The sequence below is a fragment of the Mesoplodon mirus genome, assembly GCF_964341445.2.
Source record: "Mesoplodon mirus genome assembly, contig: SUPER_14_unloc_2, whole genome shotgun sequence".
NCBI lineage: Eukaryota > Metazoa > Chordata > Mammalia > Artiodactyla > Ziphiidae > Mesoplodon > Mesoplodon mirus.
The window spans coordinates 3,208,361-3,352,539 of NW_028295783.1; the positions used below are offsets into that span (position 1 = coordinate 3,208,361).

The 144,179-nt window shown below is 46.4% G+C and overlaps 3 protein-coding genes across 3 annotated transcripts; all 3 read right to left on the reverse strand.

Moving 5' to 3' along the window:
* Positions 1-1,610: 1,610 nt before the first annotated feature.
* Positions 1,611-5,722, reverse strand: LOC309816139 (protein FAM170A-like; the record flags this gene model as incomplete). The annotated part of the gene is made up of 4 exons (XM_082646802.1): positions 1,611-1,627; positions 1,677-2,360; positions 3,141-3,281; positions 5,653-5,722. 4 exons carry the CDS (start codon positions 5,720-5,722, stop codon positions 1,611-1,613), a joined length of 912 nt encoding a protein of 303 aa, XP_082502928.1.
* Positions 5,723-13,476: 7,754 nt separating this feature from the next.
* On the reverse strand, positions 13,477-17,590 carry LOC309816140 (protein FAM170A-like; the record flags this gene model as incomplete). Its single annotated transcript, XM_082646803.1, has 4 exons — positions 13,477-13,493; positions 13,543-14,226; positions 15,007-15,147; positions 17,521-17,590. The coding sequence occupies 4 exons, from the start codon at positions 17,588-17,590 to the stop codon at positions 13,477-13,479; spliced, it is 912 nt and encodes a 303-aa protein (XP_082502929.1).
* An 8-nt stretch (positions 17,591-17,598) lies between these two features.
* On the reverse strand, positions 17,599-98,075 carry LOC309816141 (uncharacterized protein; the record flags this gene model as incomplete). The annotated part of the gene is made up of 5 exons (XM_082646804.1): positions 17,599-17,606; positions 25,411-25,959; positions 37,267-37,815; positions 72,878-73,426; positions 98,066-98,075. The coding sequence occupies 5 exons, from the start codon at positions 98,073-98,075 to the stop codon at positions 17,599-17,601; spliced, it is 1,665 nt and encodes a 554-aa protein (XP_082502930.1).
* Between the last annotated feature and the right edge of the window lie 46,104 nt (positions 98,076-144,179).

Below are 144,179 nucleotides of genomic sequence, written 5' to 3' on the forward strand. Positions count from 1 at the left end.
GTGGCACGTGGGATCTTCCCAGACCAGGGCTCGAACCCATGTCCCGTGCATTCGCAGGCATATTCTTAACCACTGCTCCACCAGGGAAGCCCGATAATTCAGTTTTTTATAAAGAGAAGATTCCTAATATTATTCCAAAATTTTAAAAATATGTAGTTGGATAACACTATGAAAAATTAACTGATATATTATTTTATTATTTCTCTTTGCCCCCTGGATCTTTTTCCCCATCCAGTCAGCTAGGCACTGTGAGTTCACTGCATTAGGAAGGTAAAGACTCAGCAGAAATGAGGGAGAAAAACAGAAAAGTCTCAGCTTTGGAATGTTCACAACGGAGGCCACAGTAGAACAGGTGAGAATTCTGTGAACCAAAAATAAATGTCGTCTCAAATGCAAAAAAGTATTCTCTGCACTGGGAGGCAGGAGAGGGAGGGAGGGAAGGACTGAAGGAGAGAGATCAGTGTGGCCAGGGACATGGAGACTGTGCTTGAGGACGATATGCCCAGGAAGAGAATCAGAATCTGGAGAAGATTCAGCCTGCACGTGATCATTGCCTCCAGCCAGCACCCTCATCTCAGACGTTGGGAAATTCAGAGAGAGAGTGGGAGTACGTCAGGAGGGCCACGCGCATAGTCTGTGTGGCAGGGGTTGTGGCCGTTCCCTATTTGTGAGGAGTCCCCAGCAATTTGCAGGCCTCTTCTGGAAAATGCTGGCGGACGTCTCTAGTGCTTATGTGAAAGCTTGTTCACAAACCTTGAAAGATACAGATGTAGATGACAGATAGATGCATAGATAGAAAAATGTCCTTAAATAAAAGCTCCAGGAAAGGTTTGGAAAATGCCCTTTATTGCATAGGACGCTTCTATTGTCATATGATGTTAGACTGAGTGCCGGTCCCTTCATCCTCCTTCAGACCACGGCATTCTGTCTGCTACTCTCCCGAGGGTCCTTTCTTCTCCCTGGAAGGGATAAAACAAATGAGGTAGGACAGGAAGAGACAAGAAGCACTCCAAGCTCTGCTGGTCAGGGTTACCCTCCAGCATTGCCTTAATGCTCAGAGCCACACACACCACAGTGAGCTTGGCTCCAGATCAACTACCACGCAACGAAGGTTCTGGAACACTTCCATATCTCGGGGGACCTCATTTCCACGTGACTCTCTTTCATATTCCCCTTTGTCACAGAAGGCTCGGTCCAGTGGTCAGGGTGAGATCTCGGCTCAGGCCCAAGGCTCTCAGACCTCAAAGTTCTGGTCCTGCAAGGGCCCCTGTCCTCTCTTGAGACCACTCCTGGCTCTCTCTGCCGAGAAGGAGCTGCTGGCAGTACGTCCTCTAAGAGTTGAGGTCCATCGTGCAGACCCTGAGAAAACTCCTAGGAAAAGGCTCCACCTTCTTGTTTACGTCAACAGAGGTCAATGCCTTTGTTAGTGCTGGGTGTGTCCCATTTGATGCAACTGCAGAGCCATTAGGTAAACCAGCACATGTGTGCGGCCCCTTCCCTTAGACTCCTCTGGGCCCTCGTGACATAGGCTCAGAAGACTGCCAGCCTCAAGCCTTACCTCTTCCAAGGGACGGCCACACCGTCCTCCAGGATCTTCTGTCCCATGAATCTCAGTTGCTGTTTGGAACTCAAAGGAGAGAAAAGACCCTGCCTGCGGGGTCTCTTTGGGCTGGGGCCTTCCCCCGTGGGCTGCTCTCCCTCATTCTCCTTTTCTTCTTGCTTCTCTTCCTCCTCCTCCTCCTCCTCCTCAGGTGTGCTCTCGGATTCCACATTGCCCATCCACTGGGCCATGTTGAGATGAAAGACACGGCAGCTGAAGCCCTGCAGGACGCCGCCCTTCACGTGCTGCTGGAGGATCTCCAAGGTGGGGAAGACCCGGCAGCAGGCCATGCACCTGAAGCCGTTCTCCATGGTCACCATCCAGTCCGGTGTCTTGGCCCTGGGTCTCTCCTCGACGGCAGGTGACCCTGATGGGCTGCCTGGCTCTGCCCTTTCCTCATACTCTTTCTCCTCCCCAGTGGGCTCACTGTCAGACAGGAGGCTTTCGGTGAACACATCAGAGGGGCAAGTGCCTACTGTGCACGCATCCTCAGGAAGGGTCACTTCTTCTATCGTCAGCTGCTTTTCAGGCAACTCCAAGGGTTTCTTTGTCTTCCAGGAGACAGCGACACCCTTGTTCACTTGTACCTGCATGTAGTATATTTTCATGCCCCTTTCCTCTTTGTCTGGGTGCAGATAGTCCTTACAGGGTGAAGAGAGTGAGGAGGAGACACAGTGTGATGGGGGAGCGGTCTCCCCTTCTTCCTGAACCTGGGCTAGGGGTGCTGTAGGCCAGGCAGTGTCTCGAAATCCCCGCATTGCTGAAAAAGGAAATTAAAACCATAATAACATGCATGGGCCGTGCCGGAAGCTGAGGGAGCAGGTGTGGTAGACGAGAGAGGGACATTTGCATGACGTAGCTATGTCGTGAGCTTGGTGTCTGTTGGCCGTAGGATGGAGCGGTGTATCTGGTGTCATCTGTGGGCTTTTCATGTGCGTGGGGGGGATACTGGAGCGGTGTCTGTATACAGGGGTGTGGAGTATGGTGGTGAGGGCTGTGGTATGTGAGGGATGCGGCTGGATGCGTGTATGACAAGGAGTGTGATTTTGGTAATATCGGTGGTGCATTACATGTGGAATGGGGCTGTGGTGCTTGGGGTTTATGTGTGCTCTGAGAAGGGCTGTGCCTGGAGGGCAGATGTATGTGTGAGCTGTGTGGACCTGAGCTGGATGGTCCTGCTCTCAGTCTGGAGGTGTATGATGCAGAACTCTGTCCTTCTCTGGAAGCAAAGGCAAAGACAAAGCCTACATTTTCCTCTGAAGATGCTTAATCTGGTCCCTCTTCCCTCCACCTCAAGCCCAGACATTTCCGGACCCTGCTCCTTGACTTCCCCACCATGGTAGTAGCAGTATTCACACCGCCCCCCCAGACTCAGCTGGCATCCACGCCCTCGGAACAGCTCAGCCATCCTGCACAGGCTCCTCCACAGAGCCCTCATCACCTCTGATGACCCTGGATTTCCTCTCAGCCTCCCTGGGATCTGTGTGCCTCCTGCCTCACAGCCAAGCAACCCCTCAACCGAGGAGCCCCGCGCCCTTACCAGCGTAGCTGAGCTTGCGCGGAGTAGAAGTACAGAAGAAGTATTTAGGGGCAGAGGAGACCTCCACTGCCCCTGGGCTGCAGCCTTGGGCCACCACAGTGGATCCAAGCCGAGGGGGATCCTCTTGTGACTTCGAGATTCCTGAGGGAGGAATGAAAGGCTCAGGGTGGGTTCATCAGTCCTCTGTCCACAAATATTTACTGAGTGTGTGACACGTGTCAGGTGCAGTGAATACACACAGTTGAGAGTGTGGTTCCCAGTGGATCCTCCAGGATTTAATTCCAATCAATACTTATTCTCTCACTGTCTAGTTGGTAATGTAGGCCTCGGTGGTGACTGTGAGTGTGTGGGAAGAGTGAGTGATGTGTATCAGTTAAGTCTGTGGTAAGTGTGGGGTTGGCATGGGGAGCACAGTGCAGATGTGTCTATCTGTGTCTGTGGCCTTTGTGTGCATGGTTTCTGTTCACAAGTCAGGAATTCTGGGACATGTAACGTTTCCTCATTACATGGTGTGGCTTGTATTTATGGTGCGTGTTCATTCATTCATTCACCAAGATTCAGTAAGCAGCTACTCCTGTGTATCCGGCACTCTTCCATTGTTGTAGTCTTTGGTAACGCTGCACATTCTAGTAGGGGAAGACACACACTAAACAAAACTACAATAAATATATAATACATCAGCTGGTGGTAAGTATATAAGGGTTGCCAGACTTAGCGAACAAGAATACAAGGCACCCAGTTAAATTTCAGTTTCAGATAAACCCAGAATAATTTTTTAGTGTAAGTATTCCCATGCAGTATTTGTTCTTACTTAGTTTTAGTGTAAGTATGGCCCATACAATATTTGGGACATACTGATACTGAAAAATTACTTGTTGTTTATCTGGAATTCAAATTGAACTGGATAGCCCATATTTTCTCTGGCAATCCTGACATGGGTTACTGAGACTGTGGTTTACTGTGGTTTGTACAAAGCGGGTCTGGCATTACTCAAGAATGTGTTACAAGTGTGGTGTGTATGACACGTGACTGGTTCTTACAGAGGTATTTAGCGATGGGTGAAGTTAGCTGTGTTTGTGTGAGAGTTGTGGAGATACATATATATATATATATATATATATATATAGTGTGTGTTTGTGTCTGTGTGTCCTATATATATAGTGTGAGTGTCTATATACATATCTCATCTCCAGCGTTTGGTGTTGGAGGAGAGGATTGTGATACAGGTGGGTTGTATGAGAACGTAGTACAGGAGGGATGCGTGTATATACCTCCATGTGCTGTGTGTGGTTTAATAAGGAAGTTATATGTGGGGTGTGTGATATTTTTGCTGCATCAGAGTGTACATGGGTGTATGAGTTACTGTCTCATAAAACACCCCTAACAAGAATTCTGTATACACTCTTACGTATACTTAGTGTCAGCCAGGTCCAGGCAGGGTGACAAGAACTTTACCACGCAGACTTTATATCTGGTAAGCACTCTAACCCCATTCATCTCGCTCTTCTCTGCACTACCACACACACACACACACACACACACACACACACACACACTCACACACACACACACACACAGGAACATAGAGCAAAATATTCTGAATGGTCAGGGGCAGTCATTGCCTTCCCCAGCCTGTCCCAGCCACTGCCTGGAAATCTGCCTGCTGTCTAGAGCTCCATTCCCAGGGCCCATCCTACAGTCTCCAGGGCCCTGGGCCTGGTAGGAGCTACTGGGCTCTAATCTGGGGCAGAGGCCTCTAGCTGGAGCTCTGGGGTGACCACCCCTCTCCCAGGGCAAGCTACTCGCCTACATTTAATGCACGCAGGCACCACGTGGCCCGTGGCTCTCAGAGCTCCCCGCAGGACCCTGAGGCCATTTCTCACCCCCGCTCACGTGGTCTCAGTCTCTGGAAAACCCTTCCCTTCCCTTGATCTCCTTTGGGAAATTCTTCCTGTTGAAGGAATAAATCCTCCTTGCTTTCAATATGACACCATCCCTAGACAAACAATCTTCTTTCAAAGTGCATTCCACTTGTCAAGATATTTTTCAACAGGGCCTTCAACTCATGGGGCTTCTCTTTCCACTTTGGTAAAAGAGGCCAAGCAACTCATGGGTCTCTCTCAGCATCCTTGCATCCTTCACATCCCCCACCTCATGACCCCAGGGAAAGATCCAAGAGAATAAGAGAGAAATCGGGGACTGAGAAAAGCTGCACCTCTAGGTCTGTGCAAGCAGGATGCAGCCTGCTGTGAGTCCGACAAAGCTCCAGGCCCGGCTGCCCCAGGAGAGAGTCCTCAGACCAGCGGAGCTGACCTCCCAACTCCCAGGGGGCATCTGGCCGTTCTGTGCCATCTCACACCACAGGGGCCCTCCAGATAGATACGGCAGCATCAGTGAGACAAGGTCTCTCGCTCCCTGCTTCACAGGTGACACGTTCTCAGTCCCCCGCTTCCTAGAGAAGCTTCAGTTTGGCAGAAACCCATGTGCCCCAGACAAGTTGCCCCCCACATACCTCCTCCGTTCTCGGCAGTTTCCTGGGACTCTTCATTTTCCAGATGTTTCCTCTTTTGTCGCCGTTCCATCGTACCAACTAGAAGTCTCCCTTAGAAGATGCCTCAAGAGATGTCCAACTCCTCCTCTTCCCTACAGGTTGGCCCTTCTTGGCTCTTGGGCAATCCGTTGAAATGATTCAATACAAACAAAAATAGTCAAGTCTCCTAAATGGCTGAAAAACTTGTACCACTTAGTGAACCAGCAGTACTGCCTAGTGCTCACCAGGGCTGTTATGTTTGCAAGGTTGCCAGGCGCACAGCGGAATTCTGTGACCTCAGTGCTGACATCAGTGCATTCGATGGACCTAGGGTGAGCACAGTGTCTGCAGTAGCACAGGCCCCATTTTCAAGAACAATTCCTTTTTCCCAGCCGATGCTTTCCCGTGAAAGGGAAAGGTTCCTACCATATCTATTATAAATTGTATCATACCATGTCTATTATAAAATTCACATTTTGATTGGACATCTTTTAATGTCTTTTCTAGAGAGATTTAATATGAATATTTTAAATGGTCTCCAGTTTCCCTGTGGATTATTGACATTTTAAACTCTGCACTTCAATTTTCCCTCAATACGTGTAATTTTGTCACAGCTATTTCTGTACTTAAAGATGAGGAACTATATAATTGATTTCTTCATTTTTTCCCCATCTCTCTCCAAGGTACTGCATTTGATTGTGTCTTGCGACTGAGTGAAAAATGCTAGTCCTTGAGTCAGGACATTGGGCCCTTTAGCAAGTAACTCAACCTATCTGGGCTTCAGCTTCTGTATGTGCGATCAAGAGGCTTGGACTAGCTGACTTTTCAAATGCTGTGTTTCTTTGATTCACTCTCACTTACTGATCTGCTCCTTAAGAAGAGGGTCTGTTCTCATAAAGTAACAACAGTCTTTTCCTAACCCTGGGTTGGGCGGAGTTTAACTGTTCGTACTCAGTTTGTTAGTTATATTGCCTTCTACGTATGCTTAGCTCTAAATAATTTATATGGCTCTTGTGACTATTTTTAGATCTTCTTTTTTTCTTATTTTCTTTTACAGTTTCTAATTTGTTATCGCCAGTGTAGAGGAGCCTGATTGACTTTTAAAATTTATTGATCTTGTATGTGTGTGCCTTGTTGAACCGTCTTATTAGTTCCTGCTAGTTTATCTGTGGGTTCTTTTGGGTCTCCTAGATAAATGAGCATATTAAATGTAAATAGTGTGTTCTTTGGATAAAGTTTATTTTCTTGCATCTATATATATAGAAGCAATATGTTGAATTGATTTAAATATTTAAATACTTACATACCTGTTATCACAATCTAACGTTCTTTATCTTATTTTCTTTCAATCAATATTATGTTTTCAAGATTTATCCATGTGAATCCATATAGATCTAGGTCTTTGATTTTTGACTGTTTGATATTATTTCATCACATGCATATAGCATCATTTATTTTCCATTCAAGCATTATTGGACAATTGGATTGTTTCCCTCCCTTCTCTAGAACAAACAACATTTCCTAGAATATCCCTGAAGGTGTCTGACAGTCGAGAAGGGCCAGGCTGCCCGAAGGATTGCTACTTGCTTTTAGCCACCTTCCAACAGGCCGTCTCCAGCCAGCAATTTGAAGCACAGCTGAAATGAGAACTGCCCCAAATGTGAAGATCTTAGGAGCTTCCTAGAAGGTGGGAGGTTAATGATAGGCATCCTGCTGGGATCCCAGGGGAGTCTGAGCTGGCCTGAAGCTCATCTTCCTCCTCCACGTCTCAAGAGAAATGTGGAGGAAAGAAGACTTCAAAAACTGTGAGCAGGCAGAGGGAGGGATATTGGGGGCCGAAGCTGTAACTGAGGTCTTGGAGTGGGCTGTGAGCACGCAGAGCCTCTAGAGAGCCAGGCTCTGCCTTCTGAGAACTTCTCCCCTAAGGCTGCTCATAATTCACGTGATACCGGCCATATAGAGTCGACTTGGCCCACACTGTCACAGAAAGCCTTATCAGAATCTCTTCTTCTTCATACACTCTTGTGTCTGTTACTTGGTTATTGCCTTTGGTACTCCACTGATGTGAACCACAGTCGCCAGGGGATGGAGGACACTAGTGACCCATCTTGCTCTGTGGCCTCAGTCCACAGCTGGAGGGTAAGGGAAGAGGCCAAATGAAGGTCAAGTAGGAAAGATGGAGTTTGAAGACAAGACCTGAGTTAAGGGTGTCTTCTCAAGTCTTGATGACTGAAATGTAGCTCTAGTACCTGAAGTCCTGCTTGTTCTCAAGGCTGACCGCGGGGCTGGGTGCACTCAGTGAAGGAACCGTATACACTTAGTATTTCCTTGCTTGCTCACGCTTGCCCTCCTCTGATACACCCTCTGCAAGACTGATCTTCCCCTGAAACAACTTTCCCCCTGCTACTGTCATCTCAGGAACATTTGCTTCCCCTTCCTAGTGTCCCCCTAGAATGCCATTGCAGCCAATTCATAATTTGATAATCATGCTGCTTACCATATTCTCAGCAATTTCAGATAAATTTTATTCGCTTTATTCCATAGTCTTCACCCATCAATAATCTTCCTTAACTTCCTAGCTGCAGGTTAACCCATTTGGAATCATTTCTTTTTCTTTCTCTTCTTTGGCAAATCCTTTCTATCTTTTAAGGTCTTTTTCTTGTCTCTCTACCATCCTGCCTTGCTGAACTTCTTTTTTTTCCGTTTAAATAACCTTTCAATCTCCTTCCCCAGTTTCCTCATAAACATTGAGAGTTTATTCCTCACACGTTAGACAGCGGTTTATGAATGGCCAGGCATAATGGACTCAGAATGAGTTGGCACGCCCGAGGTACCTGTCTTGCTGGGGAGCCAGAGGTGAAGGGCTGGCTGCTGGACACATGTTTGCATGGAGTCAGGCTGAGTGGCCTCAGGGTGTTTGCCCTGCACTTGTGTGTGTTTCTCCCTAGTTGGTTTCCTTGTCCAGCCACCTGTGACCTCCCTCCATCCAGCCCAGGGAATCCTTCTCATCACAGGGGTAGGATGTTTGTCTCATTTTCCATCACATCCTTTCCCCAAAGTTTGGTTGTGAGTTGTTCCCATTCCAAAGACCTTTCCTCTTTGAAGAGAAAAGAGAAAATCTTGTCTCTCCTTTCCTCTCACTTCACTTCTGCTCTATTATCTCCTCCGTCCAGAATGGCCCACTGACTCACATGGGTGTAGATCCGAAGATGGCAAGAACTGCCAGCAATTCTGAGATAATAATATGGATGGATCAGGAAAACTTGAAAACCTTTATCCCGCCACATTAAAAAAAATTGCACTTCCAGTGTATTCAGAGTCTCAGTGTAGAAACACAAATGATAGAGAAATTGAATTACACTCAAGTTTTTCTTTCCTCCTTTCCTGATTTATTCTAATCCTCCAAGTTAACATGATGAACTCTTTGTTGTGTAAAGTTTCAGACATTTTCTACCCATGCACACTTTTCTTTTTTTCACATAAGAGTGTGAACTAGGTCACTTTCAACATGCTGTGATTCTGTGATTCACTGTCTCCCACCGAGTCATCCACTGATAAAGTCATCTGTTTCACGGAGAACTATTTCCAATAGCTAATAGCCAATGTCTGTGGAGTGCTTACTCTGTGTCGGTTTCTTGTAACTACTTTACAGATCATTTGTACAGCGTACCCATGGACCAGGTACAATTATGACCCCCAAGTGACAGATAAGTGCAGATAAGTACAAATAAATACAGAGGCCAAGTGACTTGCCCAAGACGCTGGAGCAAATCAAAATCCATGCCTCTGTAATCATTTTGCTCTATTGCCTCTGTCTGGGAGGCTTGATGATTTGGCAACTAAAACCTTAAATATCATGTTCCATTTTTATATCTGTGACACAAGCGTGGGGCTGTGATACGGGGTAACTAACCTGACTACTTTTGAAAACCCTTATGCACCTGGATGAAAGTAAGCCAGGGACTGCAAGCCATAGATTTAAGGTTTCCTACCAACTTTTAAAAATAGCTTCTTGAATGCAATTTATGTAGTGTCAAGTCTAGGATGTAGCCCAAATAGTAACAGAAAAATGGAGATATGTAGGAAAATACTTAAAGTTGACAAGTATTGGGAGTGTAGTATTTTTGGGGCCAGCGTGTAGACCACAGGAAAACTTGCTGTTTCCATCCCAAAGGGAAGAGCCCTACGTTGCAACTGCCAAGGTCCCTGGGGCAGCAAGTGTGCTCACTGCTTAGTAAAGAAGCATCCTCAGTTTGATAGAATCATATGGGAGCCTTACATTTGGTTAGCAGTTCTACATTCTTGATGTAATAATATTTTCAGGGTGTGGGAGCGTATCAAGCTCTGAAAATACCCTTGGAGAGATCTGCTTATTAAGTTTGGCTATTTCAATCTCCCTACTACTTCTTTACTAAACACCAGGCGGTTTCCTTCACTTTTCAGAACCATGTTGTTTTTCCCTTGTCTAATGAACTTTGAAATACTTTTGGATGAGCTATTAAGTTTGGGGAAAAATAAACATCTCTTTAAAATAAGGAAGATAATAACAATGACAAGTAGAAAAATCTCTAAAACAGAGAATATCCTCCATTCTAGCCAATGACGGAGTGGAAGGTTCGTGCTCGCTGTCCAGGACGTAGAAATAAAAGCTGAGGAGGCGCTGAGGCGTCTCCTGGATCTCTATGAGCCTCCATCATTTCTGCTGAGTAGGGTGGACAGATAAAATATAGGCTGTTTAGTTAAATATGAATGTTTGAAAAACAACGAGTACATTTTGAAGATAAGTATGCCCCAAATAGTTCATAGGATCTACTTATACTAAAAATAATGACTTATTATTCATGTGAAGTTCAAGGTTAACTGGGTATCCTGTATTTTTATGTACTAAATCTGACAGCCCTACTGATGATCCACAATGGAGGCAGTTGAGGAGCGGTACATGCTGGCTCTCGGACAGTCAGAAATGGCTTCAGCAGATCCAGGTACAGTATGAAATTCTTTTTGGATGTAGCTCAGAAGCCATGGCCAGTCCTTGACTGCAAGTACTGCCTCGGGTTTCCCTGAGGTGGGGTAAACCTTCCTCTTAATGGCCTTTTGGTAAGTCTGGAAGACCATATCCAAGGGGAGCCCCAAAGTCAGTTTCATCCTCACAACCATGTTTCCAATTCCTGGAATTGGCTGCATGTGACTCACAAGAGCTGAGGAGGTTTGTGGAAATTGGGAGTGTCATAGCTTGAACCCTTTGTAGGTAAAGTTTTGCTGTTGTGAGAGTTTTATCAGGAGCAATGTGAAAGACTCCATGTCCCCAGGTAGATAGAAATAATCCTGTTCTACCTGTGTGTATGTGACAAGTCTCTAATAGTTCAGAGAGCAAGTATCTGGTCTTAGAAAGACTGATCCAAGCTTGGATATTTCTGGTGACAAGGCAAGGTCCTGAGTTTCAAGTTCACCTTTTATGGTTGAGGAGACAATAAGGTGGTCAGAAGGGAAATCATGGAGGAGACCTTGGCTTCATCCATCGTGCAGGCTTGTATATGTGGTTCTATGTAGATCGTGTTTCAAAGGTGGAGCTTGTTTACAACTATGAACATTCTCCGATGTGCTTTTTGGACCTTCATTCCCAGAGCAAGAGCAGTGCCGAGGCTCTAGAAATGCCATGGATATTCTGAGCTGTCAGTGGCATTTCCCCGGTACTGTTCCCTTGGTGCCGCTCCTTGAAATGTCCAAAGGGATTATCATGTGTCTTGTGGCGGGTCCTAGCATTGTGAAAGGAAGCTGCTGCACCTGGCTCAGAGGATTTCGGATGTGGTGGGAGGAGGAGTAGTACTACGACTATAAATTGTATCACAGCATATCGATTCCATCTTGAGAGTGGGGTTGGGGGGTTATGAAGGGGGGCTTTTATTGTACTTTTATACATTGTACCCTTGAAACTAATTCAATTTTTAAAAATTAATTAATTTATTTGGGGCTGCATTGGGTCTTTGTTGCTGCTAGCGGGCGTTCTCTAGTTGCAGTGAGCGGGGGCTCCTCTTGGCTGTGGTGCACGGGCTTCTCATTGCAGTGGCTTCTCTTGTTCCGGATCATGGGCTCTAGGCACGCAGGCTTCCGTAGTTGTGGCACGTGGGCTCGGTAGATGTGGCACAGGCTCTAGAGCGCAGGCTCAGTAGTTGTGGCGCGCGGGCTTAGTTACTCCGTGGCACGTGGGATCTTCCCAGACCAGGGCTCGAACCCATGTCCCGTGCATTCGCAGGCATATTCTTAACCACTGCTCCACCAGGGAAGCCCGATAATTCAGTTTTTTATGAAGAGAAGATTCCTAATATTATTCCAAAATTTTAAAAATATGTAGTTGGATAACACTATGAAAAATTAACTGATATATTCTTTTATTATTTCTCTTTGCCCCCTGGATCTTTTTCCCCATCCAGTCAGCTAGACACTCTGAGTTCATTGCATTAGGAAGGTAAAGACTCAGCAGAAATGAGGGAGAAAAACAGAAAAGTCTCAGCTTTGGAATGTTCACAACGGAGGCCACAGTAGAACAGGTGAGAATTCTGTGAACCAAAAATAAATGTCGTCTCAAATGCAAAAAAGTATTCTCTGCACTGGGAGGCAGGAGAGGGAGGGAGGGAAGGACTGAAGGAGAGAGATCAGTGTGGCCAGGGACATGGAGACTGTGCTTGAGGACGATATGCCCAGGAAGAGAATCAGAATCTGGAGAAGATTCAGCCTGCATGTGATCATTGCCTCCAGCCAGCACCCTCATCTCAGACGTTGGGAAATTCAGAGAGAGAGTGGGAGTACGTCAGGAGGGCCACGCGCATAGTCTGTGTGGCAGGGGTTGTGGCCGTTCCCTATTTGTGAGGAGTCCCCAGCAATTTGCAGGCCTCTTCTGGAAAATGCTGGCGGACGTCTCTAGTGCTTATGTGAAAGCTTGTTCACAAACCTTGAAAGATACAGATGTAGATGACAGATAGATGCATAGATAGAAAAATGTCCTTAAATAAAAGCTCCAGGAAAGGTTTGGAAAATGCCCTTTATTGCATAGGACGCTTCTATTGTCATATGATGTTAGACTGAGTGCCGGTCCCTTCATCCTCCTTCAGACCACGGCATTCTGTCTGCTACTCTCCCGAGGGTCCTTTCTTCTCCCTGGAAGGGATAAAACAAATGAGGTAGGACAGGAAGAGACAAGAAGCACTCCAAGCTCTGCTGGTCAGGGTTACCCTCCAGCATTGCCTTAATGCTCAGAGCCACACACACCACAGTGAGCTTGGCTCCAGATCAACTACCACGCAACGAAGGTTCTGGAACATTTCCATATCTCGGGGGACCTCATTTCCACGTGACTCTCTTTCATATTCCCCTTTGTCACAGAAGGCTCGGTCCAGTGGTCAGGGTGAGATCTCGGCTCAGGCCCAAGGCTCTCAGACCTCAAAGTTCTGGTCCTGCAAGGGCCCCTGTCCTCTCTTGAGACCACTCCTGGCTCTCTCTGCCGAGAAGGAGCTGCTGGCAGTACGTCCTCTAAGAGTTGAGGTCCATCGTGCAGACCCTGAGAAAACTCCTAGGAAAAGGCTCCACCTTCTTGTTTACGTCAACAGAGGTCAATGCCTTTGTTAGTGCTGGGTGTGTCCCATTTGATGCAACTGCAGAGCCATTAGGTAAACCAGCACATGTGTGCGGCCCCTTCCCTTAGACTCCTCTGGGCCCTCGTGACATAGGCTCAGAAGACTGCCAGCCTCAAGCCTTACCTCTTCCAAGGGACGGCCACACCGTCCTCCAGGATCTTCTGTCCCATGAATCTCAGTTGCTGTTTGGAACTCAAAGGAGAGAAAAGACCCTGCCTGCGGGGTCTCTTTGGGCTGGGGCCTTCCCCCGTGGGCTGCTCTCCCTCATTCTCCTTTTCTTCTTGCTTCTCTTCCTCCTCCTCCTCCTCCTCCTCAGGTGTGCTCTCGGATTCCACATTGCCCATCCACTGGGCCATGTTGAGATGAAAGACACGGCAGCTGAAGCCCTGCAGGACGCCGCCCTTCACGTGCTGCTGGAGGATCTCCAAGGTGGGGAAGACCCGGCAGCAGGCCATGCACCTGAAGCCGTTCTCCATGGTCACCATCCAGTCCGGTGTCTTGGCCCTGGGTCTCTCCTCGACGGCAGGTGACCCTGATGGGCTGCCTGGCTCTGCCCTTTCCTCATACTCTTTCTCCTCCCCAGTGGGCTCACTGTCAGACAGGAGGCTTTCGGTGGACACATCAGAGGGGCAAGTGCCTACTGTGCACGCATCCTCAGGAAGGGTCACTTCTTCTATCGTCAGCTGCTTTTCAGGCAACTCCAAGGGTTTCTTTGTCTTCCAGGAGACAGCGACACCCTTGTTCACTTGTACCTGCATGTAGTATATTTTCATGCCCCTTTCCTCTTTGTCTGGGTGCAGATAGTCCTTACAGGGTGAAGAGAGTGAGGAGGAGACACAGTGTGATGGGGGAGCGGTCTCCCCTTCTTCCTGAACCTGGGCTAGGGGTGCTGTAGGCCAGGCAGTGTCTCGAAATCTCCGCATTGCTGAAAAAGGAAATTAAAACCATAATAACATGCATGGGCCGTGCCGGAAGCTGAGGGAGCAGGTGTGGTAGACGAGAGAGGGACATTTGCATGACGTAGCTATGTCGTGAGCTTGGTGTCTGTTGGCCGTAGGATGGAGCGGTGTATCTGGTGTCATCTGTGGGCTTTTCATGTGCGTGGGGGGGATACTGGAGCAGTGTCTGTATACAGGGGTGTGGAGTATGGTGGTGAGGGCTGTGGTATGTGAGGGATGCGGCTGGATGCGTGTATGACAAGGAGTGTGATTTTGGTAATATCGGTGGTGCATTACATGTGGAATGGGGCTGTGGTGCTTGGGGTTTATGTGTGCTCTGAGAAGGGCTGTGCCTGGAGGGCAGATGTATGTGTGAGCTGTGTGGACCTGAGCTGGATGGTCCTGCTCTCAGTCTGGAGGTGTATGATGCAGAACTCTGTCCTTCTCTGGAAGCAAAGGCAAAGACAAAGCCTACATTTTCCTCTGAAGATGCTTAATCTGGTCCCTCTTCCCTCCACCTCAAGCCCAGACATTTCCGGACCCTGCTCCTTGACTTCCCCACCATGGTAGTAGCAGTATTCACACCGCCCCCCCAGACTCAGCTGGCATCCACGCCCTCGGAACAGCTCAGCCATCCTGCACAGGCTCCTCCACAGAGCCCTCATCACCTCTGATGACCCTGGATTTCCTCTCAGCCTCCCTGGGATCTGTGTGCCTCCTGCCTCACAGCCAAGCACCCCCTCAACTGAGGAGTCCCACGCCCTTACCAGCGTAGCTGAGCTTGCGCGGAGTAGAAGTACAGAAGAAGTATTTAGGGGCAGAGGAGACCTCCACTGCCCCTGGGCTGCAGCCTTGGGCCACCACAGTGGATCCAAGCCGAGGGGGATCCTCTTGTGACTTCGAGATTCCTGAGGGAGGAATGAAAGGCTCAGGGTGGGTTCATCAGTCCTCTGTCCACAAATATTTACTGAGTGTGTGGCACGTGTCAGGTGCAGTGAATACACACAGTTGAGAGTGTGGTTCCCAGTGGATCCTCCAGGATTTAATTCCAATCAATACTTATTCTCTCACTGTCTAGTTGGTAATGTAGGCGTCGGTGGTGACTGTGAGTGTGTGGGAAGAGTGAGTGATGTGTATCAGTTAAGTCTGTGGTAAGTGTGGGGTTGGCATGGGGAGCACAGTGCAGATGTGTCTATCTGTGTCTGTGGCCTTTGTGTGCATGGTTTCTGTTCACAAGTCGGGAATTCTGGGACATGTAACGTTTCCTCATTACATGGTGTGGCTTGTATTTATGGTGCGTGTTCATTCATTCATTCACCAAGATTCAGTAAGCAGCTACTCCTGTGTATCCGGCACTCTTCCATTGTTGTAGTCTTTGGTAACGCTGCACATTCTAGTAGGGGAAGACACACACTAAACAAAACTACAATAAATATATAATACATCAGCTGGTGGTAAGTATATAAGGGTTGCCAGACTTAGCGAACAAGAATACAAGGCACCCAGTTAAATTTCAGTTTCAGATAAACCCAGAATAATTTTTTAGTGTAAGTATTCCCATGCAGTATTTGTTCTTACTTAGTTTTAGTGTAAGTATGGCCCATACAATATTTGGGACATACTGATACTGAAAAATTACTTGTTGTTTATCTGGAATTCAAATTGAACTGGATAGCCCATATTTTCTCTGGCAATCCTGACATGGGTTACTGAGACTGTGGTTTACTGTGGTTTGTACAAAGCGGGTCTGGCATTACTCAAGAATGTGTTACAAGTGTGGTGTGTATGACACGTGACTGGTTCTTACAGAGGTATTTAGCGATGGCTGAAGTTAGCTGTGTTTGTGCGAGAGTTGTGGAGATACATATATATATATATATATATATATATAGTGTGTGTGTGTCTGTGTGTCCTATATATATAGTGTGAGTGTCTATATACATATCTCATCTCCAGCGTTTGGTGTTGGAGGAGAGGATTGTGATACAGGTGGGTTGTATGAGAACGTAGTACAGGAGGGATGCGTGTATATACCTCCATGTGCTGTGTGTGGTTTAATAAGGAAGTTATATGTGGGGTGTGTGATATTTTTGCTGCATCAGAGTGTACATGGGTGTATGAGTTACTGTCTCATAAAACACCCCTAACAAGAATTCTGTATACACTCTTACGTACACCGAGTGTCAGCCAGGTCCAGGCAGGGTGACAAGAACTTTACCACGCAGACTTTATATCTGGTAAGCACTCTAACCCCATTCATCTCGCTCTTCTCTGCACTACCACACACACACACACACACACACACACACACACACACACACACACTCACACACCCACACACACACAGGAACATAGAGCAAAATATTCTGAATGGTCAGGGGCAGTCATTGCCTTCCCCAGCCTGTCCCAGCCACTGCCTGGAAATCTGCCTGCTGTCTAGAGCTCCATTCCCAGGGCCCATCCTACAGTCTCCAGGGCCCTGGGCCTGGTAGGAGCTACTGGGCTCTAATCTGGGGCAGAGGCCTCTAGCTGGAGCTCTGGGGTGACCACCCCTCTCCCAGGGCAAGCTACTCGCCTACATTTAATGCACGCAGGCACCACGTGGCCCGTGGCTCTCAGAGCTCCCCGCAGGACCCTGAGGCCATTTCTCACCCCCGCTCACGTGGTCTCAGTCTCTGGAAAACCCTTCCCTTCCCTTGATCTCCTTTGGGAAATTCTTCCTGTTGAAGGAATAAATCCTCCTTGCTTTCAATATGACACCATCCCTAGACAAACAATCTTCTTTCAAAGTGCATTCCACTTGTCAAGATATTTTTCAACAGGGCCTTCAACTCATGGGGCTTCTCTTTCCACTTTGGTAAAAGAGGCCAAGCAACTCATGGGTCTCTCTCAGCATCCTTGCATCCTTCACATCCCCCACCTCATGACCCCAGGGAAAGATCCAAGAGAATAAGAGAGAAATCGGGGACTGAGAAAAGCTGCACCTCTAGGTCTGTGCAAGCAGGATGCAGCCTGCTGTGAGTCCGACAAAGCTCCAGGCCCGGCTGCCCCAGGAGAGAGTCCTCAGACCAGCGGAGCTGACCTCCCAACTCCCAGGGGTCATCTGGCCGTTCTGTGCCGTCTCACACCACAGGGGCCCTCCAGATAGATACGGCAGCATCAGTGAGACAAGGTCTCTCGCTCCCTGCTTCACAGGTGACACGTTCTCAGTCCCCCGCTTCCTAGAGAAGCTTCAGTTTGGCAGAAACCCATGTGCCCCAGACAAGTTGCCCCCCACATACCTCCTCCGTTCTCGGCAGTTTCCTGGGACTCTTCATTTTCCAGATGTTTCCTCTTTTGTCGCCGTTCCATCGTACCAACTAGAAGTCTCCCTTAGAAGATGCCTCAAGAGATGTCCAACTCCTCCTCTTCCCTACAGGTTGGCCCTTCTTGGCTCTTGGGCAATCCGTTGAAATGATTCAATACAAACAAAAATAGTCAAGTCTCCTAAATGGCTGAAAAACTTGTACCACTTAGTGAACCAGCAGTACTGCCTAGTGCTCACCAGGGCTGTTATGTTTGCAGGGTTGCCAGGCGCACAGCGGAATTCTGTGACCTCAGTGCTGACATCAGTGCATTCGATGGACCTAGGGTGAGCACAGTGTCTGCAGTAGCACAGGCCCCATTTTCAAGAACAATTCCTTTTTCCCAGCCGATGCTTTCCCGTGAAAGGGAAAGGTTCCTACCATATCTATTATAAATTGTATCATACCATGTCTATTATAAAATTCACATTTTGATTGGACATCTTTTAATGTCTTTTCTAGAGAGATTTAATATGAATATTTTAAATGGTCTCCAGTTTCCCTGTGGATTATTGACATTTTAAACTCTGCACTTCAATTTTCCCTCAATACGTGTAATTTTGTCACAGCTATTTCTGTACTTAAAGATGAGGAACTATATAATTGATTTCTTCATTTTTTCCCCATCTCTCTCCAAGGTACTGCATTTGATTGTGTCTTGCGACTGAGTGAAAAATGCTAGTCCTTGAGTCAGGACATTGGGCCCTTTAGCAAGTAACTCAACCTATCTGGGCTTCAGCTTCTGTATGTGCGATCAAGAGGCTTGGACTAGCTGACTTTTCAAATGCTGTGTTTCTTTGATTCACTCTCACTTACTGATCTGCTCCTTAAGAAGAGGGTCTGTTCTCATAAAGTAACAACAGTCTTTTCCTAACCTTGGGTTGGGCGGAGTTTAACTGTTCGTACTCAGTTTGTTAGTTATATTGCCTTCTACGTATGCTTAGCTCTAAATAATTTATATGGCTCTTGTGACTATTTTTAGATCTTCTTTTTTTCTTATTTTCTTTTACAGTTTCTAATTTGTTATCGCCAGTGTAGAGGAGCCTGATTGATTTTTAAAATTTATTGATCTTGTATGTGTGTGCCTTGTTGAACCGTCTTATTAGTTCCTGCTAGTTTATCTGTGGGTTCTTTTGGGTCTCCTAGATAAATGAGCATATTAAATGTAAATAGTGTGTTCTTTGGATAAAGTTTATTTTCTTGCATCTATATATATAGAAGCAATATGTTGAATTGATTTAAATATTTAAATACTTACATACCTGTTATCACAATCTAACGTTCTTTATCTTATTTTCTTTCAATCAATATTATGTTTTCAAGATTTATCCATGTGAATCCATATAGATCTAGGTCTTTGATTTTTGACTGTTTGATATTATTTCATCACATACATATAGCATCATTTATTTTCCATTCAAGCATTATTGGACAATTGGATTGTTTCCCTCCCTTCTCTAGAACAAACAACATTTCCTAGAATATCCCTGAAGGTGTCTGAGAGTCGAGAAGGGCCAGGCTGCCCGAAGGATTGCTACTTGCTTTTAGCCACCTTCCAACAGGCAGTCTCCAGCCAGCAATTTGAAGCACAGCTGAAATGAGAACTGCCCCAAATGTGAAGATCTTAGGAGCTTCCTAGAAGGTGGGAGGTTAATGATAGGCATCCTGCTGGGATCCCAGGGGAGTCTGAGCTGGCCTGAAGCTCATCTTCCTCCTCCACCTCTCAAGAGAAATGTGGAGGAAAGAAGACTTCAAAAACTGTGAGCAGGCAGAGGGAGGGATATTGGGGGCCGAAGCTGTAACTGAGGTCTTGGAGTGGGCTGTGAGCACGCAGAGCCTCTAGAGAGCCAGGCTCTGCCTTCTGAGAACTTCTCCCCTAAGGCTGCTCATAATTCACGTGATACCGGCCATATAGAGCCGACTTGGCCCACACTGTCACAGAAAGCCTTATCAGAATCTCTTCTTCTTCATACACTCTTGTGTCTGTTACTTGGTTATTGCCTTTGGTACTCCACTGATGTGAACCACAGTCGCCAGGGGATGGAGGACACTAGTGACCCATCTTGCTCTGTGGCCTCAGTCCACAGCTGGAGGGTAAGGGAAGAGGCCAAATGAAGGTTAAGAAGGAAAGATGGAGTTTGAAGAGAAGACCTGAGTTAAGGGTGTCTTCTCAAGTCTTGATGACTGAAATGTAGCTCCAGTACCTGAAGTCCTGCTTGTTCTCAAGGCTGACCGCGGGGCTGGGTGCACTCAGTGAAGGAACCGTATACACTTAGTATTTCCTTGCTTGCTCACGCTTGCCCTCCTCTGATACACCCTCTGCAAGACTGATCTTCCCCTGAAACAACTTTCCCCCTGCTACTGTCATCTCAGGAACATTTGCTTCCCCTTCCTAGTGTCCCCCTAGAATGCCATTGCAGCCAATTCATAATTTGATAATCATGCTGCTTACCATATTCTCAGCAATTTCGGATAAATTTTATTCGCTTTATTCCATAGTCTTCACCCATCAATAATCTTCCTTAACTTCCCAGCTGCAGGTTAACCCATTTGGAATCATTTCTTTTTCTTTCTCTTCTTTGGCAAATCCTTTCTATCTTTTAAGGTCTTTTTCTTGTCTCTCTACCATCCTGCCTTGCTGAACTTCTTTTTTTTCCGTTTAAGTAACCTTTCAATCTCCTTCCCCAGTTTCCTCATAAACATTGAGAGTTTATTCCTCACACGTTAGACAGCGGTTTATGAATGGCCAGGCATAATGGACTCAGAATGAGTTGGCACGCCCGAGGTACCTGTCTTGCTGGGGAGCCAGAGGTGAAGGGCTGGCTGCTGGACACATGTTTGCATGGAGTCAGGCTGAGTGGCCTCAGGGTGTTTGCCCTGCACTTGTGTGTGTTTCTCCCTAGTTGGTTTCCTTGTCCAGCCACCTGTGACCTCCCTCCATCCAGCCCAGGGAATCCTTCTCATCACAGGGGTAGGATGTTTGTCTCATTTTCCATCACATCCTTTCCCCAAAGTTTGGTTGTGAGTTGTTCCCATTCCAAAGACCTTTCCTCTTTGAAGAGAAAAGAGAAAATCTTGTCTCTCCTTTCCTCTCACTTCACTTCTGCTCTATTATCTCCTCCGTCCAGAATGGCCCACTGACTCACATGGGTGTAGATCCGAAGATGGCAAGAACTGCCAGCAATTCTGAGATAATAATATGGATGGATCAGGAAAACTTGAAAACCTTTATCCCGCCACATTAAAAAAAATTGCACTTCCAGTGTATTCAGAGTCTCAGTGTAGAAACACAAATGATAGAGAAATTGAATTACACTCAAGTTTTTCTTTCCTCCTTTCCTGATTTATTCTAATCCTCCAAGTTAACATGATGAACTCTTTGTTGTGTAAAGTTTCAGACATTTTCTACCCATGCACACTTTTCTTTTTTTCACATAAGAGTGTGAACTAGGTCACTTTCAACATGCTGTGATTCTGTGATTCACTGTCTCCCACCGAGTCATCCACAGATAAAGTCATCTGTTTCACGGAGAACTATTTCCAATAGCTAATAGCCAATGTCTGTGGAGTGCTTACTCTGTGTCGGTTTCTTGTAACTACTTTACAGATCATTTGTACAGCGTACCCATGGACCAGGTACAATTATGACCCCCAAGTGACAGATAAGTGCAGATAAGTACAAATAAATACAGAGGCCAAGTGACTTGCCCAAGACGCTGGAGCAAATCAAAATCCATGCCTCTGTAATCATTTTGCTCTATTGCCTCTGTCTGGGAGGCTTGATGATTTGGCAACTAAAACCTTAAATATCATGTTCCATTTTTATATCTGTGACACAAGCGTGGGGCTGTGATACGGGGTAACTAACCTGACTACTTTTGAAAACCCTTATGCACCTGGATGAAAGTAAGCCAGGGACTGCAAGCCATAGATTTAAGGTTTCCTACCAACTTTTAAAAATAGCTTCTTGAATGCAATTTATGTAGTGTCAAGTCTAGGATGTAGCCCAAATAGTAACAGAAAAATGGAGATATGTAGGAAAATACTTAAAGTTGACAAGTATTGGGAGTGTAGTATTTTGGGGGCCAGCGTGTAGACCACAGGAAAACTTGCTGTTTCCATCCCAAAGGGAAGAGCCCTACGTTGCAACTGCCAAGGTCCCTGGGGCAGCAAGTGTGCTCACTGCTTAGTAAAGAAGCATCCTCAGTTTGATAGAATCATATGGGAGCCTTACATTTGGTTAGCAGTTCTACATTCTTGATGTAATAATATTTTCAGGGTGTGGGAGCGTATCAAGCTCTGAAAATACCCTTGGAGAGATCTGCTTATTAAGTTTGGCTATTTCAATCTCCCTACTACTTCTTTACTAAACACCAGGCGGTTTCCTTCACTTTTCAGAACCATGTTGTTTTTCCCTTGTCTAATGAACTTTGAAATACTTTTGGATGAGCTATTAAGTTTGGGGAAAAATAAACATCTCTTTAAAATAAGGAAGATAATAACAATGACAAGTAGAAAAATCTCTAAAACAGAGAATATCCTCCATTCTAGCCAATGACGGAGTGGAAGGTTCGTGCTCGCTGTCCAGGACGTAGAAATAAAAGCTGAGGAGGCGCTGAGGCGTCTCCTGGATCTCTATGAGCCTCCATCATTTCTGCTGAGTAGGGTGGACAGATAAAATATAGGCTGTTTAGTTAAATATGAATGTTTGAAAAACAACGAGTACATTTTGAAGATAAGTATGCCCCAAATAGTTCATAGGATCTACTTATACTAAAAATAATGACTTATTATTCATGTGAAGTTCAAGGTTAACTGGGTATCCTGTATTTTTATGTACTAAATCTGACAGCCCTACTGATGATCCACAATGGAGGCAGTTGAGGAGCGGTACATGCTGGCTCTCGGACAGTCAGAAATGGCTTCAGCAGATCCAGGTACAGTATGAAATTCTTTTTGGATGTAGCTCAGAAGCCATGGCCAGCCCTTGACTGCAAGTACTGCCTCGGGTTTCCCTGAGGTGGGGTAAACCTTCCTCTTAATGGCCTTTTGGTAAGTCTGGAAGACCATATCCAAGGGGAGCCCCAAAGTCAGTTTCATCCTCACAACCATGTTTCCAATTCCTGGAATTGGCTGCATGTGACTCACAAGAGCTGAGGAGGTTTGTGGAAATTGGGAGTGTCATAGCTTGAACCCTTTGTAGGTAAAGTTTTGCTGTTGTGAGAGTTTTATCAGGAGCAATGTGAAAGACTCCATGTCCCCAGGTAGATAGAAATAATCCTGTTCTACCTGTGTGTATGTGACAAGTCTCTAATAGTTCAGAGAGCAAGTATCTGGTCTTAGAAAGACTGATCCAAGCTTGGATGTTTCTGGTGACAAGGCAAGGTCCTGAGTTTCAAGTTCACCTTTTATGGTTGAGGAGACAATAAGGTGGTCAGAAGGGAAATCATGGAGGAGACCTTGGCTTTATCCATCGTGTAGGCTTGTATATGTGGTTCTATGTAGATCGTGTTTCAAAGGTGGAGCTTGTTTACAACTATGAACATTCTCCGATGTGCTTTTTGGACCTTCATTCCCAGAGCAAGAGCAGTGCCGAGGCTCTAGAAATGCCATGGATATTCTGAGCTGTCAGTGGCATTTCCCCGGTACTGTTCCCTTGGTGCCGCTCCTTGAAATGTCCAAAGGGATTATCATGTGTCTTGTGGCGGGTCCTAGCATTGTGAAAGGAAGCTGCTGCACCTGGCTCAGAGGATTTCGGATGTGGTGGGAGGAGGAGTAGTACTACGACTATAAATTGTATCACAGCATATCTATTCCATCTTGAGAGTGGGGTTGGGGGGTTATGAAGGGGGGCTTTTATTGTACTTTTATACATTGTACCCTTGAAACTAATTCAATTTTTAAAAATTAATTAATTTATTTGGGGCTGCATTGGGTCTTTGTTGCTGCTAGCGGGCGTTCTCTAGTTGCAGTGAGCGGGGGCTCCTCTTGGCTGTGGTGCACGGGCTTCTCATTGCAGTGGCTTCTCTTGTTCCGGATCATGGGATCTAGGCACGCAGGCTTCCGTAGTTGTGGCACGTGGGCTCGGTAGATGTGGCACAGGCTCTAGAGCGCAGGCTCAGTAGTTGTGGCGCGCGGGCTTAGTTACTCCGTGGCACGTGGGATCTTCCCAGACCAGGGCTCGAACCCATGTCCCGTGCATTCGCAGGCATATTCTTAACCACTGCTCCACCAGGGAAGCCCGATAATTCAGTTTTTTATAAAGAGAAGATTCCTAATATTATTCCAAAATTTTAAAAATATGTAGTTGGATAACACTATGAAAAATTAACTGATATATTCTTTTATTATTTATCTTTGCCCCCTGGATCTTTTTCCCCATCCAGTCAGCTAGGCACTGTGAGTTCACTGCATTAGGAAGGTAAAGACTCAGCAGAAATGAGGGAGAAAAACAGAAAAGTCTCAGCTTTGGAATGTTCACAACGGAGGCCACAGTAGAACAGGTGAGAATTCTGTGAACCAAAAATAAATGTCGTCTCAAATGCAAAAAAGTATTCTCTGCACTGGGAGGCAGGAGAGGGAGGGAGGGAAGGACTGAAGGAGAGAGATCAGTGTGGCCAGGGACATGGAGACTGTGCTTGAGGACGATATGCCCAGGAAGAGAATCAGAATCTGGAGAAGATTCAGCCTGCACGTGATCATTGCCTCCAGCCAGCACCCTCATCTCAGACGTTGGGAAATTCAGAGAGAGAGTGGGAGTACGTCAGGAGGGCCACGCGCATAGTCTGTGTGGCAGGGGTTGTGGCCGTTCCCTATTTGTGAGGAGTCCCCAGCAATTTGCAGGCCTCTTCTGGAAAATGCTGGCGGACGTCTCTAGTGCTTATGTGAAAGCTTGTTCACAAACCTTGAAAGATACAGATGTAGATGACAGATAGATGCATAGATAGAAAAATGTCCTTAAATAAAAGCTCCAGGAAAGGTTTGGAAAATGCCCTTTATTGCATAGGACGCTTCTATTGTCATATGATGTTAGACTGAGTGCCGGTCCCTTCATCCTCCTTCAGACCACGGCATTCTGTCTGCTACTCTCCCGAGGGTCCTTTCTTCTCCCTGGAAGGGATAAAACAAATGAGGTAGGACAGGAAGAGACAAGAAGCACTCCAAGCTCTGCTGGTCAGGGTTACCCTCCAGCATTGCCTTAATGCTCAGAGCCACACACACCACAGTGAGCTTGGCTCCAGATCAACTACCACGCAACGAAGGTTCTGGAACATTTCCATATCTCGGGGGACCTCATTTCCACGTGACTCTCTTTCATATTCCCCTTTGTCACAGAAGGCTCGGTCCAGTGGTCAGGGTGAGATCTCGGCTCAGGCCCAAGGCTCTCAGACCTCAAAGTTCTGGTCCTGCAAGGGCCCCTGTCCTCTCTTGAGACCACTCCTGGCTCTCTCTGCCGAGAAGGAGCTGCTGGCAGTACGTCCTCTAAGAGTTGAGGTCCATCGTGCAGACCCTGAGAAAACTCCTAGGAAAAGGCTCCACCTTCTTGTTTACGTCAACAGAGGTCAATGCCTTTGTTAGTGCTGGGTGTGTCCCATTTGATGCAACTGCAGAGCCATTAGGTAAACCAGCACATGTGTGCGGCCCCTTCCCTTAGACTCCTCTGGGCCCTCGTGACATAGGCTCAGAAGACTGCCAGCCTCAAGCCTTACCTCTTCCAAGGGACGGCCACACCGTCCTCCAGGATCTTCTGTCCCATGAATCTCAGTTGCTGTTTGGAACTCAAAGGAGAGAAAAGACCCTGCCTGCGGGGTCTCTTTGGGCTGGGGCCTTCCCCCGTGGGCTGCTCTCCCTCATTCTCCTTTTCTTCTTGCTTCTCTTCCTCCTCCTCCTCCTCCTCCTCAGGTGTGCTCTCGGATTCCACATTGCCCATCCACTGGGCCATGTTGAGATGAAAGACACGGCAGCTGAAGCCCTGCAGGACGCCGCCCTTCACGTGCTGCTGGAGGATCTCCAAGGTGGGGCAGACCCGGCAGCAGGCCATGCACCTGAAGCCGTTCTCCATGGTCACCATCCAGTCCGGTGTCTTGGCCCTGGGTCTCTCCTCGACGGCAGGTGACCCTGATGGGCTGCCTGGCTCTGCCCTTTCCTCATACTCTTTCTCCTCCCCAGTGGGCTCACTGTCAGACAGGAGGCTTTCGGTGAACACATCAGAGGGGCAAGTGCCTACTGTGCACGCATCCTCAGGAAGGGTCACTTCTTCTATCGTCAGCTGCTTTTCAGGCAACTCCAAGGGTTTCTTTGTCTTCCAGGAGACAGCGACACCCTTGTTCACTTGTACCTGCATGTAGTATATTTTCATGCCCCTTTCCTCTTTGTCTGGGTGCAGATAGTCCTTACAGGGTGAAGAGAGTGAGGAGGAGACACAGTGTGATGGGGGAGCGGTCTCCCCTTCTTCCTGAACCTGGGCTAGGGGTGCTGTAGGCCAGGCAGTGTCTCGAAATCTCCGCATTGCTGAAAAAGGAAATTAAAACCATAATAACATGCATGGGCCGTGCCGGAAGCTGAGGGAGCAGGTGTGGTAGACGAGAGAGGGACATTTGCATGACGTAGCTATGTCGTGAGCTTGGTGTCTGTTGGCCGTAGGATGGAGCGGTGTATCTGGTGTCATCTGTGGGCTTTTCATGTGCGTGGGGGGGATACTGGAGCAGTGTCTGTATACAGGGGTGTGGAGTATGGTGGTGAGGGCTGTGGTATGTGAGGGATGCGGCTGGATGCGTGTATGACAAGGAGTGTGATTTTGGTAATATCGGTGGTGCATTACATGTGGAATGGGGCTGTGGTGCTTGGGGTTTATGTGTGCTCTGAGAAGGGCTGTGCCTGGAGGGCAGATGTATGTGTGAGCTGTGTGGACCTGAGCTGGATGGTCCTGCTCTCAGTCTGGAGGTGTATGATGCAGAACTCTGTCCTTCTCTGGAAGCAAAGGCAAAGACAAAGCCTACATTTTCCTCTGAAGATGCTTAATCTGGTCCCTCTTCCCTCCACCTCAAGCCCAGACATTTCCGGACCCTGCTCCTTGACTTCCCCACCATGGTAGTAGCAGTATTCACACCGCCCCCCCAGACTCAGCTGGCATCCACGCCCTCGGAACAGCTCAGCCATCCTGCACAGGCTCCTCCACAGAGCCCTCATCACCTCTGATGACCCTGGATTTCCTCTCAGCCTCCCTGGGATCTGTGTGCCTCCTGCCTCACAGCCAAGCACCCCCTCACCTGAGGAGCCCCGCGCCCTTACCAGCGTAGCTGAGCTTGCGCGGAGTAGAAGTACAGAAGAAGTATTTAGGGGCAGAGGAGACCTCCACTGCCCCTGGGCTGCAGCCTTGGGCCACCACAGTGGATCCAAGCCGAGGGGGATCCTCTTGTGACTTCGAGATTCCTGAGGGAGGAATGAAAGGCTCAGGGTGGGTTCATCAGTCCTCTGTCCACAAATATTTACTGAGTGTGTGGCACGTGTCAGGTGCAGTGAATACACACAGTTGAGAGTGTGGTTCCCAGTGGATCCTCCAGGATTTAATTCCAATCAATACTTATTCTCTCACTGTCTAGTTGGTAATGTAGGCCTCGGTGGTGACTGTGAGTGTGTGGGAAGAGTGAGTGATGTGTATCAGTTAAGTCTGTGGTAAGTGTGGGGTTGGCATGGGGAGCACAGTGCAGATGTGTCTATCTGTGTCTGTGGACTTTGTGTGCATGGTTTCTGTTCACAAGTCAGGAATTCTGGGACATGTAACGTTTCCTCATTACATGGTGTGGCTTGTATTTATGGTGCGTGTTCATTCATTCATTCACCAAGATTCAGTAAGCAGCTACTCCTGTGTATCCGGCACTCTTCCATTGTTGTAGTCTTTGGTAACGCTGCACATTCTAGTAGGGGAAGACACACACTAAACAAAACTACAATAAATATATAATACATCAGCTGGTGGTAAGTATATAAGGGTTGCCAGACTTAGCGAACAAGAATACAAGGCACCCAGTTAAATTTCAGTTTCAGATAAACCCAGAATAATTTTTTAGTGTAAGTATTCCCATGCAGTATTTGTTCTTACTTAGTTTTAGTGTAAGTATGGCCCATACAATATTTGGGACATACTGATACTGAAAAATTACTTGTTGTTTATCTGGAATTCAAATTGAACTGGATAGCCCATATTTTCTCTGGCAATCCTGACATGGGTTACTGAGACTGTGGTTTACTGTGGTTTGTACAAAGCGGGTCTGGCATTACTCAAGAATGTGTTACAAGTGTGGTGTGTATGACACGTGACTGGTTCTTACAGAGGTATTTAGCGATGGCTGAAGTTAGCTGTGTTTGTGTGAGAGTTGTGGAGATACATATATATATATATATATATATATATATAGTGTGTGTGTGTCTGTGTGTCCTATATATATAGTGTGAGTGTCTATATACATATCTCATCTCCAGCGTTTGGTGTTGGAGGAGAGGATTGTGATACAGGTGGGTTGTATGAGAACGTAGTACAGGAGGGATGCGTGTATATACCTCCATGTGCTGTGTGTGGTTTAATAAGGAAGTTATATGTGGGGTGTGTGATATTTTTGCTGCATCAGAGTGTACATGGGTGTATGAGTTACTGTCTCATAAAACACCCCTAACAAGAATTCTGTATACACTCTTACGTACACCGAGTGTCAGCCAGGTCCAGGCAGGGTGACAAGAACTTTACCACGCAGACTTTATATCTGGTAAGCACTCTAACCCCATTCATCTCGCTCTTCTCTGCACTACCACACACACACACACACACACACACACACACACACACACACACACACACACAGGAACATAGGGCAAAATATTCTGAATGGTCAGGGGCAGTCATTGCCTTCCCCAGCCTGTCCCAGCCACTGCCTGGAAATCTGCCTGCTGTCTAGAGCTCCATTCCCAGGGCCCATCCTACAGTCTCCAGGGCCCTGGGCCTGGTAGGAGCTACTGGGCTCTAATCTGGGGCAGAGGCCTCTAGCTGGAGCTCTGGGGTGACCACCCCTCTCCCAGGGCAAGCTACTCGCCTACATTTAATGCACGCAGGCACCACGTGGCCCGTGGCTCTCAGAGCTCCCCGCAGGACCCTGAGGCCATTTCTCACCCCCGCTCACGTGGTCTCAGTCTCTGGAAAACCCTTCCCTTCCCTTGATCTCCTTTGGGAAATTCTTCCTGTTGAAGGAATAAATCCTCCTTGCTTTCAATATGACACCATCCCTAGACAAACAATCTTCTTTCAAAGTGCATTCCACTTGTCAAGATATTTTTCAACAGGGCCTTCAACTCATGGGGCTTCTCTTTCCACTTTGGTAAAAGAGGCCAAGCAACTCATGGGTCTCTCTCAGCATCCTTGCATCCTTCACATCCCCCACCTCATGACCCCAGGGAAAGATCCAAGAGAATAAGAGAGAAATCGGGGACTGAGAAAAGCTGCACCTCTAGGTCTGTGCAAGCAGGATGCAGCCTGCTGTGAGTCCGACAAAGCTCCAGGCCCGGCTGCCCCAGGAGAGAGTCCTCAGACCAGCGGAGCTGACCTCCCAACTCCCAGGGGGCATCTGGCCGTTCTGTGCCGTCTCACACCACAGGGGCCCTCCAGATATATACGGCAGCATCAGTGAGACAAGGTCTCTCGCTCCCTGCTTCACAGGTGACACGTTCTCAGTCCCCCGCTTCCTAGAGAAGCTTCAGTTTGGCAGAAACCCATGTGCCCCAGACAAGTTGCCCCCCACATACCTCCTCCGTTCTCGGCAGTTTCCTGGGACTCTTCATTTTCCAGATGTTTCCTCTTTTGTCGCCGTTCCATCGTACCAACTAGAAGTCTCCCTTAGAAGATGCCTCAAGAGATGTCCAACTCCTCCTCTTCCCTACAGGTTGGCCCTTCTTGGCTCTTGGGCAATCCGTTGAAATGATTCAATACAAACAAAAATAGTCAAGTCTCCTAAATGGCTGAAAAACTTGTACCACTTAGTGAACCAGCAGTACTGCCTAGTGCTCACCAGGGCTGTTATGTTTGCAGGGTTGCCAGGCGCACAGCGGAATTCTGTGACCTCAGTGCTGACATCAGTGCATTCGATGGACCTAGGGTGAGCACAGTGTCTGCAGTAGCACAGGCCCCATTTTCAAGAACAATTCCTTTTTCCCAGCCGATGCTTTCCCGTGAAAGGGAAAGGTTCCTACCATATCTATTATAAATTGTATCATACCATGTCTATTATAAAATTCACATTTTGATTGGACATCTTTTAATGTCTTTTCTAGAGAGATTTAATATGAATATTTTAAATGGTCTCCAGTTTCCCTGTGGATTATTGACATTTTAAACTCTGCACTTCAATTTTCCCTCAATACGTGTAATTTTGTCACAGCTATTTCTGTACTTAAAGATGAGGAACTATATAATTGATTTCTTCATTTTTTCCCCATCTCTCTCCAAGGTACTGCATTTGATTGTGTCTTGCGACTGAGTGAAAAATGCTAGTCCTTGAGTCAGGACATTGGGCCCTTTAGCAAGTAACTCAACCTATCTGGGCTTCAGCTTCTGTATGTGCGATCAAGAGGCTTGGACTAGCTGACTTTTCAAATGCTGTGTTTCTTTGATTCACTCTCACTTACTGATCTGCTCCTTAAGAAGAGGGTCTGTTCTCATAAAGTAACAACAGTCTTTTCCTAACCCTGGGTTGGGCGGAGTTTAACTGTTCGTACTCAGTTTGTTAGTTATATTGCCTTCTACGTATGCTTAGCTCTAAATAATTTATATGGCTCTTGTGACTATTTTTAGATCTTCTTTTTTTCTTATTTTCTTTTACAGTTTCTAATTTGTTATCGCCAGTGTAGAGGAGCCTGATTGATTTTTAAAATTTATTGATCTTGTATGTGTGTGCCTTGTTGAACCGTCTTATTAGTTCCTGCTAGTTTATCTGTGGGTTCTTTTGGGTCTCCTAGATAAATGAGCATATTAAATGTAAATAGTGTGTTCTTTGGATAAAGTTTATTTTCTTGCATCTCTATATATAGAAGCAATATGTTGAATTGATTTAAATATTTAAATACTTACATACCTGTTATCACAATCTAACGTTCTTTATCTTATTTTCTTTCAATCAATATTATGTTTTCAAGATTTATCCACGTGAATCCATAGAGATCTAGGTCTTTGATTTTTGACTGTTTGATATTATGTGATCACATGCATATAGCATCATTTATTTTCCATTCAAGCATTATTGGACAATTGGATTGTTTCCCTCCCTTCTCTAGAACAAACAACATTTCCTAGAATATCCCTGAAGGTGTCTGAGAGTCGAGAAGGGCCAGGCTGCCCGAAGGATTGCTACTTGCTTTTAGCCACCTTCCAACAGGCCGTCTCCAGCCAGCAATTTGAAGCACAGCTGAAATGAGAACTGCCCCAAATGTGAAGATCTTAGGAGCTTCCTAGAAGGTGGGAGGTTAATGATAGGCATCCTGCTGGGATCCCAGGGGAGTCTGAGCTGGCCTGAAGCTCATCTTCCTCCTCCACCTCTCAAGAGAAATGTGGAGGAAAGAAGACTTCAAAAACTGTGAGCAGGCAGAGGGAGGGATATTGGGGGCCGAAGCTGTAACTGAGGTCTTGGAGTGGGCTGTGAGCACGCAGAGCCTCTAGAGAGCCAGGCTCTGCCTTCTGAGAACTTCTCCCCTAAGGCTGCTCATAATTCACGTGATACCGGCCATATAGAGCCGACTTGGCCCACACTGTCACAGAAAGCCTTATCAGAATCTCTTCTTCTTCATACACTCTTGTGTCTGTTACTTGGTTATTGCCTTTGGTACTCCACTGATGTGAACCACAGTCGCCAGGGGATGGAGGACACTAGTGACCCATCTTGCTCTGTGGCCTCAGTCCACAGCTGGAGGGTAAGGGAAGAGGCCAAATGAAGGTTAAGAAGGAAAGATGGAGTTTGAAGAGAAGACCTGAGTTAAGGGTGTCTTCTCAAGTCTTGATGACTGAAATGTAGCTCTAGTACCTGAAGTCCTGCTTGTTCTCAAGGCTGACCGCGGGGCTGGGTGCACTCAGTGAAGGAACCGTATACACTTAGTATTTCCTTGCTTGCTCACGCTTGCCCTCCTCTGATACACCCTCTGCAAGACTGATCTTCCCCTGAAACAACTTTCCCCCTGCTACTGTCATCTCAGGAACATTTGCTTCCCCTTCCTAGTGTCCCCCTAGAATGCCATTGCAGCCAATTCATAATTTGATAATCATGCTGCTTACCATATTCTCAGCAATTTCGGATAAATTTTATTCGCTTTATTCCATAGTCTTCACCCATCAATAATCTTCCTTAACTTCCCAGCTGCAGGTTAACCCATTTGGAATCATTTCTTTTTCTTTCTCTTCTTTGGCAAATCCTTTCTATCTTTTAAGGTCTTTTTCTTGTCTCTCTACCATCCTGCCTTGCTGAACTTCTTTTTTTTCCGTTTAAGTAACCTTTCAATCTCCTTCCCCAGTTTCCTCATAAACATTGAGAGTTTATTCCTCACACGTTAGACAGCGGTTTATGAATGGCCAGGCATAATGGACTCAGAATGAGTTGGCACGCCCGAGGTACCTGTCTTGCTGGGGAGCCAGAGGTGAAGGGCTGGCTGCTGGACACATGTTTGCATGGAGTCAGGCTGAGTGGCCTCAGGGTGTTTGCCCTGCACTTGTGTGTGTTTCTCCCTAGTTGGTTTCCTTGTCCAGCCACCTGTGACCTCCCTCCATCCAGCCCAGGGAATCCTTCTCATCACAGGGGTAGGATGTTTGTCTCATTTTCCATCACATCCTTTCCCCAAAGTTTGGTTGTGAGTTGTTCCCATTCCAAAGACCTTTCCTCTTTGAAGAGAAAAGAGAAAATCTTGTCTCTCCTTTCCTCTCACTTCACTTCTGCTCTATTATCTCCTCCGTCCAGAATGGCCCACTGACTCACATGGGTGTAGATCCGAAGATGGCAAGAACTGCCAGCAATTCTGAGATAATAATATGGATGGATCAGGAAAACTTGAAAACCTTTATCCCGCCACATTAAAAAAAATTGCACTTCCAGTGTATTCAGAGTCTCAGTGTAGAAACACAAATGATAGAGAAATTGAATTACACTCAAGTTTTTCTTTCCTCCTTTCCTGATTTATTCTAATCCTCCAAGTTAACATGATGAACTCTTTGTTGTGTAAAGTTTCAGACATTTTCTACCCATGCACACTTTTCTTTTTTTCACATAAGAGTGTGAACTAGGTCACTTTCAACATGCTGTGATTCTGTGATTCACTGTCTCCCACCGAGTCATCCACTGATAAAGTCATCTGTTTCACGGAGAACTATTTCCAATAGCTAATAGCCAATGTCTGTGGAGTGCTTACTCTGTGTCGGTTTCTTGTAACTACTTTACAGATCATTTGTACAGCGTACCCATGGACCAGGTACAATTATGACCCCCAAGTGACAGATAAGTGCAGATAAGTACAAATAAATACAGAGGCCAAGTGACTTGCCCAAGACGCTGGAGCAAATCAAAATCCATGCCTCTGTAATCATTTTGCTCTATTGCCTCTGTCTGGGAGGCTTGATGATTTGGCAACTAAAACCTTAAATATCATGTTCCATTTTTATATCTGTGACACAAGCGTGGGGCTGTGATACGGGGTAACTAACCTGACTACTGTTGAAAACCCTTATGCACCTGGATGAAAGTAAGCCAGGGACTGCAAGCCATAGATTTAAGGTTTCCTACCAACTTTTAAAAATAGCTTCTTGAATGCAATTTATGTAGTGTCAAGTCTAGGATGTAGCCCAAATAGTAACAGAAAAATGGAGATATGTAGGAAAATACTTAAAGTTGACAAGTATTGGGAGTGTAGTATTTTTGGGGCCAGCGTGTAGACCACAGGAAAACTTGCTGTTTCCATCCCAAAGGGAAGAGCCCTACGTTGCAACTGCCAAGGTCCCTGGGGCAGCAAGTGTGCTCACTGCTTAGTAAAGAAGCATCCTCAGTTTGATAGAATCATATGGGAGCCTTACATTTGGTTAGCAGTTCTACATTCTTGATGTAATAATATTTTCAGGGTGTGGGAGCGTATCAAGCTCTGAAAATACCCTTGGAGAGATCTGCTTATTAAGTTTGGCTATTTCAATCTCCCTACTACTTCTTTACTAAACACCAGGCGGTTTCCTTCACTTTTCAGAACCATGTTGTTTTTCCCTTCTCTAATGAACTTTGAAATACTTTTGGATGAGCTATTAAGTTTGGGGAAAAATAAACATCTCTTTAAAATAAGGAAGATAATAACAATGACAAGTAGAAAAATCTCTAAAACAGAGAATATCCTCCATTCTAGCCAATGACGGAGTGGAAGGTTCGTGCTCGCTGTCCAGGACGTAGAAATAAAAGCTGAGGAGGCGCTGAGGCGTCTCCTGGATCTCTATGAGCCTCCATCATTTCTGCTGAGTAGGGTGGACAGATAAAATATAGGCTGTTTAGTTAAATATGAATGTTTGAAAAACAACGAGTACATTTTGAAGATAAGTATGCCCCAAATAGTTCATAGGATCTACTTATACTAAAAATAATGACTTATTATTCATGTGAAGTTCAAGGTTAACTGGGTATCCTGTATTTTTATGTACTAAATCTGACAGCCCTACTGATGATCCACAATGGAGGCAGTTGAGGAGCGGTACATGCTGGCTCTCGGACAGTCAGAAATGGCTTCAGCAGATCCAGGTACAGTATGAAATTCTTTTTGGATGTAGCTCAGAAGCCATGGCCAGCCCTTGACTGCAAGTACTGCCTCGGGTTTCCCTGAGGTGGGGTAAACCTTCCTCTTAATGGCCTTTTGGTAAGTCTGGAAGACCATATCCAAGGGGAGCCCCAAAGTCAGTTTCATCCTCACAACCATGTTTCCAATTCCTGGAATTGGCTGCATGTGACTCACAAGAGCTGAGGAGGTTTGTGGAAATTGGGAGTGTCATAGCTTGAACCCTTTGTAGGTAAAGTTTTGCTGTTGTGAGAGTTTTATCAGGAGCAATGTGAAAGACTCCATGTCCCCAGGTAGATAGAAATAATCCTGTTCTACCTGTGTGTATGTGACAAGTCTCTAATAGTTCAGAGAGCAAGTATCTGGTCTTAGAAAGACTGATCCAAGCTTGGATGTTTCTGGTGACAAGGCAAGGTCCTGAGTTTCAAGTTCACCTTTTATGGTTGAGGAGACAATAAGGTGGTCAGAAGGGAAATCATGGAGGAGACCTTGGCTTCATCCATCGTGTAGGCTTGTATATGTGGTTCTATGTAGATCGTGTTTCAAAGGTGGAGCTTGTTTACAACTATGAACATTCTCCGATGTGCTTTTTGGACCTTCATTCCCAGAGCAAGAGCAGTGCCGAGGCTCTAGAAATGCCATGGATATTCTGAGCTGTCAGTGGCATTTCCCCGGTACTGTTCCCTTGGTGCCGCTCCTTGAAATGTCCAAAGGGATTATCATGTGTCTTGTGGCGGGTCCTAGCATTGTGAAAGGAAGCTGCTGCACCTGGCTCAGAGGATTTCGGATGTGGTGGGAGGAGGAGTAGTACTACGACTATAAATTGTATCACAGCATATCTATTCCATCTTGAGAGTGGGGTTGGGGGGTTATGAAGGGGGGCTTTTATTGTACTTTTATACATTGTACCCTTGAAACTAATTCAATTTTTAAAAATTAATTAATTTATTTGGGGCTGCATTGGGTCTTTGTTGCTGCTAGCGGGCGTTCTCTAGTTGCAGTGAGCGGGGGCTCCTCTTGGCTGTGGTGCACGGGCTTCTCATTGCAGTGGCTTCTCTTGTTCCGGATCATGGGATCTAGGCACGCAGGCTTCCGTAGTTGTGGCACGTGGGCTCGGTAGATGTGGCACAGGCTCTAGAGCGCAGGCTCAGTAGTTGTGGCGCGCGGGCTTAGTTACTCCGTGGCACGTGGGATCTTCCCAGACCAGGGCTCGAACCCATGTCCCGTGCATTCGCAGGCATATTCTTAACCACTGCTCCACCAGGGAAGCCCGATAATTCAGTTTTTTATAAAGAGAAGATTCCTAATATTATTCCAAAATTTTAAAAATATGTAGTTGGATAACACTATGAAAAATTAACTGATATATTCTTTTATTATTTATCTTTGCCCCCTGGATCTTTTTCCCCATCCAGTCAGCTAGGCACTGTGAGTTCACTGCATTAGGAAGGTAAAGACTCAGCAGAAATGAGGGAGAAAAACAGAAAAGTCTCAGCTTTGGAATGTTCACAACGGAGGCCACAGTAGAACAGGTGAGAATTCTGTGAACCAAAAATAAATGTCGTCTCAAATGCAAAAAAGTATTCTCTGCACTGGGAGGCAGGAGAGGGAGGGAGGGAAGGACTGAAGGAGAGAGATCAGTGTGGCCAGGGACATGGAGACTGTGCTTGAGGACGATATGCCCAGGAAGAGAATCAGAATCTGGAGAAGATTCAGCCTGCACGTGATCATTGCCTCCAGCCAGCACCCTCATCTCAGACGTTGGGAAATTCAGAGAGAGAGTGGGAGTACGTCAGGAGGGCCACGCGCATAGTCTGTGTGGCAGGGGTTGTGGCCGTTCCCTATTTGTGAGGAGTCCCCAGCAATTTGCAGGCCTCTTCTGGAAAATGCTGGCGGACGTCTCTAGTGCTTATGTGAAAGCTTGTTCACAAACCTTGAAAGATACAGATGTAGATGACAGATAGATGCATAGATAGAAAAATGTCCTTAAATAAAAGCTCCAGGAAAGGTTTGGAAAATGCCCTTTATTGCATAGGACGCTTCTATTGTCATATGATGTTAGACTGAGTGCCGGTCCCTTCATCCTCCTTCAGACCACGGCATTCTGTCTGCTACTCTCCCGAGGGTCCTTTCTTCTCCCTGGAAGGGATAAAACAAATGAGGTAGGACAGGAAGAGACAAGAAGCACTCCAAGCTCTGCTGGTCAGGGTTACCCTCCAGCATTGCCTTAATGCTCAGAGCCACACACACCACAGTGAGCTTGGCTCCAGATCAACTACCACGCAACGAAGGTTCTGGAACATTTCCATATCTCGGGGGACCTCATTTCCACGTGACTCTCTTTCATATTCCCCTTTGTCACAGAAGGCTCGGTCCAGTGGTCAGGGTGAGATCTCGGCTCAGGCCCAAGGCTCTCAGACCTCAAAGTTCTGGTCCTGCAAGGGCCCCTGTCCTCTCTTGAGACCACTCCTGGCTCTCTCTGCCGAGAAGGAGCTGCTGGCAGTACGTCCTCTAAGAGTTGAGGTCCATCGTGCAGACCCTGAGAAAACTCCTAGGAAAAGGCTCCACCTTCTTGTTTACGTCAACAGAGGTCAATGCCTTTGTTAGTGCTGGGTGTGTCCCATTTGATGCAACTGCAGAGCCATTAGGTAAACCAGCACATGTGTGCGGCCCCTTCCCTTAGACTCCTCTGGGCCCTCGTGACATAGGCTCAGAAGACTGCCAGCCTCAAGCCTTACCTCTTCCAAGGGACGGCCACACCGTCCTCCAGGATCTTCTGTCCCATGAATCTCAGTTGCTGTTTGGAACTCAAAGGAGAGAAAAGACCCTGCCTGCGGGGTCTCTTTGGGCTGGGGCCTTCCCCCGTGGGCTGCTCTCCCTCATTCTCCTTTTCTTCTTGCTTCTCTTCCTCCTCCTCCTCCTCCTCCTCAGGTGTGCTCTCGGATTCCACATTGCCCATCCACTGGGCCATGTTGAGATGAAAGACACGGCAGCTGAAGCCCTGCAGGACGCCGCCCTTCACGTGCTGCTGGAGGATCTCCAAGGTGGGGAAGACCCGGCAGCAGGCCATGCACCTGAAGCCGTTCTCCATGGTCACCATCCAGTCCGGTGTCTTGGCCCTGGGTCTCTCCTCGACGGCAGGTGACCCTGATGGGCTGCCTGGCTCTGCCCTTTCCTCATACTCTTTCTCCTCCCCAGTGGGCTCACTGTCAGACAGGAGGCTTTCGGTGGACACATCAGAGGGGCAAGTGCCTACTGTGCACGCATCCTCAGGAAGGGTCACTTCTTCTATCGTCAGCTGCTTTTCAGGCAACTCCAAGGGTTTCTTTGTCTTCCAGGAGACAGCGACACCCTTGTTCACTTGTACCTGCATGTAGTATATTTTCATGCCCCTTTCCTCTTTGTCTGGGTGCAGATAGTCCTTACAGGGTGAAGAGAGTGAGGAGGAGACACAGTGTGATGGGGGAGCGGTCTCCCCTTCTTCCTGAACCTGGGCTAGGGGTGCTGTAGGCCAGGCAGTGTCTCGAAATCTCCGCATTGCTGAAAAAGGAAATTAAAACCATAATAACATGCATGGGCCGTGCCGGAAGCTGAGGGAGCAGGTGTGGTAGACGAGAGAGGGACATTTGCATGACGTAGCTATGTCGTGAGCTTGGTGTCTGTTGGCCGTAGGATGGAGCGGTGTATCTGGTGTCATCTGTGGGCTTTTCATGTGCGTGGGGGGGATACTGGAGCAGTGTCTGTATACAGGGGTGTGGAGTATGGTGGTGAGGGCTGTGGTATGTGAGGGTTGCGGCTGGATGCGTGTATGACAAGGAGTGTGATTTTGGTAATATCGGTGGTGCATTTCTTGTGGAATGGGGCTGTGGTGCTTGGGGTTTATGTGTGCTCTGAGAAGGGCTGTGCCTGGAGGGCAGATGTATGTGTGAGCTGTGTGGACCTGAGCTGGATGGTCCTGCTCTCAGTCTGGAGGTGTATGATGCAGAACTCTGTCCTTCTCTGGAAGCAAAGGCAAAGACAAAGCCTACATTTTCCTCTGAAGATGCTTAATCTGGTCCCTCTTCCCTCCACCTCAAGCCCAGACATTTCCGGACCCTGCTCCTTGACTTCCCCACCATGGTAGTAGCAGTATTCACACCGCCCCCCCAGACTCAGCTGGCATCCACGCCCTCGGAACAGCTCAGCCATCCTGCACAGGCTCCTCCACAGAGCCCTCATCACCTCTGATGACCCTGGATTTCCTCTCAGCCTCCCTGGGATCTGTGTGCCTCCTGCCTCACAGCCAAGCACCCCCTCACCTGAGGAGCCCCGCGCCCTTACCAGCGAAGCTGAGCTTGCGCGGAGTAGAAGTACAGAAGAAGTATTTAGGGGCAGAGGAGACCTCCACTGCCCCTGGGCTGCAGCCTTGGGCCACCACAGTGGATCCAAGCCGAGGGGGATCCTCTTGTGACTTCGAGATTCCTGAGGGAGGAATGAAAGGCTCAGGGTGGGTTCATCAGTCCTCTGTCCACAAATATTTACTGAGTGTGTGGCACGTGTCAGGTGCAGTGAATACACACAGTTGAGAGTGTGGTTCCCAGTGGATCCTCCAGGATTTAATTCCAATCAATACTTATTCTCTCACTGTCTAGTTGGTAATGTAGGCCTCGGTGGTGACTGTGAGTGTGTGGGAAGAGTGAGTGATGTGTATCAGTTAAGTCTGTGGTAAGTGTGGGGTTGGCATGGGGAGCACAGTGCAGATGTGTCTATCTGTGTCTGTGGACTTTGTGTGCATGGTTTCTGTTCACAAGTCAGGAATTCTGGGACATGTAACGTTTCCTCATTACATGGTGTGGCTTGTATTTATGGTGCGTGTTCATTCATTCATTCACCAAGATTCAGTAAGCAGCTACTCCTGTGTATCCGGCACTCTTCCATTGTTGTAGTCTTTGGTAACGCTGCACATTCTAGTAGGGGAAGACACACACTAAACAAAACTACAATAAATATATAATACATCAGCTGGTGGTAAGTATATAAGGGTTGCCAGACTTAGCGAACAAGAATACAAGGCACCCAGTTAAATTTCAGTTTCAGATAAACCCAGAATAATTTTTTAGTGTAAGTATTCCCATGCAGTATTTGTTCTTACTTAGTTTTAGTGTAAGTATGGCCCATACAATATTTGGGACATACTGATACTGAAAAATTACTTGTTGTTTATCTGGAATTCAAATTGAACTGGATAGCCCATATTTTCTCTGGCAATCCTGACATGGGTTACTGAGACTGTGGTTTACTGTGGTTTGTACAAAGCGGGTCTGGCATTACTCAAGAATGTGTTACAAGTGTGGTGTGTATGACACGTGACTGGTTCTTACAGAGGTATTTAGCGATGGCTGAAGTTAGCTGTGTTTGTGTGAGAGTTGTGGAGATACATATATATATATATATATATATATATATAGTGTGTGTGTGTCTGTGTGTCCTATATATATAGTGTGAGTGTCTATATACATATCTCATCTCCAGCGTTTGGTGTTGGAGGAGAGGATTGTGATACAGGTGGGTTGTATGAGAACGTAGTACAGGAGGGATGCGTGTATATACCTCCATGTGCTGTGTGTGGTTTAATAAGGAAGTTATATGTGGGGTGTGTGATATTTTTGCTGCATCAGAGTGTACATGGGTGTATGAGTTACTGTCTCATAAAACACCCCTAACAAGAATTCTGTATACACTCTTACGTACACCGAGTGTCAGCCAGGTCCAGGCAGGGTGACAAGAACTTTACCACGCAGACTTTATATCTGGTAAGCACTCTAACCCCATTCATCTCGCTCTTCTCTGCACTACCACACACACACACACACACACACACACACACACACACTCACACACACACACACACACACAGGAACATAGAGCAAAATATTCTGAATGGTCAGGGGCAGTCATTGCCTTCCCCAGCCTGTCCCAGCCACTGCCTGGAAATCTGCCTGCTGTCTAGAGCTCCATTCCCAGGGCCCATCCTACAGTCTCCAGGGCCCTGGGCCTGGTAGGAGCTACTGGGCTCTAATCTGGGGCAGAGGCCTCTAGCTGGAGCTCTGGGGTGACCACCCCTCTCCCAGGGCAAGCTACTCGCCTACATTTAATGCACGCAGGCACCACGTGGCCCGTGGCTCTCAGAGCTCCCCGCAGGACCCTGAGGCCATTTCTCACCCCCGCTCACGTGGTCTCAGTCTCTGGAAAACCCTTCCCTTCCCTTGATCTCCTTTGGGAAATTCTTCCTGTTGAAGGAATAAATCCTCCTTGCTTTCAATATGACACCATCCCTAGACAAACAATCTTCTTTCAAAGTGCATTCCACTTGTCACGATATTTTTCAACAGGGCCTTCAACTCATGGGGCTTCTCTTTCCACTTTGGTAAAAGAGGCCAAGCAACTCATGGGTCTCTCTCAGCATCCTTGCATCCTTCACATCCCCCACCTCATGACCCCAGGGAAAGATCCAAGAGAATAAGAGAGAAATCGGGGACTGAGAAAAGCTGCACCTCTAGGTCTGTGCAAGCAGGATGCAGCCTGCTGTGAGTCCGACAAAGCTCCAGGCCCGGCTGCCCCAGGAGAGAGTCCTCAGACCAGCGGAGCTGACCTCCCAACTCCCAGGGGTCATCTGGCCGTTCTGTGCCGTCTCACACCACAGGGGCCCTCCAGATAGATACGGCAGCATCAGTGAGACAAGGTCTCTCGCTCCCTGCTTCACAGGTGACACGTTCTCAGTCCCCCGCTTCCTAGAGAAGCTTCAGTTTGGCAGAAACCCATGTGCCCCAGACAAGTTGCCCCCCACATACCTCCTCCGTTCTCGGCAGTTTCCTGGGACTCTTCATTTTCCAGATGTTTCCTCTTTTGTCGCCGTTCCATCGTACCAACTAGAAGTCTCCCTTAGAAGATGCCTCAAGAGATGTCCAACTCCTCCTCTTCCCTACAGGTTGGCCCTTCTTGGCTCTTGGGCAATCCGTTGAAATGATTCAATACAAACAAAAATAGTCAAGTCTCCTAAATGGCTGAAAAACTTGTACCACTTAGTGAACCAGCAGTACTGCCTAGTGCTCACCAGGGCTGTTATGTTTGCAGGGTTGCCAGGCGCACAGCGGAATTCTGTGACCTCAGTGCTGACATCAGTGCATTCGATGGACCTAGGGTGAGCACAGTGTCTGCAGTAGCACAGGCCCCATTTTCAAGAACAATTCCTTTTTCCCAGCCGATGCTTTCCCGTGAAAGGGAAAGGTTCCTACCATATCTATTATAAATTGTATCATACCATGTCTATTATAAAATTCACATTTTGATTGGACATCTTTTAATGTCTTTTCTAGAGAGATTTAATATGAATATTTTAAATGGTCTCCAGTTTCCCTGTGGATTATTGACATTTTAAACTCTGCACTTCAATTTTCCCTCAATACGTGTAATTTTGTCACAGCTATTTCTGTACTTAAAGATGAGGAACTATATAATTGATTTCTTCATTTTTTCCCCATCTCTCTCCAAGGTACTGCATTTGATTGTGTCTTGCGACTGAGTGAAAAATGCTAGTCCTTGAGTCAGGACATTGGGCCCTTTAGCAAGTAACTCAACCTATCTGGGCTTCAGCTTCTGTATGTGCGATCAAGAGGCTTGGACTAGCTGACTTTTCAAATGCTGTGTTTCTTTGATTCACTCTCACTTACTGATCTGCTCCTTAAGAAGAGGGTCTGTTCTCATAAAGTAACAACAGTCTTTTCCTAACCCTGGGTTGGGCGGAGTTTAACTGTTCGTACTCAGTTTGTTAGTTATATTGCCTTCTACGTATGCTTAGCTCTAAATAATTTATATGGCTCTTGTGACTATTTTTAGATCTTCTTTTTTTCTTATTTTCTTTTACAGTTTCTAATTTGTTATCGCCAGTGTAGAGGAGCCTGATTGATTTTTAAAATTTATTGATCTTGTATGTGTGTGCCTTGTTGAACCGTCTTATTAGTTCCTGCTAGTTTATCTGTGGGTTCTTTTGGGTCTCCTAGATAAATGAGCATATTAAATGTAAATAGTGTGTTCTTTGGATAAAGTTTATTTTCTTGCATCTCTATATATAGAAGCAATATGTTGAATTGATTTAAATATTTAAATACTTACATACCTGTTATCACAATCTAACGTTCTTTATCTTATTTTCTTTCAATCAATATTATGTTTTCAAGATTTATCCACGTGAATCCATATAGATCTAGGTCTTTGATTTTTGACTGTTTGATATTATGTGATCACATGCATATAGCATCATTTATTTTCCATTCAAGCATTATTGGACAATTGGATTGTTTCCCTCCCTTCTCTAGAACAAACAACATTTCCTAGAATATCCCTGAAGGTGTCTGAGAGTCGAGAAGGGCCAGGCTGCCCGAAGGATTGCTACTTGCTTTTAGCCACCTTCCAACAGGCCGTCTCCAGCCAGCAATTTGAAGCACAGCTGAAATGAGAACTGCCCCAAATGTGAAGATCTTAGGAGCTTCCTAGAAGGTGGGAGGTTAATGATAGGCATCCTGCTGGGATCCCAGGGGAGTCTGAGCTGGCCTGAAGCTCATCTTCCTCCTCCACCTCTCAAGAGAAATGTGGAGGAAAGAAGACTTCAAAAACTGTGAGCAGGCAGAGGGAGGGATATTGGGGGCCGAAGCTGTAACTGAGGTCTTGGAGTGGGCTGTGAGCACGCAGAGCCTCTAGAGAGCCAGGCTCTGCCTTCTGAGAACTTCTCCCCTAAGGCTGCTCATAATTCACGTGATACCGGCCATATAGAGCCGACTTGGCCCACACTGTCACAGAAAGCCTTATCAGAATCTCTTCTTCTTCATACACTCTTGTGTCTGTTACTTGGTTATTGCCTTTGGTACTCCACTGATGTGAACCACAGTCGCCAGGGGATGGAGGACACTAGTGACCCATCTTGCTCTGTGGCCTCAGTCCACAGCTGGAGGGTAAGGGAAGAGGCCAAATGAAGGTTAAGAAGGAAAGATGGAGTTTGAAGAGAAGACCTGAGTTAAGGGTGTCTTCTCAAGTCTTGATGACTGAAATGTAGCTCTAGTACCTGAAGTCCTGCTTGTTCTCAAGGCTGACCGCGGGGCTGGGTGCACTCAGTGAAGGAACCGTATACACTTAGTATTTCCTTGCTTGCTCACGCTTGCCCTCCTCTGATACACCCTCTGCAAGACTGATCTTCCCCTGAAACAACTTTCCCCCTGCTACTGTCATCTCAGGAACATTTGCTTCCCCTTCCTAGTGTCCCCCTAGAATGCCATTGCAGCCAATTCATAATTTGATAATCATGCTGCTTACCATATTCTCAGCAATTTCGGATAAATTTTATTCGCTTTATTCCATAGTCTTCACCCATCAATAATCTTCCTTAACTTCCCAGCTGCAGGTTAACCCATTTGGAATCATTTCTTTTTCTTTCTCTTCTTTGGCAAATCCTTTCTATCTTTTAAGGTCTTTTTCTTGTCTCTCTACCATCCTGCCTTGCTGAACTTCTTTTTTTTCCGTTTAAGTAACCTTTCAATCTCCTTCCCCAGTTTCCTCATAAACATTGAGAGTTTATTCCTCACACGTTAGACAGCGGTTTATGAATGGCCAGGCATAATGGACTCAGAATGAGTTGGCACGCCCGAGGTACCTGTCTTGCTGGGGAGCCAGAGGTGAAGGGCTGGCTGCTGGACACATGTTTGCATGGAGTCAGGCTGAGTGGCCTCAGGGTGTTTGCCCTGCACTTGTGTGTGTTTCTCCCTAGTTGGTTTCCTTGTCCAGCCACCTGTGACCTCCCTCCATCCAGCCCAGGGAATCCTTCTCATCACAGGGGTAGGATGTTTGTCTCATTTTCCATCACATCCTTTCCCCAAAGTTTGGTTGTGAGTTGTTCCCATTCCAAAGACCTTTCCTCTTTGAAGAGAAAAGAGAAAATCTTGTCTCTCCTTTCCTCTCACTTCACTTCTGCTCTATTATCTCCTCCGTCCAGAATGGCCCACTGACTCACATGGGTGTAGATCCGAAGATGGCAAGAACTGCCAGCAATTCTGAGATAATAATATGGATGGATCAGGAAAACTTGAAAACCTTTATCCCGCCACATTAAAAAAAATTGCACTTCCAGTGTATTCAGAGTCTCAGTGTAGAAACACAAATGATAGAGAAATTGAATTACACTCAAGTTTTTCTTTCCTCCTTTCCTGATTTATTCTAATCCTCCAAGTTATCATGATGAACTCTTTGTTGTGTAAAGTTTCAGACATTTTCTACCCATGCACACTTTTCTTCTTTTCACATAAGAGTGTGAACTAGGTCACTTTCAACATGCTGTGATTCTGTGATTCACTGTCTCCCACCGAGTCATCCACTGATAAAGTCATCTGTTTCACGGAGAACTATTTCCAATAGCTAATAGCCAATGTCTGTGGAGTGCTTACTCTGTGTCGGTTTCTTGTAACTACTTTACAGATCATTTGTACAGCGTACCCATGGACCAGGTACAATTATGACCCCCAAGTGACAGATAAGTGCAGATAAGTACAAATAAATACAGAGGCCAAGTGACTTGCCCAAGACGCTGGAGCAAATCAAAATCCATGCCTCTGTAATCATTTTGCTCTATTGCCTCTGTCTGGGAGGCTTGATGATTTGGCAACTAAAACCTTAAATATCATGTTCCATTTTTATATCTGTGACACAAGCGTGGGGCTGTGATACGGGGTAACTAAACTGACTACTTTTGAAAACCCTTATGCACCTGGATGAAAGTAAGCCAGGGACTGCAAGCCATAGATTTAAGGTTTCCTACCACCTTTTAAAAATAGCTTCTTGAATGCAATTTATGTAGTGTCAAGTCTAGGATGTAGCCCAAATAGTAACAGAAAAATGGAGATATGTAGGAAAATACTTAAAGTTGACAAGTATTGGGAGTGTAGTATTTTTGGGGCCAGCGTGTAGACCACAGGAAAACTTGCTGTTTCCATCCCAAAGGGAAGAGCCCTACGTTGCAACTGCCAAGGTCCCTGGGGCAGCAAGTGTGCTCACTGCTTAGTAAAGAAGCATCCTCAGTTTGATAGAATCATATGGGAGCCTTACATTTGGTTAGCAGTTCTACATTATTGATGTAATAATATTTTCAGGGTGTGGGAGGGTATCAAGCTCTGAAAATACCCTTGGAGAGATCTGCTTATTAAGTTTGGCTATTTCAATCTCCCTACTACTTCTTTACTAAACACCAGGCGGTTTCCTGCACTTTTCAGAACCATGTTGTTTTTCCCTTGTCTAATGAACTTTGAAATACTTTTGGATGAGCTATTAAGTTTGGGGAAAAATAAACATCTCTTTAAAATAAGGAAGATAATAACAATGACAAGTAGAAAAATCTCTAAAACAGAGAATATCCTCCATTCTAGCCAATGACGGAGTGGAAGGTTCGTGCTCGCTGTCCAGGACGTAGAAATAAAAGCTGAGGAGGCGCTGAGGCGTCTCCTGGATCTCTATGAGCCTCCATCATTTCTGCTGAGTAGGGTGGACAGATAAAATATAGGCTGTTTAGTTAAATATGAATGTTTGAAAAACAACGAGTACATTTTGAAGATAAGTATGCCCCAAATAGTTCATAGGATCTACTTATACTAAAAATAATGACTTATTATTCATGTGAAGTTCAAGGTTAACTGGGTATCCTGTATTTTTATGTACTAAATCTGACAGCCCTACTGATGATCCACAATGGAGGCAGTTGAGGAGCGGTACATGCTGGCTCTCGGACAGTCAGAAATGGCTTCAGCAGATCCAGGTACAGTATGAAATTCTTTTTGGATGTAGCTCAGAAGCCATGGCCAGCCCTTGACTGCAAGTACTGCCTCGGGTTTCCCTGAGGTGGGGTAAACCTTCCTCTTAATGGCCTTTTGGTAAGTCTGGAAGACCATATCCAAGGGGAGCCCCAAAGTCAGTTTCATCCTCACAACCATGTTTCCAATTCCTGGAATTGGCTGCATGTGACTCACAAGAGCTGAGGAGGTTTGTGGAAATTGGGAGTGTCATAGCTTGAACCCTTTGTAGGTAAAGTTTTGCTGTTGTGAGAGTTTTATCAGGAGCAATGTGAAAGACTCCATGTCCCCAGGTAGATAGAAATAATCCTGTTCTACCTGTGTGTATGTGACAAGTCTCTAATAGTTCAGAGAGCAAGTATCTGGTCTTAGAAAGACTGATCCAAGCTTGGATGTTTCTGGTGACAAGGCAAGGTCCTGAGTTTCAAGTTCACCTTTTATGGTTGAGGAGACAATAAGGTGGTCAGAAGGGAAATCATGGAGGAGACCTTGGCTTCATCCATCGTGCAGGCTTGTATATGTGGTTCTATGTAGATCGTGTTTCAAAGGTGGAGCTTGTTTACAACTATGAACATTCTCCGATGTGCTTTTTGGACCTTCATTCCCAGAGCAAGAGCAGTGCCGAGGCTCTAGAAATGCCATGGATATTCTGAGCTGTCAGTGGCATTTCCCCGGTACTGTTCCCTTGGTGCCGCTCCTTGAAATGTCCAAAGGGATTATCATGTGTCTTGTGGCGGGTCCTAGCATTGTGAAAGGAAGCTGCTGCACCTGGCTCAGAGGATTTCGGATGTGGTGGGAGGAGGAGTAGTACTACGACTATAAATTGTATCACAGCATATCGATTCCATCTTGAGAGTGGGGTTGGGGGGTTATGAAGGGGGGCTTTTATTGTACTTTTATACATTGTACCCTTGAAACTAATTCAATTTTTTAAAATTAATTAATTTATTTGGGGCTGCATTGGGTCTTTGTTGCTGCTAGCGGGCGTTCTCTAGTTGCAGTGAGCGGGGGCTCCTCTTGGCTGTGGTGCACGGGCTTCTCATTGCAGTGGCTTCTCTTGTTCCGGATTATGGGCTCTAGGCACGCAGGCTTCCGTAGTTGTGGCACGTGGGCTCGGTAGATGTGGCACAGGCTCTAGAGCGCAGGCTCAGTAGTTGTGGCGCGCGGGCTTAGTTACTCCGTGGCACGTGGGATCTTCCCAGACCAGGGCTCGAACCCATGTCCCGTGCATTCGCAGGCATATTCTTAACCACTGCTCCACCAGGGAAGCCCGATAATTCAGTTTTTTATAAAGAGAAGATTCCTAATATTATTCCAAAATTTTAAAAATATGTAGTTGGATAACACTATGAAAAATTAACTGATATATTCTTTTATTATTTCTCTTTGCCCCCTGGATCTTTTTCCCCATCCAGTCAGCTAGGCACTGTGAGTTCACTGCATTAGGAAGGTAAAGACTCAGCAGAAATGAGGGAGAAAAACAGAAAAGTCTCAGCTTTGGAATGTTCACAACGGAGGCCACAGTAGAACAGGTGAGAATTCTGTGAACCAAAAATAAATGTCGTCTCAAATGCAAAAAAGTATTCTCTGCACTGGGAGGCAGGAGAGGGAGGGAGGGAAGGACTGAAGGAGAGAGATCAGTGTGGCCAGGGACATGGAGACTGTGCTTGAGGACGATATGCCCAGGAAGAGAATCAGAATCTGGAGAAGATTCAGCCTGCACGTGATCATTGCCTCCAGCCAGCACCCTCATCTCAGACGTTGGGAAATTCAGAGAGAGAGTGGGAGTACGTCAGGAGGGCCACGCGCATAGTCTGTGTGGCAGGGGTTGTGGCCGTTCCCTATTTGTGAGGAGTCCCCAGCAATTTGCAGGCCTCTTCTGGAAAATGCTGGCAGACGTCTCTAGTGCTTATGTGAAAGCTTGTTCACAAACCTTGAAAGATACAGATGTAGATGACAGATAGATGCATAGATAGAAAAATGTCCTTAAATAAAAGCTCCAGGAAAGGTTTGGAAAATGCCCTTTATTGCATAGGACGCTTCTATTGTCATATGATGTTAGACTGAGTGCCGGTCCCTTCATCCTCCTTCAGATCACGGCATTCTGTCTGCTACTCTCCCGAGGGTCCTTTCTTCTCCCTGGAAGGGATAAAACAAATGAGGTAGGACAGGAAGAGACAAGAAGCACTCCAAGCTCTGCTGGTCAGGGTTACCCTCCAGCATTGCCTTAATGCTCAGAGCCACACACACCACAGTGAGCTTGGCTCCAGATCAACTACCACGCAACGAAGGTTCTGGAACATTTCCATATCTCGGGGGACCTCATTTCCACGTGACTCTCTTTCATATTCCCCTTTGTCACAGAAGGCTCGGTCCAGTGGTCAGGGTGAGATCTCGGCTCAGGCCCAAGGCTCTCAGACCTCAAAGTTCTGGTCCTGCAAGGGCCCCTGTCCTCTCTTGAGACCACTCCTGGCTCTCTCTGCCGAGAAGGAGCTGCTGGCAGTACGTCCTCTAAGAGTTGAGGTCCATCGTGCAGACCCTGAGGAAACTCCTAGGAAAAGGCTCCACCTTCTTGTTTACGTCAACAGAGGTCAATGCCTTTGTTAGTGCTGGGTGTGTCCCATTTGATGCAACTGCAGAGCCATTAGGTAAACCAGCACATGTGTGCGGCCCCTTCCCTTAGACTCCTCTGGGCCCTCGTGACATAGGCTCAGAAGACTGCCAGCCTCAAGCCTTACCTCTTCCAAGGGACGGCCACACCGTCCTCCAGGATCTTCTGTCCCATGAATCTCAGTTGCTGTTTGGAACTCAAAGGAGAGAAAAGACCCTGCCTGCGGGGTCTCTTTGGGCTGGGGCCTTCCCCCGTGGGCTGCTCTCCCTCATTCTCCTTTTCTTCTTGCTTCTCTTCCTCCTCCTCCTCCTCCTCCTCAGGTGTGCTCTCGGATTCCACATTGCCCATCCACTGGGCCATGTTGAGATGAAAGACACGGCAGCTGAAGCCCTGCAGGACGCCGCCCTTCACGTGCTGCTGGAGGATCTCCAAGGTGGGGAAGACCCGGCAGCAGGCCATGCACCTGAAGCCGGTCTCCATGGTCACCATCCAGTCCGGTGTCTTGGCCCTGGGTCTCTCCTCGACGGCAGGTGACCCTGATGGGCTGCCTGGCTCTGCCCTTTCCTCATACTCTTTCTCCTCCCCAGTGGGCTCACTGTCAGACAGGAGGCTTTCGGTGAACACATCAGAGGGGCAAGTGCCTACTGTGCACGCATCCTCAGGAAGGGTCACTTCTTCTATCGTCAGCTGCTTTTCAGGCAACTCCAAGGGTTTCTTTGTCTTCCAGGAGACAGCGACACCCTTGTTCACTTGTACCTGCATGTAGTATATTTTCATGCCCCTTTCCTCTTTGTCTGGGTGCAGATAGTCCTTACAGGGTGAAGAGAGTGAGGAGGAGACACAGTGTGATGGGGGAGCGGTCTCCCCTTCTTCCTGAACCTGGGCTAGGGGTGCTGTAGGCCAGGCAGTGTCTCGAAATCTCCGCATTGCTGAAAAAGGAAATTAAAACCATAATAACATGCATGGGCCGTGCCGGAAGCTGAGGGAGCAGGTGTGGTAGACGGGAGAGGGACATTTGCATGACGTAGCTATGTCGTGAGCTTGGTGTCTGTTGGCCGTAGGATGGAGCGGTGTATCTGGTGTCATCTGTGGGCTTTTCATGTGCGTGGGGGGGATACTGGAGCGGTGTCTGTATACAGGGGTGTGGAGTATGGTGGTGAGGGCTGTGGTATGTGAGGGATGCGGCTGGATGCGTGTATGACAAGGAGTGTGATTTTGGTAATATCGGTGGTGCATTTCTTGTGGAATGGGGCTGTGGTGCTTGGGGTTTATGTGTGCTCTGAGAAGGGCTGTGCCTGGAGGGCAGATGTATGTGTGAGCTGTGTGGACCTGAGCTGCATGGTCCTGCTCTCAGTCTGGAGGTGTATGATGCAGAACTCTGTCCTTCTCTGGAAGCAAAGGCAAAGACAAAGCCTACATTTTCCTCTGAAGATGCTTAATCTGGTCCCTCTTCCCTCCACCTCAAGCCCAGACATTTCCGGACCCTGCTCCTTGACTTCCCCACCATGGTAGTAGCAGTATTCACACCGCCCCCCCAGACTCAGCTGGCATCCACGCCCTCGGAACAGCTCAGCCATCCTGCACAGGCTCCTCCACAGAGCCCTCATCACCTCTGATGACCCTGGATTTCCTCTCAGCCTCCCTGGGATCTGTGTGCCTCCTGCCTCACAGCCAAGCACCCCCTCACCTGAGGAGCCCCGCGCCCTTACCAGCGTAGCTGAGCTTGAGCGGAGTAGAAGTACAGAAGAAGTATTTAGGGGCAGAGGAGACCTCCACTGCCCCTGGGCTGCAGCCTTGGGCCACCACAGTGGATCCAAGCCGAGGGGGATCCTCTTGTGACTTCGAGATTCCTGAGGGAGGAATGAAAGGCTCAGGGTGGGTTCATCAGTCCTCTGTCCACAAATATTTACTGAGTGTGTGACACGTGTCAGGTGCAGTGAATACACACAGTTGAGAGTGTGGTTCCCAGTGGATCCTCCAGGATTTAATTCCAATCAATACTTATTCTCTCACTGTCTAGTTGGTAATGTAGGCCTCGGTGGTGACTGTGAGTGTGTGGGAAGAGTGAGTGATGTGTATCAGTTAAGTCTGTGGTATGTGTGGGGTTGGCATGGGGAGCACAGTGCAGATGTGTCTATCTGTGTCTGTGGCCTTTGTGTGCATTTTTTCTGTTCACATGTCAGGAATTCTGGGACATGTAACGTTTCCTCATTACATGGTGTGGCTTGTATTTATGGTGCGTGTTCATTCATTCATTCACCAAGATTCAGTAAGCAGCTACTCCTGTGTATCCGGCACTCTTCCATTGTTGTAGTCTTTGGTAACGCTGCACATTCTAGTAGGGGAAGACACACACTAAACAAAACTACAATAAATATATAATACATCAGCTGGTGGTAAGTATATAAGGGTTGCCAGACTTAGCGAACAAGAATACAAGGCACCCAGTTAAATTTCAGTTTCAGATAAACCCAGAATAATTTTTTAGTGTAAGTATTCCCATGCAGTATTTGTTCTTACTTAGTTTTAGTGTAAGTATGGCCCATACAATATTTGGGACATACTGATACTGAAAAATTACTTGTTGTTTATCTGGAATTCAAATTGAACTGGATAGCCCATATTTTCTCTGGCAATCCTGACATGGGTTACTGAGACTGTGGTTTACTGTGGTTTGTACAAAGCGGGTCTGGCATTACTCAAGAATGTGTTACAAGTGTGGTGTGTATGACACGTGACTGGTTCTTACAGAGGTATTTAGCGATGGCTGAAGTTAGCTGTGTTTGTGTGAGAGTTGTGGAGATACATATATATATATATATATATATATATATATATATATATATATATATATAGTGTGTGTGTGTCTGTGTGTCCTATATATATAGTGTGAGTGTCTATATACATATCTCATCTCCAGCGTTTGGTGTTGGAGGACAGGATTGTGATACAGGTGGGTTGTATGAGAACGTAGTACAGGAGGGATGCGTGTATATACCTCCATGTGCTGTGTGTGGTTTAATAAGGAAGTTATATGTGGGGTGTGTGATATTTTTGCTGCATCAGAGTGTACATGGGTGTATGAGTTACTGTCTCATAAAACACCCCTAACAAGAATTCTGTATACACTCTTACGTACACCGAGTGTCAGCCAGGTCCAGGCAGGGTGACAAGAACTTTACCACGCAGACTTTATATCTGGTAAGCACTCTAACCCCATTCATCTCGCTCTTCTCTGCACTACCACACACACACACACACACACACACACACACACACACACTCACACACCCACACACACACAGGAACATAGAGCAAAATATTCTGAATGGTCAGGGGCAGTCATTGCCTTCCCCAGCCTGTCCCAGCCACTGCCTGGAAATCTGCCTGCTGTCTAGAGCTCCATTCCCAGGGCCCATCCTACAGTCTCCAGGGCCCTGGGCCTGGTAGGAGCTACTGGGCTCTAATCTGGGGCAGAGGCCTCTAGCTGGAGCTCTGGGGTGACCACCCCTCTCCCAGGGCAAGCTACTCGCCTACATTTAATGCACGCAGGCACCACGTGGCCCGTGGCTCTCAGAGCTCCCCGCAGGACCCTGAGGCCATTTCTCACCCCCGCTCACGTGGTCTCAGTCTCTGGAAAACCCTTCCCTTCCCTTGATCTCCTTTGGGAAATTCTTCCTGTTGAAGGAATAAATCCTCCTTGCTTTCAATATGACACCATCCCTAGACAAACAATCTTCTTTCAAAGTGCATTCCACTTGTCAAGATATTTTTCAACAGGGCCTTCAACTCATGGGGCTTCTCTTTCCACTTTGGTAAAAGAGGCCAAGCAACTCATGGGTCTCTCTCAGCATCCTTGCATCCTTCACATCCCCCACCTCATGACCCCAGGGAAAGATCCAAGAGAATAAGAGAGAAATCGGGGACTGAGAAAAGCTGCACCTCTAGGTCTGTGCAAGCAGGATGCAGCCTGCTGTGAGTCCGACAAAGCTCCAGGCCCGGCTGCCCCAGGAGAGAGTCCTCAGACCAGCGGAGCTGACCTCCCAACTCCCAGGGGGCATCTGGCCGTTCTGTGCCGTCTCACACCACAGGGGCCCTCCAGATAGATACGGCAGCATCAGTGAGACAAGGTCTCTCGCTCCCTGCTTCACAGGTGACACGTTCTCAGTCCCCCGCTTCCTAGAGAAGCTTCAGTTTGGCAGAAACCCATGTGCCCCAGACAAGTTGCCCCCCACATACCTCCTCCGTTCTCGGCAGTTTCCTGGGACTCTTCATTTTCCAGATGTTTCCTCTTTTGTCGCCGTTCCATCGTACCAACTAGAAGTCTCCCTTAGAAGATGCCTCAAGAGATGTCCAACTCCTCCTCTTCCCTACAGGTTGGCCCTTCTTGGCTCTTGGGCAATCCGTTGAAATGATTCAATACAAACAAAAATAGTCAAGTCTCCTAAATGGCTGAAAAACTTGTACCACTTAGTGAACCAGCAGTACTGCCTAGTGCTCACCAGGGCTGTTATGTTTGCAAGGTTGCCAGGCGCACAGCGGAATTCTGTGACCTCAGTGCTGACATCAGTGCATTCGATGGACCTAGGGTGAGCACAGTGTCTGCAGTAGCACAGGCCCCATTTTCAAGAACAATTCCTTTTTCCCAGCCGATGCTTTCCCGTGAAAGGGAAAGGTTCCTACCATATCTATTATAAATTGTATCATACCATGTCTATTATAAAATTCACATTTTGATTGGACATCTTTTAATGTCTTTTCTAGAGAGATTTAATATGAATATTTTAAATGGTCTCCAGTTTCCCTGTGGATTATTGACATTTTAAACTCTGCACTTCAATTTTCCCTCAATACGTGTAATTTTGTCACAGCTATTTCTGTACTTAAAGATGAGGAACTATATAATTGATTTCTTCATTTTTTCCCCATCTCTCTCCAAGGTACTGCATTTGATTGTGTCTTGCGACTGAGTGAAAAATGCTAGTCCTTGAGTCAGGACATTGGGCCCTTTAGCAAGTAACTCAACCTATCTGGGCTTCAGCTTCTGTATGTGCGATCAAGAGGCTTGGACTAGCTGACTTTTCAAATGCTGTGTTTCTTTGATTCACTCTCACTTACTGATCTGCTCCTTAAGAAGAGGGTCTGTTCTCATAAAGTAACAACAGTCTTTTCCTAACCTTGGGTTGGGCGGAGTTTAACTGTTCGTACTCAGTTTGTTAGTTATATTGCCTTCTACGTATGCTTAGCTCTAAATAATTTATATGGCTCTTGTGACTATTTTTAGATCTTCTTTTTTTCTTATTTTCTTTTACAGTTTCTAATTTGTTATCGCCAGTGTAGAGGAGCCTGATTGATTTTTAAAATTTATTGATCTTGTATGTGTGTGCCTTGTTGAACCGTCTTATTAGTTCCTGCTAGTTTATCTGTGGGTTCTTTTGGGTCTCCTAGATAAATGAGCATATTAAATGTAAATAGTGTGTTCTTTGGATAAAGTTTATTTTCTTGCATCTATATATATAGAAGCAATATGTTGAATTGATTTAAATATTTAAATACTTACATACCTGTTATCACAATCTAACGTTCTTTATCTTATTTTCTTTCAATCAATATTATGTTTTCAAGATTTATCCATGTGAATCCATATAGATCTAGGTCTTTGATTTTTGACTGTTTGATATTATTTCATCACATGCATATAGCATCATTTATTTTCCATTCAAGCATTATTGGACAATTGGATTGTTTCCCTCCCTTCTCTAGAACAAACAACATTTCTTAGAATATCCCTGAAGGTGTCTGAGAGTCGAGAAGGGCCAGGCTGCCCGAAGGATTGCTACTTGCTTTTAGCCACCTTCCAACAGGCCGTCTCCAGCCAGCAATTTGAAGCACAGCTGAAATGAGAACTGCCCCAAATGTGAAGATCTTAGGAGCTTCCTAGAAGGTGGGAGGTTAATGATAGGCATCCTGCTGGGATCCCAGGGGAGTCTGAGCTGGCCTGAAGCTCATCTTCCTCCTCCACCTCTCAAGAGAAATGTGGAGGAAAGAAGACTTCAAAAACTGTGAGCAGGCAGAGGGAGGGATATTGGGGGCCGAAGCTGTAACTGAGGTCTTGGAGTGGGCTGTGAGCACGCAGAGCCTCTAGAGAGCCAGGCTCTGCCTTCTGAGAACTTCTCCCCTAAGGCTGCTCATAATTCACGTGATACCGGCCATATAGAGCCGACTTGGCCCACACTGTCACAGAAAGCCTTATCAGAATCTCTTCTTCTTCATACACTCTTGTGTCTGTTACTTGGTTATTGCCTTTGGTACTCCACTGATGTGAACCACAGTCGCCAGGGGATGGAGGACACTAGTGACCCATCTTGCTCTGTGGCCTCAGTCCACAGCTGGAGGGTAAGGGAAGAGGCCAAATGAAGGTTAAGAAGGAAAGATGGAGTTTGAAGAGAAGACCTGAGTTAAGGGTGTCTTCTCAAGTCTTGATGACTGAAATGTAGCTCTAGTACCTGAAGTCCTGCTTGTTCTCAAGGCTGACCGCGGGGCTGGGTGCACTCAGTGAAGGAACCGTATACACTTAGTATTTCCTTGCTTGCTCACGCTTGCCCTCCTCTGATACACCCTCTGCAAGACTGATCTTCCCCTGAAACAACTTTCCCCCTGCTACTGTCATCTCAGGAACATTTGCTTCCCCTTCCTAGTGTCCCCCTAGAATGCCATTGCAGCCAATTCATAATTTGATAATCATGCTGCTTACCATATTCTCAGCAATTTCGGATAAATTTTATTCGCTTTATTCCATAGTCTTCACCCATCAATAATCTTCCTTAACTTCCCAGCTGCAGGTTAACCCATTTGGAATCATTTCTTTTTCTTTCTCTTCTTTGGCAAATCCTTTTTATCTTTTAAGGTCTTTTTCTTGTCTCTCTACCATCCTGCCTTGCTGAACTTCTTTTTTTTCCGTTTAAGTAACCTTTCAATCTCCTTCCCCAGTTTCCTCATAAACATTGAGAGTTTATTCCTCACACGTTAGACAGCGGTTTATGAATGGCCAGGCATAATGGACTCAGAATGAGTTGGCACGCCCGAGGTACCTGTCTTGCTGGGGAGCCAGAGGTGAAGGGCTGGCTGCTGGACACATGTTTGCATGGAGTCAGGCTGAGTGGCCTCAGGGTGTTTGCCCTGCACTTGTGTGTGTTTCTCCCTAGTTGCTTTCCTTGTCCAGCCACCTGTGACCTCCCTCCATCCAGCCCAGGGAATCCTTCTCATCACAGGGGTAGGATGTTTGTCTCATTTTCCATCACATCCTTTCCCCAAAGTTTGGTTGTGAGTTGTTCCCATTCCAAAGACCTTTCCTCTTTGAAGAGAAAAGAGAAAATCTTGTCTCTCCTTTCCTCTCACTTCACTTCTGCTCTATTATCTCCTCCGTCCAGAATGGCCCACTGACTCACATGGGTGTAGATCCGAAGATGGCAAGAACTGCCAGCAATTCTGAGATAATAATATGGATGAATCAGGAAAACTTGAAAACCTTTATCCCGCCACATTAAAAAAAATTGCACTTCCAGTGTATTCAGAGTCTCAGTGTAGAAACACAAATGATAGAGAAATTGAATTACACTCAAGTTTTTCTTTCCTCCTTTCCTGATTTATTCTAATCCTCCAAGTTAACATGATGAACTCTTTGTTGTGTAAAGTTTCAGACATTTTCTACCCATGCACACTTTTCTTCTTTTCACATAAGAGTGTGAACTAGGTCACTTTCAACATGCTGTGATTCTGTGATTCACTGTCTCCCACCGAGTCATCCACTGATAAAGTCATCTGTTTCACGGAGAACTATTTCCAATAGCTAATAGCCAATGTCTGTGGAGTGCTTACTCTGTGTCGGTTTCTTGTAACTACTTTACAGATCATTTGTACAGCGTACCCATGGACCAGGTACAATTATGACCCCCAAGTGACAGATAAGTGCAGATAAGTACAAATAAATACAGAGGCCAAGTGACTTGCCCAAGACGCTGGAGCAAATCAAAATCCATGCCTCTGTAATCATTTTGCTCTATTGCCTCTGTCTGGGAGGCTTGATGATTTGGCAACTAAAACCTTAAATATCATGTTCCATTTTTATATCTGTGACACAAGCGTGGGGCTGTGATACGGGGTAACTAACCTGACTGCTTTTGAAAACCCTTATGCACCTGGATGAAAGTAAGCCAGGGACTGCAAGCCATAGATTTAAGGTTTCCTACCAACTTTTAAAAATAGCTTCTTGAATGCAATTTATGTAGTGTCAAGTCTAGGATGTAGCCCAAATAGTAACAGAAAAATGGAGATATGTAGGAAAATACTTAAAGTTGACAAGTATTGGGAGTGTAGTATTTTTGGGGCCAGCGTGTAGACCACAGGAAAACTTGCTGTTTCCATCCCAAAGGGAAGAGCCCTACGTTGCAACTGCCAAGGTCCCTGGGGCAGCAAGTGTGCTCACTGCTTAGTAAAGAAGCATCCTCAGTTTGATAGAATCATATGGGAGCCTTACATTTGGTTAGCAGTTCTACATTCTTGATGTAATAATATTTTCAGGGTGTGGGAGGGTATCAAGCTCTGAAAATACCCTTGGAGAGATCTGCTTATTAAGTTTGGCTATTTCAATCTCCCTACTACTTCTTTACTAAACACCAGGCGGTTTCCTTCACTTTTCAGAACCATGTTGTTTTTCCCTTGTCTAATGAACTTTGAAATACTTTTGGATGAGCTATTAAGTTTGGGGAAAAATAAACATCTCTTTAAAATAAGGAAGATAATAACAATGACAAGTAGAAAAATCTCTAAAACAGAGAATATCCTCCATTCTAGCCAATGACGGAGTGGAAGGTTCGTGCTCGCTGTCCAGGACGTAGAAATAAAAGCTGAGGAGGCGCTGAGGCGTCTCCTGGATCTCTATGAGCCTCCATCATTTCTGCTGAGTAGGGTGGACAGATAAAATATAGGCTGTTTAGTTAAATATGAATGTTTGAAAAACAACGAGTACATTTTGAAGATAAGTATGCCCCAAATAGTTCATAGGATCTACTTATACTAAAAATAATGACTTATTATTCATGTGAAGTTCAAGGTTAACTGGGTATCCTGTATTTTTATGTACTAAATCTGACAGCCCTACTGATGATCCACAATGGAGGCAGTTGAGGAGCGGTACATGCTGGCTCTCGGACAGTCAGAAATGGCTTCAGCAGATCCAGGTACAGTATGAAATTCTTTTTGGATGTAGCTCAGAAGCCATGGCCAGCCCTTGACTGCAAGTACTGCCTCGGGTTTCCCTGAGGTGGGGTAAACCTTCCTCTTAATGGCCTTTTGGTAAGTCTGGAAGACCATATCCAAGGGGAGCCCCAAAGTCAGTTTCATCCTGACAACCATGTTTCCAATTCCTGGAATTGGCTGCATGTGACTCACAAGAGCTGAGGAGGTTTGTGGAAATTGGGAGTGTCATAGCTTGAACCCTTTGTAGGTAAAGTTTTGCTGTTGTGAGAGTTTTATCAGGAGCAATGTGAAAGACTCCATGTCCCCAGGTAGATAGAAATAATCCTGTTCTACCTGTGTGTATGTGACAAGTCTCTAATAGTTCAGAGAGCAAGTATCTGGTCTTAGAAAGACTGATCCAAGCTTGGATGTTTCTGGTGACAAGGCAAGGTCCTGAGTTTCAAGTTCACCTTTTATGGTTGAGGAGACAATAAGGTGGTCAGAAGGGAAATCATGGAGGAGACCTTGGCTTCATCCATCGTGCAGGCTTGTATATGTGGTTCTATGTAGATCGTGTTTCAAAGGTGGAGCTTGTTTACAACTATGAACATTCTCCGATGTGCTTTTTGGACCTTCATTCCCAGAGCGAGAGCAGTGCCGAGGCTCTAGAAATGCCATGGATATTCTGAGCTGTCAGTGGCATTTCCCCGGTACTGTTCCCTTGGTGCCGCTCCTTGAAATGTCCAAAGGGATTATCATGTGTCTTGTGGCGGGTCCTAGCATTGTGAAAGGAAGCTGCTGCACCTGGCTCAGAGGATTTCGGATGTGGTGGGAGGAGGAGTAGTACTACGACTATAAATTGTATCACAGCATATCGATTCCATCTTGAGAGTGGGGTTGGGGGGTTATGAAGGGGGGCTTTTATTGTACTTTTATACATTGTACCATTGAAACTAATTCAATTTTTAAAAATTAATTAATTTATTTGGGGCTGCATTGGGTCTTTGTTGCTGCTAGCGGGCGTTCTCTAGTTGCAGTGAGCGGGGGCTCCTCTTGGCTGTGGTGCACGGGCTTCTCATTGCAGTGGCTTCTCTTGTTCCGGATCATGGGCTCTAGGCACGCAGGCTTCCGTAGTTGTGGCACGTGGGCTCGGTAGATGTGGCACAGGCTCTAGAGCGCAGGCTCAGTAGTTGCGGCGCGCGGGCTTAGTTACTCCGTGGCACGTGGGATCTTCCCAGACCAGGGCTCGAACCCATGTCCCCTGCATTCGCAGGCATATTCTTAACCACTGCTCCACCAGGGAAGCCCGATAATTCAGTTTTTTATAAAGAGAAGATTCCTAATATTATTCCAAAATTTTAAAAATATGTAGTTGGATAACACTATGAAAAATTAACTGATATATTCTTTTATTATTTCTCTTTGCTCCCTGGATTTTTTTCCCCATCCAGTCAGCTAGGCACTGTGAGTTCACTGCATTAGGAAGGTAAAGACTCAGCAGAAATGAGGGAGAAAAACAGAAAAGTCTCAGCTTTGGAATGTTCACAACGGAGGCCACAGTAGAACAGGTGAGAATTCTGTGAACCAAAAATAAATGTCGTCTCAAATGCAAAAAAGTATTCTCTGCACTGGGAGGCAGGAGAGGGAGGGAGGGAAGGACTGAAGGAGAGAGATCAGTGTGGCCAGGGACATGGAGACTGTGCTTGAGGACGATATGCCCAGGAAGAGAATCAGAATCTGGAGAAGATTCAGCCTGCACGTGATCATTGCCTCCAGCCAGCACCCTCATCTCAGACGTTGGGAAATTCAGAGAGAGAGTGGGAGTACGTCAGGAGGGCCACGCGCATAGTCTGTGTGGCAGGGGTTGTGGCCGTTCCCTATTTGTGAGGAGTCCCCAGCAATTTGCAGGCCTCTTCTGGAAAATGCTGGCGGACGTCTCTAGTGCTTATGTGAAAGCTTGTTCACAAACCTTGAAAGATACAGATGTAGATGACAGATAGATGCATAGATAGAAAAATGTCCTTAAATAAAAGCTCCAGGAAAGGTTTGGAAAATGCCCTTTATTGCATAGGACGCTTCTATTGTCATATGATGTTAGACTGAGTGCCGGTCCCTTCATCCTCCTTCAGACCACGGCATTCTGTCTGCTACTCTCCCGAGGGTCCTTTCTTCTCCCTGGAAGGGATAAAACAAATGAGGTAGGACAGGAAGAGACAAGAAGCACTCCAAGCTCTGCTGGTCAGGGTTACCCTCCAGCATTGCCTTAATGCTCAGAGCCACACACACCACAGTGAGCTTGGCTCCAGATCAACTACCACGCAACGAAGGTTCTGGAACATTTCCATATCTCGGGGGACCTCATTTCCACGTGACTCTCTTTCATATTCCCCTTTGTCACAGAAGGCTCGGTCCAGTGGTCAGGGTGAGATCTCGGCTCAGGCCCAAGGCTCTCAGACCTCAAAGTTCTGGTCCTGCAAGGGCCCCTGTCCTCTCTTGAGACCACTCCTGGCTCTCTCTGCCGAGAAGGAGCTGCTGGCAGTACGTCCTCTAAGAGTTGAGGTCCATCGTGCAGACCCTGAGGAAACTCCTAGGAAAAGACTCCACCTTCTTGTTTACGTCAACAGAGGTCAATGCCTTTGTTAGTGCTGGGTGTGTCCCATTTGATGCAACTGCAGAGCCATTAGGTAAACCAGCACATGTGTGCGGCCCCTTCCCTTAGACTCCTCTGGGCCCTCGTGACATAGGCTCAGAAGACTGCCAGCCTCAAGCCTTACCTCTTCCAAGGGACGGCCACACCGTCCTCCAGGATCTTCTGTCCCATGAATCTCAGTTGCTGTTTGGAACTCAAAGGAGAGAAAAGACCCTGCCTGCGGGGTCTCTTTGGGCTGGGGCCTTCCCCCGTGGGCTGCTCTCCCTCATTCTCCTTTTCTTCTTGCTTCTCTTCCTCCTCCTCCTCCTCCTCCTCAGGTGTGCTCTCGGATTCCACATTGCCCATCCACTGGGCCATGTTGAGATGAAAGACACGGCAGCTGAAGCCCTGCAGGACGCCGCCCTTCACGTGCTGCTGGAGGATCTCCAAGGTGGGGAAGACCCGGCAGCATGCCATGCACCTGAAGCCGTTCTCCATGGTCACCATCCAGTCCGGTGTCTTGGCCCTGGGTCTCTCCTCGACGGCAGGTGACCCTGATGGGCTGCCTGGCTCTGCCCTTTCCTCATACTCTTTCTCCTCCCCAGTGGGCTCACTGCCAGACAGGAGGCTTTCGGTGAACACATCAGAGGGGCAAGTGCCTACTGTGCACGCATCCTCAGGAAGGGTCACTTCTTCTATCGTCAGCTGCTTTTCAGGCAACTCCAAGGGTTTCTTTGTCTTCCAGGAGACAGCGACACCCTTGTTCACTTGTACCTGCATGTAGTATATTTTCATGCCCCTTTCCTCTTTGTCTGGGTGCAGATAGTCCTTACAGGGTGAAGAGAGTGAGGAGGAGACACAGTGTGATGGGGGAGCGGTCTCCCCTTCTTCCTGAACCTGGGCTAGGGGTGCTGTAGGCCAGGCAGTGTCTCGAAATCTCCGCATTGCTGAAAAAGGAAATTAAAACCATAATAACATGCATGGGCCGTGCCGGAAGCTGAGGGAGCAGGTGTGGTAGACGGGAGAGGGACATTTGCATGACGTAGCTATGTCGTGAGCTTGGTGTCTGTTGGCCGTAGGATGGAGCGGTGTATCTGGTGTCATCTGTGGGCTTTTCATGTGCGTGGGGGGGATACTGGAGCGGTGTCTGTATACAGGGGTGTGGAGTATGGTGGTGAGGGCTGTGGTATGTGAGGGATGCAGCTGGATGCGTGTATGACAAGGAGTGTGATTTTGGTAATATCGGTGGTGCATTACATGTGGAATGGGGCTGTGGTGCTTGGGGTTTATGTGTGCTCTGAGAAGGGCTGTGCCTGGAGGGCAGATGTATGTGTGAGCTGTGTGGACCTGAGCTGGATGGTCCTGCTCTCAGTCTGGAGGTGTATGATGCAGAACTCTGTCCTTCTCTGGAAGCAAAGGCAAAGACAAAGCCTACATTTTCCTCTGAAGATGCTTAATCTGGTCCCTCTTCCCTCCACCTCAAGCCCAGACATTTCCGGACCCTGCTCCTTGACTTCCCCACCATGGTAGTAGCAGTATTCACACCGCCCCCCCAGACTCAGCTGGCATCCACGCCCTCGGAACAGCTCAGCCATCCTGCACAGGCTCCTCCACAGAGCCCTCATCACCTCTGATGACCCTGGATTTCCTCTCAGCCTCCCTGGGATCTGTGTGCCTCCTGCCTCACAGCCAAGCACCCCCTCAACTGAGGAGCCCCACGCCCTTACCAGCGTAGCTGAGCTTGCGCGGAGTAGAAGTACAGAAGAAGTATTTAGGGGCAGAGGAGACCTCCACTGCCCCTGGGCTGCAGCCTTGGGCCACCACAGTGGATCCAAGCCGAGGGGGATCCTCTTGTGACTTCGAGATTCCTGAGGGAGGAATGAAAGGCTCAGGGTGGGTTCATCAGTCCTCTGTCCACAAATATTTACTGAGTGTGTGGCACGTGTCAGGTGCAGTGAATACACACAGTTGAGAGTGTGGTTCCCAGTGGATCCTCCAGGATTTAATTCCAATCAATACTTATTCTCTCACTGTCTAGTTGGTAATGTAGGCCTCGGTGGTGACTGTGAGTGTGTGGGAAGAGTGAGTGATGTGTATCAGTTAAGTCTGTGGTAAGTGTGGGGTTGGCATGGGGAGCACAGTGCAGATGTGTCTATCTGTGTCTGTGGCCTTTGTGTGCATGGTTTCTGTTCACAAGTCGGGAATTCTGGGACATGTAACGTTTCCTCATTACATGGTGTGGCTTGTATTTATGGTGCGTGTTCATTCATTCATTCACCAAGATTCAGTAAGCAGCTACTCCTGTGTATCCGGCACTCTTCCATTGTTGTAGTCTTTGGTAACGCTGCACATTCTAGTAGGGGAAGACACACACTAAACAAAACTACAATAAATATATAATACATCAGCTGGTGGTAAGTATATAAGGGTTGCCAGACTTAGCGAACAAGAATACAAGGCACCCAGTTAAATTTCAGTTTCAGATAAACCCAGAATAATTTTTTAGTGTAAGTATTCCCATGCAGTATTTGTTCTTACTTAGTTTTAGTGTAAGTATGGCCCATACAATATTTGGGACATACTGATACTGAAAAATTACTTGTTGTTTATCTGGAATTCAAATTGAACTGGATAGCCCATATTTTCTCTGGCAATACTGACATGGGTTACTGAGACTGTGGTTTACTGTGGTTTGTACAAAGCGGGTCTGGCATTACTCAAGAATGTGTTACAAGTGTGGTGTGTATGACACGTGACTGGTTCTTACAGAGGTATTTAGCGATGGCTGAAGTTAGCTGTGTTTGTGTGAGAGTTGTGGAGATACATATATATATATATATATATATATATAGTGTGTGTGTGTCTGTGTGTCCTATATATATAGTGTGAGTGTCTATATACATATCTCATCTCCAGCGTTTGGTGTTGGAGGAGAGGATTGTGATACAGGTGGGTTGTATGAGAACGTAGTATAGGAGGGATGCGTGTATATACCTCCATGTGCTGTGTGTGGTTTACTAAGGAAGTTATATGTGGGGTGTGTGATATTTTTGCTGCATCAGAGTGTACATGGGTGTATGAGTTACTGTCTCATAAAACACCCCTAACAAGAATTCTGTATACACTCTTACGTACACCGAGTGTCAGCCAGGTCCAGGCAGGGTGACAAGAACTTTACCACGCAGACTTTATATCTGGTAAGCACTCTACCCCCATTCATCTCGCTTTCTCTGCACTACCACACACACACACACACACACACACACACACACACACACTCACACACACACACACACACACAGGAACATAGGGCAAAATATTCTGAATGGTCAGGGGCAGTCATTGCCTTCCCCAGCCTGTCCCAGCCACTGCCTGGAAATCTGCCTGCTGTCTAGAGCTCCATTCCCAGGGCCCATCCTACAGTCTCCAGGGCCCTGGGCCTGGTAGGAGCTACTGGGCTCTAATCTGGGGCAGAGGCCTCTAGCTGGAGCTCTGGGGTGACCACCCCTCTCCCAGGGCAAGCTACTCGCCTACATTTAATGCACGCAGGCACCACGTGGCCCGTGGCTCTCAGAGCTCCCCGCAGGACCCTGAGGCCATTTCTCACCCCCGCTCACGTGGTCTCAGTCTCTGGAAAACCCTTCCCTTCCCTTGATCTCCTTTGGGAAATTCTTCCTGTTGAAGGAATAAATCCTCCTTGCTTTCAATATGACACCATCCCTAGACAAACAATCTTCTTTCAAAGTGCATTCCACTTGTCAAGATATTTTTCAACAGGGCCTTCAACTCATGGGGCTTCTCTTTCCACTTTGGTAAAAGAGGCCAAGCAACTCATGGGTCTCTCTCAGCATCCTTGCATCCTTCACATCCCCCACCTCATGACCCCAGGGAAAGATCCAAGAGAATAAGAGAGAAATCGGGGACTGAGAAAAGCTGCACCTCTAGGTCTGTGCAAGCAGGATGCAGCCTGCTGTGAGTCCGACAAAGCTCCAGGCCCGGCTGCCCCAGGAGAGAGTCCTCAGACCAGCGGAGCTGACCTCCCAACTCCCAGGGGGCATCTGGCCATTCTATGCCGTCTCACACCACAGGGGCCCTCCAGATAGATACGGCAGCATCAGTGAGACAAGGTCTCTCGCTCCCTGCTTCACAGGTGACACGTTCTCAGTCCCCCGCTTCCTAGAGAAGCTTCAGTTTGGCAGAAACCCATGTGCCCCAGACAAGTTGCCCCCCACATACCTCCTCCGTTCTCGGCAGTTTCCTGGGACTCTTCATTTTCCAGATGTTTCCTCTTTTGTCGCCGTTCCATCATACCAACTAGAAGTCTCCCTTAGAAGATGCCTCAAGAGATGTCCAACTCCTCCTCTTCCCTACAGGTTGGCCCTTCTTGGCTCTTGGGCAATCCGTTGAAATGATTCAATACAAACAAAAATAGTCAAGTCTCCTAAATGGCTGAAAAACTTGTACCACTTAGTGAACCAGCAGTACTGCCTAGTGCTCACCAGGGCTGTTATGTTTGCAGGGTTGCCAGGCGCACAGCGGAATTCTGTGACCTCAGTGCTGACATCAGTGCATTCGATGGACCTAGGGTGAGCACAGTGTCTGCAGTAGCACAGGCCCCATTTTCAAGAACAATTCCTTTTTCCCAGCCGATGCTTTCCCGTGAAAGGGAAAGGTTCCTACCATATCTATTATAAATTGTATCATACCATGTCTATTATAAAATTCACATTTTGATTGGACATCTTTTAATGTCTTTTCTAGAGAGATTTAATATGAATATTTTAAACGGTCTCCAGTTTCCCTGTGGATTATTGACATTTTAAACTCTGCACTTCAATTTTCCCTCAATACGTGTAATTTTGTCACAGCTATTTCTGTACTTAAAGATGAGGAACTATATAATTGATTTCTTCATTTTTTCCCCATCTCTCTCCAAGGTACTGCATTTGATTGTGTCTTGCGACTGAGTGAAAAATGCTAGTCCTTGAGTCAGGACATTGGGCCCTTTAGCAAGTAACTCAACCTATCTGGGCTTCAGCTTCTGTATGTGCGATCAAGAGGCTTGGACTAGCTGACTTTTCAAATGCTGTGTTTCTTTGATTCACTCTCACTTACTGATCTGCTCCTTAAGAAGAGGGTCTGTTCTCATAAAGTAACAACAGTCTTTTCCTAACCTTGGGTTGGGCGGAGTTTAACTGTTCGTACTCAGTTTGTTAGTTATATTGCCTTCTACGTATGCTTAGCTCTAAATAATTTATATGGCTCTTGTGACTATTTTTAGATCTTCTTTTTTTCTTATTTTCTTTTACAGTTTCTAATTTGTTATCGCCAGTGTAGAGGAGCCTGATTGATTTTTAAAATTTATTGATCTTGTATGTGTGTGCCTTGTTGAACCGTCTTATTAGTTCCTGCTAGTTTATCTGTGGGTTCTTTTGGGTCTCCTAGATAAATGAGCATATTAAATGTAAATAGTGTGTTCTTTGGATAAAGTTTATTTTCTTGCATCTCTATATATAGAAGCAATATGTTGAATTGATTTAAATATTTAAATACTTACATACCTGTTATCACAATCTAACGTTCTTTATCTTATTTTCTTTCAATCAATATTATGTTTTCAAGATTTATCCATGTGAATCCATATAGATCTAGGTCTTTGATTTTTGACTGTTTGATATTATTTCATCACATGCATATAGCATCATTTATTTTCCATTCAAGCATTATTGGACAATTGGATTGTTTCCCTCCCTTCTCTAGAACAAACAACATTTCCTAGAATATCCCTGAAGGTGTCTGACAGTCGAGAAGGGCCAGGCTGCCCGAAGGATTGCTACTTGCTTTTAGCCACCTTCCAACAGGCCGTCTCCAGCCAGCAATTTGAAGCACAGCTGAAATGAGAACTGCCCCAAATGTGAAGATCTTAGGAGCTTCCTAGAAGGTGGGAGGTTAATGATAGGCATCCTGCTGGGATCCCAGGGGAGTCTGAGCTGGCCTGAAGCTCATCTTCCTCCTCCACCTCTCAAGAGAAATGTGGAGGAAAGAAGACTTCAAAAACTGTGAGCAGGCAGAGGGAGGGATATTGGGGGCCGAAGCTGTAACTGAGGTCTTGGAGTTGGCTGTGAGCACGCAGAGCCTCTAGAGGGCCAGGCTCTGCCTTCTGAGAACTTCTCCCCTAAGGCTGCTCATAATTCACGTGATACCGGCCATATAGAGCCGACTTGGCCCACACTGTCACAGAAAGCCTTATCAGAATCTCTTCTTCTTCATACACTCTTGTGTCTGTTACTTGGTTATTGCCATTGGTACTCCACTGATGTGAACCACAGTCGCCAGGGGATGGAGGACACTAGTGACCCATCTTGCTCTGTGGCCTCAGTCCACAGCTGGAGGGTAAGGGAAGAGGCCAAATGAAGGTTAAGAAGGAAAGATGGAGTTTGAAGAGAAGACCTGAGTTAAGGGTGTCTTCTCAAGTCTTGATGACTGAAATGTAGCTCTAGTACCTGAAGTCCTGCTTGTTCTCAAGGCTGACCGCGGGGCTGGGTGCACTCAGTGAAGGAACCGTATACACTTAGTATTTCCTTGCTTGCTCACGCTTGCCCTCCTCTGATACACCCTCTGCAAGACTGATCTTCCGCTGAAACAACTTTCCCCCTGCTACTGTCATCTCAGGAACATTTGCTTCCCCTTCCTAGTGTCCCCCTAGAATGCCATTGCAGCCAATTCATAATTTGATAATCATGCTGCTTACCATATTCTCAGCAATTTCGGATAAATTTTATTCGCTTTATTCCATAGTCTTCACCCATCAATAATCTTCCTTAACTTCCCAGCTGCAGGTTAACCCATTTGGAATCATTTCTTTTTCTTTCTCTTCTTTGGCAAATCCTTTCTATCTTTTAAGGTCTTTTTCTTGTCTCTCTACCATCCTGCCTTGCTGAATTTCTTTTTTTTCCGTTTAAGTAACCTTTCAATCTCCTTCCCCAGTTTCCTCATAAACATTGAGAGTTTATTCCTCACACGTTAGACAGCGGTTTATGAATGGCCAGGCATAATGGACTCAGAATGAGTTGGCACGCCCGAGGTACCTGTCTTGCTGGGGAGCCAGAGGTGAAGGGCTGGCTGCTGGACACATGTTTGCATGGAGTCAGGCTGAGTGGCCTCAGGGTGTTTGCCCTGCACTTGTGTGTGTTTCTCCCTAGTTGCTTTCCTTGTCCAGCCACCTGTGACCTCCCTCCATCCAGCCCAGGGAATCCTTCTCATCACAGGGGTAGGATGTTTGTCTCATTTTCCATCACATCCTTTCCCCAAAGTTTGGTTGTGAGTTGTTCCCATTCCAAAGACCTTTCCTCTTTGAAGAGAAAAGAGAAAATCTTGTCTCTCCTTTCCTCTCACTTCACTTCTGCTCTATTATCTCCTCCGTCCAGAATGGCCCACTGACTCACATGGGTGTAGATCCGAAGATGGCAAGAACTGCCAGCAATTCTGAGATAATAATATGGATGGATCAGGAAAACTTGAAAACCTTTATCCCGCCACATTAAAAAAAATTGCACTTCCAGTGTATTCAGAGTCTCAGTGTAGAAACACAAATGATAGAGAAATTGAATTACACTCAAGTTTTTCTTTCCTCCTTTCCTGATTTATTCTAATCCTCCAAGTTAACATGATGAACTCTTTGTTGTGTAAAGTTTCAGACATTTTCTACCCATGCACACTTTTCTTTTTTTCACATAAGAGTGTGAACTAGGTCACTTTCAACATGCTGTGATTCTGTGATTCACTGTCTCCCACCGAGTCATCCACAGATAAAGTCATCTGTTTCACGGAGAACTATTTCCAATAGCTAATAGCCAATGTCTGTGGAGTGCTTACTCTGTGTCGGTTTCTTGTAACTACTTTACAGATCATTTGTACAGCGTACCCATGGACCAGGTACAATTATGACCCCCAAGTGACAGATAAGTGCAGATAAGTACAAATAAATACAGAGGCCAAGTGACTTGCCCAAGACGCTGGAGCAAATCAAAATCCATGCCTCTGTAATCATTTTGCTCTATTGCCTCTGTCTGGGAGGCTTGATGATTTGGCAACTAAAACCTTAAATATCATGTTCCATTTTTATATCTGTGACACAAGCGTGGGGCTGTGATACGGGGTAACTAACCTGACTGCTTTTGAAAACCCTTTTGCACCTGGATGAAAGTAAGCCAGGGACTGCAAGCCATAGATTTAAGGTTTCCTACCAACTTTTAAAAATAGCTTCTTGAATGCAATTTATGTAGTGTCAAGTCTAGGATGTAGCCCAAATAGTAACAGAAAAATGGAGATATGTAGGAAAATACTTAAAGTTGACAAGTATTGGGAGTGTAGTATTTTTGGGGCCAGCGTGTAGACCACAGGAAAACTTGCTGTTTCCATCCCAAAGGGAAGAGCCCTACGTTGCAACTGCCAAGGTCCCTGGGGCAGCAAGTGTGCTCACTGCTTAGTAAAGAAGCATCCTCAGTTTGATAGAATCATATGGGAGCCTTACATTTGGTTAGCAGTTCTACATTCTTGATGTAATAATATTTTCAGGGTGTGGGAGCATATCAAGCTCTGAAAATACCCTTGGAGAGATCTGCTTATTAAGTTTGGCTATTTCAATCTCCCTACTACTTCTTTACTAAACACCAGGCGGTTTCCTTCACTTTTCAGAACCATGTTGTTTTTCCCTTGTCTAATGAACTTTGAAATACTTTTGGATGAGCTATTAAGTTTGGGGAAAAATAAACATCTCTTTAAAATAAGGAAGATAATAACAATGACAAGTAGAAAAATCTCTAAAACAGAGAATATCCTCCATTCTAGCCAATGACGGAGTGGAAGGTTCGTGCTCGCTGTCCAGGACGTAGAAATAAAAGCTGAGGAGGCGCTGAGGCGTCTCCTGGATCTCTATGAGCCTCCATCATTTCTGCTGAGTAGGGTGGACAGATAAAATATAGGCTGTTTAGTTAAATATGAATGTTTGAAAAACAACGAGTACATTTTGAAGATAAGTATGCCCCAAATAGTTCATAGGATCTACTTATACTAAAAATAATGACTTATTATTCATGTGAAGTTCAAGGTTAACTGGGTATCCTGTATTTTTATGTACTAAATCTGACAGCCCTACTGATGATCCACAATGGAGGCAGTTGAGGAGCGGTACATGCTGGCTCTCGGACAGTCAGAAATGGCTTCAGCAGATCCAGGTACAGTATGAAATTCTTTTTGGATGTAGCTCAGAAGCCATGGCCAGCCCTTGACTGCAAGTACTGCCTCGGGTTTCCCTGAGGTGGGGTAAACCTTCCTCTTAATGGCCTTTTGGTAAGTCTGGAAGACCATATCCAAGGGGAGCCCCAAAGTCAGTTTCATCCTGACAACCATGTTTCCAATTCCTGGAATTGGCTGCATGTGACTCACAAGAGCTGAGGAGGTTTGTGGAAATTGGGAGTGTCATAGCTTGAACCCTTTGTAGGTAAAGTTTTGCTGTTGTGAGAGTTTTATCAGGAGCAATGTGAAAGACTCCATGTCCCCAGGTAGATAGAAATAATCCTGTTCTACCTGTGTGTATGTGACAAGTCTCTAATAGTTCAGAGAGCAAGTATCTGGTCTTAGAAAGACTGATCCAAGCTTGGATGTTTCTGGTGACAAGGCAAGGTCCTGAGTTTCAAGTTCACCTTTTATGGTTGAGGAGACAATAAGGTGGTCAGAAGGGAAATCATGGAGGAGACCTTGGCTTCATCCATCGTGTAGGCTTGTATATGTGGTTCTATGTAGATCGTGTTTCAAAGGTGGAGCTTGTTTACAACTATGAACATTCTCCGATGTGCTTTTTGGACCTTCATTCCCAGAGCAAGAGCAGTGCCGAGGCTCTAGAAATGCCATGGATATTCTGAGCTGTCAGTGGCATTTCCCCGGTACTGTTCCCTTGGTGCCGCTCCTTGAAATGTCCAAAGGGATTATCATGTGTCTTGTGGCGGGTCCTAGCATTGTGAAAGGAAGCTGCTGCACCTGGCTCAGAGGATTTCGGATGTGGTGGGAGGAGGAGTAGTACTACGACTATAAATTGTATCACAGCATATCTATTCCATCTTGAGAGTGGGGTTGGGGGGTTATGAAGGGGGGCTTTTATTGTACTTTTATACATTGTACCCTTGAAACTAATTCAATTTTTAAAAATTAATTAATTTATTTGGGGCTGCATTGGGTCTTTGTTGCTGCTAGCGGGCGTTCTCTAGTTGCAGTGAGCGGGGGCTCCTCTTGGCTGTGGTGCACGGGCTTCTCATTGCAGTGGCTTCTCTTGTTCCGGATCATGGGCTCTAGGCACGCAGGCTTCCGTAGTTGTGGCACGTGGGCTCGGTAGATGTGGCACAGGCTCTAGAGCGCAGGCTCAGTAGTTGTGGCGCACGGGCTTAGTTACTCCGTGGCACGTGGGATCTTCCCAGACCAGGGCTCGAACCCATGACCCCTGCATTCGCAGGCATATTCTTAACCACTGCTCCACCAGGGAAGCCCGATAATTCAGTTTTTTATAAAGAGAAGATTCCTAATATTATTCCAAAATTTTAAAAATATGTAGTTGGATAACACTATGAAAAATTAACTGATATATTCTTTTATTATTTCTCTTTGCTCCCTGGATCTTTTTCCCCATCCAGTCAGCTAGGCACTGTGAGTTCACTGCATTAGGAAGGTAAAGACTCAGCAGAAATGAGGGAGAAAAACAGAAAAGTCTCAGCTTTGGAATGTTCACAACGGAGGCCACAGTAGAACAGGTGAGAATTCTGTGAACCAAAAATAAATGTCGTCTCAAATGCAAAAAAGTATTCTCTGCACTGGGAGGCAGGAGAGGGAGGGAGGGAAGGACTGAAGGAGAGAGATCAGTGTGGCCAGGGACATGGAGACTGTGCTTGAGGATGATATGCCCAGGAAGAGAATCAGAATCTGGAGAAGATTCAGCCTGCACGTGATCATTGCCTCCAGCCAGCACCCTCATCTCAGACGTTGGGAAATTCAGAGAGAGAGTGGGAGTACGTCAGGAGGGCCACGCGCATAGTCTGTGTGGCAGGGGTTGTGGCCGTTCCCTATTTGTGAGGAGTCCCCAGCAATTTGCAGGCCTCTTCTGGAAAATGCTGGCGGACGTCTCTAGTGCTTATGTGAAAGCTTGTTCACAAACCTTGAAAGATACAGATGTAGATGACAGATAGATGCATAGATAGAAAAATGTCCTTAAATAAAAGCTCCAGGAAAGGTTTGGAAAATGCCCTTTATTGCATAGGACGCTTCTATTGTCATATGATGTTAGACTGAGTGCCGGTCCCTTCATCCTCCTTCAGACCACGGCATTCTGTCTGCTACTCTCCCGAGGGTCCTTTCTTCTCCCTGGAAGGGATAAAACAAATGAGGTAGGACAGGAAGAGACAAGAAGCACTCCAAGCTCTGCTGGTCAGGGTTACCCTCCAGCATTGCCTTAATGCTCAGAGCCACACACACCACAGTGAGCTTGGCTCCAGATCAACTACCACGCAACGAAGGTTCTGGAACATTTCCATATCTCGGGGGACCTCATTTCCTCGTGACTCTCTTTCATATTCCCCTTTGTCACAGAAGGCTCGGTCCAGTGGTCAGGGTGAGATCTCGGCTCAGGCCCAAGGCTCTCAGACCTCAAAGTTCTGGTCCTGCAAGGGCCCCTGTCCTCTCTTGAGACCACTCCTGGCTCTCTCTGCCAAGAAGGAGCTGCTGGCAGTACGTCCTCTAAGAGTTGAGGTCCATCGTGCAGACCCTGAGAAAACTCCTAGGAAAAGGCTCCACCTTCTTGTTTACGTCAACAGAGGTCAATGCCTTTGTTAGTGCTGGGTGTGTCCCATTTGATGCAACTGCAGAGCCATTAGGTAAACCAGCACATGTGTGCGGCCCCTTCCCTTAGACTCCTCTGGGCCCTCGTGACATAGGCTCAGAAGACTGCCAGCCTCAAGCCTTACCTCTTCCAAGGGACGGCCACACCGTCCTCCAGGATCTTCTGTCCCATGAATCTCAGTTGCTGTTTGGAACTCAAAGGAGAGAAAAGACCCTGCCTGCGGGGTCTCTTTGGGCTGGGGCCATCCCCCGTGGGCTGCTCTCCCTCATTCTCCTTTTCTTCTTGCTTCTCTTCCTCCTCCTCCTCCTCCTCCTCAGGTGTGCTCTCGGATTCCACATTGCCCATCCACTGGGCCATGTTGAGATGAAAGACACGGCAGCTGAAGCCCTGCAGGATGCCGCCCTTCACGTGCTGCTGGAGGATCTCCAAGGTGGGGAAGACCCGGCAGCAGGCCATGCACCTGAAGCCGGTCTCCATGGTCACCATCCAGTCCGGTGTCTTGGCCCTGGGTCTCTCCTCGACGGCAGGTGACCCTGATGGGCTGCCTGGCTCTGCCCTTTCCTCATACTCTTTCTCCTCCCCAGTGGGCTCACTGTCAGACAGGAGGCTTTCGGTGAACACATCAGAGGGGCAAGTGCCTACTGTGCACGCATCCTCAGGAAGGGTCACTTCTTCTATCGTCAGCTGCTTTTCAGGCAACTCCAAGGGTTTCTTTGTCTTCCAGGAGACAGCGACACCCTTGTTCACTTGTACCTGCATGTAGTATATTTTCATGCCCCTTTCCTCTTTGTCTGGGTGCAGATAGTCCTTACAGGGTGAAGAGAGTGAGGAGGAGACACAGTGTGATGGGGGAGCGGTCTCCCCTTCTTCCTGAACCTGGGCTAGGGGTGCTGTAGGCCAGGCAGTGTCTCGAAATCTCCGCATTGCTGAAAAAGGAAATTAAAACCATAATAACATGCATGGGCCGTGCCGGAAGCTGAGGGAGCAGGTGTGGTAGACGAGAGAGGGACATTTGCATGACGTAGCTATGTCGTGAGCTTGGTGTCTGTTGGCCGTAGGATGGAGCGGTGTATCTGGTGTCATCTGTGGGCTTTTCATGTGCGTGGGGGGGATACTGGAGCGGTGTCTGTATACAGGGGTGTGGAGTATGGTGGTGAGGGCTGTGGTATGTGAGGGATGCGGCTGGATGCGTGTATGACAAGGAGTGTGATTTTGGTAATATCGGTGGTGCATTACATGTGGAATGGGGCTGTGGTGCTTGGGGTTTATGTGTGCTCTGAGAAGGGCTGTGCCTGGAGGGCAGATGTATGTGTGAGCTGTGTGGACCTGAGCTGGATGGTCCTGCTCTCAGTCTGGAGGTGTATGATGCAGAACTCTGTCCTTCTCTGGAAGCAAAGGCAAAGACAAAGCCTACATTTTCCTCTGAAGATGCTTAATCTGGTCCCTCTTCCCTCCACCTCAAGCCCAGACATTTCCGGACCCTGCTCCTTGACTTCCCCACCATGGTAGTAGCAGTATTCACACCGCCCCCCCAGACTCAGCTGGCATCCACGCCCTCGGAACAGCTCAGCCATCCTGCACAGGCTCCTCCACAGAGCCCTCATCACCTCTGATGACCCTGGATTTCCTCTCAGCCTCCCTGGGATCTGTGTGCCTCCTGCCTCACAGCCAAGCACCCCCTCAACTGAGGACCCCCGCGCCCTTACCAGCGTAGCTGAGCTTGCGCGGAGTAGAAGTACAGAAGAAGTATTTAGAGGCAGAGGAGACCTCCACTGCCCCTGGGCTGCAGCCTTGGGCCACCACAGTGGATCCAAGCCGAGGGGGATCCTCTTGTGACTTCGAGATTCCTGAGGGAGGAATGAAAGGCTCAGGGTGGGTTCATCAGTCCTCTGTCCACAAATATTTACTGAGTGTGTGACACGTGTCAGGTGCAGTGAATACACACAGTTGAGAGTGTGGTTCCCAGTGGATCCTCCAGGATTTAATTCCAATCAATACTTATTCTCTCACTGTCTAGTTGGTAATGTAGGCCTCGGTGGTGACTGTGAGTGTGTGGGAAGAGTGAGTGATGTGTATCAGTTAAGTCTGTGGTATGTGTGGGGTTGGCATGGGGAGCACAGTGCAGATGTGTCTATCTGTGTCTGTGGCCTTTGTGTGCATTTTTTCTGTTCACAAGTCAGGAATTCTGGGACATGTAACGTTTCCTCATTACATGGTGTGGCTTGTATTTATGGTGCGTGTTCATTCATTCATTCACCAAGATTCAGTAAGCAGCTACTCCTGTGTATCCGGCACTCTTCCATTGTTGTAGTCTTTGGTAACGCTGCACATTCTAGTAGGGGAAGACACACACTAAACAAAACTACAATAAATATATAATACATCAGCTGGTGGTAAGTATATAAGGGTTGCCAGACTTAGCGAACAAGAATACAAGGCACCCAGTTAAATTTCAGTTTCAGATAAACCCAGAATAATATTTTAGTGTAAGTATTCCCATGCAGTATTTGTTCTTACTTAGTTTTAGTGTAAGTATGGCCCATACAATATTTGGGACATACTGATACTGAAAAATTACTTGTTGTTTATCTGGAATTCAAATTGAACTGGATAGCCCATATTTTCTCTGGCAATCCTGACATGGGTTATTGAGACTGTGGTTTACTGTGGTTTGTACAAAGCGGGTCTGGCATTACTCAAGAATGTGTTACAAGTGTGGTGTGTATGACACGTGACTGGTTCTTACAGAGGTATTTAGCGATGGCTGAAGTTAGCTGTGTTTGTGTGAGAGTTGTGGAGATACATATATATATATATATATATATATATATATATATAGTGTGTGTGTGTCTGTGTGTCCTATATATATAGCGTGAGTGTCTATATACATATCTCATCTCCAGCGTTTGGTGTTGGAGGAGAGGATTGTGATACAGGTGGGTTGTATGAGAACGTAGTACAGGAGGGATGCGTGTATATACCTCCATGTGCTGTGTGTGGTTTACTAAGGAAGTTATATGTGGGGTGTGTGATATTTTTGCTGCATCAGAGTGTACATGGGTGTATGAGTTACTGTCTCATAAAACACCCCTAACAAGAATTCTGTATACACTCTTACGTACACCGAGTGTCAGCCAGGTCCAGGCAGGGTGACAAGAACTTTACCACGCAGACTTTATATCTGGTAAGCACTCTAACCCCATTCATCTCGCTCTTCTCTGCACTACCACACACACACACACACACACACACACACACACACACACACACTCACACACACACACACACACAGGAACATAGAGCAAAATATTCTGAATGGTCAGGGGCAGTCATTGCCTTCCCCAGCCTGTCCCAGCCACTGCCTGGAAATCTGCCTGCTGTCTAGAGCTCCATTCCCAGGGCCCATCCTACAGTCTCCAGGGCCCTGGGCCTGGTAGGAGCTACTGGGCTCTAATCTGGGGCAGAGGCCTCTAGCTGGAGCTCTGGGGTGACCACCCCTCTCCCAGGGCAAGCTACTCGCCTACATTTAATGCACGCAGGCACCACGTGGCCCGTGGCTCTCAGAGCTCCCCGCAGGACCCTGAGGCCATTTCTCACCCCCGCTCACGCGGTCTCAGTCTCTGGAAAACCCTTCCCTTCCCTTGATCTCCTTTGGGAAATTCTTCCTGTTGAAGGAATAAATCCTCCTTGCTTTCAATATGACACCATCCCTAGACAAACAATCTTCTTTCAAAGTGCATTCCACTTGTCAAGATATTTTTCAACAGGGCCTTCAACTCATGGGGCTTCTCTTTCCACTTTGGTAAAAGAGGCCAAACAACTCATGGGTCTCTCTCAGCATCCTTGCATCCTTCACATCCCCCACCTCATGACCCCAGGGAAAGATCCAAGAGAATAAGAGAGAAATCGGGGACTGAGAAAAGCTGCACCTCTAGGTCTGTGCAAGCAGGATGCAGCCTGCTGTGAGTCCGACAAAGCTCCAGGCCCGGCTGCCCCAGGAGAGAGTCCTCAGACCAGCGGAGCTGACCTCCCAACTCCCAGGGGGCATCTGGCCGTTCTGTGCCGTCTCACACCACAGGGACCCTCCGGATAGATACGGCAGCATCAGTGAGACAAGGTCTCTCGCTCCCTGCTTCACAGGTGACACGTTCTCAGTCCCCCGCTTCCTAGAGAAGCTTCAGTTTGGCAGAAACCCATGTGCCCCAGACAAGTTGCCCCCCACATACCTCCTCCGTTCTCGGCAGTTTCCTGGGACTCTTCATTTTCCAGATGTTTCCTCTTTTGTCGCCGTTCCATCGTACCAACTAGAAGTCTCCCTTAGAAGATGCCTCAAGAGATGTCCAACTCCTCCTCTTCCCTACAGGTTGGCCCTTCTTGGCTCTTGGGCAATCCGTTGAAATGATTCAATACAAACAAAAATAGTCAAGTCTCCTAAATGGCTGAAAAACTTGTACCACTTAGTGAACCAGCAGTACTGCCTAGTGCTCACCAGGGCTGTTATGTTTGCAAGGTTGCCAGGCGCACAGCGGAATTCTGTGACCTCAGTGCTGACATCAGTGCATTCGATGGACCTAGGGTGAGCACAGTGTCTGCAGTAGCACAGGCCCCATTTTCAAGAACAATTCCTTTTTCCCAGCCGATGCTTTCCCGTGAAAGGGAAAGGTTCATACCATATCTATTATAAATTGTATCATACCATGTCTATTATAAAATTCACATTTTGATTGGAGATCTTTTAATGTCTTTTCTAGAGAGATTTAATATGAATATTTTAAATGGTCTCCAGTTTCCCTGTGGATTATTGACATTTTAAACTCTGCACTTCAATTTTCCCTCAATACGTGTAATTTTGTCACAGCTATTTCTGTACTTAAAGATGAGGAACTATATAATTGATTTCTTCATTTTTTCCCCATCTCTCTCCAAGGTACTGCATTTGATTGTGTCTTGCAACTGAGTGAAAAATGCTAGTCCTTGAGTCAGGACATTGGGCCCTTTAGCAAGTAACTCAACCTATCTGGGCTTCAGCTTCTGTATGTGCGATCAAGAGGCTTGGACTAGCTGACTTTTCAAATGCTGTGTTTCTTTGATTCACTCTCACTTACTGATCTGCTCCTTAAGAAGAGGGTCTGTTCTCATAAATTAACAACAGTCTTTTCCTAACCTTGGGTTGGGCGGAGTTTAACTGTTCGTACTCAGTTTGTTAGTTATATTGCCTTCTACGTATGCTTAGCTCTAAATAATTTATAAGGCTCTTGTGACTATTTTTAGATCTTCTTTTTTTCTTATTTTCTTTTACAGTTTCTAATTTGTTATCGCCAGTGTAGAGGAGCCTGATTGATTTTTAAAATTTATTGATCTTGTATGTGTGTGCCTTGTTGAACCGTCTTATTAGTTCCTGCTAGTTTATCTGTGGGTTCTTTTGGGTCTCCTAGATAAATGAGCATATTAAATGTAAATAGTGTGTTCTTTGGATAAAGTTTATTTTCTTGCATCTATATATATAGAAGCAATATGTTGAATTGATTTAAATATTTAAATACTTACATACCTGTTATCACAATCTAATGTTCTTTATCTTATTTTCTTTCAATCAATATTATGTTTTCAAGATTTATCCACGTGAATCCATATAGATCTAGGTCTTTGATTTTTGACTGTTTGATATTATTTCATCACATGCATATAGCATCATTTATTTTCCATTCAAGCATTATTGGACAATTGGATTGTTTCCCTCCCTTCTCTAGAACAAACAACATTTCCTAGAATATCCCTGAAGGTGTCTGAGAGTCGAGAAGGGCCAGGCTGCCCGAAGGATTGCTACTTGCTTTTAGCCACCTTCCAACAGGCCGTCTCCAGCCAGCAATTTGAAGCACAGCTGAAATGAGAACTGCCCCAAATGTGAAGATCTTAGGAGCTTCCTAGAAGGTGGGATGTTAATGATAGGCATCCTGCTGGGATCCCAGGGGAGTCTGAGCTGGCCTGAAGCTCATCTTCCTCCTCCACCTCTCAAGAGAAATGTGGAGGAAAGAAGACTTCAAAAACTGTGAGCAGGCAGAGGGAGGGATATTGGGGGCCGAAGCTGTAACTGAGGTCTTGGAGTGGGCTGTGAGCACACAGAGCCTCTAGAGAGCCAGGCTCTGCCTTCTGAGAACTTCTCCCCTAAGGCTGCTCATAATTCACGTGATACCGGCCATATAGAGCCGACTTGGCCCACACTGTCACAGAAAGCCTTATCAGAATCTCTTCTTCTTCATACAATCTTGTGTCTGTTACTTGGTTATTGCCTTTGGTACTCCACTGATGTGAACCACAGTCGCCAGGGGATGGAGGACACTAGTGACCCATCTTGCTCAGTGGCCTCAGTCCACAGCTGGAGGGTAAGGGAAGAGGCCAAATGAAGGTTAAGAAGGAAAGATGGAGTTTGAAGAGAAGACCTGAGTTAAGGGTGTCTTCTCAAGTCTTGATGACTGAAATGTAGCTCTAGTACCTGAAGTCCTGCTTGTTCTCAAGGCTGACCGCGGGGCTGGGTGCACTCAGTGAAGGAACCGTATACACTTAGTATTTCCTTGCTTGCTCACGCTTGCCCTCCTCTGATACACACTCTGCAAGACTGATCTTCCCCTGAAACAACTTTCCCCCTGCTACTGTCATCTCAGGAACATTTGCTTCCCCTTCCTAGTGTCCCCCTAGAATGCCATTGCAGCCAATTCATAATTTGATAATCATGCTGCTTACCATATTCTCAGCAATTTCGGATAAATTTTATTCGCTTTATTCCATAGTCTTCACCCATCAATAATCTTCCTTAACTTCCTAGCTGCAGGTTAACCCATTTGGAATCATTTCTTTTTCTTTCTCTTCTTTGGCAAATCCTTTCTATCTTTTAAGGTCTTTTTCTTGTCTCTCTACCATCCTGCCTTGCTGAACTTCTTTTTTTTCCGTTTAAATAACCTTTCAATCTCCTTCCCCAGTTTCCTCATAAACATTGAGAGTTTATTCCTCACACGTTAGACAGCGGTTTATGAATGGCCAGGCATAATGGACTCAGAATGAGTTGGCACGCCCGAGGTACCTGTCTTGCTGGGGAGCCAGAGGTGAAGGGCTGGCTGCTGGACACATGTTTGCATGGAGTCAGGCTGAGTGGCCTCAGGGTGTTTGCCCTGCACTTGTGTGTGTTTCTCCCTAGTTGGTTTCCTTGTCCAGCCACCTGTGACCTCCCTCCATCCAGCCCAGGGAATCCTTCTCATCACAGGGGTAGGATGTTTGTCTCATTTTCCATCACATCCTTTCCCCAAAGTTTGGTTGTGAGTTGTTCCCATTCCAAAGACCTTTCCTCTTTGAAGAGAAAAGAGAAAATCTTGTCTCTCCTTTCCTCTCACTTCACTTCTGCTCTATTATCTCCTCCGTCCAGAATGGCCCACTGACTCACATGGGTGTAGATCCGAAGATGGCAAGAACTGCCAGCAATTCTGAGATAATAATATGGATGGATCAGGAAAACTTGAAAACCTTTATCCCGCCACATTAAAAAAAATTGCACTTCCAGTGTATTCAGAGTCTCAGTGTAGAAACACAAATGATAGAGAAATTGAATTACACTCAAGTTTTTCTTTCCTCCTTTCCTGATTTATTCTAATCCTCCAAGTTAACATGATGAACTCTTTGTTGTGTAAAGTTTCAGACATTTTCTACCCATGCACACTTTTCTTCTTTTCACATTAGAGTGTGAACTAGGTCACTTTCAACATGCTGTGATTCTGTGATTCACTGTCTCCCACCGAGTCATCCACTGATAAAGTCATCTGTTTCACGGAGAACTATTTCCAATAGCTAATAGCCAATGTCTGTGGAGTGCTTACTCTGTGTCGGTTTCTTGTAACTACTTTACAGATCATTTGTACAGCGTACCCATGGACCAGGTACAATTATGACCCCCAAGTGACAGATAAGTTCAGATAAGTACAAATAAATACAGAGGCCAAGTGACTTGCCCAAGACGCTGGAGCAAATCAAAATCCATGCCTCTGTAATCATTTTGCTCTATTGCCTCTGTCTGGGAGGCTTGATGATTTGGCAACTAAAACCTTAAATATCATGTTCCATTTTTATATCTGTGACACAAGCGTGGGGCTGTGATACGGGGTAACTAACCTGACTACTTTTGAAAACCCTTATGCACCTGGATGAAAGTAAGCCAGGGACTGCAAGCCATAGATTTAAGGTTTCCTACCACCTTTTAAAAATAGCTTCTTGAATGCAATTTATGTAGTGTCAAGTCTAGGATGTAGCCCAAATAGTAACAGAAAAATGGAGATATGTAGGAAAATACTTAAAGTTGACAAGTATTGGGAGTGTAGTATTTTTGGGGCCAGCGTGTAGACCACAGGAAAACTTGCTGTTTCCATCCCAAAGGGAAGAGCCCTACGTTGCAACTGCCAAGGTCCCTGGGGCAGCAAGTGTGTTCACTGCTTAGTAAAGAAGCATCCTCAGTTTGATAGAATCATATGGGAGCCTTACATTTGGTTAGCAGTTCTACATTCTTGATGTAATAATATTTTCAGGGTGTGGGAGCGTATCAAGCTCTGAAAATACCCTTGGAGAGATCTGCTTATTAAGTTTGGCTATTTCAGTCTCCCTACTACTTCTTTACTAAACACCAGGCGGTTTCCTTCACTTTTCAGAACCATGTTGTTTTTCCCTTGTCTAATGAACTTTGAAATACTTTTGGATGAGCTATTAAGTTTGGGGAAAAATAAACATCTCTTTAAAATAAGGAAGATAATAACAATGACAAGTAGAAAAATCTCTAAAACAGAGAATATCCTCCATTCTAGCCAATGACGGAGTGGAAGGTTCGTGCTCGCTGTCCAGGACGTAGAAATAAAAGCTGAGGAGGCGCTGAGGCGTCTCCTGGATCTCTATGAGCCTCCATCATTTCTGCTGAGTAGGGTGGACAGATAAAATATAGGCTGTTTAGTTAAATATGAATGTTTGAAAAACAACGAGTACATTTTGAAGATAAGTATGCCCCAAATAGTTCATAGGATCTACTTATACTAAAAATAATGACTTATTATTCATGTGAAGTTCAAGGTTAACTGGGTATCCTGTATTTTTATGTACTAAATCTGACAGCCCTACTGATGATCCACAATGGAGGCAGTTGAGGAGCGGTACATGCTGGCTCTCGGACAGTCAGAAATGGCTTCAGCAGATCCAGGTACAGTATGAAATTCTTTTTGGATGTAGCTCAGAAGCCATGGCCAGCCCTTGACTGCAAGTACTGCCTCGGGTTTCCCTGAGGTGGGGTAAACCTTCCTCTTAATGGCCTTTTGGTAAGTCTGGAAGACCATATCCAAAGGGAGCCCCAAAGTCAGTTTCATCCTCACAACCATGTTTCCAATTCCTGGAATTGGCTGCATGTGACTCACAAGAGCTGAGGAGGTTTGTGGAAATTGGGAGTGTCATAGCTTGAACCCTTTGTAGGTAAAGTTTTGCTGTTGTGAGAGTTTTATCAGGAGCAATGTGAAAGACTCCATGTCCCCAGGTAGATAGAAATAATCCTGTTCTACCTGTGTGTATGTGACAAGTCTCTAATAGTTCAGAGAGCAAGTATCTGGTCTTAGAAAGACTGATCCAAGCTTGGATGTTTCTGGTGACAAGGCAAGGTCCTGAGTTTCAAGTTCACCTTTTATGGTTGAGGAGACAATAAGGTGGTCAGAAGGGAAATCATGGAGGAGACCTTGGCTTCATCCATCGTGCAGGCTTGTATATGTGGTTCTATGTAGATCGTGTTTCAAAGGTGGAGCTTGTTTACAACTATGAACATTCTCCGATGTGCTTTTTGGACCTTCATTCCCAGAGCGAGAGCAGTGCCGAGGCTCTAGAAATGCCATGGATATTCTGAGCTGTCAGTGGCATTTCCCCGGTACTGTTCCCTTGGTGCCGCTCCTTGAAATGTCCAAAGGGATTATCATGTGTCTTGTGGCGGGTCCTAGCATTGTGAAAGGAAGCTGCTGCACCTGGCTCAGAGGATTTCGGATGTGCTGGGAGGAGGAGTAGTACTACGACTATAAATTGTATCACAGCATATCTATTCCATCTTGAGAGTGGGGTTGGGGGGTTATGAAGGGGGGCTTTTATTGTACTTTTATACATTGTACCCTTGAAACTAATTCAATTTTTAAAAATTAATTAATTTATTTGGGGCTGCATTGGGTCTTTGTTGCTGCTAGCGGGCGTTCTCTAGTTGCAGTGAGCGGGGGCTCCTCTTGGCTGTGGTGCACGGGCTTCTCATTGCAGTGGCTTCTCTTGTTCCGGATCATGGGCTCTAGGCACGCAGGCTTCCGTAGTTGTGGCACGTGGGCTCGGTAGATGTGGCACAGGCTCTAGAGCGCAGGCTCAGTAGTTGTGGCGCGCGGGCTTAGTTACTCCGTGGCACGTGGGATCTTCCCAGACCAGGGCTCGAACCCATGTCCCGTGCATTCGCAGGCATATTCTTAACCACTGCTCCACCAGGGAAGCCCGATAATTCAGTTTTTTATAAAGAGAAGATTCCTAATATTATTCCAAAATTTTAAAAATATGTAGTTGGATAACACTATGAAAAATTAACTGATATATTCTTTGATTATTTCTCTTTGCTCCCTGGATCTTTTTCCCCATCCAGTCAGCTAGGCACTGTGAGTTCACTGCATTAGGAAGGTAAAGACTCAGCAGAAATGAGGGAGAAAAACAGAAAAGTCTCAGCTTTGGAATGTTCACAACGGAGGCCACAGTAGAACAGGTGAGAATTCTGTGAACCAAAAATAAATGTCGTCTCAAATGCAAAAAAGTATTCTCTGCACTGGGAGGCAGGAGAGGGAGGGAGGGAAGGACTGAAGGAGAGAGATCAGTGTGGCCAGGGACATGGAGACTGTGCTTGAGGACGATATGCCCAGGAAGAGAATCAGAATCTGGAGAAGATTCAGCCTGCACGTGATCATTGCCTCCAGCCAGCACCCTCATCTCAGACGTTGGGAAATTCAGAGAGAGAGTGGGAGTACGTCAGGAGGGCCACGCGCATAGTCTGTGTGGCAGGGGTTGTGGCCGTTCCCTATTTGTGAGGAGTCCCCAGCAATTTGCAGGCCTCTTCTGGAAAATGCTGGCGGACGTCTCTAGTGCTTATGTGAAAGCTTGTTCACAAACCTTGAAAGATACAGATGTAGATGACAGATAGATGCATAGATAGAAAAATGTCCTTAAATAAAAGCTCCAGGAAAGGTTTGGAAAATGCCCTTTATTGCATAGGACGCTTCTATTGTCATATGATGTTAGACTGAGTGCCGGTCCCTTCATCCTCCTTCAGACCACGGCATTCTGTCTGCTACTCTCCCGAGGGTCCTTTCTTCTCCCTGGAAGGGATAAAACAAATGAGGTAGGACAGGAAGAGACAAGAAGCACTCCAAGCTCTGCTGGTCAGGGTTACCCTCCAGCATTGCCTTAATGCTCAGAGCCACACACACCACAGTGAGCTTGGCTCCAGATCAACTACCACGCAACGAAGGTTCTGGAACATTTCCATATCTCGGGGGACCTCATTTCCACGTGACTCTCTTTCATATTCCCCTTTGTCACAGAAGGCTCGGTCCAGTGGTCAGGGTGAGATCTCGGCTCAGGCCCAAGGCTCTCAGACCTCAAAGTTCTGGTCCTGCAAGGGCCCCTGTCCTCTCTTGAGACCACTCCTGGCTCTCTCTGCCGAGAAGGAGCTGCTGGCAGTACGTCCTCTAAGAGTTGAGGTCCATCGTGCAGACCCTGAGGAAACTCCTAGGAAAAGGCTCCACCTTCTTGTTTATGTCAACAGAGGTCAATGCCTTTGTTAGTGCTGGGTGTGTCCCATTTGATGCAACTGCAGAGCCATTAGGTAAACCAGCACATGTGTGCGGCCCCTTCCCTTAGACTCCTCTGGGCCCTCGTGACATAGGCTCAGAAGACTGCCAGCCTCAAGCCTTACCTCTTCCAAGGGACGGCCACACCGTCCTCCAGGATCTTCTGTCCCATGAATCTCAGTTGCTGTTTGGATCTCAAAGGAGAGAAAAGACCCTGCCTGCGGGGTCTCTTTGGGCTGGGGCCTTCCCCCGTGGGCTGCTCTCCCTCATTCTCCTTTTCTTCTTGCTTCTCTTCCTCCTCCTCCTCCTCCTCCTCAGGTGTGCTCTCGGATTCCACATTGCCCATCCACTGGGCCATGTTGAGATGAAAGACACGGCAGCTGAAGCCCTGCAGGACGCCGCCCTTCACGTGCTGCTGGAGGATCTCCAAGGTGGGGAAGACCCGGCAGCAGGCCATGCACCTGAAGCCGGTCTCCATGGTCACCATCCAGTCCGGTGTCTTGGCCCTGGGTCTCTCCTCGACGGCAGGTGACCCTGATGGGCTGCCTGGCTCTGCCCTTTCCTCATACTCTTTCTCCTCCCCAGTGGGCTCACTGTCAGACAGGAGGCTTTCGGTGAACACATCAGAGGGGCAAGTGCCTACTGTGCACGCATCCTCAGGAAGGGTCACTTCTTCTATCGTCAGCTGCTTTTCAGGCAACTCCAAGGGTTTCTTTGTCTTCCAGGAGACAGCGACACCCTTGTTCACTTGTACCTGCATGTAGTATATTTTCATGCCCCTTTCCTCTTTGTCTGGGTGCAGATAGTCCTTACAGGGTGAAGAGAGTGAGGAGGAGACACAGTGTGATGGGGGAGCGGTCTCCCCTTCTTCCTGAACCTGGGCTAGGGGTGCTGTAGGCCAGGCAGTGTCTCGAAATCTCCGCATTGCTGAAAAAGGAAATTAAAACCATAATAACATGCATGGGCCGTGCCGGAAGCTGAGGGAGCAGGTGTGGTAGACGAGAGAGGGACATTTGCATGACGTAGCTATGTCGTGAGCTTGGTGTCTGTTGGCCGTAGGATGGAGCGGTGTATCTGGTGTCATCTGTGGGCTTTTCATGTGCGTGGGGGGGATACTGGAGCGGTGTCTGTATACAGGGGTGTGGAGTATGGTGGTGAGGGCTGTGGTATGTGAGGGATGCGGCTGGATGCGTGTATGACAAGGAGTGTGATTTTGGTAATATCGGTGGTGCATTACATGTGGAATGGGGCTGTGGTGCTTGGGGTTTATGTGTGCTCTGAGAAGGGCTGTGCCTGGAGGGCAGATGTATGTGTGAGCTGTGTGGACCTGAGCTGGATGGTCCTGCTCTCAGTCTGGAGGTGTATGATGCAGAACTCTGTCCTTCTCTGGAAGCAAAGGCAAAGACAAAGCCTACATTTTCCTCTGAAGATGCTTAATCTGGTCCCTCTTCCCTCCACCTCAAGCCCAGACATTTCCGGACCCTGCTCCTTGACTTCCCCACCATGGTAGTAGCAGTATTCACACCGCCCCCCCAGACTCAGCTGGCATCCACGCCCTCGGAACAGCTCAGCCATCCTGCACAGGCTCCTCCACAGAGCCCTCATCACCTCTGATGACCCTGGATTTCCTCTCAGCCTCCCTGGGATCTGTGTGCCTCCTGCCTCACAGCCAAGCACCCCCTCAACTGAGGAGCCCCGCGCCCTTACCAGCGTAGCTGAGCTTGCGTGGAGTAGAAGTACAGAAGAAGTATTTAGGGGCAGAGGAGACCTCCACTGCCCCTGGGCTGCAGCCTTGGGCCACCACAGTGGATCCAAGCCGAGGGGGATCCTCTTGTGACTTCGAGATTCCTGAGGGAGGAATGAAAGGCTCAGGGTGGGTTCATCAGTCCTCTGTCCACAAATATTTACTGAGTGTGTGGCACGTGTCAGGTGCAGTGAATACACACAGTTGAGAGTGTGGTTCCCAGTGGATCCTCCAGGATTTAATTCCAATCAATACTTATTCTCTCACTGTCTAGTTGGTAATGTAGGCCTCGGTGGTGACTGTGAGTGTGTGGGAAGAGTGAGTGATGTGTATCAGTTAAGTCTGTGGTAAGTGTGGGGTTGGCATGGGGAGCACAGTGCAGACGTGTCTATCTGTGTCTGTGGCCTTTGTGTGCATGGTTTCTGTTCACAAGTCAGGAATTCTGGGACATGTAACGTTTCCTCATTACATGGTGTGGCTTGTATTTATGGTGCGTGTTCATTCATTCATTCACCAAGATTCAGTAAGCAGCTACTCCTGTGTATCCGGCACTCTTCCATTGTTGTAGTCTTTGGTAACGCTGCACATTCTAGTAGGGGAAGACACACACTAAACAAAACTACAATAAATATATAATACATCAGCTGGTGGTAAGTATATAAGGGTTGCCAGACTTAGCGAACAAGAATACAAGGCACCCAGTTAAATTTCAGTTTCAGATAAACCCAGAATAATATTTTAGTGTAAGTATTCCCATGCAGTATTTGTTCTTACTTAGTTTTAGTGTAAGTATGGCCCATACAATATTTGGGACATACTGATACTGCAAAATTACTTGTTCTTTATCTGGAATTCAAATTGAACTGGATAGCCCATATTTTCTCTGGCAATCCTGACATGGGTTACTGAGACTGTGGTTTACTGTGGTTTGTACAAAGCGGGTCTGGCATTACTCAAGAATGTGTTACAAGTGTGGTGTGTATGACACGTGACTGGTTCTTACAGAGGTATTTAGCGATGGCTGAAGTTAGCTGTGTTTGTGTGAGAGTTGTGGAGATACATATATATATATATATATATATATATATATATATATATATATATATATATATATATAGTGTGTGTGTGTGTCTGTGTGTCCTATATATATAGTGTGAGTGTCTATATACATATCTCATCTCCAGCGTTTGGTGTTGGAGGAGAGGATTGTGATACAGGTGGGTTGTATGAGAACGTAGTACAGGAGGGATGCGTGTATATACCTCCATGTGCTGTGTGTGGTTTAATAAGGAAGTTATATGTGGGGTGTGTGATATTTTTGCTGCATCAGAGTGTACATGGGTGTATGAGTTACTGTCTCATAAAACACCCCTAACAAGAATTCTGTATACACTCTTACGTACACCGAGTGTCAGCCAGGTCCAGGCAGGGTGACAAGAACTTTACCACGCAGACTTTATATCTGGTAAGCACTCTAACCCCATTCATCTCGCTCTTCTCTGCACTACCACACACACACACACACACACACACACACACACACTCACACACCCACACACACACAGGAACATAGAGCAAAATATTCTGAATGGTCAGGGGCAGTCATTGCCTTCCCCAGCCTGTCCCAGCCACTGCCTGGAAATCTGCCTGCTGTCTAGAGCTCCATTCCCAGGGCCCATCCTACAGTCTCCAGGGCCCTGGGCCTGGTAGGAGCTACTGGGCTCTAATCTGGGGCAGAGGCCTCTAGCTGGAGCTCTGGGGTGACCACCCCTCTCCCAGGGCAAGCTACTCGCCTACATTTAATGCACGCAGGCACCACGTGGCCCGTGGCTCTCAGAGCTCCCCGCAGGACCCTGAGGCCATTTCTCACCCCCGCTCACGTGGTCTCAGTCTCTGGAAAACCCTTCCCTTCCCTTGATCTCCTTTGGGAAATTCTTCCTGTTGAAGGAATAAATCCTCCTTGCTTTCAATATGACACCATCCCTAGACAAACAATCTTCTTTCAAAGTGCATTCCACTTGTCAAGATATTTTTCAACAGGGCCTTCAACTCATGGGGCTTCTCTTTCCACTTTGGTAAAAGAGGCCAAGCAACTCATGGGTCTCTCTCAGCATCCTTGCATCCTTCACATCCCCCACCTCATGACCCCAGGGAAAGATCCAAGAGAATAAGAGAGAAATCGGGGACTGAGAAAAGCTGCACCTCTAGGTCTGTGCAAGCAGGATGCAGCCTGCTGTGAGTCCGACAAAGCTCCAGGCCCGGCTGCCCCAGGAGAGAGTCCTCAGACCAGCGGAGCTGACCTCCCAACTCCCAGGGGGCATCTGGCCGTTCTGTGCCGTCTCACACCACAGGGACCCTCCGGATAGATACGGCAGCATCAGTGAGACAAGGTCTCTCGCTCCCTGCTTCACAGGTGACACGTTCTCAGTCCCCCGCTTCCTAGAGAAGCTTCAGTTTGGCAGAAACCCATGTGCCCCAGACAAGTTGCCCCCCACATACCTCCTCCGTTCTCGGCAGTTTCCTGGGACTCTTCATTTTCCAGATGTTTCCTCTTTTGTCGCCGTTCCATCGTACCAACTAGAAGTCTCCCTTAGAAGATGCCTCAAGAGATGTCCAACTCCTCCTCTTCCCTACAGGTTGGCCCTTCTTGGCTCTTGGGCAATCCGTTGAAATGATTCAATACAAACAAAAATAGTCAAGTCTCCTAAATGGCTGAAAAACTTGTACCACTTAGTGAACCAGCAGTACTGCCTAGTGCTCACCAGGGCTGTTATGTTTGCAAGGTTGCCAGGCGCACAGCGGAATTCTGTGACCTCAGTGCTGACATCAGTGCATTCGATGGACCTAGGGTGAGCACAGTGTCTGCAGTAGCACAGGCCCCATTTTCAAGAACAATTCCTTTTTCCCAGCCGATGCTTTCCCGTGAAAGGGAAAGGTTCCTACCATATCTATTATAAATTGTATCATACCATGTCTATTATAAAATTCACATTTTGATTGGACATCTTTTAATGTCTTTTCTAGAGAGATTTAATATGAATATTTTAAATGGTCTCCAGTTTCCCTGTGGATTATTGACATTTTAAACTCTGCACTTCAATTTTCCCTCAATACGTGTAATTTTGTCACAGCTATTTCTGTACTTAAAGATGAGGAACTATATAATTGATTTCTTCATTTTTTCCCCATCTCTCTCCAAGGTACTGCATTTGATTGTGTCTTGCGACTGAGTGAAAAATGCTAGTCCTTGAGTCAGGACATTGGGCCCTTTAGCAAGTAACTCAACCTATCTGGGCTTCAGCTTCTGTATGTGCGATCAAGAGGCTTGGACTAGCTGACTTTTCAAATGCTGTGTTTCTTTGATTCACTCTCACTTACTGATCTGCTCCTTAAGAAGAGGGTCTGTTCTCATAAAGTAACAACAGTCTTTTCCTAACCTTGGGTTGGGCGGAGTTTAACTGTTCGTACTCAGTTTGTTAGTTATATTGCCTTCTACGTATGCTTAGCTCTAAATAATTTATATGGCTCTTGTGACTATTTTTAGATCTTCTTTTTTTCTTATTTTCTTTTACAGTTTCTAATTTGTTATCGCCAGTGTAGAGGAGCCTGATTGATTTTTAAAATTTATTGATCTTGTATGTGTGTGCCTTGTTGAACCGTCTTATTAGTTCCTGCTAGTTTATCTGTGGGTTCTTTTGGGTCTCCTAGATAAATGAGCATATTAAATGTAAATAGTGTGTTCTTTGGATAAAGTTTATTTTCTTGCATCTATATATATAGAAGCAATATGTTGAATTGATTTAAATATTTAAATACTTACATACCTGTTATCACAATCTAACGTTCTTTATCTTATTTTCTTTCAATCAATATTATGTTTTCAAGATTTATCCATGTGAATCCATATAGATCTAGGTCTTTGATTTTTGACTGTTTGATATTATTTCATCACATGCATATAGCATCATTTATTTTCCATTCAAGCATTATTGGACAATTGGATTGTTTCCCTCCCTTCTCTAGAACAAACAACATTTCCTAGAATATCCCTGAAGGTGTCTGACAGTCGAGAAGGGCCAGGCTGCCCGAAGGATTGCTACTTGCTTTTAGCCACCTTCCAACAGGCCGTCTCCAGCCAGCAATTTGAAGCACAGCTGAAATGAGAACTGCCCCAAATGTGAAGATCTTAGGAGCTTCCTAGAAGGTGGGAGGTTAATGATAGGCATCCTGCTGGGATCCCAGGGGAGTCTGAGCTGGCCTGAAGCTCATCTTCCTCCTCCACCTCTCAAGAGAAATGTGGAGGAAAGAAGACTTCAAAAACTGTGACCAGGCAGAGGGAGGGATATGGGGGGCCGAAGCTGTAACTGAGGTCTTGGAGTGGGCTGTGAGCACGCAGAGCCTCTAGAGAGCCAGGCTCTGCCTTCTGAGAACTTCTCCCCTAAGGCTGCTCATAATTCACGTGATACCAGCCATATAGAGCCGACTTGGCCCACACTGTCACAGAAAGCCTTATCAGAATCTCTTCTTCTTCATACACTCTTGTGTCTGTTACTTGGTTATTGCCATTGGTACTCCACTGATGTGAACCACAGTCGCCAGGGGATGGAGGACACTAGTGACCCATCTTGCTCTGTGGCCTCAGTCCACAGCTGGAGGGTAAGGGAAGAGGCCAAATGAAGGTTAAGAAGGAAAGATGGAGTTTGAAGAGAAGACCTGAGTTAAGGGTGTCTTCTCAAGTCTTGATGACTGAAATGTAGCTCTAGTACCTGAAGTCCTGCTTGTTCTCAAGGCTGACCGCGGGGCTGGGTGCACTCAGTGAAGGAACCGTATACACTTAGTATTTCCTTGCTTGCTCACGCTTGCCCTCCTCTGATACACCCTCTGCAAGACTGATCTTCCCCTGAAACAACTTTCCCCCTGCTACTGTCATCTCAGGAACATTTGCTTCCCCTTCCTAGTGTCCCCCTAGAATGCCATTGCAGCCAATTCATAATTTGATAATCATGCTGCTTACCATATTCTCAGCAATTTCGGATAAATTTTATTCGCTTTATTCCATAGTCTTCACCCATCAATAATCTTCCTTAACTTCCTAGCTGCAGGTTAACCCATTTGGAATCATTTCTTTTTCTTTCTCTTCTTTGGCAAATCCTTTCTATCTTTTAAGGTCTTTTTCTTGTCTCTCTACCATCCTGCCTTGCTGAACTTCTTTTTTTTCCGTTTAAGTAACCTTTCAATCTCCTTCCCCAGTTTCCTCATAAACATTGAGAGTTTATTCCTCACACGTTAGACAGCGGTTTATGAATGGCCAGGCTTAATGGACTCAGAATGAGTTGGCACGCCCGAGGTACCTGTCTTGCTGGGGAGCCAGAGGTGAAGGGCTGGCTGCTGGACACATGTTTGCATGGAGTCAGGCTGAGTGGCCTCAGGGTGTTTGCCCTGCACTTGTGTGTGTTTCTCCCTAGTTGGTTTCCTTGTCCAGCCACCTGTGACCTCCCTCCATCCAGCCCAGGGAATCCTTCTCATCACAGGGGTAGGATGTTTGTCTCATTTTCCATCACATCCTTTCCCCAAAGTTTGGTTGTGAGTTGTTCCCATTCCAAAGACCTTTCCTCTTTGAAGAGAAAAGAGAAAATCTTGTCTCTCCTTTCCTCTCACTTCACTTCTGCTCTATTATCTCCTCCGTCCAGAATGGCCCACTGACTCACATGGGTGTAGATCCGAAGATGGCAAGAACTGCCAGCAATTCTGAGATAATAATATGGATGGATCAGGAAAACTTGAAAACCTTTATCCCGCCACATTAAAAAAAATTGCACTTCCAGTGTATTCAGAGTCTCAGTGTAGAAACACAAATGATAGAGAAATTGAATTACACTCAAGTTTTTCTTTCCTCCTTTCCTGATTTATTCTAATCCTCAATGCTAACATGATGAACTATTTGTTAGGTAAAGTTTCAGACATTTTCTAACCATGCACACTTTTCTTTTTTTCACATAAGAGTGTGAACTAGGTCACTTTCAACATGCTGTGATTCTGTGATTCACTGTCTCCCACCGAGTCATCCACTGATAAAGTCATCTGTTTCACGGAGAACTATTTCCAATAGCTAATAGCCAATGTCTGTGGAGTGCTTACTCTGTGTCGGTTTCTTGTAACTACTTTACAGATCATTTGTACAGCGTACCCATGGACCAGGTACAATTATGACCCCCAAGTGACAGATAAGTGCAGATAAGTACAAATAAATACAGAGGCCAAGTGACTTGCCCAAGACACTGGAGCAAATCAAAATCCATGCCTCTGTAATCATTTTGCTCTATTGCCTCTGTCTGGGAGGCTTGATGATTTGGCAACTAAAACCTTAAATATCATGTTCCATTTTTATATCTGTGACACAAGCGTGGGGCTGTGATACGGGGTAACTAACCTGACTGCTTTTGAAAACCCTTATGCACCTGGATGAAAGTAAGCCAGGGACTGCAAGCCATAGATTTAAGGTTTCCTACCAACTTTTAAAAATAGCTTCTTGAATGCAATTTATGTAGTGTCAAGTCTAGGATGTAGCCCAAATAGTAACAGAAAAATGGAGATATGTAGGAAAATACTTAAAGTTGACAAGTATTGGGAGTGTAGTATTTTTGGGGCCAGCGTGTAGACCACAGGAAAACTTGCTGTTTCCATCCCAAAGGGAAGAGCCCTACGTTGCAACTGCCAAGGTCCCTGGGGCAGCAAGTGTGCTCACTGCTTAGTAAAGAAGCATCCTCAGTTTGATAGAATCATATGGGAGCCTTACATTTGGTTAGCAGTTCTACATTCTTGATGTAATAATATTTTCAGGGTGTGGGAGCGTATCAAGCTCTGAAAATACGCTTGGAGAGATCTGCTTATTAAGTTTGGCTATTTCAATCTCCCTACTACTTCTTTACTAAACACCAGGCGGTTTCCTTCACTTTTCAGAACCATGTTGTTTTTCCCTTGTCTAATGAACTTTGAAATACTTTTGGATGAGCTATTAAGTTTGGGGAAAAATAAACATCTCTTTAAAATAAGGAAGATAATAACAATGACAAGTAGAAAAATCTCTAAAACAGAGAATATCCTCCATTCTAGCCAAAGACGGAGTGGAAGGTTCGTGCTCGCTGTCCAGGACGTAGAAATAAAAGCTGAGGAGGCGCTGAGGCGTCTCCTGGATCTCTATGAGCCTCCATCATTTCTGCTGAGTAGGGTGGACAGATAAAATATAGGCTGTTTAGTTAAATATGAATGTTTGAAAAACAACGAGTACATTTTGAAGATAAGTATGCCCCAAATAGTTCATAGGATCTACTTATACTAAAATTAATGACTTATTATTCATGTGAAGTTCAAGGTTAACTGGGTATCCTGTATTTTTATGTACTAAATCTGACAGCCCTACTGATGATCCACAATGGAGGCAGTTGAGGAGCGGTACATGCTGGCTCTCGGACAGTCAGAAATGGCTTCAGCAGATCCAGGTACAGTATGAAATTCTTTTTGGATGTAGCTCAGAAGCCATGGCCAGCCCTTGACTGCAAGTACTGCCTCGGGTTTCCCTGAGGTGGGGTAAACCTTCCTCTTAATGGCCTTTTGGTAAGTCTGGAAGACCATATCCAAGGGGAGCCCCAAAGTCAGTTTCATCCTCACAACCATGTTTCCAATTCCTGGAATTGGCTGCATGTGACTCACAAGAGCTGAGGAGGTTTGTGGAAATTGGGAGTGTCATAGCTTGAACCCTTTGTAGGTAAAGATTTGCTGTTGTGAGAGTTTTATCAGGAGCAATGTGAAAGACTCCATGTCCCCAGGTAGATAGAAATAATCCTGTTCTACCTGTGTGTATGTGACAAGTCTCTAATAGTTCAGAGAGCAAGTATCTGGTCTTAGAAAGACTGATCCAAGCTTGGATGTTTCTGGTGACAAGGCAAGGTCCTGAGTTTCAAGTTCACCTTTTATGGTTGAGGAGACAATAAGGTGGTCAGAAGGGAAATCATGGAGGAGACCTTGGCTTCATCCATCGTGCAGGCTTGTATATGTGGTTCTATGTAGATCGTGTTTCAAAGGTGGAGCTTGTTTACAACTATGAACATTCTCCGATGTGCTTTTTGGACCTTCATTCCCAGAGCGAGAGCAGTGCCGAGGCTCTAGAAATGCCATGGATATTCTGAGCTGTCAGTGGCATTTCCCCGGTACTGTTCCCTTGGTGCCGCTCCTTGAAATGTCCAAAGGGATTATCATGTGTCTTGTGGCGGGTCCTAGCATTGTGAAAGGAAGCTGCTGCACCTGGCTCAGAGGATTTCGCATGTGGTGGGAGGAGGAGGAGTACTACGACTATAAATTGTATCACAGCATATCTATTCCATCTTGAGAGTGGGGTTGGGGGGTTATGAAGGGGGGCTTTTATTGTACTTTTATACATTGTACCCTTGAAACTAATTCAATTTTTTAAAATTAATTAATTTATTTGGGGCTGCATTGGGTCTTTGTTGCTGCTAGCGGGCGTTCTCTAGTTGCAGTGAGCGGGGGCTCCTCTTGGCTGTGGTGCACGGGCTTCTCATTGCAGTGGCTTCTCTTGTTCCGGATCATGGGCTCTAGGCACGCAGGCTTCCGTAGTTGTGGCACGTGGGCTCGGTAGATGTGGCACAGGCTCTAGAGCGCAGGCTCAGTAGTTGTGGCGCGCGGGCTTAGTTACTCCGTGGCACGTGGGATCTTCCCAGACCAGGGCTCGAACCCATGTCCCGTGCATTTGTAGGCATATTCTTAACCACTGCTCCACCAGGGAAGCCCGATAATTCAGTTTTTTATAAAGAGAAGATTCCTAATATTATTCCAAAATTTTAAAAATATGTAGTTGGATAACACTATGAAAAATTAACTGATATATTCTTTTATTATTTCTCTTTGCTCCCTGGATCTTTTTCCCCATCCAGTCAGCTAGGCACTGTGAGTTCACTGCATTAGGAAGGTAAAGACTCAGCAGAAATGAGGGAGAAAAACAGAAAAGTCTCAGCTTTGGAATGTTCACAACGGAGGCCACAGTAGAACAGGTGAGAATTCTGTGAACCAAAAATAAATGTCGTCTCAAATGCAAAAAAGTATTCTCTGCACTGGGAGGCAGGAGAGGGAGGGAGGGAAGGACTGAAGGAGAGAGATCAGTGTGGCCAGGGACATGGAGACTGTGCTTGAGGACGATATGCCCAGGAAGAGAATCAGAATCTGGAGAAGATTCAGCCTGCACGTGATCATTGCCTCCAGCCAGCACCCTCATCTCAGACGTTGGGAAATTCAGAGAGAGAGTGGGAGTACGTCAGGAGGGCCACGCGCATAGTCTGTGTGGCAGGGGTTGTGGCCGTTCCCTATTTGTGAGGAGTCCCCAGCAATTTGCAGGCCTCTTCTGGAAAATGCTGGCGGACGTCTCTAGTGCTTATGTGAAAGCTTGTTCACAAACCTTGAAAGATACAGATGTAGATGACAGATAGATGCATAGATAGAAAAATGTCCTTAAATAAAAGCTCCAGGAAAGGTTTGGAAAATGCCCTTTATTGCATAGGACGCTTCTATTGTCATATGATGTTAGACTGAGTGCCGGTCCCTTCATCCTCCTTCAGACCACGGCATTCTGTCTGCTACTCTCCCGAGGGTCCTTTCTTCTCCCTGGAAGGGATAAAACAAATGAGGTAGGACAGGAAGAGACAAGAAGCACTCCAAGCTCTGCTGGTCAGGGTTACCCTCCAGCATTGCCTTAATGCTCAGAGCCACACACACCACAGTGAGCTTGGCTCCAGATCAACTACCACGCAACGAAGGTTCTGGAACATTTCCATATCTCGGGGGACCTCATTTCCACGTGACTCTCTTTCATATTCCCCTTTGTCACAGAAGGCTCGGTCCAGTGGTCAGGGTGAGATCTCGGCTCAGGCCCAAGGCTCTCAGACCTCAAAGTTCTGGTCCTGCAAGGGCCCCTGTCCTCTCTTGAGACCACTCCTGGCTCTCTCTGCCGAGAAGGAGCTGCTGGCAGTACGTCCTCTAAGAGTTGAGGTCCATCGTGCAGACCCTGAGGAAACTCCTAGGAAAAGGCTCCACCTTCTTGTTTACGTCAACAGAGGTCAATGCCTTTGTTAGTGCTGGGTGTGTCCCATTTGATGCAACTGCAGAGCCATTAGGTAAACCAGCACATGTGTGCGGCCCCTTCCCTTAGACTCCTCTGGGCCCTCGTGACATAGGCTCAGAAGACTGCCAGCCTCAAGCCTTACCTCTTCCAAGGGACGGCCACACCGTCCTCCAGGATCTTCTTTCCCATGAATCTCAGTTGCTGTTTGGAACTCAAAGGAGAGAAAAGACCCTGCCTGCGGGGTCTCTTTGGGCTGGGGCCTTCCCCCGTGGGCTGCTCTCCCTCATTCTCCTTTTCTTCTTGCTTCTCTTCCTCCTCCTCCTCCTCCTCCTCAGGTGTGCTCTCGGATTCCACATTGCCCATCCACTGGGCCATGTTGAGATGAAAGACACGGCAGCTGAAGCCCTGCAGGACGCCGCCCTTCACGTGCTGCTGGAGGATCTCCAAGGTGGGGAAGACCCGGCAGCAGGCCATGCACCTGAAGCCGGTCTCCATGGTCACCATCCAGTCCGGTGTCTTGGCCCTGGGTCTCTCCTCGACGGCAGGTGACCCTGATGGGCTGCCTGGCTCTGCCCTTTCCTCATACTCTTTCTCCTCCCCAGTGGGCTCACTGTCAGACAGGAAGCTTTCGGTGAACACATCAGAGGGGCAAGTGCCTACTGTGCACGCATCCTCAGGAAGGGTCACTTCTTCTATCGTCAGCTGCTTTTCAGGCAACTCCAAGGGTTTCTTTGTCTTCCAGGAGACAGCGACACCCTTGTTCACTTGTACCTGCATGTAGTATATTTTCATGCCCCTTTCCTCTTTGTCTGGGTGCAGATAGTCCTTACACGGTGAAGAGAGTGAGGAGGAGACACAGTGTGATGGGGGAGCGGTCTCCCCTTCTTCCTGAACCTGGGCTAGGGGTGCTGTAGGCCAGGCAGTGTCTCGAAATCTCCGCATTGCTGAAAAAGGAAATTAAAACCATAATAACATGCATGGGCCGTGCCGGAAGCTGAGGGAGCAGGTGTGGTAGACAGGAGAGGGACATTTGCATGACGTAGCTATGTCGTGAGCTTGGTGTCTGTTGGCCGTAGGATGGAGCGGTGTATCTGGTGTCATCTGTGGGCTTTTCATGTGCGTGGGGGGGATACTGGAGCGGTGTCTGTATACAGGGGTGTGGAGTATGGTGGTGAGGGCTGTGGTATGTGAGGGATGCGGCTGGATGCGTGTATGACAAGGAGTGTGATTTTGGTAATATCGGTGGTGCATTACATGTGGACTGGGGCTGTGGTGTTTGGGGTTTATGTGTGCTCTGAGAAGGGCTGTGCCTGGAGGGCAGATGTATGTGTGAGCTGTGTGGACCTGAGCTGGATGGTCCTGCTCTCAGTCTGGAGGTGTATGATGCAGAACTCTGTCCTTCTCTGGAAGCAAAGGCAAAGACAAAGCCTACATTTTCCTCTGAAGATGCTTAATCTGGTCCCTCTTCCCTCCACCTCAAGCCCAGACATTTCCGGACCCTGCTCCTTGACTTCCCCACCATGGTAGTAGCAGTATTCACACCGCCCCCCCAGACTCAGCTGGCATCCACGCCCTCGGAACAGCTCAGCCATCCTGCACAGGCTCCTCCACAGAGCCCTCATCACCTCTGATGACCCTGGATTTCCTCTCAGCCTCCCTGGGATCTGTGTGCCTCCTGCCTCACAGCCAAGCATCCCCTCAACTGAGGAGCCCCGCGCCCTTACCAGCGTAGCTGAGCTTGTGCGGAGTAGAAGTACAGAAGAAGTATTTAGGGACAGAGGAGACCTCCACTGCCCCTGGGCTGCAGCCTTGGGCCACCACAGTGGATCCAAGCCGAGGGGGATCCTCTTGTGACTTCGAGATTCCTGAGGGAGGAATGAAAGGCTCAGGGTGGGTTCATCAGTCCTCTGTCCACAAATATTTACTGAGTGTGTGGCACGTGTCAGGTGCAGTGAATACACACAGTTGAGAGTGTGGTTCCCAGTGGATCCTCCAGGATTTAATTCCAATCAATACTTATTCTCTCACTGTCTAGTTGGTAATGTAGGCGTCGGTGGTGACTGTGAGTGTGTGGGAAGAGTGAGTGATGTGTATCAGTTAAGTCTGTGGTAAGTGTGGGGTTGGCATGGGGAGCACAGTGCAGATGTGTCTATCTGTGTCTGTGGCCTTTGTGTGCATTTTTTCTGTTCACAAGTCAGGAATTCTGGGACATGTAACGTTTCCTCATTACATGGTGTGGCTTGTATTTATGGTGCGTGTTCATTAATTCATTCACCAAGATTCAGTAAGCAGCTACTCCTGTGTATCCGGCACTCTTCCATTGTTGTAGTCTTTGGTAACGCTGCACATTCTAGTAGGGGAAGACACACACTAAACAAAACTACAATAAATATATAATACATCAGCTGGTGGTAAGTATATAAGGGTTGCCAGACTTAGCGAACAAGAATACAAGGCACCCAGTTAAATTTCAGTTTCAGATAAACCCAGAATAATCTTTTAGTGTAAGTATTCCCATGCAGTATTTGTTCTTACTTAGTTTTAGTGTAAGTATGGCCCATACAATATTTGGGACATACTGATACTGCAAAATTACTTGTTGTTTATCTGGAATTCAAATTGAACTGGATAGCCCATATTTTCTCTGGCAATCCTGACATGGGTTACTGAGACTGTGGTTTACTGTGGTTTGTACAAAGCGGGTCTGGCATTACTCAAGAATGTGTTACAAGTGTGGTGTGTATGACACGTGACTGGTTCTTACAGAGGTATTTAGCGATGGCTGAAGTTAGCTGTGTTTGTGTGAGAGTTGTGGAGATACATATATATATATATATATATATATATATATATATATATATATATATATATATATATATAGTGTGTGTGTGTCTGTGTGTCCTATATATATAGTGTGAGTGTCTATATACATATCTCATCTCCAGCGTTTGGTGTTGGAGGAGAGGATTGTGATACAGGTGGGTTGTATGAGAACGTAGTACAGGAGGGATGCGTGTATATACCTCCATGTGCTGTGTGTGGTTTACTAAGGAAGTTATATGTGGGGTGTGTGATATTTTTGCTGCATCAGAGTGTACATGGGTGTATGAGTTACTGTCTCATAAAACACCCCTAACAAGAATTCTGTATACACTCTTACGTACACCGAGTGTCAGCCAGGTCCAGGCAGGGTGACAAGAACTTTACCACGCAGACTTTATATCTGGTAAGCACTCTAACCCCATTCATCTCGCTCTTCTCTGCACTACCACACACACACACACACACACACACACACACACACACACTCACACACCCACACACACACAGGAACATAGAGCAAAATATTCTGAATGGTCAGGGGCAGTCATTGCCTTCCCCAGCCTGTCCCAGCCACTGCCTGGAAATCTGCCTGCTGTCTAGAGCTCCATTCCCAGGGCCCATCCTACAGTCTCCAGGGCCCTGGGCCTGGTAGGAGCTACTGGGCTCTAATCTGGGGCAGAGGCCTCTAGCTGGAGCTCTGGGGTGACCACCCCTCTCCCAGGGCAAGCTACTCGCCTACATTTAATGCACGCAGGCACCACGTGGCCCGTGGCTCTCAGAGCTCCCCGCAGGACCCTGAGGCCATTTCTCACCCCCGCTCACGCGGTCTCAGTCTCTGGAAAACCCTTCCCTACCCTTGATCTCCTTTGGGAAATTCTTCCTTTTGAAAGAATAAAACCTCCTTGCTTTCAATATGACACCATCCCTAGACAAACAATCTTCTTTCAAAGTACATTCCACTTGTCAAGATATTTTTCAACAGGGCCTTCAACTCATGGTGCTTCTCTTTCCACTTTGGTAAAAGAGGCCAAGCAACTCATGGGTCTCTCTCAGTATCCTTGCATCCTTCACATCCCCCACCTCATGACCCCAGGGAAAGATCCAAGAGCATAAGAGAGAAATCGGGGACTGAGAAAAGCTGCACCTCTAGGTCTGTGCAAGCAGGATGCAGCCTGCTGTGAGTCCGACAAAGCTCCAGGCCCGGCTGCCCCAGGAGAGAGTCCTCAGACCAGCGGAGCTGACCTCCCATCTCCCAGGGGGCATCTGGCCGTTCTGTGCCGTCTCACACCACAGGGACCCTCCGGATAGATACGGCAGCATCAGTGAGACAAGGTCTCTCGCTCCCTGCTTCACAGGTGACACGTTCTCAGTCCCCCGCTTCCTAGAGAAGGTTCAGTTTGGCAGAAACCTATGTGCCCCAGACAAGTTGCCCCCCACATACCTCCTCCGTTCTCGGCAGTTTCCTGGGACTCTTCATTTTCCAGATGTTTCCTCTTTTGTCGCCGTTCCATCGTACCAACTAGAAGTCTCCCTTAGAAGATGCCTCAAGAGATGTCCAACTCCTCCTCTTCCCTACAGGTTGGCCCTTCTTGGCTCTTGGGCAATCCGTTGAAATGATTCAATACAAACAATAATAGTCAAGTCTCCTAAATGGCTGAAAAACTTGTACCACTTGGTGAACCAGCAGTAGTGCCTAGTGCTCACCAGGGCTGTTATGTTTGCAAGGTTGCCAGGCTCACAGTGGAATTCTGTGACCTCAGTGATGACATCAGAGCATTCGGTGGACCTAGGTTGAGCACAGTGTCTGCAATAGCACAGGCCCCATTTTCAAGAACAATTCCTTTTTCCCAGCCGAAGCTTTCCCGTGAAAGGGAAAGGTTCCTACCATATCTATTATAAATTGTATCATACCATGTCTATTATAAAATTCACATTTTCATTGGACATCTTTTAATGTCTTTTCTAGAGAGATTTAATATGAATGTTTTAAATGGTCTCCAGTTTCCCTGTGGATTATTGACATTTTAAACTCTGCACTTCAATTTTCCCTCAATACGTGTAATTTTGTCACGGCTATTTCTGTACTTAAAGATGAGGAACTATATAATTGATTTCTTCATTTTTTCCCCATCTCTTTCCAAGGTACTGCATTTGATTGTGTCTTGTGACTGAGTGAAAAATGCTAGTCCTTGAGTCAGGACATTGGGCCCTTTAGCAAGTAACTCAACCTATCTGGGCTTCAGCTTCTGTATGTGCGATCAAGAGGCTTGGACTAGCTGACTTTTCAAATGCTGTGTTTCTTTGATTCACTCTCACTTACTGATCTGCTCCTTAAGAAGAGGGTCTGTTCTCATAAAGTAACAACAGTCTTTTCCTAACCTTGGGTTGGGCGGAGTTTAACTGTTCGTACTCAGTTTGTTAGTTATATTGCCTTCAATGTATGCTTAGCTCTAAATAATTTATACGGCTCTTGTGACAATTTTTAGATCTTCTTTTTTTCTTATTTTCTTTTATAGTTTCTAATTTGTTATCGCCAGTGTAGAGGAGCCTGATTGACTTTTAAAATTTATTGATCTTGTATGTGTGTGCCTTGTTGAACCGTCTTATTAGTTCCTGCTAGTTTATCTGTGGGTTCTTTTGGGTCTCCTAGATAAATGAGCATATTAAATGTAAATAGTGTGTTCTTTGGATAAAGTTTATTTTCTTGCATCTCTATATATAGAAGCAATATGTTGAATTGATTTAAATATTTTAACACTTACATACCTGTTATCACAATCTAACATTCTTTATCTTATTTTCTTTCAATCAATATTATGTTTTCAAGATTTATCCACGTGAATCCATATAGATCTAGGTCTTTGATTTTTGACTGTTTGATATTATTTGATCACATGCATATAGCATCATTTATATTCCATTCAAGCATTATTGGACAATTGGATTGTTTCCCTCCCTTCTCTAGAATAAACAACATTTCCTAGAATATCCCAGAAGATGTCTGACAGTCGAGAAGGGCCAGGCTGCCCGAAGGATTGCTACTTGCTTTTAGCCACCTTCCAACAGGCCGTCTCCAGCCAGCAATTTGAAGCACAGCTGAAATGAGAACTGCCCCAAATGTGAAGATCTTAGGAGCTTCCTAGAAGGTGGGAGGTTAATGATAGGCATCCTGCTGGGATCCCAGGGGAGTCTGAGCTGGCCTGAAGCTCATCTTCCTCCTCCACCTCTCAAGAGAAATGTGGAGGAAAGAAGACTTCAAAAACTGTGAGCAGGCAGAGGGAGAGATATTGGGGGCCGAAGCTGTAACTGAGGTCTTGGAGTGGGCTGTGAGCACGCAGAGCCTCTCGAGAGCCAGGCTCTGCCTTCTGAGAACTTCTCCCCTAAGGCTGCTCATAATTCACGTGATACCAGCCATATAGAGCCGACTTGGCCCACACTGTCACAGAAAGCCTTATCAGAATCTCTTCTTCTTCATACACTCTTGTGTCTGTTACTTGGTTATTGCCTTTGGTACTCCAGTGATGTGAACCACAGTCGCCAGGGGATGGAGGACACTAGTGACCCATCTTGCTCTGTGGCCTCAGTCCACAGCTGGAGGGTAAGGGAAGAGGCCAAATGAAGGTCAAGAAGGAAAGATGGAGTTTGAAGAGAAGACCTGAGTTAAGGGTGTCTTCTCAAGTCTTGATGACTGAAATGTAGCTCCAGTACCTGAAGTCCTGCTTGTTCTCAAGGCTGACCGCGGGGCTGGGTGCACTCAGTGAAGGAACCGTATACACTTAGTATTTCCTTGCTTGCTCACACTTGCCCTCCTCTGATACACCCTCTGCAAGACTGATCTTCCCCTGAAACAACTTTCCACCTGCTACTGTCATCTCAGGAACATTTGCTTCACCTTCCTAGAGTCCCCCTAGAATGCCATTGCAGCCAATTCATAATTTGATAATCATGCTGCTTACCATATTCTCAGCAACTTCTGAGAAATTTTATTCACTTTATTCCATAGTCTTCACCCATCAATAATCTTCCTTAACTTCCTAGCTGCAGGTTAACCCATTCGGAATCATTTCTTTTGCTTTCTCTTCTTTGGCAAATCCTTTCTATCTTTTAAGGTCTTTTTCTTGTCTCTCTACCATCTTGCCTTCCTGAACTTCTTTTTTTTTCGTTTAAGTAACCTTTCAAACTCCTTCCGCAATTTCCTCATAAACATTGAGAGTTTATTCCTCACACGTTAGACAGCGGTTTATGAATGGCCAGGCATAATGGACTCAGAATGAGTTGGCACCCCCGAGGTACCTGTCTTGCTGGGGAGCCACAGGTGAAGGGTTGTCTGCTGGACACATGTTTGCATGGAGTCAGGCTGAGTGGCCTCAGGGTGTTTGCTCTGCACTTGTGTGTGTTTCTCCCTAGTTGGTTTCCTTGTCCAGCCACCTGTGACCTCCCTCCATCCAGCCCAGGGAATCCTTCTCATCACAGGGGTAGGATGTTTGTCTCATTTCCCATCACATCCTTTCCCCAAAGTTTGGTTGTGAGTTGTTCCCATTCCAAAGACCTTTCCTCTTTGAAGAGAAAAGAGAAAATCTTTTCTCTCCTTTCCTCTCACTTCACTTCTGCTCTATTATCTCCTCCGTCCAGAATGGCCCACTGACTCACATGGGTGTAGATCCAAAGATGGCAAGAAATGCCAGCAATTCTGAGATAATAATACGGATGGATCAGGAAAACTTGAAAACCTTTATCCCGCCACATTAAAAAAAATTGCACTTCCAGTGTATTCAGAGTCTCAGTGTAGAAACACAAATGATAGAGAAATTGAATTACACTCAAGTTTTTCTTTCCTCCTTTCCTGATTTATTCTAATCCTCCAAGTTAACATGATGAACTCTTTGTTGTGTAAAGTTTCAGACATTTTCTACCCATGCACACTTTTCTTCTTTTCACATTAGAGTGTGAACTAGGTCACTTTCAACATGCTGTGATTCTGTGATTCACTGTCTCCCACCGAGTCATCCACGGATAATGTCATCTGTTTCACGGAGAAATATTTCCAATAGCTAATAGCCAATGTCTGTGGAGTGCTTACTCTGTGTCGGTTTCTTGTAACTACTTTACAGATCATTTGTACAGCGTACCCATGGACCAGGTACAATTATGACCCCCAAGTGACAGATAAGTGCAGATAAGTACAAATAAATACAGAGGCCAAGTGACTTGCCCAAGACGCTGGAGCAAATCAAAATCCATGCCTCTGTAATCATTTTGCTCTATTGCCTCTGTCTGGGAGGCTTGATGATTTGACAACTAAAACCTTAAATATCATGTTCCATTTTTATATCTGTGACACAAGCGTGGGGCTGTGATACGGGGTAACTAACCTGACTGCTTTTGAAAACCCTTATGCACCTGGATGAAAGTAAGCCAGGGACTGCAAGCCATAGATTTAAGGTTTCCTACCAACTTTTAAAAATAGCTTCTTGAATGCAATTTATGTAGTGTCAAGTCTAGGATGTAGTCCAAATAGTAACAGAAAAATGGAGATATGTAGAAAAATACTTAAAGTTGACAAGTATTGGGAGTGTAGTATTTTTGGGGCCAGCGTGTAGACCACAGGAAAACTTGCTGTTTCCATCCCAAAGGGAAGAGCCCTACGTTGCAACTGCCAAGGTCCCTGGGACAGCACGTGTGCTCACTGCTTAGTAAAGAAGCATCCTCAGTTTGATAGAATCATATGGGAGCCTTACATTTGGTTAGCAGTTCTACATTCTTGATGTAATAATATTTTCAGGGTGTGGGAGTGTATCAATCTCTGAAAATACCCTTGGAGAGATCTGCTTATTAAGTTTGGCTTTTTCAGTCTCCCTACTACTTCTTTACTAAACACCAGGCGGTTTCCTTCACTTTTCAGAACCATATTGTTTTTCCCTTCTCTAATGAACTTTGAAATACTTTTGGATGAGCTATTAAGATTGGGAAAAAATAAACATCTCTTTAAAATAAGGAAGATAATAACAATGACAAGTAGAAAAAGCTCTAAAACAGAGAATATCCTCCATTCTAGCCACTGACTGGGAGTGGGAGGTTCGTGCTCGCTGTCCAGGACGTAGAAATAAAAGCTGAGGAGGCGCTGAGGCGTCTCCTGGATCTCTATGAGCCTCCATCATTTCTGCTGAGTAGGGTGGACAGATAAAATATAGGCTGTTTAGTTAAATATGAATGTTTGAAAAACAACGAGTACATTTTGAAGATAAGTATGCCCCAAATAGTTCATAGGATCTACTTATACTAAAAATAATGACTTATTATTCATGTGAAGTTCAAGGTTAACTGGGTATCCTGTATTTTTATGTACTAAATCTGACAGCCCTACTGATGATCCACAATGGAGGCAGTTGAGGAGCGGTACATGCTGGCTCTCGGACAGTCAGAAATGGCTTCAGCAGATCCAGGTACAGTATGAAATTCTTTTTGGATGTAGCTCAGAAGCCATGGCCAGCCCTTGACTGCAAGTACTGCCTCGGGTTTCCCTGAGGTGGGGTAAACCTTCCTCTTAATGGCCTTTTGGTAAGTCTGGAAGACCATATCCAAGGGGAGCCCCAAAGTCAGTTTCATCCTCACAACCATGTTTCCAATTCCTGGAATTGGCTGCATGTGACTCACAAGAGCTGAGGAGGTTTGTGGAAATTGGGAGTGTCATAGCTTGAACCCTTTGTAGGTAAAGTTTTGCTGTTGTGAGAGTTTTATCAGGAGCAATGTGAAAGACTCCATGTCTCCAGGTAGATAGAAATAATCCTGTTCTACCTGTGTGTATGTGACAAGTCTCTAATAGTTCAGAGAGCAAGTATCTGGTCTTAGAAAGACTGATCCAAGCTTGGATGTTTCTGGTGACAAGGCAAGGTCCTGAGTTTCAAGTTCACCTTTTATGGTTGAGGAGACAATAAGGTGGTCAGAAGGGAAATCATGGAGGAGACCTTGGCTTCATCCATCGTGCAGGCTTGTATATGTGGTTCTATGTAGATCGTGTTTCAAAGGTGGAGCTTGTTTACAACTATGAACATTCTCCGATGTGCTTTTTGGACCTTCATTCCCAGAGCGAGAGCAGTGCCGAGGCTCTAGAAATGCCATGGATATTCTGAGCTGTCAGTGGCATTTCCCCGGTACTGTTCCCTTGGTGCCGCTCCTTGAAATGTCCAAAGGGATTATCATGTGTCTTGTGGCGGGTCCTAGCATTGTGAAAGGAAGCTGCTGCACCCGGCTCAGAGGATTTCGCATGTGGTGGGAGGAGGAGGAGTACTACGACTATAAATTGTATCACAGCATATCTATTCCATCTTGAGAGTGGGGTTGGGGGGTTATGAAGGGTGACTTTTATTGTACTTTTATACATTGTACCCTTGAAACTAATTCAATTTTTAAAAATTAATTAATTTATTTGGGGCTGCATTGGGTCTTTGTTGCTGCTAGCGGGCGTTCTCTAGTTGCAGTGAGCGGGGGCTCCTCTTGGCTGTGGTGCACGGGCTTCTCATTGCAGTGGCTTCTCTTGTTCCGGATCATGGGCTCTAGGCACGCAGGCTTCCGTAGTTGTGGCACGTGGGCTCGGTAGATGTGGCACAGGCTCTAGAGCGCAGGCTCAGTAGTTGTGGCGCGCGGGCTTAGTTACTCCGTGGCACGTGGGATCTTCCCAGACCAGGGCTCGAACCCATGTCCCGTGCATTCTCAGGCATATTCTTAACGACTGCTCCACCAGGGAAGCCCGATAATTCAGTTTTTTATAAAGAGAAGATTCCTAATATTATTCCAAAATTTTAAAAATATGTAGTTGGATAACACTATGAAAAATTAACTGATATATTCTTTTATTATTTCTCTTTGCTCCCTGGATCTTTTTCCCCATCCAGTCAGCTAGGCACTGTGAGTTCACTGCATTAGGAAGGTAAAGACTCAGCAGAAATGAGGGAGAAAAACAGAAAAGTCTCAGCTTTGGAATGTTCACAACGGAGGCCACAGTAGAACAGGTGAGAATTCTGTGAACCAAAAATAAATGTCGTCTCAAATGCAAAAAAGTATTCTCTGCACTGGGAGGCAGGAGAGGGAGGGAGGGAAGGACTGAAGGAGAGAGATCAGTGTGGCCAGGGACATGGAGACTGTGCTTGAGGACGATATGCCCAGGAAGAGAATCAGAATCTGGAGAAGATTCAGCCTGCACGTGATCATTGCCTCCAGCCAGCACCCTCATCTCAGACGTTGGGAAATTCAGAGAGAGAGTGGGAGTACGTCAGGAGGGCCACGCGCATAGTCTGTGTGGCAGGGGTTGTGGCCCTTCCCTATTTGTGAGGAGTCCCCAGCAATTTGCAGGCCTCTTCTGGAAAATGCTGGCGGACGTCTCTAGTGCTTATGTGAAAGCTTGTTCACAAACCTTGAAAGATACAGATGTAGATGACAGATAGATGCATAGATAGAAAAATGTCATTAAATAAAAGCTCCAGGAAAGGTTTGGAAAATGCCCTTTATTGCATAGGACGCTTCTATTGTCATATGATGTTAGACTGAGTGCCGGTCCCTTCATCCTCCTTCAGACCACGGCATTCTGTCTGCTACTCTCCCGAGGGTCCTTTCTTCTCCCTGGAAGGGATAAAACAAATGAGGTAGGACAGGAAGAGACAAGAAGCACTCCAAGCTCTGCTGGTCAGGGTTACCCTCCAGCATTGCCTTAATGCTCAGAGCCACACACACCACAGTGAGCTTGGCTCCAGATCAACTACCACGCAACGAAGGTTCTGGAACATTTCCATATCTCGGGGGACCTCATTTCCACGTGACTCTTTCATATTCCCCTTTGTCACAGAAGGCTAGGTCCAGTGGTCCGGGTGAGATCTCGGCTCAGGCCCAAGGCTCTCAGACCTCAAAGTTCTGGTCCTGCAAGGGCCCCTGTCCTCTCTTGAGACCACTCCTGGCTCTCTCTGCCGAGAAGGAGCTGCTGGCAGTACGTCCTCTAAGAGTTGAGGTCCATCGTGCAGACCCTGAGAAAACTCCTAGGAAAAGGCTCCACCTTCTTGTTTACATCAACAGAGGTCAATGCCTTTGTTAGTTCTGGGTGTGTCCCATTTGATGCAACTGCAGAGCCATTAGGTAAACCAGCACATGTGTGCGGCCCCTTCCCTTAGACTCCTCTGGGCCCTCGTGACATAGGCTCAGAAGACTGCCAGCCTCAAGCCTTACCTCTTCCAAGGGACGGCCACACCGTCCTCCAGGATCTTCTGTCCCATGTATCTCAGTTGCTGTTTGGAACTCAAAGGAGAGAAAAGACCCTGCCTGCGGGGTCTCTTTGGGCTGGGGCCTTCCCCCGTGGGCTGCTCTCCCTCATTCTCCTTTTCTTCTTGCTTCTCTTCCTCCTCCTCCTCCTCCTCCTCAGGTGTGCTCTCGGATTCCACATTGCCCATCCACTGGGCCATGTTGAGATGAAAGACACGGCAGCTGAAGCCCTGTAGGACGCCGCCCTTCACGTGCTGCTGGAGGATCTCCAAGGTGGGGAAGACCCGGCAGCAGGCCATGCACCTGAAGCCGGTCCTCATGGTCACCATCCAGTCCAGTGTCTTGGCCCTGGGTCTCTCCTCGACGGCAGGTGACCCTGATGGGCTGCCTGGCTCTGCCCTTTCCTCATACTCTTTCTCCTCCCCAGTGGGCTCACTGCCAGACAGGAGGCTTTCGGTGAACACATCAGAGGGGCAAGTGCCTACTGTGCACGCATCCTCAGGAAGGGTCACTTCTTCTATTGTCAGCTGCTTTTCAGGCAACTCCAAGGGTTTCTTTGTCTTCCAGGAGACAGCGACACCCTTGTTCACTTGTACCTGCATGTAGTATATTTTCATGCCCCTTTCCTCTTTGTCTGGGTGCAGATAGTCCTTACAGGTTGAAGAGAGTGAGGAGGAGACACAGTGTGATGGGGGAGCGGTCTCCCCTTCTTCCTGAACCTGGGCTAGGGGTGCTGTAGGCCAGGCAGTGTCTCGAAATCTCCGCATTGCTGAAAAAGGAAATTAAAACCATAATAACATGCATGGGCCGTGCCGGAAGCTGAGGGAGCAGGTGTGGTAGACGAGAGAGGGACATTTGCATGACGTAGCTATGTCGTGAGCTTGGTGTCTGTTGGCCGTAGGATGGAGCGGTGTATCTGGTGTCATCTGTGGGCTTTTCATGTGCGTGGGGGGGATACTGGAGCGGTGTCTGTATACAGGGGTGTGGAGTATGGTGGTGAGGGCTGTGGTATGTGAGGGATGCGGCTGGATGCGTGTATGACAAGGAGTGTGATTTTGGTAATATCGGTGGTGCATTACATGTGGAATGGGGCTGTGGTGCTTGGGGTTTATGTGTGCTCTGAGAAGGGCTGTGCCTGGAGGGCAGATGTATGTGTGAGCTGTGTGGACCTGAGCTGGATGGTCCTGCTCTCAGTCTGGAGGTGTATGATGCAGAACTCTGTCCTTCTCTGGAAGCAAAGGCAAAGACAAAGCCTACATTTTCCTCTGAAGATGCTTAATCTGGTCCCTCTTCCCTCCACCTCAAGCCCAGACATTTCCGGACCCTGCTCCTTGACTTCCCCACCATGGTAGTAGCAGTATTCACACCGCCCCCCCAGACTCAGCTGGCATCCACGCCCTCGGAACAGCTCAGCCATCCTGCACAGGCTCCTCCACAGAGCCCTCATCACCTCTGATGACCCTGGATTTCCTCTCAGCCTCCCTGGGATCTGTGTGCTTCCTGCCTCACAGCCAAGCACCCCCTCAACTGAGGAGCCCCGCGCCCTTACCAGCGTAGCTGAGCTTGCGCGGAGTAGAAGTACAGAAGAAGTATTTAGGGACAGAGGAGACCTCCACTGCCCCTGGGCTGCAGCCTTGGGCCACCACAGTGGATCCAAGCCGAGGGGGATCCTCTTGTGACTTCGAGATTCCTGAGGGAGGAATGAAAGGCTCAGGGTGGGTTCATCAGTCCTCTGTCCACAAATATTTACTGAGTGTGTGACACGTGTCAGGTGCAGTGAATACACACAGTTGAGAGTGTGGTTCCCAGTGGATCCTCCAGGATTTAATTCCAATCAATACTTATTCTCTCACTGTCTAGTTGGTAATGTAGGCGTCGGTGGTGACTGTGAGTGTGTGGGAAGAGTGAGTGATGTGTATCAGTTAAGTCTGTGGTATGTGTGGGGTTGGCATGGGGAGCACAGTGCAGATGTGTCTATCTGTGTCTGTGGCCTTTGTGTGCATTTTTTCTGTTCACAAGTCAGGAATTCTGGGACATGTAACGTTTCCTCATTACATGGTGTGGCTTGTATTTATGGTGCGTGTTCATTCATTCATTCACCAAGATTCAGTAAGCAGCTACTCCTGTGTATCCGGCACTCTTCCATTGTTGTAGTCTTTGGTAACGCTGCACATTCTAGTAGGGGAAGACACACACTAAACAAAACTACAATAAATATATAATACATCAGCTGGTGGTAAGTATATAAGGGTTGCCAGACTTAGCGAACAAGAATACAAGGCACCCAGTTAAATTTCAGTTTCAGATAAACCCAGAATAATATTTTAGTGTAAGTATTCCCATGCAGTATTTGTTCTTACTTAGCTTTAGTGTAAGTATGGCCCATACAATATTTGGGACATACTGATACTGCAAAATTACTTGTTCTTTATCTGGAATTCAAATTGAACTGGATAGCCCATATTTTCTCTGGCAATCCTGACATGGGTTACTGAGACTGTGGTTTACTGTGGTTTGTACAAAGCGGGTCTGGCATTACTCAAGAATGTGTTACAAGTGTGGTGTGTATGACACGTGACTGGTTCTTACAGAGGTATTTAGCGATGGCTGAAGTTAGCTGTGTTTGTGTGAGAGTTGTGGAGATACATATATATATATATATATATATATATATATATATATATATATATATATATAGTGTGTGTGTGTCTGTGTGTCCTATATATATAGTGTGAGTGTCTATATACATATCTCATCTCCAGCGTTTGGTGTTGGAGGAGAGGATTGTGATACAGGTGGGTTGTATGAGAACGTAGTACAGGTGGGATGCGTGTATATACCTCCATGTGCTGTGTGTGGTTTAATAAGGAAGTTATATTTGGGGTGTGTGATATTTTTGCTGCATCAGAGTGTACATGGGTGTATGAGTTACTGTCTCATAAAACACCCCTAACAAGAATTCTGTATACACTCTTACGTACACCGAGTGTCAGCCAGGTCCAGGCAGGGTGACAAGAAATTTACCACGCAGACTTTATATCTGGTAAGCACTCTAACCCCATTCATCTCGCTCTTCTCTGCACTACCACACACACACACACACACACACACACACACACACTCACACACCCACACACACACAGGAACATAGAGCAAAATATTCTGAATGGTCAGGGGCAGTCATTGCCTTCCCCAGCCTGTCCCAGCCACTGCCTGGAAATCTGCCTGCTGTCTAGAGCTCCATTCCCAGGGCCCATCCTACAGTCTCCAGGGCCCTGGGCCTGGTAGGAGCTACTGGGCTCTAATCTGGGGCAGAGGCCTCTAGCTGGAGCTCTGGGGTGACCACCCCTCTCCCAGGGCAAGCTACTCGCCTACATTTAATGCACGCAGGCACCACGTGGCCCGTGGCTCTCAGAGCTCCCCGCAGGACCCTGAGGCCATTTCTCACCCCCGCTCACGCGGTCTCAGTCTCTGGAAAACCCTTCCCTACCCTTGATCTCCTTTGGGAAATTCTTCCTTTTGAAAGAATAAAACCTCCTTGCTTTCAATATGACACCATCCCTAGACAAACAATCTTCTTTCAAAGTACATTCCACTTGTCAAGATATTTTTCAACAGGGCCTTCAACTCATGGTGCTTCTCTTTCCACTTTGGTAAAAGAGGCCAAGCAACTCATGGGTCTCTCTCAGTATCCTTGCATCCTTCACATCCCCCACCTCATGACCCCAGGGAAAGATCCAAGAGCATAAGAGAGAAATCGGGGACTGAGAAAAGCTGCACCTCTAGGTCTGTGCAAGCAGGATGCAGCCTGCTGTGAGTCCGACAAAGCTCCAGGCCCGGCTGCCCCAGGAGAGAGTCCTCAGACCAGCGGAGCTGACCTCCCATCTCCCAGGGGGCATCTGGCCGTTCTGTGCCGTCTCACACCACAGGGACCCTCCGGATAGATACGGCAGCATCAGTGAGACAAGGTCTCTCGCTCCCTGCTTCACAGGTGACACGTTCTCAGTCCCCCGCTTCCTAGAGAAGCTTCAGTTTGGCAGAAACCCATGTGCCCCAGACAAGTTGCCCCCCACATACCTCCTCCGTTCTCGGCAGTTTCCTGGGACTCTTCATTTTCCAGATGTTTCCTCTTTTGTCGCCGTTCCATCGTACCAACTAGAAGTCTCCCTTAGAATATGCCTCAAGAGATGTCCAACTCCTCCTCTTCCCTACAGGTTGGCCCTTCTTGGCTCTTGGGCAATCAGTTGAAATGATTCAATACAAACAAAAATAGTCAAGTCTCCTAAATGGCTGAAAAACTTGTACCACTTGGTGAACCAGCAGTAGTGCCTAGTGCTCACCAGGGCTGTTATGTTTGCAAGGTTGCCAGGCTCACAGTGGAATACTGTGACCTCAGTGATGACATCAGAGCATTCGGTGGACCTAGGTTGAGCACAGTGTCTGCAATAGCACAGGCCCCATTTTCAAGAACAATTCCTTTTTCCCAGCCGAAGCTTTCCCGTGAAAGGGAAAGGTTCCTACCATATCTATTATAAATTGTATCATACCATGTCTATTATAAAATTCACATTTTGATTGGAGATCTTTTAATGTCTTTTCTAGAGAGATTTAATATGAATGTTTTAAATGGTCTCCAGTTTCCCTGTGGATTATTGACATTTTAAACTCTGCACTTCAATTTTCCCTCAATACGTGTAATTTTGTCACGGCTATTTCTGTACTTAAAGATGAGGAACTATATAATTGATTTCTTCATTTTTTCCCCATCTCTTTCCAAGGTACTGCATTTGATTGTGTCTTGTGACTGAGTGAAAAATGCTAGTCCTTGAGTCAGGACATTGGGCCCTTTAGCAAGTAACTCAACCTATCTGGGCTTCAGCTTCTGTATGTGCGATCAAGAGGCTTGGACTAGCTGACTTTTCAAATGCTGTGTTTCTTTGATTCACTCTCACTTACTGATCTGCTCCTTAAGAAGAGGGTCTGTTCTCATAAAGTAACAACAGTCTTTTCCTAACCTTGGGTTGGGCGGAGTTTAACTGTTCGTACTCAGTTCGTTAGTTATATTGCCTTCTATGTATGCTTAGCTCTAAATAATTTATACGGCTCTTGTGACAATTTTTAGATCTTCTTTTTTTCTTATTTTCTTTTATAGTTTCTAATTTGTTATCGCCAGTGTAGAGGAGCCTGATTGACTTTTAAAATTTATTGATCTTGTATGTGTGTGCCTTGTTGAACCGTCTTATTAGTTCCTGCTAGTTTATCTGTGGGTTCTTTTGGGTCTCCTAGATAAATGAGCATATTAAATGTAAATAGTGTGTTCTTTGGATAAAGTTTATTTTCTTGCATCTCTATATATAGAAGCAATATGTTGAATTGATTTAAATATTTTAACACTTACATACCTGTTATCACAATCTAACATTCTTTATCTTATTTTCTTTCAATCAATATTATGTTTTCAAGATTTATCCACGTGAATCCATATAGATCTAGGTCTTTGATTTTTGACTGTTTGATATTATGTGATCACATGCATATAGCATCATTTATATTCCATTCAAGCATTATTGGACAATTGGATTGTTTCCCTCCCTTCTCTAGAATAAACAACATTTCCTAGAATATCCCTGAAGATGTCTGACAGTCGAGAAGGGCCAGGCTGCCCGAAGGATTGCTACTTGCTTTTAGCCACCTTCCAACAGGCCGTCTCCAGCCAGCAATTTGAAGCACAGCTGAAATGAGAACTGCCCCAAATGTGAAGATCTTAGGAGCTTCCTAGAAGGTGGGAGGTTAATGATAGGCATCCTGCTGGGATCCCAGGGGAGTCTGAGCTGGCCTGAAGCTCATCTTCCTCCTCCACCTCTCAAGAGAAATGTGGAGGAAAGAAGACTTCAAAAACTGTGAGCAGGCAGAGGGAGAGATATTGGGGGCCGAAGCTGTAACTGAGGTCTTGGAGTGGGCTGTGAGCACGCAGAGCCTCTCGAGAGCCAGGCTCTGCCTTCTGAGAACTTCTCCCCTAAGGCTGCTCATAATTCACGTGATACCAGCCATATAGAGCCGACTTGGCCCACACTGTCACAGAAAGCCTTATCAGAATCTCTTCTTCTTCATACACTCTTGTGTCTGTTACTTGGTTATTGCCTTTGGTACTCCACTGATGTGAACCACAGTCGCCAGGGGATGGAGGACACTAGTGACCCATCTTGCTCTGTGGCCTCAGTCCACAGCTGGAGGGTAAGGGAAGAGGCCAAATGAAGGTCAAGAAGGAAAGATGGAGATTGAAGAGAAGACCTGAGTTAAGGGTGTCTTCTCAAGTCTTGATGACTGAAATGTAGCTCCAGTACCTGAAGTCCTGCTTGTTCTCAAGGCTGACCGCGGGGCTGGGTGCACTCAGTGAAGGAACCGTATACACTTAGTATTTCCTTGCTTGCTCACACTTGCCCTCCTCTGATACACCCTCTGCAAGACTGATCTTCCCCTGAAACAACTTTCCACCTGCTACTGTCATCTCAGGAACATTTGCTTCACCTTCCTAGAGTCCCCCTAGAATGCCATTGCAGCCAATTCATAATTTGATAATCATGCTGCTTACCATATTCTCAGCAACTTCTGAGAAATTTTATTCACTTTATTCCATAGTCTTCACCCATCAATAATCTTCCTTAACTTCCTAGCTGCAGGTTAACCCATTCGGAATCATTTCTTTTGCTTTCTCTTCTTTGGCAAATCCTTTCTATCTTTTAAGGTCTTTTTCTTGTCTCTCTACCATCTTGCCTTCCTGAACTTCTTTTTTTTTCGTTTAAGTAACCTTTCAAACTCCTTCCGCAATTTCCTCATAAACATTGAGAGTTTATTCCTCACACGTTAGACAGCGGTTTATGAATGGCCAGGCATAATGGACTCAGAATGAGTTGGCACCGCCGAGATACCTGTCTTGCTGGGGAGCCACAGGTGAAGGGCTGTCTGCTGGACACATGTTTGCATGGAGTCAGGCTGAGTGGCCTCAGGGTGTTTGCTCTGCACTTGTGTGTGTTTCTCCCTAGTTGGTTTCCTTGTCCAGCCACCTGTGACCTCCCTCCATCCAGCCCAGGGAATCCTTCTCATCACAGGGGTAGGATGTTTGTCTCATTTCCCATCACATCCTTTCCCCAAAGTTTGGTTGTGAGTTGTTCCCATTCCAAAGACCTTTCCTCTTTGAAGAGAAAAGAGAAAATCTTTTCTCTCCTTTCCTCTCACTTCACTTCTGCTCTATTATCTCCTCCGTCCAGAATGGCCCACTGACTCACATGGGTGTAGATCCAAAGATGGCAAGAAATGCCAGCAATTCTGAGATAATAATACGGATGGATCAGGAAAACTTGAAAACCTTTATCCCGCCACATTAAAAAAAATTGCACTTCCAGTGTATTCAGAGTCTCAGTGTAGAAACACAAATGATAGAGAAATTGAATTACACTCAAGTTTTTCTTTCCTCCTTTCCTGATTTATTCTAATCCTCCAAGTTAACATGATGAACTCTTTGTTGTGTAAAGTTTCAGACATTTTCTACCCATGCACACTTTTCTTCTTTTCACATTAGAGTGTGAACTAGGTCACTTTCAACATGCTGTGATTCTGTGATTCACTGTCTCCCACCGAGTCATCCACGGATAATGTCATCTGTTTCACGGAGAAATATTTCCAATAGCTAATAGCCAATGTCTGTGGAGTGCTTACTCTGTGTCGGTTTCTTGTAACTACTTTACAGATCATTTGTACAGCGTACCCATGGACCAGGTACAATTATGACCCCCAAGTGACAGATAAGTGCAGATAAGTACAAATAAATACAGAGGCCAAGTGACTTGCCCAAGACACTGGAGCAAATCAAAATCCATGCCTCTGTAATCATTTTGCTCTATTGCCTCTGTCTGGGAGGCTTGATGATTTGGCAACTAAAACCTTAAATATCATGTTCCATTTTTATATCTGTGACACAAGCGTGGGGCTGTGATACAGGGTAACTAACCTGACTACTTTTGAAAACCCTTATGCACCTGGATGAAAGTAAGCCAGGGACTGCAAGCCGTAGATTTAAGGTTTCCTACCAACTTTTAAAAATAGCTTCTTGAATGCAATTTATGTAGTGTCAAGTCTAGGATGTAGTCCAAATAGTAACAGAAAAATGGAGATATGTAGAAAAATACTTAAAGTTGACAAGTATAGGGAGTGTAGTATTTTTGGGGCCAGCGTGTAGACCACAGGAAAACTTGCTGTTTCCATCCCAAAGGGAAGAGCCCTACGTTGCAACTGCCAAGGTCCCTGGGACAGCAAGTGTGCTCACTGCTTAGTAAAGAAGCATCCTCAGTTTGATAGAATCATATGGGAGCCTTACATTTGGTTAGCAGTTCTACATTCTTGATGTAATAATATTTTCAGGGTGTGGGAGTGTATTAAGCTCTGAAAATACCCTTGGAGAGATCTGCTTATTAAGTTTGGCTTTTTCAGTCTCCCTACTACTTCTTTACTAAACACCAGGCGGTTTCCTTCACTTTTCAGAACCATATTGTTTTTCCCTTCTCTAATGAACTTTGAAATACTTTTGGATGAGCTATTAAGATTGGGAAAAAATAAACATCTCTTTAAAATAAGGAAGATAATAACAATGACAAGTAGAAAAAGCTCTAAAGCAGAGAATATCCTCCATTCTAGCCACTGACTGGGAGTGGAAGGTTCGTGCTCGCTGTCCAGGACGTAGAAATAAAAGCTGAGGAGGCGCTGAGGCGTCTCCTGGATCTCTATGAGCCTCCATCATTTCTGCTGAGTAGGGTTGACAGATAAAATATAGACTGTTTAGTTAAATATGAATGTTTGAGAAACAACGAGTACATTTTGAAGATAAGTATGCCCCAAATAGTTCATAGGATCTACTTATACTAAAAATAATGACTTATTATTCATGTGAAGTTCAAGTTTAACTGGGGATCCTGTATTTTTATGTCCTAAATCTGACAGCCCTACTGATGATCCACAATGGAGGCAGTTGAGGAACGGTACATGCTGGCTCTCGGACAGTCAGAAATGGCTTCAGCAGATCCAGGTACAGTATGAAATTCTTTTTGGATGTAGCTCAGAAGCCATGGCCAGCCCTTGACTGCAAGTACTGCCTCGGGTTTCCCTGAGGTGGGGTAAACCTTCCTCTTAATGGCCTTTTGGTAAGTCTGGAAGACCATATCCAAGGGGAGCCCCAAAGTCAGTTTCATCCTCACAACCATGTTTCCAATTCCTGGAATTGGCTGCATGTGACTCACAAGAGCTGAGGAGGTTTGTGGAAGTTGGGAGTGTCATAGCTTGAACCCTTTGTAGGTAAAGTTTTGCTGTTGTGAGAGTTTTAACAGGAGCAATGTGAAAGACTCCAAGTCCCCAGGTAGATAGAAATAATCCTGTTCTACCTGTGTGTATGTGACAAGTCTCTAATAGTTCAGAGAGCAAGTATCTGGTCTTAGAAAGACTGATCCAAGCTTGGAAGTTTCTGTTGACAAGGCAAGGTCCTGAGTTTTAATTTCACCTTTTATGGTTGAGGAGACAATAAGGTGGTCAGAAGGGAAATCATGGAGGAGACCTTGGCTTCATCCATCGTGCAGGCTTGTATATGTGGTTCTATGTAGATTGTGTTTCAAAGGTGGAGCTTGTTTACAACTATGAACATTCTCCGATGTGCTTTTTGGACCTTCATTCCCAGAGCGAGAGCAGTGCCGAGGCTCTAGAAATGCCATGGATATTCTGAGCTGTCAGTGGCATTTCCCCGGTACTGTTCCCTTGGTGCCGCTCCTTGAAATGTCCAAAGGGATTATCATGTGTCTTGTGGCGGGTCCTAGCATTGTGAAAGGAAGCTGCTGCACCTGGCTCAGAGGATTTCGGATGTGGTGGGAGGAGGAGTAGTACTACGACTTTAAATTGTATTACAGCATATCGGTTCCATCTTGAGAGTGGGGTTGGGGGGTTATGAAGGGGGGCTTTTATTGTACCTTTATACATTGTACCCTTGAAACTAATTCAATTTTTAAAAATTAATTAATTTATTTGGGGCTGCATTGGGTCTTTGTTGCTGCTAGCGGGCGTTCTCTAGTTGCAGTGAGCGGGGGCTCCTCTTGGCTGTGGTGCACGGGCTTCTCATTGCACTGGCTTCTCTTGTTGCGGAGCATGGTCTCTAGGCACGCAGGCTCCCGTAGTTGTGGCACGTGGGCTCGGTTGATGTGGCACACGGGCTCTAGAGCGCAGGTTCAGTAGTTGTGGCGCGCGGGCTTAGTTACTCCGTGGCACGTGGTATCTTCACAGACCAGGGCTCGAACCCATGACCCCTGCATTCGCAGGCATATTCTTAACCACTGCTCCACCAGGGAAGCCCGATAATTCAGTTTTTTATAAAGAGAAGATTCCTAATATTATTCCAAAATTTTAAAAATATGTAGTTGGATAACACTATGAAAAATTAACTGATATATTCTTTTATTATTTCTCTTTGCTCCCTGGATTTTTTCCCCATCCAGTCAGCTAGGCACTGTGAGTTCACTGCATTAGGAACGTAAAGACTCAGCAGAAATGAGGGAGAAAAACAGAAAAGTCTCAGCTTTGGAATGTTCACAACGGAGGCCACAGTAGAACAGGTGAGAATTCTGTGAACCAAAAATAAATGTCGTCTCAAATGCAAAAAAGTATTCTCTGCACTGGGAGGCAGGAGAGGGAGGGAGGGAAGGACTGAAGGAGAGAGATCAGTGTGGCCAGGGACATGGAGACTGTGCTTAAGGACGATATGCCCAGGAAGAGAATCAGAATCTGGAGAAGATTCAGCCTGCACGTGATCATTGCCTCCAGCCAGCACCCTCATCTCAGACGTTGGGAAATTCAGAGAGAGAGTGGGAGTACGTCAGGAGGGCCACGCGCATAGTCTGTGTGGCAGGGGTTGTGGCCGTTCCCTATTTGTGAGGAGTCCCCAGCAATTTGCAGGCCTCTTCTGGAAAATGCTGGCGGACGTCTCTAGTGCTTATGTGAAAGCTTGTTCACAAACCTTGAAAGATACAGATGTAGATGACAGATAGATGCATAGATAGAAAAATGTCATTAAATAAAAGCTCCAGGAAAGGTTTGGAAAATGGCCTTTATTGCATAGGACGCTTCTATTGTCATATGATGTTAGACTGAGTGCCGGTCCCTTCATCCTCCTTCAGACCACGACATTCTGTCTGCTACTCTCCCGAGGGTCCTTTCTTCTCCCTGGAAGGGATAAAACAAATGAGGTAGAACAGGAAGAGACAAGAAGCACTCCAAGCTCTGCTGGTCAGGGTTACCCTCCAGCATTGCCTTAATGCTCAGAGCCACACACACCACAGTGAGCTTGGCTCCAGATCAACTACCACGCAACGAAGGTTCTGGAACATTTCCATATCTCGGGGGACCTCATTTCCACGTGACTCTCTTTCATATTCCCCTTTGTCACAGAAGGCTAGGTCCAGTGGTCCGGGTGAGATCTCGGCTCAGGCCCAAGGCTCTCAGACCTCAAAGTTCTGGTCCTGCAAGGGCCCCTGTCCTCTCTTGAGACCACTCCTGGCTCTCTCTGCCGAGAAGGAGCTGCTGGCAGTACGTCCTCTAAGAGTTGAGGTCCATCGTGCAGACCCTGAGAAAACTCCTAGGAAAAGGCTCCACCTTCTTGTTTACGTCAACAGAGGTCAATGCCTTTGTTAGTGCTGGGTGTGTCCCATTTGATGCAACTGCAGAGCCATTAGGTAAACCAGCACATGTGTGCGGCCCCTTCCCTTAGACTCCTCTGGGCCCTCGTGACATAGGCTCAGAAGACTGCCAGCCTCAAGCCTTACCTCTTCCAAGGGACGGCCACACCGTCTTCCAGGATCTTCTGTCCCATGAATCTCAGTTGCTGTTTGGAACTCAAAGGAGAGAAAAGACCCTGCCTGCGGGGTCTCTTTGGGCTGGGGCCTTCCCCCGTGGGCTGCTCTCCCTCATTCTCCTTTTCTTCTTGCTTCTCTACCTCCTTCTCCTCCTCCTCCTCCTCCTCCTCCTCCTCCTCGTCCTCTTCCTCAGGGGTGCTCTCGGATTCCACATTGCCCATCCGCTGGGCCATGGTGAGATGAAAGGCACGGCAGCTGAAGCCCTGCAGGACGCCACCCTTCACGTGCTGCTGGAGGATCTCCAAGGTGGGGAAGACCCGGCAGCAGGCCATGCACCTGAAGCCGGTCTCCATGGTCAGCATCCAGTCCGCTGTCTTGGCGCTGGGTCTCTCCTCGACGGCAGGTGGCCCTGATGGGCTGCCTGGCTCTGCCCTTTCCTCATACTCTTTCTCCTCCCCAGTGGGCTCACTGTCAGACAGGAGGCTTTCGGTGGACACATCAGAAGAGGTGTCAGTGGCTACTGCGCACACATCCTCAGGAAGGGTCACTTCTTCTATCCTCAGCTGCTTTTCAGGCAACTCCAAGGGTTTCTTTGTCTTCCAGGAGACAGCGACACCCTTGTTCACTTGTACCTGCATGTAGTATATTTTCATGCCCCTTTCCTCTTTGTCTGGGTGCAGATAGTTCTTACAGGGTGAAGAGGGTGAGGAGGAGACACAGTGTGATGGGGAAGCGGTCTCTCCTTCTTCCTGATCCTGGGCTAGGGGTGGTCTAGGCTGGGCAGTGTCTCGATGAAATCTCCGGATTCCTGAAAAAGGAAATTAAAATCATAATAACATGCATGGGCCATGCCGGAAGCTGAGGGAGCAGGTGTGGTAGACGAGAGAGGGACATTGGCACGACATAGCAATGTCGTGAGCTTGGTGTCCGTTGGCCGTAGGACGGAGTGGTGTATGTGGTGTCATCTGTGGGCTTTTCATGTGCGTGGGGGGGTATACTGGAGTGGTGTCTGTATACAGGGGTGTGGAGTATGGTGGTGAGGGCTGTAGTATGTGAGGGATGCGGCTGGATGCGTGTACGATGAGGAGTGTGAGTTTGGGAATATCGGTGGTGCATTCCTTGTGGAATGGGGCTGTGGTGCAGGAGAGTACTGTGGAGCACGTGCTTGGGGTTGATGTGCACTGAGAAGGGCTGTGCCTGGAGGGCGCGTGTATGTGTGAGCTGTGTGCACCTGAGCTGGATGGTCCTGCTCTCAGGCTGGAGGTGTATGATGCAGAACTCTGTCCTTCTCTGGAAGCAAAGGCAAAGACAAAGCCTACATTTTCCTCTGAAGATGCTTAATCTGGTCCCTCTTCCCTCCACCTCAAGCCCAGACCTTTCCGGCCCCTGCTCCTTGACTTCCCCACCATGGTAGTAGCAGTATTCACACACACACCCCCAGACTCAGCTGGCATCCACGCCCTCGGAACAGCTCAGCCATCCTGCCCAGGCTCCTCCACAGAGCCCTCATCACCTCTGATGACCCTGGATTTCCTCTCCGCCTCCCTGGGATCTGTGTGCCTCCTGCCTCACAGCCAAGCACCCCCTCACCTGAGGAGCCCCGCGCCCTTACCAGCGTAGCTGAGCTTGCGTGGAGTAGAAGTACAGAATAAGTATTTAGGGGCAGAGGAGACCTCCACTGCCCCTGGGCTGCAGCCTTGGGCCACCACAGTGGATCCAAGCCGAGGGGGATCCTCTTGTGACTTCGAGATTCCTGAGGGAGGAATGAAAGGCTCAGGGTGGGTTCATCAGTCCTCTGTCCACAAATATTTACTGAGTGTGTGGCACGTGTCAGGTGCAGTGAATACACACAGTTGAGAGTGTGGTTCCCAGTGGATCCTCCAGGATTTAATTCCAATCAATACTTATTCTCTCACTGTCTAGTTGGTAATGTAGGCGTCGGTGGTGACTGTGAGTGTGTGGGAAGAGTGAGTGATGTGTATCAGTTAAGTCTGTGGTAAGTGTGGGGTTGGCATGGGGAGCACAGTGCAGATGTGTCTATCTGTGTCTGTGGCCTTTGTGTGCATTTTTTCTGTTCACAAGTCAGGAATTCTGGGACATGTAACGTTTCCTCATTACATGGTGTGGCTTGTATTTATGGTGCGTGTTCATTCATTCATTCACCAAGATTCAGTAAGCAGCTACTCCTGTGTATCCGGCACTCTTCCATTGTTGTAGTCTTTGGTAACGCTGCACATTCTAGTAGGGGAAGACACACACTAAACAAAACTACAATAAATATATAATACATCAGCTGGTGGTAAGTATATAAGGGTTGCCAGACTTAGCGAACAAGAATACAAGGCACCCAGTTAAATTTCAGTTTCAGATAAACCCAGAATAATCTTTTAGTGTAAGTATTCCCATGCAGTATTTGGCCTGACTTAGTTTTAGTGTAAGTATGGCCCATACAATATGTGGGACATACGGATACTGAAAAATTACTTGTTGTTTATCTGGAATTCAAATTGAACTGGATAGCCCATATTTTCTTTGGCAATCCTGACATGGGTTACTGAGACTGTGGTTTACTGTGGTTTGTACAAAGCGGGTCTGGCATTACTCAAGAATGTGTTATAAGTGTGGTGTGTATGACACGTGACTGGTTCTTATAGAGGTATTTAGAGATGGCTGAAGTTAGCTGTGTTTGTGCAAGAGCTGAGGAGATACATGTATATAGTGTGTGTGTGTGTGTGTGTGTGTCCTATATATATAGTGTGTGTGTCTATATACATATCTCATCTCCAGCGTTTGGTGTTGGAGGAGAGGATTGTGATACAGGTGGGTTGTATGAGAACGTAGTATAGGAGGGATGCGTGTATATACCTCCATGTGCTGTGTGTGTTTTACTAAGGAAGTTATATGTGGGGTGTGTGATATTTTTGCTGCATCAGAGTGTACATGGGTGTATGAGTTACTGTCTCATAAAACACCCCTAACAAGAATTCTGTATACACTCTTACGTACACCGAGTGTCAGCCAGGTCCAGGCAGGGTGACAAGAACTTTACCACGCAGACTTTATATCTGGTAAGCACTCTACCCCCATTCATCTCGCTCTTCTCTGCACTACCACACACACACACACACACACACACACACACTCACACACACACACACACAGGAACATAGGGCAAAATATTCTGAATGGTCAGGGGCAGTCATTGCCTTCCCCAGCCTGTCCCAGCCACTGCCTGGAAATCTGCCTGCTGTCTAGAGCTCCATTCCCAGGGCCCATCCTACAGTCTCCAGGGCCCTGGGCCTGGTAGGAGCTACTGGGCTCTAATCTGGGGCAGAGGCCTCTAGCTGGAGCTCTGGGGTGACCACCCCTCTCCCAGGGCAAGCTACTCGCCTATATTTAATGCACGCAGGCACCACGTGGCCCGTTCCTCTCAGAGCTCCCCGCAGGACCCTGAGGCCATTTCTCACCCCCGCTCACGCGGTCTCAGTCTCTGGAAAACCCTTCCCTTCCCTTGATCTCCTTTGGGAAATTCTTCCTGTTGAAGGAATAAAACCTCCTTGCTTTCAATATGACACCATCCCTAGACAAACAATCTTCTTTCAAAGTGCATTCCACTTGTCAAGATATTTTTCAACAGGGCCTTCAACTCATGGGGCTTCTCTTTCCACTTTGGTAAAAGAGGCCAAGCAACTCATGGGTCTCTCTCAGCATCCTTGCATCCTTCACATCCCCCACCTCATGACCCCTAGGAAAGATCCAAGAGCATAAGAGAGAAATTGGGGACTGAGAAAAGCTGCACCTCTAGGTCTGTGCAAGCAGGATGCAGCCTGCTGTGAGTCCGACAAAGCTCCAGGCCCGGCTGCCCCAGGAGAGAGTCCTCAGACCAGCGGAGCTGACCTCCCATCTCCCAGGGGGCATCTGGCCGTTCTGTGCCGTCTCACACCACAGGGGCCCTCCGGATAGATACGGCAGCATCAGTGAGACAAGGTCTCTCGCTCCCTGCTTCACAGGTGACACGTTCTCAGTCCCCCGCTTCCTAGAGAAGCTTCAGTTTGGCAGAAACCCATGTGCCCCAGACAAGTTGCCCCCCACATACCTCCTCCGTTCTCGGCAGTTTCCTGGGACTCTTCATTTTCCAGATGTTTCCTCTTTTGTCGCCGTTCCATCGTACCAACTAGAAGTCTCCCTTAGAAGATGCCTCAAGAGATGTCCAACTCCTCCTCTTCCCTACAGGTTGGCCCTTCTTGGCTCTTGGGCAATCCGTTGAAATGATTCAATACAAACAAAAATAGTCAAGTCTCCTAAATGGCTGAAAAACTTGTACCACTTGGTGAACCAGCAGTAGTGCCTAGTGCTCACCAGGGCTGTTATGTTTGCAAGGTTGCCAGGCTCACAGTGGAATTCTGTGACCTCAGTGATGGCATCAGAGCATTCGGTGGACCTAGGTTGAGCACAGTGTCTGCAATAGCACAGGCCCCATTTTCAAGAACAATTCCTTTTCCCCAGCCGAAGCTTTCCCGTGAAAGGGAAAGGTTCCTACCATATCTATTATAAATTGTATCATACCATGTCTATTATAAAATTCACATTTTGATTGGAGATCTTTTAATGTCTTTTCTAGAGAGATTTAATATGAATGTTTTAAATGGTCTCCAGTTTCCCTGTGGATTATTGACATTTTAAACTCTGCACTTCAATTTTCCCTCAATACGTGTAATTTTGTCACGGCTATTTCTGTACTTAAAGATGAGGAACTATATAATTGATTTCTTCATTTTTTCCCCATCTCTTTCCAAGGTACTGCATTTGATTGTGTCTTGCGACTGAGTGAAAAATGCTAGTCCTTGAGTCAGGACATTGGGCCCTTTAGCAAGTAACTCAACCTATCTGGGCTTCAGCTTCTGTATGTGCGATCAAGAGGCTTGGACTACCTGACTTTACAAATGCTGTGTTTCTTTGATTCACTCTCACTTACTGATCTGCTCCTTAAGAAGAGGGTCTGTTCTCATAAAGTAACAACAGTCTTTTCCTAACCTTGGGTTGGGCGGAGTTTAACTGTTCGTACTCAGTTTGTTAGTTATATTGCCTTCTACGTATGCTTAGCTCTAAATAATTTATACGGCTCTTGTGACAATTTTTAGATCTTCTTTTTTTCTTATTTTCTTTTATAGTTTCTAATTTGTTATCGCCAGTGTAGAGGAGCCTGATTGACTTTTAAAATTTATTGATCTTGTATGTGTGTGCCTTGTTGAACCGTCTTATTAGTTCCTGCTAGTTTATCTGTGGGTTCTTTTGGGTCTCCTAGATAAATGAGCATATTAAATGTAAATAATGTGTTCTTTGGATAAAGTTTATTTTCTTGCATCTCTATATATAGAGGCAATATGTTGAATTGATTTAAATATTTAAATACTTACATACCTGTTATCACAATCTAACATTCTTTATCTTATTTTCTTTCAATCAATATTATGTTTTCAAGATTTATCCACGTGAATCCATATAGATCTAGGTCTTTGATTTTTGACTGTTTGATATTATGTGATCACATGCATATAGCATCATTTATTTTCCATTCAAGCATTATTGGACAATTGGATTGTTTCCCTCCCTTCTCTAGAACAAACAACATTTCCTAGAATATCCCTGAAGATGTCTGACAGTCGAGAAGGGCCAGGCTGCCCGAAGGATTGCTACTTGCTTTTAGCCACCTTCCAACAGGCCGTCTCCAGCCAGCAATTTGAAGCACAGCTGAAATGAGAACTGCCCCAAATGTGAAGATCTTAGGAGCTTCCTAGAAGGTGGGAGGTTAATGATAGGCATCCTGCTGGGATCCCAGGGGAGTCTGAGCTGGCCTGAAGCTCATCTTCCTCCTCCACCTCTCAAGAGAAATGTGGAGGAAAGAAGACTTCAAAAACTGTGAGCAGGCAGAGGGAGAGATATTGGGGGCCGAAGCTGTAACTGAGGTCTTGGAGTGGGCTGTGAGCACGCAGAGCCTCTCGAGAGCCAGGCTCTGCCTTCTGAGAACTTCTCCCCTAAGGCTGCTCATAATTCACGTGATACCAGCCATATAGAGCCGACTTGGCCCACACTGTCACAGAAAGCCTTATCAGAATCTCTTCTTCTTCATACACTCTTGTGCCTGTTACTTGGTTATTGCCTGTGGTACTCCACTGATGTGAACCACAGTCGCCAGGGGATGGAGGACACTAGTGACCCATCTTGCTCTGTGGCCTCAGTCCACAGCTGGAGGGTAAGGGAAGAGGCCAAATGAAGGTTAAGAAGGAAAGATGGAGTTTGAAGAGAAGACCTGAGTTAAGGGTGTCTTCTCATGTCTTGATGAATGAAATGTAGCTCCAGTACCTGAAGTCCTGCTTGTTCTCAAGGCTGACCGCGGGGCTGGGTGCACTCAGTGAAGGAACCGTATACACTTAGTATTTCCTTGCTTGCTCACACTTGCCCTCCTCTGATACACCCTCTGCAAGACTGATCTTCCCTTGAAACAACTTTCCCCCTGCTACTGTCATCTCAGGAACATTTGCTTCCCCTTCCTAGTGTCCCCCTAGAATGCCATTGCAGCCAATTCATAATTTGATAATCATGCTGCTTACCATATACTCAGCAACTTCTGAGAAATTTTATTCGCTTTATTCCATAGTCTTCACCCATCAATAATCTTCCTTAACTTCCTAGCTGCAAGTTAACCCATTCGGAATCATTTCTTCTGCTTTCTCTTCTTTGGCAAATCCTTTCTATCTTTTAAGGTCTTTTTCTTGTCTCTCTACCATCTTGCCTTCCTGAACTTCTTTTTTTTTCGTTTAAGTAACCTTTCAATCTCCTTCCGCAATTTCCTCATAAACATTGAGAGTTTATTCCTCACACGTTAGACAGCGGTTTATGAATGGCCAGGCATAATGGACTCAGAATGAGTTGGCACCCCCGAGGTACCTGTCTTGCTGGGGAGCCACAGGTGAAGGGCTGTCTGCTGGACACATGTTTGCATGGAGTCAGGCTGAGTGGCCTCAGGGTGTTTGCTCTGCACTTGTGTGTGTTTCTCCCTAGTTGGTTTCCTTGTCCAGCCACCTGTGACCTCCCTCCATCCAGCCCAGGGAATCCTTCTCATCACAGGGGTAGGATGTTTGTCTCATTTTCCATCACATCCTTTCCCCAAAGTTTGGTTGTGAGTTGTTCCCATTCCAAAGACCTTTCCTCTTTGAAGAGAAAAGAGAAAATCTTGTCTCTCCTTTTCTCTCACTTCACTTCTGCTCTATTATCTCCTCCGTCCAGAATGGCCCACTGACTCACATGGGTGTAGATCCAAAGATGGCAAGAAATGCCAGCAATTCTGAGATAATAATACGGATGGATCAGGAAAACTTGAAAACCTTTATCCCGCCACATTAAAAAAAATTGCACTTCCAGTGTATTCAGAGTCTCAGTGTAGAAACACAAATGATAGAGAAATTGAATTACACTCAAGTTTTTCTTTCCTCCTTTCCTGATTTATTCTAATCCTCCAAGTTAACATGATGAACTCTTTGTTGTGTAAAGTTTCAGACATTTTCTACCCATGCACACTTTTCTTCTTTTCACATAAGAGTGTGAACTAGGTCACTTTCAACATGCTGTGATTCTGTGATTCACTGTCTCCCACCGAGTCCTCCACGGATAAAGTCATCTGTTTCACGGAGAAATATTTCCAATAGCTAATAGCCAATGTCTGTGAAATGCTTACTCTGTGTCGGTTTCTTGTAACTACTTTACAGATCATTTGTACAGCGTACCCATGGACCAGGTACAATTATGACCCCCAAGTGACAGATAAGTGCAGATAAGTACAAATAAATACAGAGGCCAAGTGACTTGCCCAAGACACTGGAGCAAATCAAAATCCATGCCTCTGTAATCATTTTGCTCTATTGCCTCTGTCTGGGAGGCTTGATGATTTGGCAACTAAAACCTTAAATATCATGTTCCATTTTTATATCTGTGACACAAGCGTGGGGCTGTGATACAGGGTAACTAACCTGACTACTTTTGAAAACCCTTATGCACCTGGATGAAAGTAAGCCAGGGACTGCAAGCCATAGAGTTAAGGTTTCCTACCAACTTTTAAAAATAGCTTCTTGAATGCAATTTATGTAGTGTCAAGTCTAGGATATAGTCCAAATAGTAACAGAAAAATGGAGATATGTAGGAAAATACTTAAAGTTGACAAGTATTGGGAGTGTAGTATTTTGGGGGCCAGCGTGTAGACCACAGGAAAACTTGCTGTTTCCATCCCAAAGGGAAGAGCCCTACGTTGCAACTGCCAAGGTCCCTGGGACAGCAAGTGTGCTCACTGCTTAGTAAAGAAGCATCCTCAGTTTGATAGAATCATATGGGAGCCTTACATTTGGTTAGCAGTTCTACATTCTTGATGTAATAATATTTTCAGGGTGTGGGAGTGTATCAAGCTCTGAAAATACCCTTGGAGAGATCTGCTTATTAAGTTTGGCTTTTTCAGTCTCCCTACTACTTCTTTACTAAACACCAGGCGGTTTCCTTCACTTTTCAGAACCATATTGTTTTTCCCTTCTCTAATGAACTTTGAAATACTTTTGGATGAGCTATTAAGATTGGGAAAAAATAAACATCTCTTTAAAATAAGGAAGATAATAACAATGACAAGTAGAAAAAGCTCTAAAACAGAGAATATCCTCCATTCTAGCCACTGACTGGGAGTGGAAGTTTCGTGCTCGCTGTCCAGGACGTAGAAATAAAAGCTGAGGAGGCGCTGAGGCGTCTCCTGGATCTCTATGAGCCTCCATCATTTCTGCTGAGTAGGGTTGACAGATAAAATATAGACTGTTTAGTTAAATATGAATGTTTGAAAAACAACGAGTACATTTTGAAGATAAGTATGCCCCAAATAGTTCATAGGATCTGCTTATACTAAAAATAATGACTTATTATTCATGTGAAGTTCAAGGTTAACTGGGTATCCTGTATTTTTATGTCCTACATCTGACAGCCCTACTGATGATCCACAATGGAGGCAGTTGAGGAACGGTACATGCTGGCTCTCGGACAGTCAGAAATGGCTTCAGCAGATCCAGGTACAGTATGAAATTCTTTTTGGATGTAGCTCAGAAGCCATGGCCAGCCCTTGACTGCAAGTACTGCCTCGGGTTTCCCTGAGGTGGGGTAAACCTTCCTCTTAATGGCCTTTTGGTAAGTCTGGAAGACCATATCCAAGGGGAGCCCCAAAGTCAGTTTCATCCTCACAACCATGTTTCCAATTCCTGGAATTGGCTGCATGTGACTCACAAGAGCTGAGGAGGTTTGTGGAAGTTGGGAGTGTCATAGCTTGAACCCTTTGTAGGTAAAGTTTTGCTGTTGTGAGAGTTTTAACAGGAGTAATGTGAAAGACTCCAAGTCCCCAGGTAGATAGAAATAATCCTGTTCTACCTGTGTGTATGTGACAAGTCTCTAATAGTTCAGAGAGCAAGTATCTGGTCTTAGAAAGACTGATCCAAGCTTGGATGTTTCTGGTGACAAGGCAAGGTCCTGAGTTTCAAGTTCACCTTTTATGGTTGAGGAGACAATAAGGTGGTCAGAAGGGAAATCATGGAGGAGACCTTGGCTTCATCCATCGTGCAGGCTTGTATATGTGGTTCTATGTAGATTGTGTTTCAAAGGTGGAGCTTGTTTACAACTATGAACATTCTCCGATGTGCTTTTTGGACCTTCATTCCCAGAGCGAGAGCAGTGCCGAGGCTCTAGAAATGCCATGGATATTCTGAGCTGTCAGTGGCATTTCCCCGGTACTGTTCCCTTGGTGCCGCTCCTTGAAATGTCCAAAGGGATTATCATGTGTCTTGTGGCGGGTCCTAGCATTGTGAAAGGAAGCTGCTGCCCCTGGCTCAGAGGATTTCGGATGTGGTGGGAGGAGGAGTAGTACTACGACTATAAATTGTATCACAGCATATCGGTTCCATCTTGAGAGTGGGGTTGGGGGGTTATGAAGGGGGGCTTTTATTGTACTTTTATACATTGTACCCTTGAAACTAATTCAATTTTTAAAAATTAATTAATTTATTTGGGGCTGCATTGGGTCTTTGTTGCTGCTAGCGGGCGTTCTCTAGTTGCAGTGAGCGGGGGCTCCTCTTGGCTGTGGTGCACGGGCTTCTCATTGCAGTGGCTTCTCTTGTTGCGGAGCATGGTCTCTAGGCACGCAGGCTTCCGTAGTTGTGGCACGTGGGCTCGGTTGATGTGGCACACGGGCTCTAGAGCGCAGGATCAGTAGTTGTGGCGCGCGGGCTTAGTTACTCCGTGGCACGTGGGATCTTCCCAGAACAGGGCTCGAACCCATGACCCCTGCATTCGCAGGCATATTCTTAACCACTGCTCCACCAGGGAAGCCCGATAATTCAGTTTTTTATAAAGAGAAGATTCCTAATATTATTCCAAAATTTTAAAAATATGTAGTTGGATAACACTATGAAAAATTAACTGATATATTCTTTGATTATTTCTCTTTGCTCCCTGGATTTTTTCCCCCATCCAGTCAGCTAGGCACTGTGAGTTCACTGCATTAGGAAGGTAAAGACTCAGCAGAAATGAGGGAGAAAAACAGAAAAGTCTCAGCTTTGGAATGTTCACAACGGAGGCCACAGTAGAACAGGTGAGAATTCTGTGAACCAAAAATAAATGTCGTCTCAAATGCAAAAAAGTATTCTCTGCACTGGGAGGCAGGAGAGGGAGGGAGGGAAGGACTGAAGGAGAGAGATCAGTGTGGCCAGGGACATGGAGACTGTGCTTGAGGACGATATGCCCAGGAAGAGAATCAGAATCTGGAGAAGATTCAGCCTGCACGTGATCATTGCCTCCAGCCAGCACCCTCATCTCAGACGTTGGGAAATTCAGAGAGTGGGAGTACGTCAGGAGGGCCACGCACATAGTCTGTGTGGCACGGTTTGTGGCCGTTCCCTATTTGTGAGGAGTCCCCAGCAATTTGCAGGCCTCTTCTGGAAAATGCTGGCGGACGTCTCTAGTGCTTATGTGAAAGCTTGTTCACAAACCTTGAAAGATACAGATGTAGATGACAGATAGATGCATAGATAGAAAAATGTCATTAAATAAAAGCTCCAGGAAAGGTTTGGAAAATGCCCTTTATTGCATAGGACGCTTCTATTGTCATATGATGTTAGACTGAGTGCCGGTCCCTTCATCCTCCTTCAGACCACGACATTCTGTCTGCTACTCTCCCGAGGGTCCTTTCTTCTCCCTGGAAGGGATAAAACAAATGAGGTAGAACAGGAAGAGACAAGAAGCACTCCAAGCTCTGCTGGTCAGGGTTACCCTCCAGCATTGCCTTAATGCTCAGAGCCACACACACCACAGTGAGCTTGGCTCCAGATCAACTACCACGCAACGAAGGTTCTGGAACATTTCCATATCTCGGGGGACCTCATTTCCACGTGACTCTCTTTCATATTCCCCTTTGTCACAGAAGGCTAGGTCCAGTGGTCCGGGTGAGATCTCGGCTCAGGCCCAAGGCTCTCAGACCTCAAAGTTCTGGTCCTGCAAGGGCCCCTGTCCTCTCTTGAGACCACTCCTGGCTCTCTCTGCCGAGAAGGAGCTGCTGGCAGTACGTCCTCTAAGAGTTGAGGTCCATCGTGCAGACCCTGAGAAAACTCCTAGGAAAAGGCTCCACCTTCTTGTTTACGTCAACAGAGGTCAATGCCTTTGTTAGTGCTGGGTGTGTCCCATTTGATGCAACTGCAGAGCCATTAGGTAAACCAGCACATGTGTGCGGCCCCTTCCCTTAGACTCCTCTGGGCCCTCGTGACATAGGCTCAGAAGACTGCCAGCCTCAAGCCTTACCTCTTCCAAGGGACGGCCACACCGTCTTCCAGGATCTTCTGTCCCATGAATCTCAGTTGCTGTTTGGAACTCAAAGGAGAGAAAAGACCCTGCCTGCGGGGTCTCTTTGGGCTGGGGCCTTCCCCAGTGGGCTGCTCTCCCTCATTCTCCTTTTCTTCTTGCTTCTCTACCTCCTTCTCCTCCTCCTCCTCCTCCTCGTCCTCCTCCTCCTCCTCGTTCTCCTCCTCCTCCTCCTCGTCCTCTTCCTCAGGGGTGCTCTCGGATTCCACATTGCCCATCCGCTGGGCCATGGTGAGATGAAAGGCACGGCAACTGAAGCCCTGCAGGACGCCGCCCTTCACGTGCTGCTGGAGGATCTCCAAGGTGGGGAAGACCCGGCAGCAGGCCATGCACCTGAAGCCGGTCTCCATGGTCAGCATCCAGTCCGCTGTCTTGGCGCTGGGTCTCTCCTCGACGGCAGGTAGCCCTGATGGGCTGCCTGGCTCTGCCCTTTCCTCATACTCTTTCTCCTCCCCAGTGGGCTCACTGTCAGACAGGAGGCTTTCGGTGGACACATCAGAAGAGGGGTCAGTGGCTACTGCGCACACATCCTCAGGAAGGGTCACTTCTTCTATCCTCAGCTGCTTTTCAGGCAACTCCAAGGGTTTCTTTGTCTTCCAGGAGACAGCGACACCCTTGTTCACTTGTACCTGCATGTAGTATATTTTCATGCCCCTTTCCTCTTTGTCTGGGTGCAGATAGTTCTTACAGGGTGAAGAGGGTGAGGAGGAGACACAGTGTGATGGGGAAGCGGTCTCTCCTTCTTCCTGATCCTGGGCTAGGGGTGGTCTAGGCTGGGCAGTGTCTCGATGAAATCTCCGGATTCCTGAAAAAGGAAATTAAGATCATAATAACATGCATGGGCCATGCCGGAAGCTGAGGGAGCAGGTGTGGTAGACGAGAGAGGGACATTGGCACGACATAGCAATGTCGTGAGCTTGGTGTCCGTTGGCCGTAGGACGGAGTGGTGTATCTGGTGTCATCTGTGGGCTTTTCATGTGCGTGGGGGGGTATACTGGAGCGGTGTCTGTATACAGGGGTGTGGAGTATGGTGGTGAGGGCTGTAGTATGTGAGGGATGCGGCTGGATGCGTGTACGATGAGGAGTGTGAGTTTGCGAATATCGGTGGTGCATTCCTTGTGGAATGGGGCTGTGGTGCAGGAGAGTACTGTGGAGCACGTGCTTGGGGTTGATGTGCACTGAGAAGGGCTCTGCCTGGAGGGCGCGTGTATGTGTGAGCTGTGTGCACCTGAGCTGGATGGTCCTGCTCTCAGGCTGGAGGTGTATGATGCAGAACTCTGTCCTTCTCTGGAAGCAAAGGCAAAGACAAAGCCTACATTTTCCTCTGAAGATGCTTAATCTGGTCCCTCTTCCCTCCACCTCAAGCCCAGACCTTTCCGGCCCCTGCTCCTTGACTTCCCCACCATGGTAGTAGCAGTATTCACACACACACCCCCAGACTCAGCTGGCATCCACGCCCTCGGAACAGCTCAGCCATCCTGCCCAGGCTCCTCCACAGAGCCCTCATCACCTCTGATGACCCTGGATTTCCTCTCAGCCTCCCTGGGATCTGTGTGCCTCCTGCTTCACAGCCAAGCACCCCGTCACCTGAGGAGCCCCACGCCCTTACCAGCGTAGCTGAGCTTGCGCAGAGTAGAAGTACAGAAGAAGTATTTAGAGGCAGAGGAGACCTCCACTGCCCCTGGGCTGCAGCCTTGGGCCACCACAGTGGATCCAAGCCGAGGGGGATCCTCTTGTGACTTCGAGATTCCTGAGGGAGGAATGAAAGGCTCAGGGTGGGTTCATCAGTCCTCTGTCCACAAATATTTACTGAGTGTGTGACACGTGTCAGGTGCAGTGAATACACACAGTTGAGAGTGTGGTTCCCAGTGGATCCTCCAGGATTTAATTCCAATCAATACTTATTCTCTCACTGTCTAGTTGGTAATGTAGGCCTCGGTGGTGACTGTGAGTGTGTGGGAAGAGTGAGTGATGTGTATCAGTTAAGTCTGTGGTAAGTGTGGGGTTGGCATGGGGAGCACAGTGCAGACGTGTCTATCTGTGTCTGTGGCCTTTGTGTGCATGGTTTCTGTTCACAAGTCAGGAATTCTGGGACATGTAACGTTTCCTCATTACATGGTGTGGCTTGTATTTATGGTGTGTGTTCATTCATTCATTCACCAAGATTCAGTAAGCAGCTACTCCTGTGTATCCGGCACTCTTCCATTGTTGTAGTCTTTGGTAACGCTGCACATTCTAGTAGGGGAAGACACACACTAAACAAAACTACAATAAATATATAATACATCAGCTGGTGGTAAGTATATAAGGGTTGCCAGACTTAGCGAACAAGAATACAAGGCACCCAGTTAAATTTCAGTTTCAGATAAACCCAGAATAATCTTTGAGTGTAAGTATTCCCATGCAGTATTTGGCCTGACTTAGTTTTAGTGTAAGTATAGCCCATACAATATGTGGGACATACGGATACTGAAAAATTACTTGTTGTTTATCTGGAATTCAAATTGAACTGGATAGCCCATATTTTCTCTGGCAATCCTGACATGGGTTACTGAGACTGTGGTTTACTGTGTTTTGTACAAAGCGGGTCTGGCATTACTCAAGAATGTGTTATAAGTGTGGTGTGTATGACACGTGACTGGTTCTTATAGAGGTATTTAGAGATGGCTGAAGTTAGCTGTGTTTGTGCAAGAGTTGAGGAGATACATGTATATAGTGTGTGTGTGTGTGTGTGTGTGTGTCCTATATATATAGTGTGTGTGTCTATATACATACCTCATCTCCAGCGTTTGGTGTTGGAGGAGAGGATTGTGATACAGGTGGGTTGTATGAGAATGTAGTACAGGAGGGATCCGTGTATATACCTCCATGTGCTCTGTGTGGTTTACTAAGGAAGTTATATGTGGGGTGTGTGATATTTTTGCTGCATCAGAGTGTACATGGGTGTATGAGTTACTGTCTCATAAAACACCCCTAACAAGAATTCTGTATACACTCTTACGTACACCGAGTGTCAGCCAGGTCCAGGCAGGGTGACAAGAACTTTACCACGCAGACTTTATATCTGGTAAGCACTCTACCCCCATTCATCTCGCTCTTCTCTGCACTACCACACACACACACACACACACACACACACACACTCACACACACACACACACAGGAACATAGGGCAAAATATTCTGAATGGTCAGGGGCAGTCATTGCCTTCCCCAGCCTGTCCCAGCCACTGCCTGGAAATCTGCCTGCTGTCTAGAGCTCCATTCCCAGGGCCCATCCTACAGTCTCCAGGGCCCTGGGCCTGGTAGGAGCTACTGGGCTCTAATCTGGGGCAGAGGCCTCTAGCTGGAGCTCTGGGGTGACCACCCCTCTCCCAGGGCAAGCTACTCGCCTACATTTAATGCACGCAGGCACCACGTGGCCCGTGGCTCTCAGAGCTCCCCGCAGGACCCTGAGGCCATTTCTCACCCCCGCTCAGGCGGTCTCAGTCTCTGGAAAACCCTTCCCTTCCCTTGATCTCCTTTGGGAAATTCTTCCTGTTGAAGGAATAAAACCTCCTTGCTTTCAATATGACACCATCCCTAGACAAACAATCTTCTTTCAAAGTGCATTCCACTTGTCAAGATATTTTTCAACAGGGCCTTCAACTCATGGGGCTTCTCTTTCCACTTTGGTAAAAGAGGCCAAGCAACTCATGGGTCTCTCTCAGCATCCTTGCATCCTTCACATCCCCCACCTCATGACCCCTAGGAAAGATCCAAGAGCATAAGAGAGAAATCGGGGACTGAGAAAAGCTGCACCTCTAGGTCTGTGCAAGCAGGATGCAGCCTGCTGTGAGTCCGACAAAGCTCCAGGCCCGGCTGCCCCAGGAGAGAGTCCTCAGACCAGCGGAGCTGACCTCCCATCTCCCAGGGTCATCTGGCCGTTCTGTGCCGTCTCACACCACAGGGACCCTCCGGATAGATACGGCAGCATCAGTGAGACAAGGTCTCTCGCTCCCTGCTTCACAGGTGACACGTTCTCAGTCCCCCGCTTCCTAGAGAAGCTTCAGTTTGGCAGAAACCCATGTGCCCCAGACAAGTTGCCCCCCACATACCTCCTCCGTTCTCGGCAGTTTCCTGGGACTCTTCATTTTCCAGATGTTTCCTCTTTTGTCGCCATTCCATCGTACCAACTAGAAGTCTCCCTTAGAAGATGCCTCAAGAGATGTCCAACTCCTCCTCTTCCCTACAGGTTGGCCCTTCTTGGCTCTTGGGCAATCCGTTGAAATGATTCAATACAAACAAAAATAGTCAAGTCTCCTAAATGGCTGAAAAACTTGTACCACTTGGTGAACCAGCAGTAGTGCCTAGTGCTCACCAGGGCTGTTATGTTTGCAAGGTTGCCAGGCTCACAGTGGAATTCTGTGACCTCAGTGATGACATCAGAGCATTCGGTGGACCTAGGTTGAGCACAGTGTCTGCAATAGCACAGGCCCCATTTTCAAGAAAAATTCCTTTTTCCCAGCCGAAGCTTTCCCGTGAAAGGGAAAGGTTCCTACCATATCTATTATAAATTGTATCATACCATGTCTATTATAAAATTCACATTTTGATTGGAGATCTTTTAATGTCTTTTCTAGAGAGATTTAATATGAATGTTTTAAATGGTCTCCAGTTTCCCTGTGGATTATTGACATTTTAAACTCTGCACTTCAATTTTCCCTCAATACGTGTAATTTTGTCACGGCTATTTCTGTACTTAAAGATGAGGAACTATATAATTGATTTCTTCATTTTTTCCCCATCTCTTTCCAAGGTACTGCATTTGATTCTGTCTTGCGACTGAGTGAAAAATGCTAGTCCTTGAGTCAGGACATTGGGCCCTTTAGCAAGTAACTCAACCTATCTGGGCTTCAGCTTCTGTATGTGCGATCAAGAGGCTTGGACTAGCTGACTTTTCAAATGCTGTGTTTCTTTGATTCACTCTCACTTACTGATCTGCTCCTTAAGAAGAGGGTCTGTTCTCATAAAGTAACAACAGTCTTTTCCTAACCTTGGGTTGGGCGGAGTTTAACTGTTCGTACTCAGTTTGTTAGTTATATTGCCTTCTACGTATGCTTAGCTCTAAATAATTTATACGGCTCTTGTGACAATTTTTAGATCTTCTTTTTTTCTTATTTTCTTTTATAGTTTCTAATTTGTTATCGCCAGTGTAGAGGAGCCTGATTGACTTTTAAAATTTATTGATCTTGTATGTGTGTGCCTTGTTGAACCGTCTTATTAGTTCCTGCTAGTTTATCTGTGGGTTCTTTTGGGTCTCCTAGATAAATGAGCATATTAAATGTAAATAATGTGTTCTTTGGATAAAGTTTATTTTCTTGCATCTCTATATATAGAGGCAATATGTTGAATTGATTTAAATATTTAAATACTTACATACCTGTTATCACAATCTAACATTCTTTATCTTATTTTCTTTCAATCAATATTATGTTTTCAAGATTTATCCACGTGAATCCATATAGATCTAGGTCTTTGATTTTTGACTGTTTGATATTATGTGATCACATGCATATAGCATCATTTATTTTCCATTCAAGCATTATTGGACAATTGGATTGTTTCCCTCCCTTCTCTAGAACAAACAACATTTCCTAGAATATCCCTGAAGATGTCTGACAGTCGAGAAGGGCCAGGCTGCCCGAAGGATTGCTACTTGCTTTTAGCCACCTTCCAACAGGCCGTCTCCAGCCAGCAATTTGAAGCACAGCTGAAATGAGAACTGCCCCAAATGTGAAGATCTTAGGAGCTTCCTAGAAGGTGGGAGGTTAATGATAGGCATCCTGCTGGGATCCCAGGGGAGTCTGAGCTGGCCTGAAGCTCATCTTCCTCCTCCACCTCTCAAGAGAAATGTGGAGGAAAGAAGACTTCAAAAACTGTGAGCAGGCAGAGGGAGAGATATTGGGGGCCGAAGCTGTAACTGAGGTCTTGGAGTGGGCTGTGAGCACGCAGAGCCTCTCGAGAGCCAGGCTCTGCCTTCTGAGAACTTCTCCCCTAAGGCTGCTCATAATTCACGTGATACCAGCCATATAGAGCCGACTTGGCCCACACTGTCACAGAAAGCCTTATCAGAATCTCTTCTTCTTCATACACTCTTGTGCCTGTTACTTGGTTATTGCCTGTGGTACTCCACTGATGTGAACCACAGTCGCCAGGGGATGGAGGACACTAGTGACCCATCTTGCTCTGTGGCCTCAGTCCACAGCTGGAGGGTAAGGGAAGAGGCCAAATGAAGGTCAAGAAGGAAAGATGGAGTTTGAAGAGAAGACCTGAGTTAAGGGTGTCTTCTCATGTCTTGATGAATGAAATGTAGCTCCAGTACCTGAAGTCCTGCTTGTTCTCAAGGCTGACCGCGGGGCTGGGTGCACTCAGTGAAGGAACCGTATACACTTAGTATTTCCTTGCTTGCTCACACTTGCCCTCCTCTGATACACCCTCTGCAAGACTGATCTTCCCTTGAAACAACTTTCCCCCTGCTACTGTCATCTCAGGAACATTTGCTTCCCCTTCCTAGTGTCCCCCTAGAATGCCATTGCAGCCAATTCATAATTTGATAATCATGCTGCTTACCATATACTCAGCAACTTCTGAGAAATTTTATTCGCTTTATTCCATAGTCTTCACCCATCAATAATCTTCCTTAACTTCCTAGCTGCAAGTTAACCCATTCGGAATCATTTCTTCTGCTTTCTCTTCTTTGGCAAATCCTTTCTATCTTTTAAGGTCTTTTTCTTGTCTCTCTACCATCTTGCCTTCCTGAACTTCTTTTTTTTTCGTTTAAGTAACCTTTCAATCTCCTTCCGCAATTTCCTCATAAACATTGAGAGTTTATTCCTCACACGTTAGACAGCGGTTTATGAATGGCCAGGCATAATGGACTCAGAATGAGTTGGCACCCCCGAGGTACCTGTCTTGCTGGGGAGCCACAGGTGAAGGGCTGTCTGCTGGACACATGTTTGCATGGAGTCAGGCTGAGTGGCCTCAGGGTGTTTGCTCTGCACTTGTGTGTGTTTCTCCCTAGTTGGTTTCCTTGTCCAGCCACCTGTGACCTCCCTCCATCCAGCCCAGGGAATCCTTCTCATCACAGGGGTAGGATGTTTGTCTCATTTTCCATCACATCCTTTCCCCAAAGTTTGGTTGTGAGTTGTTCCCATTCCAAAGACCTTTCCTCTTTGAAGAGAAAAGAGAAAATCTTGTCTCTCCTTTTCTCTCACTTCACTTCTGCTCTATTATCTCCTCCGTCCAGAATGGCCCACTGACTCACATGGGTGTAGATCCAAAGATGGCAAGAAATGCCAGCAATTCTGAGATAATAATACGGATGGATCAGGAAAACTTGAAAACCTTTATCCCGCCACATTAAAAAAAATTGCACTTCCAGTGTATTCAGAGTCTCAGTGTAGAAACACAAATGATAGAGAAATTGAATTACACTCAAGTTTTTCTTTCCTCCTTTCCTGATTTATTCTAATCCTCCAAGTTAACATGATGAACTCTTTGTTGTGTAAAGTTTCAGACATTTTCTACCCATGCACACTTTTCTTCTTTTCACATAAGAGTGTGAACTAGGTCACTTTCAACATGCTGTGATTCTGTGATTCACTGTCTCCCACCGAGTCCTCCACGGATAAAGTCATCTGTTTCACGGAGAAATATTTCCAATAGCTAATAGCCAATGTCTGTGAAATGCTTACTCTGTGTCGGTTTCTTGTAACTACTTTACAGATCATTTGTACAGCGTACCCATGGACCAGGTACAATTATGACCCCCAAGTGACAGATAAGTGCAGATAAGTACAAATAAATACAGAGGCCAAGTGACTTGCCCAAGACACTGGAGCAAATCAAAATCCATGCCTCTGTAATCATTTTGCTCTATTGCCTCTGTCTGGGAGGCTTGATGATTTGGCAACTAAAACCTTAAATATCATGTTCCATTTTTATATCTGTGACACAAGCGTGGGGCTGTGATACAGGGTAACTAACCTGACTACTTTTGAAAACCCTTATGCACCTGGATGAAAGTAAGCCAGGGACTGCAAGCCATAGAGTTAAGGTTTCCTACCAACTTTTAAAAATAGCTTCTTGAATGCAATTTATGTAGTGTCAAGTCTAGGATATAGTCCAAATAGTAACAGAAAAATGGAGATATGTAGGAAAATACTTAAAGTTGACAAGTATTGGGAGTGTAGTATTTTGGGGGCCAGCGTGTAGACCACAGGAAAACTTGCTGTTTCCATCCCAAAGGGAAGAGCCCTACGTTGCAACTGCCAAGGTCCCTGGGACAGCAAGTGTGCTCACTGCTTAGTAAAGAAGCATCCTCAGTTTGATAGAATCATATGGGAGCCTTACATTTGGTTAGCAGTTCTACATTCTTGATGTAATAATATTTTCAGGGTGTGGGAGTGTATCAAGCTCTGAAAATACCCTTGGAGAGATCTGCTTATTAAGTTTGGCTTTTTCAGTCTCCCTACTACTTCTTTACTAAACACCAGGCGGTTTCCTTCACTTTTCAGAACCATATTGTTTTTCCCTTCTCTAATGAACTTTGAAATACTTTTGGATGAGCTATTAAGATTGGGAAAAAATAAACATCTCTTTAAAATAAGGAAGATAATAACAATGACAAGTAGAAAAAGCTCTAAAACAGAGAATATCCTCCATTCTAGCCACTGACTGGGAGTGGAAGGTTCGTGCTCGCTGTCCAGGACGTAGAAATAAAAGCTGAGGAGGCGCTGAGGCGTCTCCTGGATCTCTATGAGCCTCCATCATTTCTGCTGAGTAGGGTTGACAGATAAAATATAGACTGTTTAGTTAAATATGAATGTTTGAAAAACAACGAGTACATTTTGAAGATAAGTATGCCCCAAATAGTTCATAGGATCTGCTTATACTAAAAATAATGACTTATTATTCATGTGAAGTTCAAGGTTAACTGGGTATCCTGTATTTTTATGTCCTACATCTGACAGCCCTACTGATGATCCACAATGGAGGCAGTTGAGGAACGGTACATGCTGGCTCTCGGACAGTCAGAAATGGCTTCAGCAGATCCAGGTACAGTATGAAATTCTTTTTGGATGTAGCTCAGAAGCCATGGCCAGCCCTTGACTGCAAGTACTGCCTCGGGTTTCCCTGAGGTGGGGTAAACCTTCCTCTTAATGGCCTTTTGGTAAGTCTGGAAGACCATATCCAAGGGGAGCCCCAAAGTCAGTTTCATCCTCACAACCATGTTTCCAATTCCTGGAATTGGCTGCATGTGACTCACAAGAGCTGAGGAGGTTTGTGGAAGTTGGGAGTGTCATAGCTTGAACCCTTTGTAGGTAAAGTTTTGCTGTTGTGAGAGTTTTAACAGGAGTAATGTGAAAGACTCCAAGTCCCCAGGTAGATAGAAATAATCCTGTTCTACCTGTGTGTATGTGACAAGTCTCTAATAGTTCAGAGAGCAAGTATCTGGTCTTAGAAAGACTGATCCAAGCTTGGATATTTCTGGTGACAAGGCAAGGTCCTGAGTTTCAAGTTCACCTTTTATGGTTGAGGAGACAATAAGGTGGTCAGAAGGGAAATCATGGAGGAGACCTTGGCTTCATCCATCGTGCAGGCTTGTATATGTGGTTCTATGTAGATTGTGTTTCAAAGGTGGAGCTTGTTTACAACTATGAACATTCTCCGATGTGCTTTTTGGACCTTCATTCCCAGAGCGAGAGCAGTGCCGAGGCTCTAGAAATGCCATGGATATTCTGAGCTGTCAGTGGCATTTCCCCGGTACTGTTCCCTTGGTGCCGCTCCTTGAAATGTCCAAAGGGATTATCATGTGTCTTGTGGCGGGTCCTAGCATTGTGAAAGGAAGCTGCTGCCCCTGGCTCAGAGGATTTCGGATGTGGTGGGAGGAGGAGTAGTACTACGACTATAAATTGTATCACAGCATATCGGTTCCATCTTGAGAGTGGGGTTGGGGGGTTATGAAGGGGGGCTTTTATTGTACTTTTATACATTGTACCCTTGAAACTAATTCAATTTTTAAAAATTAATTAATTTATTTGGGGCTGCATTGGGTCTTTGTTGCTGCTAGCGGGCGTTCTCTAGTTGCAGTGAGCGGGGGCTCCTCTTGGCTGTGGTGCACGGGCTTCTCATTGCAGTGGCTTCTCTTGTTGCGGAGCATGGTCTCTAGGCACGCAGGCTTCCGTAGTTGTGGCACGTGGGCTCGGTTGATGTGGCACACGGGCTCTAGAGCGCAGGATCAGTAGTTGTGGCGCGCGGGCTTAGTTACTCCGTGGCACGTGGGATCTTCCCAGAACAGGGCTCGAACCCATGACCCCTGCATTCGCAGGCATATTCTTAACCACTGCTCCACCAGGGAAGCCCGATAATTCAGTTTTTTATAAAGAGAAGATTCCTAATATTATTCCAAAATTTTAAAAATATGTAGTTGGATAACACTATGAAAAATTAACTGATATATTCTTTGATTATTTCTCTTTGCTCCCTGGATTTTTTCCCCCATCCAGTCAGCTAGGCACTGTGAGTTCACTGCATTAGGAAGGTAAAGACTCAGCAGAAATGAGGGAGAAAAACAGAAAAGTCTCAGCTTTGGAATGTTCACAACGGAGGCCACAGTAGAACAGGTGAGAATTCTGTGAACCAAAAATAAATGTCGTCTCAAATGCAAAAAAGTATTCTCTGCACTGGGAGGCAGGAGAGGGAGGGAGGGAAGGACTGAAGGAGAGAGATCAGTGTGGCCAGGGACATGGAGACTGTGCTTGAGGACGATATGCCCAGGAAGAGAATCAGAATCTGGAGAAGATTCAGCCTGCACGTGATCATTGCCTCCAGCCAGCACCCTCATCTCAGACGTTGGGAAATTCAGAGAGTGGGAGTACGTCAGGAGGGCCACGCACATAGTCTGTGTGGCACGGTTTTTGGCCGTTCCCTATTTGTGAGGAGTCCCCAGCAATTTGCAGGCCTCTTCTGGAAAATGCTGGCGGACGTCTCTAGTGCTTATGTGAAAGCTTGTTCACAAACCTTGAAAGATACAGATGTAGATGACAGATAGATGCATAGATAGAAAAATGTCATTAAATAAAAGCTCCAGGAAAGGTTTGGAAAATGCCCTTTATTGCATAGGACGCTTCTATTGTCATATGATGTTAGACTGAGTGCCGGTCCCTTCATCCTCCTTCAGACCACGACATTCTGTCTGCTACTCTCCCGAGGGTCCTTTCTTCTCCCTGGAAGGGATAAAACAAATGAGGTAGAACAGGAAGAGACAAGAAGCACTCCAAGCTCTGCTGGTCAGGGTTACCCTCCAGCATTGCCTTAATGCTCAGAGCCACACACACCACAGTGAGCTTGGCTCCAGATCAACTACCACGCAACGAAGGTTCTGGAACATTTCCATATCTCGGGGGACCTCATTTCCACGTGACTCTCTTTCATATTCCCCTTTGTCACAGAAGGCTAGGTCCAGTGGTCAGGGTGAGATCTCGGCTCAGGCCCAAGGCTCTCAGACCTCAAAGTTCTGGTCCTGCAAGGGCCCCTGTCCTCTCTTGAGACCACTCCTGGCTCTCTCTGCCGAGAAGGAGCTGCTGGCAGTACGTCCTCTAAGAGTTGAGGTCCATCGTGCAGACCCTGAGAAAACTCCTAGGAAAAGGCTCCACCTTCTTGTTTACGTCAACAGAGGTCAATGCCTTTGTTAGTGCTGGGTGTGTCCCATTTGATGCAACTGCAGAGCCATTAGGTAAACCAGCACATGTGTGCGGCCCCTTCCCTTAGACTCCTCTGGGCCCTCGTGACATAGGCTCAGAAGACTGCCAGCCTCAAGCCTTACATCTTCCAAGGGACGGCCACACCGTCTTCCAGGATCTTCTGTCCCATGAAT